The 144,179-nt window shown below is 48.7% G+C and overlaps 1 protein-coding gene across 3 annotated transcripts; it reads right to left on the bottom strand.

Moving 5' to 3' along the window:
- Positions 1–71,596: 71,596 nt before the first annotated feature.
- LOC134949226 (flavin reductase (NADPH)-like) lies at positions 71,597–141,095 on the bottom strand. Of its 3 annotated transcripts, XM_063937693.1 has the most exons (6): positions 141,011–141,095; positions 138,190–138,387; positions 113,422–113,583; positions 95,561–95,650; positions 94,269–94,400; positions 71,597–72,233 (listed from the first exon to the last, which is right to left on the bottom strand). In XM_063937693.1, exons 2-6 carry the CDS (start codon positions 138,266–138,268, stop codon positions 72,082–72,084), a joined length of 615 nt encoding a protein of 204 aa, XP_063793763.1. In that variant the 5' UTR covers positions 138,269–138,387; positions 141,011–141,095; the 3' UTR covers positions 71,597–72,081. The 3 variants fall into 3 exon arrangements, with proteins under 3 accessions (XP_063793763.1, XP_063793762.1, XP_063793764.1); XM_063937692.1 differs by lacking the exons at positions 138,190–138,387; positions 141,011–141,095 and adding an exon at positions 140,663–140,789; XM_063937694.1 differs by lacking the exons at positions 95,561–95,650; positions 138,190–138,387; positions 141,011–141,095 and adding an exon at positions 140,663–140,789.
- Between the last annotated feature and the right edge of the window lie 3,084 nt (positions 141,096–144,179).

Genomic DNA, 144,179 nt, shown 5'->3' with positions numbered 1-144,179 from the left:
TCTCTCCCCCATCATCATGCCCCTAACATACAATACACCCTCTCTTTCCCAAACTACAGTACACCCTCTCTCCCACATCATCATGCCCCTAACATACAGTACACCCTCTCTCCCCCATCATCATGCCCCTAACATACAGTACACCCTCTCTCCCCCAAACTACAGTACACCCTCTCTCACAGCCGGATTAAGGGGTGTGCCCAGGGTGTCAGTACCCCGGGCCCCCCTGCCTTAAGGGACCCCCCGGCCGAAGCTCTGCACCTCTCTGTCAAAATTCTTCATGTTGCCAGGGCAGGAGGGATCCACGCTGCCGGGAGAGGAGTGCGGCTGTGCATGCGGCTTCCTCCCCACTCCACTCGGGCAGCACGGTCGGGGACTGAGTCAAGCAATCTCCAGCCTCTGCGCCAGCAGCATCTCTCCTGGCAGCAGCGAAGGCTGGAGATTGCTTGACTCAGTCCCCGACCGTGCTGCCCGAGAGGAAGGGGGGAGGAAGCCGCATAGACAGCCGCACTCTTTCCCCGGCAGCGTAGGTCCCTCCTGCCCCAGCAGCCTGTTGTCTTCTCTCCCTGCTGCAGCGTGGCTCCCGCTGCCTGCGACCGGGGCAGGTGGCCAGCGTGTGCAGCCTGGGGGATGGGGGGGGGGGGGGGGGGGGGGTGCTAGCGGTCAGCGGGGGGGTCGGCGTTAGGCAGGGGGCCCTGTCTTGGGTGCCCTGGGCCCCCAGAGGGCTTAATCCGGCCCTGCCCTCTCTCCCATATCATCATACCCCTAACATACAGTACACCCTCTCTCCCCTAAACTATAGTACATCCTCTCTCCCATATTATCATGCTCCTAACATACAGTACACCCTCTCTCCCACATCATCATGCCCCTAACATACAGTACACCCTCTTTCCCCCAAACTACAGTACACCCTCTCTCCCACATCATCATGCCCCTAACATACAGTACACCCTCTCTCCCCCGAACTACAGTACGCTCTCTCTCTCCCACATCATCATGCCCCTAGCATACACTACACCCTCTCTCCCACATCATCATGCCCCTAGCATACAGTACACCCTCTCTCCCCCAAACTACAGTACACCCTCTCTCCCACATCATCATGCCCCTAACATACAGTACACCCTCTCTCCCCCAAACTACAGTACACCCTCTCTCCCACATCATCATGCCCCTAACATACAGCACATCCTCTCTCCCACATCATCATACCCCTAACATACAGTACACCCTCTCTCCCCCAAACTACAGTACGCTCTCTCTCCCACATTATCATGCCCCTAACATACAGTACACCCTCTCTCCCCCAAACTACAGTACGCTCTCTCTCCCACAATATCATGCCCCTAACATACAGTACACCCTCTCTCCCCCGAACTACAGTACACCCTCTCTCCCACATCATCATGCCCCTAACATACAGTACACCCTCTCTCCCCCAAACTACGGTACACCCTCTCTCGCCCACATCATCATGCCCCTAGCATACAGTACACCCATTCTCCCCCATCATCATGCCCCTAACATACAGTACACCCTCTCTCCCCCAAACTACGGTACACCCTCTCTCTGCCACATCATCATGCCCCTAGCATACAGTACACCCTCTCTCTCCCACATCCTCATGCCCCTAAGGTACAGTACACCCTCTCTCCCCCAAAGTATGGTACACCCTCTCTCCCACATTATCATGCTCCTAACATACAGTACACCCTCTCTCCCCCAAACTACAGTACACCCTCTCTCCCACATCATCATGCCCCTAACATACCGTACACCCTCTCTCCCCCGAACTACAGTACACCCTCTATCCCACATCATCATGCCCCTAACATACAGTACACCCTCTCTCCCTCTCTCCCCCAAACTATAGTACACCCTCTCTCCCCCATCATCATGCCCCTAACATACAGTACACCCTCTCTCCCCCATCATCATGCCCCTTACATACAGTACACCCTCTCTCCCCCATCATCATGCCCCTAACATACAGTACACCCTATCTCCCCCAAACTACAGTACACCCTCTCTCCCATATCATAATACCCCTAACATACAGTATACCCTCTCTCCCCCGTACTACAGTACACCCTCTCTCCCATATCATCATGCCCCTAACATACAGTACACCCTCTCTCCCCCAAACTACGGTACACCCTCTCTCGCCCACATCATCATGCCCCTAGCATACAGTACACCCTCTCTCTCCCAAACTATAGTACACCCACTCTCCCACATTATCATGCTCCTAACATACAGTACACCCTCTCTCCCACATCATCATGCCCCTAACATACAGTACACCCTCTCTCCCCCAAACTACAGTACACCCTCTCTCCCCCATCATCATACCCCTAACATACAGTACACCCTCTCTCCCCCAAACTACGGTACACCCTCTCTAGCCCACATCATCATGCCCCTAGCATACAGTACACCCTCTCTCTCCCACATCATCATGCCCCTAACATACAGTACACCCTCTCTCCCCCAAAATATGATACACCCTCTCTCCCACATTATCATGCTCCTAACATACAGTACACCCTTTCTCCCCTGAACTACAGTACACCTTTTCTCTCCCACATCATCATGCCCCAAGCATACAGTACACCCTCTCTCCCCCATCATGATGCCCCTAACATACAGTACACCCTCTCTCCCCCAAACTACGGTACACCCTCTCTCTGCCACATCATCATGCCCTTAGCATACAGTGCACCCTCTCTCTCCCACATCCTCATGCCCCTAAGATACAGTACACCCTCTCTCCCCAAACTACAGTACACCCTCTCTCCCCCATCATCATACCCCTAACATACAGTACACCCTCTCTCCCTTAAACTACGGTACACCCTCTCTCGCCCACATCATCATGCCCCTAGCATACAGTACACCCTCTCTCTCCCACATCATCATGCCCCTAACATACAGTACACCCTCTCTCCCCCAAACTACAGTACACCCTCTCTCCCACATCATCATGCCCCTAACATACAGTACACCCTCTCTCCCCCAAACTACAGTAACCCTCTCTCCCACATCATCATGCCCCTAACATACAGTACATCCTCTCTCCTCCGAACTACAGTACACCCTCTATGCCACATCATCATGCCCCTAACATACAGTACACCCTCTCTCCCTCTCTCCCCCAAACTACAGTACACCCTCTCTCCCCCATCATCATGCCCCTAACATACAGTACACCCTCTCTCCCCCATCATCATGCCCCTAACATACAGTACACCCTCTCTCCCCCATCATCATGCCCCTAACATACAGTACACCCTCTCTCCCCCATCATCATACCCCTAACATACAGTACACCCTCTCTCTCCCAAACTATAGTGCACCCTCCCACATTATCATGCTCCTATCATACAGTACACCCTCTCTCCCACATCATCATGCCCTAAACATACAGTACACCCTCTCTCCCCCAAACTACAGTACACCCTCTCTCCCCCATCATCATACCCCTAACATACAGTACACCCTCTCTCCCCCAAACTACGGTACACCCTCTCTCGCCCACATCATCATGCCCCTAGCATAAAGTACACCCTCTCTCTCCCACATCATCATGCCCCTAACATACAGTACACCCTTCTTCCCCCAAAATATGGTACACCCTCTCTCCCACATTATCATGCTCCTAACATACAGTACACCCTCTCTCCCCTGAACTACAGTACACCCTCTCTCTCCCACATCATCATGCCCCTAACATACAGTACACCCTCTCTCCCCCAAACTACAGAACACCCTCTCTCCCACATCATCATGCCCCTAACATACAGTACACCCTCTCTCCCCCAAACTACAGTAACCCTCTCTCCCACATCATCATGCCCCTAACATACAGTACATCCTCTCTCCTCCGAACTACAGTACACCCTCTATGCCACATCATCATGCCCCTAACATACAGTACACCCTCTCTCCCTCTCTCCCCCAAACTACAGTACACCCTCTCTCCCCCATCATCATGCCCCTAACATACAGTACACCCTCTCTCCCCCATCATCATGCCCCTAACATACAGTACATCCTCTCTCCCCCATCATCATGCCCCTAACATACAGTACACCCTCTCTCCCCTAAACTACAGTACACCCTCTCTCTCATATCATCATACCCCTAACATACAGTACACCCTCTCTCCCCCGAACTACAGTACACCCTCTCTCCCATATCATCATGCCCCTAACATACAGTACACCCTCTCTCCCCCATCATCATGCCCCTAACATACAGTACACCCTCTCTCCCCCATCATCATGCCCCTAACATACAGTACACCCTCTCTCCCCCATCATCATCCTCCTAACATACAGTACATCCTCTCTCCCCCATCATCATGCCCCTAACATACAGTACACCCTCTCTCCCCCAAACTACAGTACACCCTCTCTCCCATATCATCATACCCCTAACATACAGTACACCCTCTCTCCCCCGAACTACAGTACACCCTCTCTCCCATATCATCATGCCCCTAACATACAGTACACCCTCTCTCCCCCGAACTACAGTACACCCTCTCTCCCATATCATCATGCCCCTAACATACAGTACACCCTCTCTCCCACATCATCATGCTCCTAACATAAAGTACACCCTCTCTCCCCCAAACTACAGTACACCCTCTCTCCCTAATCATCATACCCCTAACATACAGTACACCCTCTCTCCCCCGAACTACAGTACACCCTCTCTCCCATATCATCATACCCCTAACATACAGTACACCCTCTCTCCCCCAAACTACAGTACACCCTCTCTCCCATATCATCATGCCCCTAACATACAGTACACCCTCTCTCCCACATTATCATGCTCCTAACATACAGTACACCCTCTCTCCCATATCATCATACCCCTAACATACAGTACACCCTCTCTCCCACAAACTATTGCACACCCTCTATCCCACATCATCATGCCCCTAACATACAGTACACCCTCTCTCCCACATCATCATGCCCCTAACATTCAGTACACCCTCTCTCCCACATCATCATGCCCCTAACATACAGTACACCCTCTCTCCCCCGAACTACAGTACACCCTCTCTCCCACATCATCATGCCCCTAACATACAGTACACCCTCTCTCCCCCAAACTATGGTACATCCTCTCTCCCACATTATCATGCTCCTAACATACAGTACACCCTCTATCCCCCAAACTACAGTACACCCTCTCTTCCACATCATCATGCCCGTAACATACAGTACACCCTCTCTCCCACATCATCATGCCCCTAGAATACAGTACACCCTCTCTCCCACATCATCATGCCCCTAGCATACAGTACACCCTCTCTCCCCCATCATCATGCCCCTAACATTCAGTACACCCTCTCCCCCCCAAACTACAGTACACCCTCTCTCCCACATCATCATGCCCCTAACATACAGTACACCCTCTCTCCCCCGAACTACAGTACACCCTCTCTCCCACATCATCATGCCCCTAACATACAGTACACCCTCTCTCCCCCGAACTACAGTATGCTCTCTCTCCCACATCATCATTCCCCTACCATACAGTACACCCTCTCTCCCCCAAACTACAGTACACCCTCTCTCCCATATCATCATGCCCCTAACATACAGTACACCCTCTCTCCCACATTATCATGCTCCTAACATACAGTACACCCTCTCTCCCACATTATCATGCTCCTAACATACAGTACACCCTCTCTCCCCTAAACTATAGTACATCCTCTCTCCCATATTATCATGCTCCTAACATACAGTACACCCTCTCTCCCACATCATCATGCCCCTAACATACAGTACATCCTCTCTCCCCCAAACTACAGTACACCCTCTCTCCCACATCATCATGCCCCTAACATACAGTACACCCTCTCTCCCCCGAACTACAGTACGCTCTCTCTCTCTCCCACATCATCATGCCCCTAGCATACACTACACCCTCTCTCCCACATCATCATGCCCCTAACATACAGTACACCCTCTCTCCCCCAAACTACAGTACACCCTCTCTCCCACATCATCATGCCCCTAACATACAGTACACCCTCTCTCCCCCAAACTACAGTACACCCTCTCTCCCACATCATCATGCCCCTAACATACAGCACATCCTCTCTCCCACATCATCATACCCCTAACATACAGTACACCCTCTCTCCCCCAAACTACAGTACGCTCTCTCTCCCACATTATCATGCCCCTAACATACAGTACACCCTCTCTCCCCCAAACTACAGTACGCTCTCTCTCCCACAATACATGCCCCTAACATACAGTACACCCTCTCTCCCCCGAACTACAGTACACCCTCTCTCCCACATCATCATGCCCCTAACATACAGTACACCCTCTCTCCCCCAAACTACGGTACACCCTCTCTCGCCCACATCATCATGCCCCTAGCATATAGTACACCCATTCTCCCCCATCATCATGCCCCTAACATACAGTACACCCTCTCTCCCCCAAACTACGGTACACCCTCTCTCTGCCACATCATCATGCCCCTAGCATACAGTACACCCTCTCTCTCCCACATCCTCATGCCCCTAAGGTACAGTACACCCTCTCTCCCCCAAAGTATGGTACATCCTCTCTCCCACATTATCATGCTCCTAACATACAGTACACCCTCTCTCCCCCAAACTACAGTACACCCTCTCTCCCACATCATCATGCCCCTAACATACAGTACACCCTCTCTCCCCCGAACTACAGTACACCCTCTATCCCACATCATCATGCCCCTAACATACAGTACACCCTCTCTCCCTCTCTCCCCCAAACTATAGTACACCCTCTCTCCCTCATCATCATGCCCCTAACATACAGTACACCCTCTCTCCCCCAAACTACAGTACACCCTCTCTCCCATATCATCATACCCCTAACATACAGTATACCCTCTCTCCCCCGAACTACAGTACACCCTCTCTCCCATATCATCATGCCCCTAACATACAGTACACCCTCTCTCCCCCAAACTACAGTACACCCTCTCTCCCCCATCATCATACCCCTAACATACAGTACACCCTCTCTCCCCCAAACTACGGTACACCCTCTCTAGCCCACATCATCATGCCCCTAGCATACAGTACACCCTCTCTCTCCCACATCATCATGCCCCTAACATACAGTACACCCTCTCTCCCCCAAAATATGATACACCCTCTCTCCCACATTATCATGCTCCTAACATACAGTACACCCTTTCTCCCCTGAACTACAGTACACCCTCTCTCTCCCACATCATCATGCCCCAAGCATGCAGTACACCCTCTCTCCCCCATCATGATGCCCCTAACATACAGTACACCCTCTCTCCCCCAAACTACGGTACACCCTCTCTCTGCCACATCATCATGCCCCTAGCATACAGTACACCCTCTCTCTCCCACATCCTCATGCCCCTAAGATACAGTACACCCTCTCTCCCTCAAACTACAGTACACCCTCTCTCCCCCATCATCATACCCCTAACATACAGTACACCCTCTCTCCCCTAAACTACGGTACACCCTCTCTCGCCCACATCATCATGCCCCTAGCATACAGTACACCCTCTCTCTCCCACATCATCATGCCCCTAACATACAGTACACCCTATCTCCCCCAAACTACAGTACACCCTCTCTCCCATATCATCATACCCCTAACATACAGTATACCCTCTCTCCCCCGTACTACAGTACACCCTCTCTCCCATATCATCATGCCCCTAACATACAGTACACCCTCTCTCCCTCAAACTACGGTACACCCTCTCTCGCCCACATCATCATGCCCCTAGCATACAGTACACCCTCTCTCTCCCAAACTATAGTACACCCACTCTCCCACATTATCATGCTCCAAACATACAGTACACCCTCTCTCCCACATCATCATGCCCCTAACATACAGTACACCCTCTCTCCCCCAAACTACAGTACACCCTCTCTCCCCCATCATCATACCCCTAACATACAGTACACCCTCTCTCCCCCAAACTACGGTACACCCTCTCTAGCCCACATCATCATGCCCCTAGCATACAGTACACCCTCTCTCTCCCACATCATCATGCCCCTAACATACAGTACACCCTCTCTCCCCCAAAATATGATACACCCTCTCTCCCACATTATCATGCTCCTAACATACAGTACACCCTTTCTCCCCTGAACTACAGTACACCCTCTCTCTCCCACATCATCATGCCCCAAGCATACAGTACACCCTCTCTCCCCCATCATGATGCCCCTAACATACAGTACACCCTCTCTCCCCCAAACTACGGTACACCCTCTCTCTGCAACATCATCATGCCCTTAGCATACAGTACACCCTCCCTCTCCCACATCCTCATGCCCCTAAGATACAGTACACCCTCTCTCCCCCAAACTACAGTACACCCTCTCTCCCCCATCATCATACCCCTAACATACAGTACACCCTCTCTCCCCTAAACTACGGTACACCCTCTCTCGCCCACATCATCATGCCCCTAGCATACAGTACACCCTCTCTCTCCCACATCATCATGCCCCTAACATACAGTACACCCTCTCTCCCCCAAACTACAGTGCACCCTCTCTCCCACATCATCATGCCCCTAACATACAGTACACCCTCTCTCCCCCAAACTACAGTAACCCTCTCTCCCACATCATCATGCCCCTAACATACAGTACATCCTCTCTCCTCCGAACTACAGTACACCCTCTATGCCACATCATCATGCCCCTAACATACAGTACACCCTCTCTCCCTCTCTCCCCCAAACTACAGTACACCCTCTCTCCCCCATCATCATGCCCCTAACATACAGTACACCCTCTCTCCCCCATCATCATGCCCCTAACATACAGTACACCCTCTCTCCCCCATCATCATGCCCCTAACATACAGTACACCCTCTCTCCCCCATCATCATACCCCTAACATACAGTACACCCTCTCTCTCCCAAACTATAGTGCACCCTCCCACATTATCATGCTCCTAACATACAGTACACCCTCTCTCCCACATCATCATGCCCTAAACATACAGTACACCCTCTCTCCCCCAAACTACAGTACACCCTCTCTCCCCCATCATCATACCCCTAACATACAGTACACCCTCTCTCCCCCAAACTACGGTACACCCTCTCTCGCCCACATCATCATGCCCCTAGCATAAAGTACACCCTCTCTCTCCCACATCATCATGCCCCTAACATACAGTACACCCTTCTTCCCCCAAAATATGGTACACCCTCTCTCCCACATTATCATGCTCCTAACATACAGTACACCCTCTCTCCCCTGAACTACAGTACACCCTCTCTCTCCCACATCATCATGCCCCTAACATACAGTACACCCTCTCTCCCCCCAAACTACAGAACACCCTCTCTCCCACATCATCATGCCCCTAACATACAGTACACCCTCTCTCCCCCAAACTACAGTAACCCTCTCTCCCACATCATCATGCCCCTAACATACAGTACATCCTCTCTCCTCCGAACTACAGTACACCCTCTATGCCACATCATCATGCCCCTAACATACAGTACACCCTCTCTCCCTCTCTCCCCCAAACTACAGTACACCCTCTCTCCCCATCATCATGCCCCTAACATACAGTACACCCTCTCTCCCCCATCATCATGCCCCTAACATACAGTACATCCTCTCTCCCCCATCATCATGCCCCTAACATACAGTACACCCTCTCTCCCCTAAACTACAGTACACCCTCTCTCTCATATCATCATACCCCTAACATACAGTACACCCTCTCTCCCCCGAACTACAGTACACCCTCTCTCCCATATCATCATGCCCCTAACATACAGTACACCCTCTCTCCCCCATCATCATGCCCCTAACATACAGTACACCCTCTCTCCCCCATCATCATGCCCCTAACATACAGTACACCCTCTCTCCCCCATCATCATCCCCCTAACATACAGTACATCCTCTCTCCCCCATCATCATGCCCCTAACATACAGTACACCCTCTCTCCCCCAAACTACAGTACACCCTCTCTCCCATATCATCATACCCCTAACATACAGTACACCCTCTCTCCCCCGAACTACAGTACACCCTCTCTCCCATATCATCATGCCCCTAACATACAGTACACCCTCTCTCCCCCGAACTACAGTACACCCTCTCTCCCATATCATCATGCCCCTAACATACAGTACACCCTCTCTCCCACATCATCATGCTCCTAACATAAAGTACACCCTCTCTCCCCCAAACTACAGTACACCCTCTCTCCCATATCATCATACCCCTAACATACAGTACACCCTCTCTCCCCCGAACTACAGTACACCCTCTCTCCCATATCATCATACCCCTAACATACAGTACACCCTCTCTCCCCCAAACTACAGTACACCCTCTCTCCCATATCATCATGCCCCTAACATACAGTACACCCTCTCTCCCACATTATCATGCTCCTAACATACAGTACACCCTCTCTCCCATATCATCATACCCCTAACATACAGTACACCCTCGCTCCCACAAACTATTGCACACCCTCTATCCCACATCATTATGCCCCTAACATACAGTACACCCTCTCTCCCACATCATCATGCCCCTAACATTCAGTACACCCTCTCTCCCACATCATCATGCCCCTAACATACAGTACACCCTCTCTCCCCCGAACTACAGTACACCCTCTCTCCCACATCATCATGCCCCTAACATACAGTACACCCTCTCTCCCCCAAACTATGGTACATCCTCTCTCCCACATTATCATGCTCCTAACATACAGTACACCCTCTCTCCCCCAAACTACAGTACACCCTCTCTCCCACATCATCATGCCCGTAACATACAGTACACCCTCTCTCCCACATCATCATGCCCCTAGAATACAGTACACCCTCTCTCCCACATCATCATGCCTCTAGCATACAGTACACCCTCTCTCCCCCATCATCATGCCCCTAACATTCAGTACACCCTCTCCCCCCCAAACTACAGTGCACCCTCTCTCCCACATCATCATGCCCCTAACATACAGTACACCCTCTCTCTCCCGAACTACAGTACACCCTCTCTCCCACATCATCATGCCCCTAACATACAGTACACCCTCTCTCCCCCGAACTACAGTATGCTCTCTCTCCCACATCATCATTCCCCTACCATACAGTACACCCTCTCTCCCCCAAACTACAGTACACCCTCTCTCCCATATCATCATGCCCCTAACATACAGTACACCCTCTCTCCCACATTATCATGCTCCTAACATACAGTACACCCTCTCTCCCACATTATCATGCTCCTAACATACAGTACACCCTCTCTCCCCTAAACTATAGTACATCCTCTCTCCCATATTATCATGCTCCTAACATACAGTACACCCTCTCTCCCACATCATCATGCCCCTAACATACAGTACATCCTCTCTCCCCCAAACTACAGTACACCCTCTCTCCCACATCATCATGCCCCTAACATACAGTACACCCTCTCTCCCCCGAACTACAGTACGCTCTCTCTCTCCCACATCATCATGCCCCTAGCATACACTACACCCTCTCTCCCACATCATCATGCCCCTAACATACAGTACACCCTCTCTCCCCCAAACTACAGTACACCCTCTCTCCCACATCATCATGCCCCTAACATACAGTACACCCTCTCTCCCCCAAACTACAGTACACCCTCTCTCCCACATCATCATGCCCCTAACATACAGCACATCCTCTCTCCCACATCATCATACCCCTAACATACAGTACACCCTCTCTCCCCCAAACTACAGTACGCTCTCTCTCCCACATTATCATGCCCCTAACATACAGTACACCCTCTCTCCCCCAAACTACAGTACGCTCTCTCTCCCACAATACATGCCCCTAACATACAGTACACCCTCTCTCCCCCGAACTACAGTACACCCTCTCTCCCACATCATCATGCCCCTAACATACAGTACACCCTCTCTCCCCCAAACTACGGTACACCCTCTCTCGCCCACATCATCATGCCCCTAGCATACAGTACACCCATTCTCCCCCATCATCATGCCCCTAACATACAGTACACCCTCTCTCCCCCAAACTACGGTACACCCTCTCTCTGCCACATCATCATGCCCCTAGCATACAGTACACCCTCTCTCTCCCACATCCTCATGCCCCTAAGGTACAGTACACCCTCTCTCCCCCAAAGTATGGTACATCCTCTCTCCCACATTATCATGCTCCTAACATACAGTACACCCTCTCTCCCCCAAACTACAGTACACCCTCTCTCCCACATCATCATGCCCCTAACATACAGTACACCCTCTCTCCCCCGAACTACAGTACACCCTCTATCCCACATCATCATGCCCCTAACATACAGTACACCCTCTCTCCCTCTCTCCCCCAAACTATAGTACACCCTCTCTCCCTCATCATCATGCCCCTAACATACAGTACACCCTCTCTCCCCCAAACTACAGTACACCCTCTCTCCCATATCATCATACCCCTAACATACAGTATACCCTCTCTCCCCCGAACTACAGTACACCCTCTCTCCCATATCATCATGCCCCAACATACAGTACACCCTCTCTCCCCCAAACTACAGTACACCCTCTCTCCCCCATCATCATACCCCTAACATACAGTACACCCTCTCTCCCCCAAACTACGGTACACCCTCTCTAGCCCACATCATCATGCCCCTAGCATACAGTACACCCTCTCTCTCCCACATCATCATGCCCCTAACATACAGTACACCCTCTCTCCCCCAAAATATGATACACCCTCTCTCCCACATTATCATGCTCCTAACATACAGTACACCCTTTCTCCCCTGAACTACAGTACACCCTCTCTCTCCCACATCATCATGCCCCAAGCATACAGTACACCCTCTCTCCCCCATCATGATGCCCCTAACATACAGTACACCCTCTCTCCCCCAAACTACGGTACACCCTCTCTCTGCCACATCATCATGCCCCTAGCATACAGTACACCCTCTCTCTCCCACATCCTCATGCCCCTAAGATACAGTACACCCTCTCTCCCCAAACTACAGTACACCCTCTCTCCCCCATCATCATACCCCTAACATACAGTACACCCTCTCTCCCCTAAACTACGGTACACCCTCTCTCGCCCACATCATCATGCCCCTAGCATACAGTACACCCTCTCTCTCCCACATCATCATGCCCCTAACATACAGTACACCCTCTCTCCCCCAAACTACAGTACACCCTCTCTCCCACATCATCATGCCCCTAACATATAGTACACCCTCTCTCCCCCAAACTACAGTAACCCTCTCTCCCACATCATCATGCCCCTAACATACAGTACATCATCTCTCCTTCGAACTACAGTACACCCTCTATGCCACATCATCATGCCCCTAACATACAGTACACCCTCTCTCCCCCAAACTACAGTACACCCTCTCTCCCCCATCATCATGCCCCTAACATACAGTACACCCTCTCTCCCCCATCATCATGCCCCTAACATACAGTACACCCTCTCTCCCCCATCATCATACCCCTAACATACAGTACACCCTCTCTCTCCCAAACTATAGTGCACCCTCCCACATTATCATGCTCCTAACATACAGTACACCCTCTCTCCCACATCATCATGCCCTAAACATACAGTACACCCTCTCTCCCCCAAACTACAGTACACCCTCTCTCCCCCATCATCATACCCCTAACATACAGTACACCCTCTCTCCCCCAAACTCCGGTACACCCTCTCTCGCCCATATCATCATGCCCCTAGCATACAGTACACCCTCTCTCTCCCACATCATCATGCCCCTAACATACAGTACACCCTCTCTCCCCCAAAATATGGTACACCCTCTCTCCCACATTATCATGCTCCTAACATACAGTACACCCTCTCTCCCCTGAACTACAGTACACCCTCTCTCTCCCACATCATCATGCCCCTAACATACAGTACACCCTATCTCCCCCAAACTACAGAACACCCTCTCTCCCACATCATCATGCCCCTAACATACAGTACACCCTCTCTCCCCCAAACTACAGTAACCCTCTCTCCCACATCATCATGCCCCTAACATACAGTACATCCTCTCTCCTCCGAACTACAGTACACCCTCTATGCCACATCATCATGCCCCTAACATACAGTACACCCTCTCTCCCTCTCTCCCCCAAACTACAGTACACCCTCTCTCCCCCATCATCATGCCCCTAACATACAGTACACCCTCTCTCCCCCATCATCATGCCCCTAACATACAGTACATCCTCTCTCCCCCATCATCATGCCCCTAACATACAGTACACCCTCTCTCCCCTAAACTACAGTACACCCTCTCTCTCATATCATCATACCCCTAACATACAGTACACCCTCTCTCCCCCGAACTACAGTACACCCTCTCTCCCATATCATCATGCCCCTAACATACAGTACACCCTCTCCCTCCCATCATCATGCCCCTAACATACAGTACACCCTCTCTCCCCCATCATCATGCCCCTAACATACAGTACACCCTCTCTCCCCCATCATCATCCCCCTAACATACAGTACATCCTCTCTCCCCCATCATCATGCCCCTAACATACAGTACACCCTCTCTCCCCCAAACTACAGTACACCCTCTCTCCCATATCATCATACCCCTAACATACAGTACACCCTCTCTCCCCCGAACTACAGTACACCCTCTCTCCCATATCATCATGCCCCTAACATACAGTACACCCTCTCTCCCCCGAACTACAGTACACCCTCTCTCCCATATCATCATGCCCCTAACATACAGTACACCCTCTCTCCCCCATCATCATGCCCCTAACATACAGTACACCCTCTCTCCCACATTATCATGCCCCTAACATTCAGTACACCCTCTCTCCCCCAAACTACAGTACACCCTCTCTCCCACATCATCATGCCCCTAGCATACAGTACACCCTCTCTCGCCCATATCATCATGCCCCTAACATACAGTACACCCTCTCTCCCCCAAACTATGGTACATCCTCTCTCCCACATTATCATGCTCCTAACATACAGTACACCCTCTCTCCCCCAAACTACAGTACACCCTCTCTCCCACATCATCATTCCCCTAGCATACAGTACACCCTCTCTCTCCCATATCCTCATGCCCCTAACATACAATACACCCTCTCTCCCCCAAACTACAGTACACCCTCTCTCCCCATCATCATTCCCCTAGCATACAGTACACCCTCTCTCTCCCATATCATCATGCCCCTAACATACAGTACACCCTCTCTCGCCCATATCATCATGCCCCTAACATACAGTACACCCTCTCTCCCCCAAACTATGGTACATCCTCTCTCCCACATTATCATGCTCCAAACATACAGTACACCCTCTCTCCCCCAAACTACAGTACACCCTCTCTCCCACATCATCATGCCCGTAACATACAGTACACCCTCTCTCCCACATCATCATGCCCCTAGCATACAGTACACCCTCTCTCCCCCATCATCATGCCCCTAACATTCAGTACACCCTCTCCCCCCCAAACTACAGTACACCCTCTCTCCCACATCATCATGCCCCTAACATACAGTACACCCTCTCTCCCCCGAACTACAGTACACCCTCTCTCCCACATCATCATTCCCCTACCATACAGTACACCCTCTCTCCCCCAAACTACAGTACACCCTCTCTCCCATATCATCATGCCCCTAACATACAGTACACCCTCTCTCCCACATTATCATGCTCCTAACATACAGTACACCCTCTCTCCCACATTATCATGCTCCTAACATACAGTACACCCTCTCTCCCCCATCATCATGCCCCTAACATACAGTACAACCTCTCTCCCCCGAACTACAGTACACCCTCTATCCCACATCATCATGCCCCTAACATACAGTACACCCTCTTTCCCATATCATCATACCCCTAACATACAGTACACCCTCTCTCCCACAAACTATAGCACACCCTCTATCCCACATCATCATGCCCCTAACATACAGTACACCCTCTCTCCCCCAAACTACAGTACACCCTTTCTCCCCATCATCATACCCCTAACATACAGTACACCCTCTCTCCCCCAAACTACAGTACACCCTCTCGCCCACATCATCATGCCCCTAACATACAGTACACCCTCTCCCCCCCAAACTACAGTACACCCTCTCTCCCCCATCATCATGCCCCTAACATACAGTACACCCTCTCTCCCCCATCATCATGCCCCTAACATACAGTACACCCTCTCTCCCACATTATCATGCCCCTAACATTCAGTACACCCTCTCTCCCCCAAACTACAGTACACCCTCTCTCCCACATCATCATGCCCCTAGCATACAGTACACCCTCTCTCGCCCATATCATCATGCCCCTAACATACAGTACACCCTCTCTCCCACATCATCATGCTCCTAACATACAGTACACCCTCTCTCCCCCAAACTACAGTACACCCTCTCTCCCACATCATCATTCCCCTAGCATACAGTACACCCTCTCTCTCCCATATCCTCATGCCCCTAACATACAATACACCCTCTCTCCCCCAAACTACAGTACACCCTCTCTCCCCCATCATCATTCCCCTAGCATACAGTACACCCTCTCTCTCCCATATCATCATGCCCCTAACATACAGTACACCCTCTCTCTCCCATATCCTCATGCCCCTAACATACAGTACACCCTCTCTCCCCCAAACTACAGTACACCCTCTCTCCCCCATCATCATTCCCCTAGCATACAGTACACCCTCTCTCCCATATCATCATGCCCCTAACATACAGTACACCCTCTCTCCCACATCATCATGCCCCTAACATACAGTACACCCTCTCTCCACCGAACTACAGTACACCCTCTCTCCCCCATCATTCCCCTAGCATACAGTACACCCTCTCTCCCATATCATCATGCCCCTAACATACAGTACACCCTCTCTCCCACTTAATTATGCCCCTAACATACAGTACACCCTCTCTCCCACATCATCATGCCCCTAACATACAGTACACCCTCTCTCCCCCAAACTATGGTACATCCTCTCTCCCACATTATCATGCTCCTAACATACAGTACACCCTCTCTCCCCCAAACTACAGTACGCTCTCTCTCCCACATCATCATTCCCCTACCATACAGTACACCCTCTCTCCTCCGAACTACAGTACACCCTCTCTCTCCCATATCCTCATGCCCCTAACATACAGTACACCCTCTCTCCCCCAAACTACAGTACACCCTCTCTCCCCCATCATCATTCCCCTAGCATACAGTACACCCTCTCTCCCATATCATCATGCCCCTAACATACAGTACACCCTCTCTCCCACATCATTATGCCCCTAACATACTGTACACCCTCTCTACACCATCATCATTCCCCTAGCATACAGTACACCCTCTCTCCCACATCATCATGCCCCTAACATACAGTACACCCTCTCTCCCACATCATTATGCCCCTAACATACAGTACACCCTCTCTACCCCATCATCATTCCCCTAGCATACAGTACACCCTCTCTCCCATATCATCGTGCCCCTAACATACAGTACACCCTCTCTCCCCCAAACTACAGTACACCCTCTCTCCCACATCATCATGCCCCTAACATACAGTACACCCTCTCTCCCACATCATTATGCCCCTAACATACAGTACACCCTCTCTCCCCCATCATCATGCCCCTAACATACAGTACACCCTCTCTCCCCCAGACCACAGCACACCCTCTCTATTCCACATCAAGCAATACTGATGGTATTACAAACACTTTATAATTTTTTATTTTTTTTAAATATGTTTATTAGGAGAAAAAAATTATAGGTGTAACACACACATTTCACATGTTACATGATAACTGTTTAACAACATCCTTATCTATGACAATATCAAAGTTAATGATACGTAGGAATGCACAACATTACATCTGTACCACAGCAATCACATATAATGATTAGGGAATAACGTGAAAAGGATATCATGGATATTACATAACATGTAGCAGGGAATTGTCGTCTCACGGTGTCTTTAACAGTATAATTAAGCTAAGCAAAGAGGGTGTTCTTAAAATAATAAAGTTAAGGTTAAGGTTAGAAGGGCGGTGATCCCCTCGTGAGAACCTCTGTATTGTACCAAGTAGTAAATTTAACTACTTTACGCATGCCATCACGAATTGATTGTGGCAGAGTTACAACATAGGGTAGCCATATTGTAAAGAATTTGGGGGAATTGGATTCCACTCTAAGAGAGCATTCTATCCAGTCCATTTGGTACAGATGTGTCAGTCTAGGAAGTAGGAGAGTTATGGGTATAGGGGTTTTGTGTATCCACTGAGACAGTATGGTCTTTTTTGAAGCTGCCGCTATCCGCGCTAGTAATAATTTATTACCTGGAGATATTGAACAGCCATCAGGGTCATATTGATTCCAGAAGGCCCAGCGCAAAGTGGGCGTGAGAGGAATATTTAAAGTAGCTGTAATGTAGTTACAGACTTCTTTCCAGAATAGTTGTATTATAGGGCATGACCAAAGGCAATGAATGATGTCTGCATCAGGTGAGGAACACTTGAAGCAATGGGAGTTATCAGAGATGCCCGTGAGGTATCTGAGACGGGGAGTATAGTATGCCCTGTGTAAAATTTTTAAATGCATTTCTGCATAGGAGGAAGACACCAAATATTTATTAAGTAATAAGTGCCATTGTATTATGGTCTGTAAAGGGGTGTCTGGGAAGGTGATCGACCATTTAGCTAGGCCTGTGGTTTGACTATCTAAATCTATCTGACGTCTGGTGTGTGCATAGATAAAGGATGTTGGAAAGGAAGAGTGAGGATTTAAGCGTAGTTGGACGTCTAGGGGAAAGGCATAGTCTGCTGGCCGTAGGCGTGTTATCAATTGTGTTGCAAAGCTGCGGATTTGAAAATATGCAAATAGTGGTATATGCAGGTTTGGAAATTTTTGTTTTAATTGAGACAGGGTGAGCATTTCGGTACAGGTGATATTCAAGAATTGATACACGAAACGTAAGCCTTGAGAATACCAGGTCTTGATTATTGCATCGGCGTTCCCTTGAAAGTCTGGGTTATGGAGAAGTGGTTGGAATAAGGAGTAGGTAGGTGTCAGTCCCATGCGTTTTCGAAGGTGTCGCCATGCTTTGTACGGAGCGAGCAGTAAGGGATTCGTACGGATGGACGTCAGTGTGGAGGGGTCTGGAAAGTGTAATATGGTAGATAAAGTACCTTGGGGTAGCATATGGTGTTCTAGAAATGTATTAGCATAGCCAGAGGAACCTCTCACCCAGTCAAGGGCATATCTATAGTTAGCGGCTAGAGAGTACTCCTCTGGGCACGGTAAATTCACGCCACCTAATGTAGTCGGTTGTTTCAATTTGAAAAGGGCTATACGTGGATGCTTATTTGTCCAGATGAAAGTGTTAAGGGCCTTGTTAATTGTTTGAACTTCTCGTTTGGTCAGAAGAAATGGGAGCATTTGGATCGGGTATAGCAAACGGGGGAAGGAAATCATTTTGTACAAGTGGCATCTACCCAAATATGAGACTGGTAAGCTCTGCCAGCGTGTAAAATCTTCCATCATTTTATTAATGGCGCGCGATAAGTTTAGCGTATATAGGCCCTCATTCCGAGTTGATCGGTCGCAAGGCGAATTTAGCAGAGTTACACACGCTAAGCCGCCGCCTACTGGGAGTGAATCTTAGCTTCTTAAAATTGCGACCGATGTATTCGCAATATTGCGATTACTAACTACTTAGCAGTTTCAGAGTAGCTCCAGACTTACTCTGCCTGTGCGATCAGTTCAGTGCTTGTCGTTCCTGGTTGACGTCACAAACACACCCAGCGTTCGCCCAGGCACTCCCACCGTTTCTCCGGCCACTCCTGCGTTTTTTCCGGAAACGGTAGCGTTTTCAGCCACACGCCCCTGAAACGCCGTGTTTCCGCCCAGTAACACCCATTTCCTGTCAATCACATTACGATCGCCGGAGCGAAGAAAAAGCCGTGAGTAAAAATACTTTCTTCATAGTAAAGTTACTTGGCGCAGTCGCAGTGCGAACTTTGCGCATGCGTACTAAGCGGATTTTCACTGCGATGCGATGAAAAAGAACGAGCGAACAACTCGGAATGAGGGCCATAGTTCAGCCAGGATAGGTGAAAAGCGCAGACCCAAGTAGGTTATAAACCCAGTCGCCCATTTAAAGGGGAACCTGGAGCCCCAATTTTGTGTGGCTTTGGGGCCAAGAGCCAAAGCTTCTGTTTTATCAAAATTGATCAAAAAGCCCGAAATTAGGTGGAAATCATGTAGCGTGGATAATAAAGAAGGGAACGCCGGTATGGGATCATTAAAATATAATAATAGGTCATCAGCAAAGGCCGAAACCTTCACTGGTTGTGGGCCAATTTTTATCCCTTCCCAGGCAACATTTTGCACACAAGTGCGTATCAGTGGGTCAAGAGCTAGGTTAAAAAGTAAGGGAGATAGGGGGCATCCCTGGCGTGTACCTCTATGCAAAGAGAAGTCTGGTGTGTTCAATCCATTAATGGTTAGGTGAGCTTGAGGATTAGAGTAAAGCATACTGAAGACTTTAGTGAACCCCTCACCGAATTGTTGAGTGTGGAAGATTCTAAGTAAGTGCGCCCATGATACCCGATCAAACGCTTTGTCGGCATCACAGCTGACCACGACTGCTTTAGATGTTGTGGAGTCTTTGACACTATGTATTGCTGCTATCAGGGTGCGCACATTGGCCCTCATTCCGAGTTGTTCGCTCGGTATTTTTCATCGCATCGCAGTGAAAATCCGCTTAGTACGCATGCGCAATGTTCGCACTGCGACTGCGCCAAGTAACTTTACTATGAAGAAAGTAATTTTACTCACGGCTTTTTCTTCGCTCCGGCGATCGTAATGTGATTGACAGGAAATGGGTGTTACTGGGCGGAAACACGGCGTTTCAGGGGCGTGTGGCTGAAAACGCTACTGTTTCCGGAAAAAACGCAGGAGTGGCCGGAGAAACGGTGGGAGTGCCTGGGCGAACGCTGGGTGTGTTTGTGACGTCAACCAGGAACGACAAGCACTGAACTGATCGCACAGGCAGAGTAAGTCTGGAGCTACTCTGAAACTGCTAAGTAGTTAGTAATCGCATTATTGCGAATACATCGGTCGCAATTTTAAGAAGCTAAGATTCACTCCCAGTAGGCGGCGGCTTAGCGTGTGTAACTCTGCTAAATTCGCCTTGCGACCGATCAACTCGGAATGAGGGCCATTATGCACTGACGTTCTAGTCTTCACAAACCCCGTCTGGGCTGGATGTAGAATGCGTATTAGTATCGGTTGGAGGCGAGTGGCCAATAATTTGGTGAATAGTTTTAGGTCTTGGTTGAGAAGGGATATGGGTCTATAGGACTGGACATAGGAAGGGTCTTTACCCGGTTTAGGGAATACTACTATTCTAGCTTCAGTGAATCTCGGGGGTGGAGGTGAGACATTCAACATTGCATTGAATAATGTCAATAAATATGGTATTATGTGGGGAGCTAGCATTTTATAGTATACTGCCCCAAACCCATCTGGGCCCGGCGATTTCCCATTATGGAGTGATTTAATCAAAAACAGTAGTTCTGTGTCTGTTACGGGGCACGTTAATGATTCCCGTTCTTCCTCTGTTAATGTGGGCAGGTCCGCTTTATCTAAAAACTTCATACCCTCTGTGGGACTATCTAAAGGTGCCACGTATAAGTTGGTATAGTATTGTAGGAAGGTGTCTGACATTGCTTGCGTATTCATAGTTGAAGTGGTTGGATCAGTGTGTAAGCTAGTTATGCGAGAAGGGACGGTAGATGATCTCACTAAGTTGGCCAGTAATTTACCCGACCTATTACCCCCTCGGAAGAATGTATTCCGGTAGACATCGTAGGAGAAGTTGGCTCGTTCAGTGCAAAGTGCATCATAAAGATGTTTCGCATCAGCGTAGTTTTGTCTATTGTCTGGGGAATCATTTAATAACATTGTATTATATGCTTCAGTTAAGGCCTTGCTTAGATCACACAACTGGGTATTCAATTGTTTGCGTTTTCTAGAAACATATTCTAGTATTTGTCCACGGACAACTGGTTTCGAGGCCAACCAAAATAAATTAATGTCATTCTCATGAATTTTATTGTCTTCAGTATAGTTAAGGAATACTCTAGTAAGGAATTTATCAAAGTCCTCAGATGTTTCTAAATATGCGGGGAAACGCCAATTATAGGACCTGGGTAAGGGGGTATCTAGAGTGATTGATATCCAAATTGGGGCATGATCTGAGAGTGAGATTGGCTCGATTTTGGTATCCACTATATGATGCAAAAGAGAATCAGCGATTAGCCAATAGTCTAATCTAGAGGAGGAATTATGTGGGTGGGAGTAGAAGGTGTATTCTCGAGCGTCTGGGTTGCGCATTCGCCACGGATCGGTTAGTCGTAGAGAAGAGGTAAGTAGTGTGAGTGAGGGTGGAGTGGTAATTGCGGATGCTCCAGACATGGATGTTTTATCTAGACCAGCAGATTGTACACAATTAAAATCCCCTCCCATGATAATTTCCCCCTCTGCCCAACCCTGCAATTCCGTGTATATATCAGAGAAGAAAGATGCATTAGGGCCGTTAGGGGCATATATATTAGCTATCGTATAGAGCGTGTGTAATATTTTTATTTTTAAGAACAGGAATCTACCCTCTTGGTCAACCAAACTATCTACGATAGTGGCAGGTAGTGATCTATTGAGAATAGTGAGGACGCCTCTGCGTTTGGATGTGTAGGAGGCTGTTCTATACTCTCCCACCCACGTATCTCGTAGTACATTGGGATCGGAGATCCGCCAATGAGTTTCCTGCAATAACACTATATCAGGTTTTAGTCGTTTCAAATAGGTAAGGACCTTTTTCCGTTTGATGGGAGTATTAAGTCCATCCACGTTCCAGGACACTAATCTAAATCGTGATTGCACTATTGTTGGAGGATCATGAGTCGACGACATCAGCCGATACCGACCCTAGGCCAACATCGGAAAACAATGTACCATAACCGTCGATCCCAGTCCGTCCCAGCGAGCGGACCGTTATGGATCGATGAAGAGAAATAACAAATGTAAAACATCAAGTACATTCCCATCACAATATGTGAACTATGTGTGTGTACAGTATCAATATTAAGAACTAAGTTACAGAACCATTTTAACATTTTGCGAACCCATATGGGCGCCCTATTAACCAATGTCAGCCTCCAAATGGAGAGCACTAAGACGTTTGCGGAGGGTGTCCTCCAACCTGGTAACCGGGGGCACCATATTCCAAAACAGTATGACAAAAGATGAGAGAGTAGGGTGAGGGGGAAGGAATATAATAAGAAAAGGAGTAATAGAGGCTGTTGTAGAGGGGGAAAGGAGCATTGGGAAATAAACAGAAGAACATAGCCGATTTGGTACTGTCGGGTCACGGCCCTTCTTGAGTTCCCGCCTCGGCAGCGATCTATCTCTACAGTGTTGAGATACATTCTAGATAACATTTCAAACAAGAGAAAATTATTTGACTTTAATATGAATGGGTCAGCCAGAGGTGGCTTTCGGCCCACTTGAGAAGGATACTTAGAGTCAATCAGCATCATCTGTACCCGATAGAAGAGCTGCATCCAAGGAGTTCACGAAATTCCTGGCCTCCTGTGCGGTTTCAAAAAAGTGGGTTTTCCCACCATAGGTGATTCTTAGCTTGGCCGGATATATCAGCGCAAATCTGTGGCCTAGCTCGTATAGACGTTTGCAAACAGGTGAGAACTCTCGTCGTCTTGTAGCAACCAGATATGAAAAGTCTTGAAACAATAGAATCCTGGAGTCCTGGTATCGAAGGTCCGTGTATTTCCTATAGGCCTCCAGCAAACGGACTTTATCAGCATAATTGAGAATTGTCATGATGACCGGTCTGGGTCTATCTCTGCCGGACTGGCGATCGGGACCAATCCGATGGACACGTTCCACTAGGATGGAGCCCGTGGCTGATACGCATCCCAGCTCTCTGGGTAGCCACTGGGAGACCAGGGCCATGAGTTCGGAGAATTTCACTGATTCTGGCAAGCCCACCAGATGCACATTATTTCTTCTATTCCGATTTTCCAAATCTTCTAATTTGTCTTGCAAAGATACCATCAGCTTGTCGTGTTCCATCTGGGTCGTTTTAGCTGTTGACAGATCATCCTCTAGATCCGAAATTCGTTGCTCTGCCTCGGAGATACGTTGATCATGGGCTGTGAGTTGTGCAAGCGCTGAATCCAGAGAGGTTTTTAAGGGTGCCAGTTTTTGATCTAGCAGAGATGAGAGTATATTTGTAATTTCAGTCGTGGTGAAGGATTTGGAAGGATCCATAATTGGCGTGGGTTGCCCCCTAGGACTAGAGCCTTGACTGTACGTCGGGGATACAGGGGTACTGCTAGTGGGATTTTCACGATTTTTGCCTTTACCCGACTGAGCACCCCGTGGGTTACGTAATGATTTAGACATGAATTTGTCCATAGCCTTAATAGTCTCAGGTATATCTAGATCGCGGCCCAGTGGGCTGTGGTGAGTAGCTCCTTAGGGAGAGTGTCCTGATCTGGACCTACCGCAATCCCCGTGCTGACTGAAAATATGGGTAGGGACGGGATCGTGAGACAATTTACTGAGGGGTATCTTCGGGGAGCTGTAAGTGTGGAAATATCTCTCGCAGGTGTAGATGGAGTAATGGCTCGTCAGATATGACCCACTCCTGAAGGTCGATAGGTTAGTCAGTGGGAGCCAGAGTCCACCAAGTATTCCTCCAGCCTTTTCTCTAATACGCACTACTAGCCTGCAGGCTATAGGGGGAGTCTGGCTTTCGCTTTCCCCGTCTGTTCCCCTGTGTCTTTTTTTTTTTTTTTTTCTGTTTTTTTTATTATTAATATATATATATAAGGGTATGAGTGTATATATAGTAGTAGTTGCCAGGGGAGGGGGGGGGGGAAGGTGGGGGGAAGGCAGAGTTGATTGCCTGTGCTCCAGTGGCTGATTATCTGTATGTGTATATCTTAGGTCCCAGGGTAAGAGGCTCCCAGGCAGGTGCACTACAGGCCCAGACCCCGGCCACCACCGTCCGGCGAACTCCTGACTTAGGGCGAGTCTTTATGGTCGTCTTCCCCCGCTGGGACCCCTCAGACCGCAGGTCTGTAAGTTGTACTCACTCTGGGGCCCAGCGGGAGAGATGCAGCAGCAGGCAGCCGTAGACGCTCTGGTGAGACGGCCGCCGGTCTTCTCGCGGTCTCGTCCGGCGTCTGAGGTGACAGTGTTCCCGGGCAGCAGAGGCAGGCAGCGTGCGGCGAGGTGAGTCTCCCAGCCGTGGCCAGCTTCAGCGAGGGTGTCCAATGTCCCGGAGGAGCCCACGGTCGTGTCTCAAGGTCCTCGAAGCCACCGTCGGTATGGGGGATAAATCGAGGCCCCGGCTTCTGTGTGTCTCTTAGGCCGCAATCCGCGGGAGCAGTTAAAACTACTCCCCGATTCCGCGGCTCAGGCAGGGGCACTGCAGTGGGAATGGTAGAGACAGTGGGGCTGCTAAGGATCTTGATTGAGCCCAGAAATGGGTTATTTATAGATGTTTAAGCCCCGTTTTTCAGGAGCTCCTGTAAAAGGTGTCTGTCTCCTTTAGCAGTCAGGCCACACCCCTCCTTTATAATTTTTTTAAGTTAATTCATACACACTGAAATGTGGAGGGGAAGAGGGCACCCCGCCCCCACCAAATATTAGAGAGGTGCCAGTCAAAATACTGGGTAGCGAGTTTCTGTCCGGGTGGATAGTTTTCTTCAATATTTTTTCATTATATTGAAAAAAAAAAATCCACCAGATTTCTAATGATTGGGTCAAAATTAGCCACCCCGCAAAAAATCTTGAAAAATGGGTAGAAAACTACCCACCTGGGCCAAAACGGGTTAATACATCCAGTGTCAGGGCAGAGATAATACCTTTTCCACTACTCCACCTCCTCCCTCCCCATAGCCCTGCTCTGCCTAACCCAAGGGTCCTAGTCCCCTCCCCGTGCTCAGCTCTACCCCCTACAGTATGTGGCTAGTTACTGTAGGCTGGACCCTCACTGGGACCATTCCTGTGCCCTTCTTACCTCCCACTTCATATGGTCCTCACCTCTTCCACCTCAGCACCAGGGTCGGCGACAGGGGGGTCAAAGGGGACACCTGTACCGGGCCCCAAGCATCAGAGGGGCCCCAAGGATACGCCACTTAGTGCCTGGCAGGGATGTGAGCCGTCTTGTCCAAATAGGGCAGCGAGATGTAGGCGGTGAGGGCGCAGCCTCAGAGTGACAGAAGCCTATCACACACAGTGACTGTGGGGAGCGAGTGGGCACCCGCTCTTCCGGGTCCAGCTCTGCTGCAGTTAGTTACAGGAAATGGCAGCAGCTCCGCTGGCCAGGATTCCCGTGCCCTGCGCCGGCCTTTTCTGATGGTGTAAGCGCTGCATGGTACCTGCTGTGCGGTGTTCGGGTCTGGATACTGGGGAGTGCAGCGCAGGGGGTCTCTCCCCGTGGTAAGAGTAGATTGGTGAGGGGATACAGCGCTTTGGGATAGGGTGAGGGAGCTGGGAATGCAGCATGGAGTCATTGGGGAGAGACAGACTGTGGGGTGTGTAGGAGGAAGGAGAGAGGGAGACACAGACTGTGGTGTGTGTGGGGGAGGAAGGAGAGATCTACATATAAATATATATATATATATATCACACCAATTTAGAGCCAGCACTCTTCCTAATAGCACAGCTTGCTCCGTTGCCCTATGCACAAAGTATCATAGAAATCCGATCACACAACACAGCGGCACTCATAGATAGCAAGTAGTGTGTATTTCACGTCAAAAAGCCAACGTTTTGGGGCTCACCTTCACAAAGGGGCCAGTGAGCCTGAAATGTCTGCTTTTTTTATGTGAAATACACACTATTTGCTATCTATGACCGTCTCCTGAGTGCCGCTGTGTTGTGCGATCGGATTTATATATATATATATATATATATATATATATTTATTAAGTTTCTTATATAGCGTACCAAATTCAGTTGCACTTTAATATATATAATCTGAGGGGGGCCCAAGATTTCTGTTGCCCTGTCCTGCTCAGCACCCCTTTGTCCTCCCACCCCCTGACCTCCCCCCATTTCCAAACTGACCTCCCCCCATTTCCAAACTGACCTCCCCCCATTTCCAACCGGGTTTAACTGAAAATGTACCCAGTAAAGTCTCATTACCTTCCATGCACTGCCTCAGCCAAGGTGTGAGCTATGAGTGGAACCTCTCTCTCCGTCTTCTACATAAAGTCACTCACATGTTACAGTTATGTCTTTGGGGCATATTTATTATACACATTTTATGGTAAATCACCTGAAAAATCAGGATACCGTTAAAAATGAAGTATCCCCTGAAAAGCATTACAGGGGTTCTGCAACAGATATCAAAGATATATGCTGCACTTTCCCTGTTTCCCATCGTAATAGCAATGGCATTAGCCGTTGTAGGAGAAGAATTGTCCAGATCCCTCCCCAGTAACAGCCGCTGGTGCATGCACTCTCTAATGACCACGCATGTGCAATATGTCCGCAGCATAAAGTAAAGTGATCCCTGATGCAATCACTTTAGTTTACACATTGCTAGTATGGGCTCCTATTGGAGCGCTTGTCCGAATAGCGCCAATAAGAAATGCTATTTATTGAGTCTTTACCTCAATAATAGATAGATATCTCTGTCAATAGGTGGTATAGCGGGTAAGTCCAGCTGCCGCTGAGGGGGCAACATTCAAAGATTTAGGGGTGCCAAAATAAAATTATATCTTGCCCCCCTACCCCAACCAAAAAGGTTGTGGCATCCCTGGTTGAATATGTGTCATTTCAGGTATTGATGGCTTCTGCAGAGCCAACACAGGGCAGGTATCCGGTCAGTGTTATTTGAGAACAGTGGGGGTAATTCCGAGTTGATCGCAGAAGGAACTTTGTTAGCAGCTGGGCAAAACCATGTGCACTGCAGGTGGGGCAGATATAACATGTGCAGAGAGAGTTAGATTTGGGTGTGGTGTGTTCAATCTGCAATATAAATTGCAGTGTAAAAATAAAGCAGCCAGTATTTACCCTGCACAGAAACAAAATAACCCACCCAAATCTAACTCTCTCTACACATGTTATATCTGCCTCCCCTGCAGTGCACATGGTTTTGCCCAACTGCTAACAAAGGGGGTAATTCCAAGTTGATCGCAGCAGGAAATTTTTTAGCAGTTGGGCAAAACCATGTGCACTGCAGGGGGACAGATATAACATTTGCAGAGAGAGTTAGATTTGGGTGGGTTATTTTATTTCTGTGCAGGGTAAATACTGGCTGCTTTATTTTTACACTGCAAATTAGATTGCAGATTGAACAAACCACACCCAAATCTAACTCTCTCTGCACATGTTATATCTGCCTCCCCTGCAGTGCACATGGTTTTGCCCAATTGCTAACAGAATTCCTGCTGCGATCAACTTGGAATTACCCCCAAAATTCCTGCTGCGATCAATTACCCCCAGTGTTGTATATGGTTTACAATATATTCCAACACAAACAAATAAAATTATTTTAAGAAGTCGCTTTAACTCGCTGTGTTGTGCTGCCTGATAGGCTGATAGGAAGTGGGTGGAGGGAATTAGCAACAGGACATCAGAGGGAACTAAAATGTAGAGAAAATAAAGTTTCAGCATTTCTAGGAAAACATTGGACATGTCGCAGCAAAGAGAATATCTAATAGAAACCTTGGGGCTAATTCAGATCAGATCGCTGGGCTGCGTTTTTTGCTATCCTGCGTTCAGATTGTCGCCGCCTACAGGGGGAGTGTATTTTCACTGTGCAAGTGTGCGATGCTATGTGTACGCCAAGCTGCTAAAATCCACTGTGTGCAGCCTCTGATGTTTCGCACCATCCCGTTGCTGACCGGCGATGCCCGCTGTTGTCGTCTGACGCGCGTGCGCATTGCGGTGCATGCGCTGTTATGACCTGATCGCCCGCTGTGCAAAAACGCACAGCAGTGATCAGATCTGAATCACCCCCTTTTTGCAGATGTTTGGAGTGGACATTTTGCTAACATATGTAAGGGAATATCCCGGAGTGCAGGGTCTGCAGTGGTGGGGTATTCACCACACTGGTATAGATGTCCCTCCTACCCTTTCCTATAGCATGTCTTTTTGGTGTGTCCCCTGACATTTTCAGAGGTTTGCCGGAATACCCATATGTATTAAAGTGGTTCGCAGTGGACAATGGCTGTGCATGCGCAATAGGACTCCTGAGTAATAAACCCGGAAGCCCTCTCTTTGCAGTGGACTGCTCTTATCGGAAGAACTGATCCTTGCGTAATTATTCATGCATGTTAATAAACGCTGGTATGTTTGCAATAATAGGCAGGATGTATAGCTTAGAATATGCAATGTATCATTTTACAAAAGTGCTGCCCTAAAAAAAGACAACTGTGGTCTGAAGGCCACTAGCTCTATCTGAGCCTTTAAGGCAGAGGTTCTCAAACTCGGTCCTCGTGGGCCCACACAGTGCATGTTTTGCAGGTAACCCAGCAGGTGCACAGGTGTATTAATTACTCACTGACACATTTTAAAAGGTCCACAGGTGAGGAGACCTGCAAAACATGCACTGTGTGGGCCCACGAGGACCAAGTTTGAGAACCTCTGCTTTAAGGCTTGCTGACTCCAGTGCTGAACCTGTTAGGAAGACGCACCATGAGGATCCATAACCAAACCATTATGAAATTTCATTGTAACTTGTTTGTTTATCAAGTAAACCTACACCTCAGTTATGAGGATTACCGTGGCACTCATTTGGAAATAACACCCCTACTCTTACCAACTGTGGATGGTCAAAGGGATATTTTATTTACTATTAACAGTTTCTTATATAGCGCAGCAAATTCTGCTGCGCTTTACAATTGAAAACAGTGATAACATAAAACAAAACAATTGCAAACAACAGTGCAAAAAGCAAGACTGGGTAATAACAGACAATCAACGAGGTAGGAAGGCCCTGCTCGCAAGCTTACAATCTATAGGGATGTAGGCACTGAGGGTTCTTGGTGGGCTGTATGATATGGTCACACAACTATGATGTCCTGGTGTCAGTAGGTTTGGAAGGACAAGAACGAGAAAATATGTGAGGACTCTACAGTGGGGACAGTGGGGGATGTAATTGGCTAGGAAAGTTTATGAAGGTTATGTGGGCAGTTCCAGAATGTGATAGGCTTTTCTGAAGAGGTGAGTTTTAAGGGAACGCTTGAAGATTTGGAGACCAGGGACGAACTGGCATCCGTGTGCATGCGTGCGCCGAAGGCGAGTAACTCCTGCATTGCATGTGTCCTGCACAAGTGACTCTTGTGACCCTAGTAGTATGGGTGGTGGGGATATTATTAGGAAAATACAGCTTTAATGTGACGTTCCCCTTTAAGCTTTTAACTCCTTGATTTCCATGATGCTCAATTCAGAAGGCAATCTGTGGAGGTTACCTATGGAAGATCATGAGATGACATGAAGTACAGACAGAGATCAGGAGAATAGTAAAGGCTCAGAGGAGCCATAATAAAGGAATCTCCATTAGATAACTGTCAGTAAAGCACATCATTTTCTGGGGAGAGTTATTAAGGGAGGGTCTGTGGCTCATAGAGGGGTGGGGGGTGGGAGATTTAATGCATTTCATCCTACAGGGAGCAGGGAGTGTAGAGCTGGGGGAGATGGCTGAGCAGAGAGGTGGGGACAGCGGGAGAGAAAGGCAGAGAGGAGGAGGGGGGAGGCAGCTGAAGCATTTCCTGTATAATGAGAGGTCACATGGGGCTATTTACTAATAATACACACAGTGTCTCTCTCTTTTACCAACCTAAGTAGCGTGGCGCTGTATAGGCAGCATAGGCCACTACTTTATCAGGTATATGACCTAACAGTGCCCAGTTCCAGTCCTGTGTGGCTGTATGCAGGTCATACAGTGAGTATAGTATATGCAGGTCATGTTTTACAGACTTCCCTCATTCGGGACATGCAGCTCAGCAGGATTGTAACTGGAGTCATCATCTTATCTTATAATCAGCTACTTGTTGTGTTCTCTTATTTCATCTTCTGATTGGATGGTACTTTATCTCTCTCCACTGTATAACTATCCAAGGCTTAATAAATCTCCCCTCATTACTTTTTAGGGCTTACTCGTGTAATGTGTGTTACAAGTGGTTCAATATTAGTGGCAACGAAAATAAATGTATATTTTGCTAGGTGCTGCGGAACCCTAGTTGTGCAATATAAATATAGGATAATAATAATAAAAATGCATGTAGCCATAGGGATCATTGTACCTTATAACCATTGCAGGGAATTAATCCCATTTGAATGTATATAGCTGTTATTATTATTTTTCGGGATCTGGTCAGGATTCCGGCGTTCGGGATCCTGCAGTTGGAATACCGATGGCGGAATACTAACGCCGGCATCACTCAAGACTGGTAAGCCTCGGGAAGGGGTGTTAGGTTTACGCTAGTGATGAGCAGGTTCGGTTCCTCGGAATCCAAACCCCCCCGAACTTCACCCATTTTACACGGTTCCGAAGCAGACTCGGATCCTCCCGCCTTGCTCGGTTAACCCGAGCGCGCACGAACGTCATCATCCCGCTGTCGGATTCTCGCGAGATTCGTATTCTATATAAGGAGCCGCGCGTCACCGCCATTTTCACTCGTGCATTGGAGATGATAGGGAGAGGACGTGCAGCGTTCTCTCAGTTTCTGTGTTCAGTGTGCTGCAAATATCTGTGCTCAGTGTGCTGCAAATATCTGTGCTCAGTGTGCTGAAAATATCTACGTTCTCTGCCTGAAAAACGCTCCATATCTGTGCTGCACTGTAGTATATAGTAGGAGGACAGTGCAGAATTTTGCTGACCAGTGACCACCAGTATTATATAGCAGTACGGTACAGTAGTCCACTGCTCTACCTACCTCTGTGTCATCAAGTATACTATCCATCCATACTTGTGGTGCATTTTAGTTGTGCGCAGTATATATAGTAGGAGGACAGTGCAGAATTTTGCTGACCACCAGTATGTAATATATAGCAGTACGGTACAGTAGGCCACTGCTCTACCTACCTCTGTGTCGTCCAGTATACTATACATCCATACCTGTGGTGCATTTTAGTTGTGCGCAGTATATATAGTAGGACAGTGCAGAATTTTGCTGACCACCAGTATATAATATATAGCAGTACGGTACAGTAGGCCACTGCTCTACCTACCTCTGTGTCGTCAAGTATACTATCCATCCATACCTGTGGTGCATTTTAGTTGTGCGCAGTATATATAGTAGGAGGACAGTGCAGAATTTTGCTGACCACCAGTATATAATATATAGCAGTACGGTACAGTAGGCCATTGCTTTTGATATATTACTGGCATATAATTCCACACATTAAAAAATGGAGAAAAAAAATGTGGAGGGTAAAATAGGGAAAGATCAAGATCCACTTCCACCTCGTGCTGAAGCTGCTGCCACTAGTCATGGCCGAGACGATGAAATGCCATCAACGTCGTCTGCCAAGGCCGATGCCCAATGTCATAGTAGAGAGCATGTAAAATCCAAAAAACAAAAGTTCAGTAAAATGACCCAAAAATCAAAATTAAAAGCGTCTGATGAGAAGCGTAAACTTGCCAATATGCCATTTACGACACGGAGTAGTCTAGTGGTTCAGCTTCACATGAGGATGGAAGCACTCATCCTCTCGCTAGAAAAATGAAAAGACTTAAGCTGGCAAAAGCACAGCAAAGAATTGTGCGTTCTTCTAAATCACAAATCCCCAAGGAGAGTCCAATTGTGTCAGTTGCGATACCTGACCTTCCCAACACTGGATGGGAAGAGGTGGCGCTTTCCACCATTTACACGCCCCCTGCAAGTGCTGGAAGGAGCACCCGCAGTCCAGTTCCTGATAGTCAAATTGAAGATGTCACTGTTGAAGTACACCAGGATGAGGATATGGGTGTTGCTAGCGCTGAGGAGGAAATTGACAAGGAGGATTCTGATGGTGAGGTGGTTTGTTTAAATCAGGCACCCGGGGAGACACCTGTTGTCCGTGGGACGAATATGGCCATTGACATGCCTGGTCAAATTACAAAAAAAATCACCTCGTCGGTGTGGAATTATTTTAACAGAAATGCGGACAACATTTGTTAAGCCGTGTGTTGCCTTTGTCAAGCTGTAATAAGTAGGGGTAAGGACTTTAACCACCTAGGAACATCCTCCCTTATACGTCACCTGGAGCGCATTCATCAGAAGTCATTGACAAGTTCAAAAACTTTGGGTGACAGCGGTAGCAGTCCACTGACAACTAAATCCCTTCCTCTTGTAACCAAGCTCCTGCAAACCGCACCACCAACTCCCTCAGTGTCAATTTCCTCCTTAGACAGGAAAGCCAATAGTCCTGCAGGCCATGTCACTGTCAAGTCTGACGAGTCCTCTCCTGCCTGGGATTCCTCCGATGCATCCTTGAGTGTAACGCCTACTGCTGCTGGCGCTGCTGTTGTTGCTGCTGGGAGTCGATCGTTATCCCAGAGGGGAAGTCGGAAGACCACTTGTACTACTTCCTGTAAGCAATTGACTGTCCAACAGTCCTTTGCGAGGAAGATGAAATATCACAGCAGTCATTCTGCTGCAAAGCGGATAACTCAGGCCTTGACAGCCTGGGTGGTGTTAAACGTGTTTCCGGTATCCACCGTTAATTCACAGGGAACTAGAGAATTGATTGAGGTACTGTGTCCCCGGTACCAAATACCATCTAGGTTCCATTTCTCTAGACAGGCGATACCAAGAATGTACACAGACGTCAGAAAAAGTCACCAGTGTCCTAAAAAATGCAGTTGTACCCAATGTCCACTTAACCACGGACATGTGGACAAGTGGAGCAGGGCAGAATCAGGACTATATGACTGTGACAGCCCACGGGTAGATGTATTGCCTCCCGCAGCAAGAACAGCAGCGGCGGCACCAGTAGCAGCATATCGCAAATGCCAACTCGTTCCTAGGCAGGCTACACTTTGTATCACCGCTTTCCATAAGAGGCACACAGCTGACAACCTCTTATGGAAACTGAGGAACATCATTGCAGAATGGCTTACCCCAATAGGACTCTCCTGGGGATTTGTGACATCGGACAACGCCACCAATATTGTGCGTGCATTACATGTGGGCAAATTCCAGCACGTCCCATGTTTTGCACATACATTGAATTTGGTGGTGCAGAATTATTTAAAAAACGACAGGGGCGTGCAAGAGATGCTGTCGGTGGCCCGAAGAATTGCGGGCCACTTTCGGCATTCAGCCACCGCGTGCCGAAGACTGGAGCACCAGCAAACACTCCTGAACCTGCCCCGCCATCATCTGAAGCAAGAGGTGGTAACGAGGTGGAATTCAACCCTCTATATGCTTCAGAGGATGGAGGAGCAGCAAAAGACCATTCAAGCCTATACAGCTACCTACGATATAGGCAAAGGAGGGGGAATGCACCTGACTCAAGCGCAGTGGAGAATGATTTCAACGTTGTGCAAGGGTCTGCAACCCTTTGAACTTGGCACACGTGAAGTCAGTTCAGACACTGCCAGCCTGAGTCAGGTCATTCCCCTCATCAGGCTTTTGCAGAAGCAGCTGGAGAGATTGAAGGAGGAGCTAAAATGGAGCGATTCCGCTAGGCATGTGGGACTTGTGGATGAAGCCCTTCATTCGCTTAACCAGGATTCACGGGTGGTCAATCTGTTGAAATCAGAGCACTGCATTTTGGCCACCGTGCTCGATCCTAGATTTAAAACCTAGGTTGTATCTCTCTTTCCGGCAGACACAAGTCTGCAGAGGTTCAAAGACCTGCTGGTGAGAAAATTGTCAAGTCAAGCGGAACATGGCCCGTCAACAGCTCCTCCTTCATATTCTCCCGCAACTAGGGCTGCGAGGAAAAGGCTAAGAATTCCGAGCCCACCCGCTGGCGGTGATGCAGGGCAGTCTGGAGCGAGTGCTGAAATCTGGTCCAGACTGAAGGACCTGCCAACGATTACTGACATGTCGTCTACTGTCACTGCATATGATTCTGTCACCATTGAAAGAATGGTGGAGGATTATATGAGTGTCCGCATCCAAGTAGGCACGTCAGACAGTCCGTACGTATACTGGCAGGAAAAAGAGGCAATTTGGAGGCCCTTGCACAAACTGGCTTTATTTTACCTAAGTTGCCCCCCCTCCAGTGTGTACTCCGAAAGAGTGTTTAGTGCAGCCACTCACCTTGTCAGCAATCGGCGTACAAGGTTACTTCCAGAAAATGTGGAGAAGATGATGTTCATCAAAATGAATTATAATCAATTCCTCCGTGGAGACATTCACCAGCAATTGCCTCCAGAAAGTACACAGGGACCTGAGATGGTGGATTCCAGTGGGGACGAATTAATAATCTGTGAGGAGGGGGATGTACACAGTGAAAGGGGTGAGAATCGGAGGATGAGGAGGAGGTGGACATCTTGCCTCTGTAGAGCCAGTTTGTGCAAGGAGAGATTGATTGCTTCTTTTTTGGTGGGGGCCCAAACCAACCAGTCATTTCAGTCACAGTGGTGTGGCAGACCCTGTCGCTGAAATGATGGGGTTGTTAAAGTGTGCATGTCCTGTTTATACAACATAAGGGTGGGTGAGAGGGCCCAAGGACAATTCCATCTTGCACCTCTTTTTTCTTTAATTTATCTTTGCATCATTTGCTGTTTAGGGACTATTTTTTGAAGTGCCATCCTGTCTGACACTGCAGTGCCACTCCTAGATGGGCCAGGTGTTTGTGTCGGCCACTTGGGTCGCTTAGCTTAGTCACACAGCTACCTCATTGCACCTCTTTTTCTCTAACATCCTAGAGGATGCTGGGGACTCCGTAAGGACCATGGGGATAGACGGGCTCCGCAGGAGATAGGGCACTTTAAGAAAGCTTTGGATTCTGGGTGTGCACTGGCTCCTCCCTCTATGTCCCTCCTCCAGACCTCAGTTTTACACTGTGCCCAGAGCGAGATGGGTGCACTGCAGGGAGCTCCCCGGAGTTCTCTGCCTAAGAAGCATTTTTGTTTGGATTTTTTCTACATTTTTACAGGGAGCACTGCTGGCAACAAGCTCCCTGCATCGAGGGACTGAGGAGAGAGGGGCAGACCTTCTTAATTGATAGGCTCTGCTTCCTCGGCTACTGGACACCATTAGCTCCAGAGGGGGTGAACGCAGGTTCTTACTGGGCATCCACCCCCAGAGCCGCGCCGCCGTTCTCCTCACAGAGCCAGAAGAAACGAAGTCAGAAGACGTCTCAGGCGGCAGAAGCTTTCAGAGCTTCACTGAGGTAACGCACAGCACTGCAGCTGTGCGTCATTGCTCCCATACACCTTACATACTCCGGTCACTGTAAGGGCAGCAATATAACACCTCTCTTATGGCAAAAGACAATATGCACGTACAGGTGGGCACTGTACATGTATATTAAAGAGCCCCCGCCATTTTTTAATAACTTTGAGCGGGACTGAAGCCCGCCGCTGAGGGGGCGGGGCTTCTCCCTCAGCACTCACCAGCGCCATTTTCTCTCCACAGCACCGCTGAGAGGAAGCTCCCCGGACTCTCCCCTGCTTACACACGGTGAAGGGGTGTTTAAAAGAGAAGGGGGGGCACATAATTGGCGGATAACATATTATACAGTGCAGCTGGGGAAAAACATTTTGTGTTGGTCTCCAGGGTTATTGCGCTGGGGTGTGTGCTGGCATACTCTCTCTTTGTCTCTCCAAAGGGCTTTAAAGGGGATACTGTCTTCAGAAAATAGTTTCCCTGTGTGTGTGTGTGAAGTGTGTCGGTACGCGTGTGTCGACATGTTTGACGAGGAAGGCTCGCTTAATGTGGAGGGGGAGTGCTTGAATGTCATATCGCTGTCGGCAGCGCCGACACAGGAATGGATGGATATGCTAAATGTCTTAAATGCAAATGTCAATCTATTGCATAAAAGGTTAGACAAGGCTGAAGCTAGAGATCAGTCAGGTAGCCAGACCATGCCTGTCCCTGTGGCGCCAGGACCTTCGGGGCCTCAGAAGCGCACCATATCCCAGATCGATGACACAGATACTGACACGGATACTGACTCTAGTGTCGACTATGAAGATGCAAAATTACAGTCGAGGGTGGCAAAAGGTATTAGGTACATGATTATTGCCATTTAAGAGGTTTTGCATATTACTGAGGAACCCCCTGTCCCTGACACGAGGGTACACATGTATAAAGGGAAAAAGCCTGAGGTCACCTATCCGTCCTCATTTGAGCTGAGCAAATTGTGTGAAAAGGCTTGGGAATCTCCAGATAGGAGGCCACAAGTTCCCAAAAGGATTCTTATGGCGTATCCTTTTCCACAAACGGATAGGATACGATGGGAATCTGCGCCTAAAGTAGACAAGGCGCTGACACGCTTATCCAAAAAGGTGGCACTGCCTTCGCAGGATACGGCTTCCCTCAAGGATCCTGCTGATCGCAGACAGGAAATTACTATGAAGCACATTTACACTCATTCCGGTACTATTGCTCGACCGGCTATGGCGTCGGCCTGGGTTTGTAGTGCTGTCGTGGTATGAGCAGATTCCTTATCTACGGAGCTTGACACCTTAGATAGGGATGCCATTTTAATGACCATAGAGCATATCAGAGATGCTGCCTTGTATATGAGAGATGTTCAAAGAGACATTTGTTTACTAAGCTCCAGAATAAACGCTATGTCTATTTCTGCTAGGCGGGTCCTGTGGACCCGACAGTGGACGGGAGACGCCGATTCAAAGCGGCATATGGAGTAGTTGCCTTACAAGGGGGAGGAGTTGTGTGGAGACAGCCTCTCGGACCTTGTCTCTACTGCTACGGCTGGTAAGTCAAATTTCTTACCTTATGTCCCCCCGCAGCATACAAAAAAGGCACCTCATTATCAAATGCAGTCCTTTCGTTCCAATAAAAGCAAGAAGGTACGGGGATCGTCCTTTGTTGCCAGAGGAAAAGGCAAGGGAAAAAGGCTGCACACAGCTAGTTCCCAGGAGCAGAAGTCCTCCCCTGCATCTGCAAAGTCCACCGCATGACGCTGAGGCTTCCCGGGGGGGGAGGCAGACCTAGTGGGGGCTCGTCTTTGGTTTTTCAGCCACGTCTGGGTTCGCTCGCAGGTGGATCCCTGGGCATTAGAGATTGTTTCTCAGGGATACAGGCTGGAGTTCGAAGACTTACCTCCTCGCCGGTTTTTCAAATCGGCTCTGCTGGCTTCCCCGTCAGAGAGGGAGCTAGTGTTGGCAGCAATCCAAAAATTGTATATTCAACAGGTGATTATCACAGTTCCTCATCTCCAGCAAGGAGAGGGATATTACTCAACCCTGTTTGTGGTCCTGAAACCAGACGGTTCGGTCAGACCCATTTTAAATCTAAAATCCCTGAACCTGTACTTGGAGAGGTTCAAGTTCAAAATGGAATCACTCAGGGCGGTCATCGCCAGCCTGGAGGGGGGGATTGGATGGTGTCCCTGGTCATAAAGGATGCTTACCTTCATGTTCCGATATTCCCCCCTCACCAGGCGTTCCTGAGATTTGCAGTGCAGGACTGTCACTACCAATTTCAGGCGTTGCCGTTTGGGCTTTCCACGGCCCCGAGAATTTTCACCAAGGTAATGGCAGAAATGATGGTGCTCCTGCGCAGGCAGGGTGTCACAATTATCCCATACTTGGACGATCTCCTCATAAAGGCGAGATCTCGGGAGAAGTTGCTGAACAGCGTGTCTCTGTCCATGAAGACGTTGCAGTTACACGGCTGGATTCTCAATATACCGAAGTCCCAGCTAGTCCCTACAACGCGTCTGACCTTTTTGGGCCTGATTCTGGACACAGACCAGAAAAAGGTTTTTCTTCCGATCGAAAAGGTTCAGGAGCTCATAGCCCTGGTCAGGAACCTATTAAAGCCAAAAAAGGTTTCAGTGCATCATTGCACACGGGTTCTGGGGAAGATGGTAGCTTCATACGAGGCCATCCCCTTCGGCAGGTTCCATGCGAGGACTTTTCAATGGGACCTCTTGGACAAGTGGTCAGGGTCCCATTTACAAATGCATCAAAGGATCACCCTGTCTCCCAGGACCAGGGTATCTCTCCTGTGGTGGCTGCACAGTGCTCACCTACTAGAGGGTCGCAGATTCGGCATTCAGGACTGGGTCCTGGTGACCACGGACGCAAGTCTCCGAGGCTGGGGAGCAGTCACACTGGGAAGAAATTTCCAAGGTCTCTGGTCAAATCTAGAGACTTGTCTCCACACCAACGTCCTGGAGTTGAGGGCCATATACAACGTCCTGCGTCAAGCGGAGGAATTTCTGCGTGAAAAAACGGTTCTGATTCAGTCAGACAATGTCACGGCAGTGGCTCATGTAAACCGCCAAGGCGGAATGCGAAGCAGAGTGGCCATGGCAGAAGCGACCAGGATTCTACGCTGGGCGGAAGGCCATGTAAGAGCACTATCAGCAGTGTTCATCCCGGGGGTGGACAACTGGGAGGCGGATTTCCTAAGCAGGCACGACCTGCATCCGGGAGAGTGGGGACTTCATCAAGAAGTCTTCGCACAGATCACGGGTCGGTGGGGGCTGCCTCAAATAGACATGATGGCGTCCCGTCTCAACAAAAAGCTAAAGCGATATTGCGCCAGGTCAGGGGACCCTCAGGCGGTAGCGGTAGACGCTCTGGTGACACCTTGGGTGTTCAGATCGGTCTATGTGTTTCCTCCTCTTCCTCTCATACCCAAGGTGTTGAGAATAATAAGAATAAGCAGGGTCAGAACAATCCTCATTGTTCCAGATTGGCCACGGAGGCCTTGGTATCCGGAGCTGCAAGAGTTGCTCACAGAAGATCCGTGGCCTCTTCCTCTAAGGCAGGACCTGCTGCAGCAGGGGCCCTGTCTGTTCCAAGACTTACCGCGGCTGCGTTTGACGGCATGGCGGTTGAACGCCGGATCCTAGCGGAAAAAGGGATTCCGGAGGAGGTCATTCCTACCCTGATAAGGTTGAAACATTATCACCGTATATGGTGAAAATATGTTTCTTGGTGTGAGGCCAGAGCTGCTCCTACGGAGGAGTTCCAGTTGGGCCGTCTGCTTCACTTCCTTCAAACGGGAGTGAATTTGGGCCTAAAATTAGGGTCCATAAAGGTTCAAATTTCGTCCTTATCCATTTTCTTTCAAAGAGAATCGGCTTCTCTTCCTGAAGTACAGACTTTTGTGAAGGGCGTGCTGCATATTCAGCCTCCCTTTGTACCTCCGGTGGCGCCTTGGGTCCTAAACGTGGTATTAAGTTTCCTCAAGTCACCTTGGTTTGAACCACTCAAAACAGTGGAGTTGAAATACCTCACTTGGAAAGTGGTCATGTTGTTGGCCTTAGCTTCTGCAAGGCGGGTTTCGGAATTGGCGGCTTTATCATATAAAAGCCCATACCTGATTTTTCACGTGGATAGGGCAGAGTTGAGGACTCGTCCTCAATTTCTGCCTAAGGTGGTCTCATCTTTTCATATGAACCAACCTATTGTCGTGCCTGTGGCTACACAGGACTTGGAGGATTCTGAGTCCCTGGATGTGGTCCGGGCTTTGAAGATTTATGTGACCAGAACAGCTAGGATCAGGAAGACCGAAGCTCTGTTTGTTCTGTATGCGGCCAACAAGGTTGACGCTCCTGCTTCAAAGCAGACTATTGCTCGCTGGATCTGTAACACGATTCAGCAGGCGCATTCTATGGCAGGATTGCCATTGCCTAAATCGGTTAAGGCCCATTCCACTAGGAAAGTGGGCTCTTCTTGGGCGGCTGCCCGGGGGGTCTCGGCACTACAACTGTGCCGAGCGGCTACTTGGTCGGGGTCAAACAACTTTGCAAAGTTCTATAAGTTTGATACCCTGGCTGAGGAGGACCTCCTGTTTGCTCAATCGGTGCTGCAGAGTCATCCGCACTCTCCCGCCCGTTTGGGAGCTTTGGTATAATCCCCATCCCCACGGAGTCCCCAGCATCCTCTAGGACGTTAGAGAAAATAAGATTTTACTTACCGGTAAATCTATTTCTCGTAGTCCGTAGAGGATGCTGGGCGCCCGTCCCAAGTGCGGACTTCTTCTGCAAGACTTGTATATAGTTATTGCTTACATAAGGGTTATGTTATAGTTGATCGGGTTTGAACCGGGGCTATGTTATTGTTCATTCTGTTAACTGGGTAGTTTATCACAAGTTATATGGTGTGATTGGTGTGGCTGGTATGAATCTTGCCCTTAGATTTACAAAAATCCTTTCCTCGTTCATCTCCTCTGGGCACAGTTTCTCTAACTGAGGTCTGGAGGAGGGACATAGAGGGAGGAGCCAGTGCACACCCAGATTCCAAAGCTTTCTTAAAGTGCCCTATCTCCTGCGGAGCCCGTCTATCCCCATGGTCCTTACGGAGTCCCCAGCATCCTCTACGGTCTACGAGAAATAGATTTACCGGTAAGTAAAATCTTATTTTTTCTTTGCATCATGTGCTGTTTGGGGACTATTTTTTAAATCTGCCATCCTGTCTGACACTGCAGTGCCACTCCTAGATGGGCCAGGTGTTTGTGTCGGCCACTTGGGTCGCTTAGCTTAGTCACACAGCTACCTCATTGCACCTCTTTTTTTCTTTGCATCATGTGCTGTTTGGGGACTATTTTTTAAATCTGCCATCCTGTCTGACACTGCAGTGCCACTCCTAGATGGGCCAGGTGTTTGTGTCGGCCACTTGGGTCGCTTAGCTTAGTCACACAGCTACCTCATTGCACCTCTTTTTTTCTTTGCATCATGTGCTGTTTGGGGACTATTTTTTAAATCTGCCATCCTGTCTGACACTGCAGTGCCACTCCTAGATGGGCCAGGTGTTTGTGTCGGCCACTTGGGTCGCTTAGCTTAGTCATCCAGCGACCTCGGTGCAAATTTTAGGACTAAAAATAATATTGTGAGGTGTTCAGAATAGACTGGAAATGAGTGGAAATTATGGTTATTGAGGTTAATAATACTATGGGATCAAAATGACCCCCAAATTCTATGATTTAAGCTGTTTTTGAGGGTTTTTTATAACAAAAACATCCAAATCCAAAACACACCCGAATCCGACAAAAAAATTTCAGGGAGGTTTTGCCAAAACGCGTCCGAATCCAAAACACGGCCGCGGAACCGAATCCAAAACCAAAACACAAAACCCGAAAAATTTCCGGTGCACATGACATCACTAGTTTACGCTATTGGGGGAGGATTAGGGTTAGACAACACCGGGGAGGGTAAGGGTTAGGAACAGGACTACCACCAGTTGAGAATAATTTCCAGCCACTTCCCCACACTTCTCTTCAGCTACATCCCGTGTGTTTCTGCATCTCCAGCCCCACAGTGTCCCTCCAGCTCTGCCTAGCCGCCTTCTGTCTCTCTGGCCAAACCAGCCAGCCCCCGTCTGTCTATCCTGCTACAGCCCCTGCTGCCCAGCACCTTCTCTTGCATGAAGTCTGCCTGCAATTTTAAACTTGCCCTTCTTTCTTCTTTGGGTCCATGCTGCCCCTCAGGCACCGTGGATCTTCTCTATTTCAATGGCACGGGGTGACATCATCACGTCACACGCACTGTACAATAAACTTTATTGTACAGCATCAGGGCCCTTTAGTATGCTGCATTGGCGGTGGGGAGGGCACCATCACCTTATTATACTGGCAGTGGCAACATGCGGCTGGCTGCATTTCCACTGCGGCAGCAAGCAGGCAGGCAGTAGGAGCAGATCGGGGCCCTCCCCTCTGTGTCTGTCTGTCTGGGCCCGGGAAAGTTGTCCCGACAGTACCCCCCTGATGGCAGTCCTGGTTAGGAAGGTTAGGGATTAGGGCTAGTATATTTACCAAGCTGGTGTCGGGATCCTAAGCATCAGGATGCTGCTGTCGGTATTCTGACTGCTGGCATCCCAAGGGTGTGGTCCCCGATACCATCCCCTTTCCCCCCTCCCCCCAAGAATATAACAGCTACATAGGTCAGGTGCAATCAGGGAGATTGCTAGACTCTTCAGGGAGTCGGGGAGATTGCTACTTTGCTGCCCCCTGCTCCGGGAGGAGGCGTTGTAGGTGCGTGGCCGGCAGCAGGATGGGCGGTCCGGGGGGGGGGGGGGGGTTGGGGGGGGGTGGCTGACAGGGAAGTGGACAGTTCGGGGGCGTGGCATCAGGGTCACGTCATTGTCGCTCCGCCCCCTGAAAAGAGGCGCTGTATAGCGGGGGGCGTTGCTACGATGCCACGATTCAGCGCGAATCGCGTCATCGGACCCCCTCGGACTGCCCACTTGTTCTCTGCTGCGGGCGGCCGAGGAGGGTCGTAGAGGGGCTGCAGGGTAAGCGGGAGGCTTGCCCACCTTTCCGGGGGGCCGGGAGGGCCACCTGATTTCTGGGAGCCTCCCGGCCATTCCAGGAGGGTAGGCAAGTATGTTGCTACTATTTCAGGGAGTCTCACTGATAATCAGGCAGAGTAGAGAAGTATGAATCTTGGAGAGAGATAAATCAGCTTTTAACTGTCATGATACAGGCTGTGTTTAATAATGGACAGAAGCTGATAGGTTGGTATTTTATCACTCTCCAAGCTTTGATAAAACTTCCCCTAGAATATAATTACCCAACTCTCTCACTTGGCCTGTGTAAACTTCTCCAAAAATGTTGCAGTTACGAGGAGATTTAGGGTCACTTGCACTGTGGGGTGCACGGTGGTATAGGTACTCAGCTGCTTTGCTCTTCATAAATGGCTTCCACTGATGTGTTTTTAAATCAGGTTTGTTTTCAGTCATGTGGGTGAAATATGAGGAGCCAGCAACAGCAGCCAATGGGACATTTCATTTCATCTCCCTTGACGGAAAAAATGTAAATTGTTGCTGTGATTTAGCGTCACTGTTGCATAGTATCTCAGTCTGTGGCCTGGTATCCCTGCTGCAGGGAATCCTGTGAATACAAATGTCGAATACAGTGATATATTTATTATGAATGATGCCTCCAGCATGACATACAGGATGTGGCATGCTAATTAGGTGTCTGTTCTGAGCCCAAGGAGGGAGGTGGTGACACTGTGACAAGCACATTCTTTTGTTAAAGTTACTATCCCAAACAGCAGGGGGTTTTCCTGTGCACGAGTAAGGGAGATGATCCCAATGGTGATCCATATGTACAGTATGTATATGGGTTCAGTTATTGGTGAGGCAGCAATTGCTAGAACCGGTCCAAAGCTAGACGCCTCCTTGTTTATTTTGTTCAGTTACACCATGAAGACTTCTGTTACAAGAGGGAGGATCTGTCGCTCCACATAGCTAGAGAAGAAATGAACACATTGTCCTACACATTTGTGTTCCTTCCAAGACTGTCCACCATGGTCACAAATCCCTTAGAAATGATCCTGTAGTTCCATGTACCTGTTTGAAAGTATGGTGAGGTGGAAACCATTTCTGGCTCTTTGGGGTAATTCAGACCTGATCATAGCAGCAAATTTGTTAGCAGTTGGGCAAAACCATTTGCACTGCAAGGGTGGGGGGCAGATATAACTTGTGCAGAGAGAGTTAGATTTGGGTGGGTTATATTGTTTCTGTGCAGGGTAAATACCAGTGACGTGCGGTGAGGGCAGTGACTGGTGAGGCACTGGCGCCTCCTCTCTCTCAACCCCCCCCCCGAAAAAAAAAAAAATCATAGTGTTCCCCTTCTTTTATAAAGACAAGCACTAGGCTGAACCAGCCAAGAGGAGTAATGCCATAGCAGGGGAGACATTCAGTGTGGGGTCCCCCTGCCATAGAATTAAACACCCCCCAAACCAGTCAGCCCAGGGTTGGAATTCCTCAGGAAGTGGGGACCCCAAAAATTTAAATGGGGTCCCTCCTCCTGAGCAACAACTAGCACTGGGCCTGGTGGCGGTGGGTGCAGGGTTCATGGCATACTAATATTGCTCTTTACAGTCGGCCTACTGGTCCCAGCAAGCCTGCCCAAGCATGCTGGCCCTTGGAGAACCACAAGTGCCAGCATGCCCAGACATTAAGGGCCCGCTGGCACCCGTAGTCCGCCTGTAAAGAAAATATTAAATAAAAACACAACACTTGATGTTTTTTTTTTTTAATATTGAATTTTTATTGGGTTATCATACAGATTACATATCCATAGATTTTTAGATTGGTAAACAAGATCTGGATGAGGGTATGGGGACAAATACTAAACAAAACAGATACATACAAGGGGGAGGGAAACACATATCAGGGATATCTTTATACAACAGTAGAATCATATCACCTTAAGGAAACAAGAGGTGAACATCATTTAGCTACTTAATTCCCGGTATGAGCCGGGGAACAGAGCACGGAGAGGTCTGGAATATCTATTAAAGCGCTTGGATTGCCTAACTGACCTAAACTCTCCCTATATCGGGACCATTTGATCCATTTCTTACATATAGAGGTGTTCTCAGGTGAGTACCTGCCCTCGGCAGTTTCAAAGATATAGTGTTGATGAACTTTGTTTTCTATCAGTGAGATACTGGGGATGAGCGCTGATTTCCATTTAGAGGCGATGGCGGCTTTAGAAGCTATAAGGGTATGGCCTAGAAGATATCTATCACCGCCCGACATCACCTTCTCATTATAGTGGAAGAGTGCCAAAAGGGGGTCGGGCAAAAGGACCTCTCCCAGTATGTGGGAAATTAGTAAAAACACTTCTTTCCAGAGCGCCTGAATCGCCGGACATAACTAGAATATATGTAGTATATCTCCCACCATCCCACAATTTCTCCAACAGCTAGCAGAAGTCTCAGGCCAGATCTTATGCAGACGGTCTGGTGTTAGATATACCCTATGAATCAATTTGTAGTACATTTCACAATGGTTTACACATTTAGAAATTCTAAAGCAGGAAGCAAAGATACCCTTCCAGACATCTTCGGTGAAGACTGCAGGGAGGTCTCTCTCCCATTTAGTCTGTGCGGGGAAGACCCCACGTTGTGACTTGGTCACAAGGTGCTGTTACCACCGGGATATGCCTCCCCTGTTGCCCCTGGGTATTAGAAGTGACATCATTATTTTGGGGAGGTCAGTATGTGGGATTTGTCTCGGTGAGCAACTTTGAAGCCAATGCCGCACTTGTAGATATTTATGAAAATCTTGTTTGGGAACCTGAAACTGATCTTGAAGTATGGAGAAGGGGGCTAGTGAGCCATCCTGGAGGATATCTTTTAGCGTGATCAGGCCTAGGAATCGCCAATGGGATAGTTGCATATCAGGGATCAATAAAGCAATAGTGAGGAGGGACAATTGGGGGGAGGGCAAAGTACCAGGAGGGAGATACCTAATTGCTTCCTTCCATGCCATCAGGGTTGCGTGTACTGCTGGGCATTCCGCAACTCTAGCTGGAACTAAATTAGTGGGTAACCATAACAAATCCGATAGTGTGAAGGGGTGCATTGCATCCGTTTCCAGGGATACCCATGGTTTCTTATTGTCCTGAGTGCACCAATCTCTTGCTTGGGTGAGTAAGCAAGCGGTATGGTATTTCTCTAAGTCTGGATATGCAACACCCCCTGCACTTTTAGGCGCACTTAATGTGGATTTCGCTATCCTCGGTTTAGAGCCCCCCCATATATAATTAGTTAATAAACGGTTGAATCTGTTACAGACATCTTTGGGGAACGCCCTTGGGATGGTACGAAAGAGATACAACAACTTTGGTAAGAGGACCATTTTCGCAGCTGCCACCCGTCCGACCCAGGAAACCTCCTGCATCATCCAGTCTTTAATTACTAATTCAAATGCACGGAATAGTGGATCGTAGTTGCATCCTATTAAGTCCCGCCCCCTGGATATATGAACACCCAGGTATTTAAGTGATCTAAGTTGCCACGCGTACTTATAGTCATTTTTTAAACGGCTAAGAGTGCTATCCGGAATATTCAAGGGGAGGGCTTCAGTCTTAGCAGCGTTCAGTTTGTAATAAGATACCGCTGTATAGGAGTCTAGAAGGGAGTGTAAATGAGGCAGGGACGTTTCAGGCTCACTGAGACACACTAAAATGTCATCCGCAAAGAGACAAATTTTATGTGGCATCCCTCCTATCTCTGGACCTACAATTGAGTCTAACTTCCTAATTCTCTCTGCCAGTGGCTCCACTGCTAGCACAAAAATAAGGGGCGATAGTGGGCATCCCTGACGGGTCCCATTAGTAATATTAAATATAGAGGAGTTACACCCATTAATAAAGACCGTAGCCGAGGGTGAGGAGTACAGAGCTAAGATGGAGTCGAGTATTCGACCTGCAAACCCGAAGTGGGCCAGGGTGGCCTTTAGGTAGTCCCAATGGAGCCTGTCGAATGTTTTTTCTGCATCCAAAGAGAGAAGTAAGAGGGGATCGCCCCGGGCTTGGCAACGGTCGATTAAGTTAATCACTCTACGTGTGTTATCGGATGCCTGCCTACCCGTAACAAAACCCACCTGATCAGGATTAATCAAACTTGGCAGTAGAGGGGATATCCTATTTGCAACCATCTTGGCGAATAGTTTAAGATCAGTGTTCAGCAATGCTATTGGGCGGTAATTCTGAACCGCTGTAGGGGATTTTCCTGGTTTGGGGATGGCAACTATTCTAGCCTCCATCATTTCCTTCGGAAAGCACTTGGAGTCCGAAGCTTCATTATAGACCGACGTTAGGAGTGGGGCAAAGGTTGATTTAAATGTTTTGTAGAAGTTGGAAGGGTAGCCATCAGGACCGGGGGCTTTATTTGCCGGGCATAGATCTATGGCTGCTTCGACTTCGTCGAGCCGCCAGGGAGCGCTCAGGAATTCACGGGTTTGGGAATCTATAGTGGGCAGCGATAGCCCGCTCAAAAAACCAGTGATATCTGTTAACGTGGGCTGAGGTGTGCCAGGGTCATCTGCGAGGTTATACAACTGCGAATAATAATCTGCGAATGCATTTGCTATCTCAATCGGGTCTGTCACTTTGACTCCTGAGGACGTATGAATAGCATGTATGCGTTCCTTGGCCCTACGTCCTCTCAATTTACGCGCTAATAGCCGTCCCGCTCTATTGCCAAGCCTATAATAATTTTGGTTTAATCGCCTCAGGTTGCGGTGGACTTCGGTTAAGGCAAAAGTGTTCACTTTATCTCGAGCGATAAGAAGTTGCTTAAAAAGAGATTTGTTATCGGGGTTGATCTTATGTGTTGCCTCTAACCTTGCAGCTTCTCTTTCAGCTGATTCATATCTTTTCCTATTTTCCCGTTTAAGTCTAGATGCAATTTGAATTGCTGAACCTCTGATCACTGCTTTCAAAGAACACCAATGGGTGAAGACAGATGTGTCCCCTGGGTGGTTAGTAGTCAAATATGAGTCCAGCGATTGCTGGATGGCCTGATATGCCTCTGGATGTGCTAGTAAATGTTGGCCCATTCTCCAGGGGCCGTGTGGGACTGCCCTCTTACTGACGTCCCAGGCAATAATAAGTGGGGAGTGGTCGGACCAAGACATAGGTAATATATCTATCTTGCTGACCGCTGCTAATGTCCATCTATCGGCTAATACTAAGTCTATTCGTGAGTATGAACTGTGTACGTGAGAATAGAAAGTGTAATCTCGTTCTGTCGGGTGTTTAGCCCTCCAGACATCGTACAGCGCATACTCAGCCAGCAATTGGCTGAATTTGCCTGAGGGATCCTGGGGCTGGCTGCTGCGAAGGGCCCGGGTCGGACGGGAGCGGTCTATTACGGGGTCCAGTACCATATTGAAGTCTCCTAGGATCAAAAGGGCTCCCTTAGTGCGTTCCTTGAGAAATCTACAGAAGGTTCTAAGAAATGGGATTTGTTTGGTGTTGGGCGCATATCAAGAGACTAAAGTGGTCTCAACATTATCCAGTTTGCCTACTAAAATTAGGTATCTCCCGTCTGGATCCTCATATTTATTAGACAGAACAAACGGGCAATTCTGTGCTATAAGAAGAGCCACGCCTGCCTTCTTAGTAGGTCCGTTTGCCATATAGCAGTGGGGGAAACGTGAGTTAGTGAAGGAGGGGGGGTTGTGGCTCTGGAAGTGAGTCTCTTGCACTGCTACTACATGAGCCTTGAGCTTATAAAAAGAGTTCAAGGCTACTCTTCGTTTTTGAGGGGAGTTCAGCCCTTTGGCATTAATAGAGACTATGTTAACCATAGTCCTTTGCAAATAGAGCTGTTAATTCTGTTGACCATTTTCCGTGCTTAAACTGACATACCTGATAGGGGAGGGGGAACATGTCCGGGGAAAGGAAGACAGACAAAAAAGAAATAATTAAAAGAACTAAACTAAATTGATCTCCCTTGAGATCATAACCAGTCGCCATAAAATGGCGGCTGTGTAGGCTAAAGGGGGGGTTAGTGGCAAAGCACCTACCCGTTGCCATACTTATTACTATAACCTATACTAAACACGTGGACATCCTGGTGATGTCAGGGCATATAAAAACACTTATATGTAAATAACCAATAAAGAGCAGATATTGCATAGCATAAACGATTCAACCTGGAAACAAAGTACAAAAACAGATTCTATACTTATAAGAAACGTTAAAGTCTCTCTTGCGACTCATCCTACTTATCAAACTCCAACATTTATAATAAAGGAGTCACCAGAGACTTCAACCTTTAGAAAGACAGCATCTGTAGAGGTTATCCGAACCTCCGCAGGCCACCTCACTTCACCGAGGACTAGTCCTGCTGAAGTCGACGGGGTGAGGAGTCTACTGCAGGATCCGCAATGTTCCAAGATTTAAGCAATTTTGCTCCTTCATCTGCGGTTGAGATAGAGACAGTGGAGCCATCCCGGTGGATTAGCAGCTTGGTGGGGAATCCCCAGCGATAAGGGATATCCGCCTTCCTAAGAGCTGTTGTAACGGGATTAAAGGAGCGCCGTTTGTAGAGAGTGGCTGCGGACAAGTCTCCAAAGAGTTGAAGACCTTGAAGGGCTGAAGATTTGTCTGACGTCGGTCTGGATGCCTTCAGTAGGGCCTCTTTAACATGAAAATAGTGCATTTTCATTAGGACGTCTCTGGGCGCATCTCCTGGGGCCGCCCTAGCTTTTGGCAATCTGTGTATTCGGTCTATAAGGAAGTCTGCCGCAGGGGATTGTGGTAATAGAGCTTTAAATAGGGCCACTGCATAGTCGTGTAAACTGCTGTGAGACACAGATTCGGGGACTCCGCGTAATTTGAGATTACTACTACGCGACCTGTCCTCCAGCTCTGTGACCTTGTCCCGTAGAAGTTTCACCTCTGCTTCCAAGGCATCATGGGAGTCCAACAAGCTGTTATGGGATCCCACGACCTCCTCCATTTTGGTTTCCAGATGGTCTGTACGTCCACCTAAGTCATCTATGGATTGCTGACACGCCGTTAATGTGGTACGGAACTCCGCTGCTACGTCCTCTTTAAAGCGTGACAGGAGTAGTTTCATAGTGCCCACGGTCAGGGCATCTCCATCTCCAATTTTGTCCAGGCTTGTAGCAGCTATGGAGGAGTGAGGAGGTACCTCCAGGGAGGGGGGGGTTTGTGGAACCTTCTCCGCTGCAGAGGACCCAGTGGTTTTAGGACCTGACATCCTCGGGGATGACTTAAAAAATGACAGCTGTTGCGCGGGCTTTGACGGCTTGCTGCGTCTGGACGGCATACTGAGGCTAGGAAAGGCTAGTGCGGCAATTCCACTCTCGTAACTTATAGAAGGATTGGAGGCTCCTCTGTCTCAAGGGTCACCAAGATGTCACGTAGATATTGGCGTGGGTAGGAGATACTGTTCGATTTACATTGGCATGAGCTGGGCTGGCAAGGCTATATGACTAGCCATCCTCCTCTATGAGCATATATAGCATTGGGGGGAACTTTTTAGTCCCGCGCCCCAAGTAGCCCGAGTCCACTCAGGTATAGGCCACAGAATATGTAGGGGCAGGATCAGGCCCAGGGATGTAGGAGGTGATTGCAATGGAGAGTGTTTAGACTGTTTAGACTGTGCCCCCTCAGTGCTGGAGTATGGGAGAGAGATGGGCTAGTGGCTGTAAATCCCCACAGGTTGGAATGTCTGGTGGGGGAAGAGGGGGAGTAGTTGTCTGCTACCCTCTCTTCGCGGGCGCCGCCGGCCGACGGGCACCCCACTCGAATGTTTCGGCTCCCGGGTCTCAGGGGGGCCACCGGGCAGACAGGTCTTAGGGTGTTCTCCCGGAAGGATTGTCCAGCAGTGCTCAGGAGAGGCGGATGGAGTCGGGGACCGGGGGCCGCGCGGCGGGCAGCCGACTGCGGCTTCGATCACCTGGTATGTGGGTCCCGGAGGCCGGGGCACCCAGACCAGGAGGGAGATGTGGAGGGAGGCAGGCGGGCAAAAAGGTGCAGCAGGACAGCGGCAGGCTTCTATCAGCGTCAGCTCTCACCTCTGATTTAAAAGATGGCCGCCGGCAGCAGGACGTGCAGGGGGATCCGCGCAGCTATCCCAGCTCCCGCGGCGAGGCAGTGAAGCAATCCCGCTGAGGTAGCGGCCGGAGGTCAGACACAGGGTGGTGCGGGCTGCGGGTAGGTCCAGGCGGAAAGGCACGGCGCTCCGAGTCCCGTTTAGGACGTGTTCCGGGTCTGGAGCTCGGAGTCGGGCAGGCCCCAAACTCAAGGCCCCGGCTTCTGATCACGGAGTAGGCCGCAGGTTGTAAAGCGGTGCAGCGGCCTCCGGGCAGGTCTCTCTCACTCAAGATACAGCCCACGGCCGTGGGATATGCAATTAGAGTAGGTCCAGGCAAAAGGCACCTCTGGAATCAGATTTTCTTTGCCCACTTTAGCAGGAGCTCTGATGCAGCACAACCTCTCTCTGCTGCGTCCAGGCCACGCCCCCAACACTTGATGTTTTAATATTTTATTGTGCAGGACCTTCACCTGTGGGAGGCGGCCTTTAAGCTCTTTTGCATGGCCTCCCCCACTCCAGGACTTCCGAAGTCTTCACCTGGGGGGCAGTGGCCTTTAAGCTCTTTTGCATGGCCACCGCCTCCCCAGGGCTTCCGGCGTCTTCGGTCTTCGGGAGCTCTTGACTGCTCCCTCCCCGTCTCCGGACTGGCCGCTGCTACCTCCCCGCTGGCTTATATAAGCCAGTTGAGGGGGCGGGGTGATGACGCAGCGAGCCGTGATTGGCTTGTGGCAGCCATCTTGAATGTCAAAAATGACGCGGAGGCGCCATTTTTAAAATTGGAAGCCGCTCTCCACTGCGGAACTCTGCAGAGTGGCTGGCAGGGGCTGGATCCTCTCGGATCCAGGTCTCCCACCAGCCACCCTTTCCCCGTCGGGTCCGCCGCCACGATGCCCGCCGTGTCGCACCGCCGATTGTGCCCGCTGGCCAGCGGATTCAGTGGATCCGCTTACCCAATCACATCTGGGGGACTGACAGGGGCGTGCATTTATGTGGGCTGAATGCACGCCCCTGTCATTGAGGCACCTGTAGTGGTGCAGCTTCCCCGTGTATTTTCAATGGGCTTTTACAGCCCATTGCTGCGCCCTGCCCCCTGCCCGCCCCCCGGACTTTAATGTTAGCAGCGGGAGGCACCTCTCCCGATGCCTCCCACCCTACGATGAAGGGATTTTCTATTTCTAGGGGGGTTTAAAATAATAAAAGAAGGTATTTATGACAGACTCTGTATTATAAGTATCTTCTTTTTATTATTTTAATCATTATGACAGGGGACGCACTGCCTCCTCTGACTGCACGTCCCTGGTAAATACTGGCTGCTTTATTTCTAAAACTGCAATTTAGATTTCAGTATGAACACACCCCACCCAAATCTAACTCTCTCTGCACATGTTGGGGTATATTCAATTGAAGTCGGATCCATTCCGACATTCATTTGTCGGAAAGGATCCATCCTGGGCTATTCAATGACATCTCAATTCGACTTGAGATGTCATAGCCCGAATCTCACCGTGTGTATGGGCCATCAGAGAGACAAATATCACTACTGCTAAGAAGCTGGTTTGTTCCTGTGACTAACAGATAGGAGCTAACACTGTAATGCGTAGGTCTTCAACCTGTGGCCCTCCAGCTGCTGTGGAACTACACATCCCAGTACGACCCGCCTCAGCCTTAATAGCAAAACTGTGGCAGGGCATGCTGGGATGTGTAGTTCCACAGCAGCTGGCGGGCGGCAGGTTGAAGACTCATGCTCTAATGCACAGGTTCTCAAACTCGGTCCTCAGGACCCCACACGGTGCATGTTTTGCAGGTCTCCTCACAGAATTGCAAGTGAAATAATTAGCTCCACCTGTGGACCTTTTAAAATGTGTCAGTGAGTAATTAATACACCTGTGCACCTGCTGGGTTACCTGCAAAATATGCACTGTGTGGGCAACTAATAAGGTTTTTATAAGTGTTTATGCAGGATGCAGTTAATTTGCCGGCTGTCGGGATCCCAGCGGTCAGGATAGCGACGGGATCCCGGCAGCCGACAATGCGGACAGCCGGATTCCCGGCAAACAGGGGCTACTCCCACTCGTGGGTGTCCACTACACCCATAGAGTGGGTGTAGAACCTGTGGCGAGTGCAGCGAGCCACAAAGCCGGCAAAGGGAGTCTTTTCGCTCACCCCCTTGCCGGTATACTGGCTGCCGGGATGCCGTTGTCTGTATACTGATGGCTGGCATCCCCAACGTCGGTAAAGCATACTGATCCCATTTATGCATCTCTGTGCTGGCCTGTTTGTGATCTCAATTGTGCGAACACAGCATTACTGTAGACCATCAGCCTATGGTCATACGCCCCTTCCCTCCCAATCTCACCTCACCAGGTGCCAACATACTGTAAGTGCCAGAATAATGCAAACCTGCATAGGCACATCTATACGTGAGGCAATGCAATTGTATGTATGTTACAGTATGCAAACAGTCCCCCTGTTTTGTCACCCTTATTTCAAAAGCTGCCCTACATCATAGAAACATAGAATTTGACAGCACATAAGCCATACCTCCCAACTGTCCCGATTTTGGCGGGACAGTCCCGTTTTTCACGGTCCCGCTGTCCCACCCGCGGGTCGCAGTGTCCCGCAGGTGGGTGGGGCAGTTGGGAGATCCCCCCTGATCAGAGCAGCGGTGAATAGATGTTGTGCGCATGCACACAGCGTCTATTCTCCCGGCAGAGAGGGGCAGGGGGCATGGCCAGCAGCTCACTGAGCGCTGTCCATGCCCCCATAATGACAAAAACGGGGGCGTGGTTTGCCGTGAGGCCACGCCCCTTACCAATAGGTCACGGCCCCTAGTCACGAGGCCACGTCCCCAAATTCTGAGGCACGCGTAGCTGTCCTGCCTTCAGTGCAGGTAAAGTTGTGAGGTATGCATTAGCTAATCTGCCCATGTACACACACACACACACACACACACACACACACACACACACACACACACACACACACACACTACAGTACTTTTTGTTGTTAGGAGCCAATTAACCTACCAGTATATGTTTGGATTGTGGGAGCACTGGGGGGATATCAAACTGCACACACTTAGGGCCGAGGTGGGAATTGAACCTATGACCTCAGTGCTGTGAGGAAGTAAAAGGGGCGAAGGTAGCCAAAGATGGCCACCGCAGTCAGATAAGGGGGAGGGGAGCAAGGCAGCTCGTGGGGGCAATGGAGGGAAACCCCCAGCCAGGGGGGATGGGGGGGAGGTGGCAGCCGGCACACCGGTCCCCCTTTTAGCACCTGTCCACGGCAGCCGACTGTGCTACTTCCCGGCTGGAAGAGGCAAGTACCACGTTGCTCTTGGGTACACCTTGGTTCGCCTCCCCCCTCCTCTGGCTTCCGTCAGAAAATCTTGCATCGCCTGTTGTCCACTGGAGGGGGTAGTGAGGTCGTGGTAACCCCTCCTGGTGGGGGAGATCAATCGGGGGGAATGGGTGAAGTACCCCTGCCTACCCTCCCGGGATCTGTTGTCCTCTGATGTTGCCCGGTGATGCTCCATATATCCCTGGCGGCTGGGGATGAATCCTGGATGCCATGCGGGGCTGTTGTATTTCTGGGTTTCCGCAAGAAAGACCCACTTTCCCCTCATCTCTGGTGACCTTGCTTGGCTCCCTCTGCTGCTTCCGCTATCTCCCCTGTGCCTCGAAACGTGGAGGCTGGCTGCCCGTGATGTAGGCGAGCGTTGCTGACGATACGATCCTGTGGGTGGCTGTTTTGCTGCCCCGCGCCTCCTCCCCTGATTCGTGCCCGTTCGACTCCGTGCCCTCTGCCAACACGTCAACCAGCATGCGCTGGCTCTCCGCGGGAATGGTGAGATAACTAATGCTTGTAATGCTTATGCTGTAAATGACATGTTAGTGCAAGGTAATAGCGCACAAAGTTTTGTAGTTTCCAATTTAGCGCAGGGCGGTTTGCATAGCATTGTGCAGAGCTCAGGGGTGTTGGGGGCTAATTTTAGCGACCAGACCGAAGGGGGGGGGGGGTGGAAGTGAGTCTGGGTCAGGGGATGATGAGAAGTGTAAAGAGCTAAAGGAGCGGCTGTGCTTGGCACGTGAGGATATTAAGAAAAAGAAGTTAACAGCCCCAGGGGCTGACGCGGTATTGAGCAGAATAGGGCAAGCTGAAGCTAAGACGGTTAAGTCGGGTTTCTTGCAGCAAGGAGGAGCGATAGACCATGAGCTAGACGCGCTAGACTCTCACCTACCCATGCGGCTCAGGAAGGAGATTGTGAAGGGAGACTTTATAGATATATGCTCCCTTACTGAGGAGGGCTGGATGGAGAAGGAAAGATGTAGCGAGAAAGGGAGTTGGCAGAAAGAATCCTATAAAACTATTGAGGACTGGGTAACTGGAATGTTGGCGTACGCAGGCTGTTATGTGGCCGCGTACCCCGACATGGCGATGAATATGTTGAAGTACATTAACCTCATCTACTCCATGTATAAGGATCAAGGGGGACAAGCTTGGCGCAAATATGACGAGGCGTTCAGGCTCAGAGCGCAGGGACAGAAGCCAATTAAGTCTGGCGCGAGAGACATTGGACTATGGTTTAAAGCGCAAGCTAGGGACGGAGCCGAGAAGGGTAGCGCGACACAAAAGCTAGCAGGGAGGCCTGGCACGGCCAAGACAAGCTTAAATGCTATGCCTTTAATGATGCGCGTTGTACCAGATCCTCCTGTAGATTTAAACACGCTTGCACCCTCTGTAACGGGAGTCACCCAGCAAAAGAGTGCTTTAAGCAGAAAGGACAGCAAGGTGAGAAGGTATCCGGAGCGACTGTCTCTGGCAAAAGCAACTAGCCCAGTGAGGCTAGGGGGAATCTGGGAGTGGCTGTACAGATAGCCCATGCAGGCAGAAGCCAAGCTACTACAGGAGGGCTTCCTGGGTTTTTTTAGGATACCCATAAGGAAGCCCGTTGCCCCAAGCACATGCACCAAGAACCTGCACTCCATCTGCGCGCCGCCAGAGGCGGCACGCGAAAAAATTGTTAAGGAATTGGCCCTAGATAGGATGGCGGGTCAGTTTAAGGCCCCACCGCTGCCAGGCTTGGTAATTTCCCCTAGTACCGAAGAAAGCAGTAGGGAAGTTCAGGCTCATTCAGCACCTATCTTTCCCGGAAGGGGAGTCAGTAAATGACGCCCTAGACGAGAAGCAATGTTCAGTGCAATACCAGTCATTTGATCAGGCGATTGCTATGGTGAAAGGGCAGGGGAAAGGTGTTGGTATAGTGCGATGGATCGATACCATAGGTGTGCAGTGGGGAGCCTTAGATAAAGTATTACCTCAGGAGTTACCTTGTATACAGACAGAACGAGACTTGAGATGTGTATCTCCTTTATATAGTACTGAAATAGCAGGATCAATACAACAGGTTTCAGTATCATCAGCTTATCTCCTTCTCCCTCAGAGACTCTTCTAGAATAACACACATGTGAGGTAAAACAAACAAGTACATAACATATGCAACAGACAAACACTACATCTCTGTAACTATACAGCGCCATCTGCTGCCCCTGTACGGTAACTACATGCATTTAAACAAAACCATAGTCTGTTGTCCATATTTCAACACCCCTTCTCAACAGACTGGGTTTCTTCAGTTAGACCCATCTTTGACGTAAGTCTCCAATGTCTCTCTCTGGTAAGAGGCTTGGTCATGATATCAGCTGTCATATCTTCTGTTGGGCAATAGTTCAACTCTATAAGACCTTGTTCCTGTAGATCCCTCAGGAAGTGATGCTTGACATCAATGTGCTTGGTTCTTGGGTTCACTCTTTCTGTTTGCGCTAATGCAATGCATCCTTGATTATCCTCATATATCTTGATAGGTTCTTCTTGAGGCATTCCTAGGTCTGATAGTAGTTGCATTAACCATACCACTTCTTGACTGGCGTGAGCTGCTGCAATATATTCAGCTTCTGTAGAAGATAGTGCTACGGTAGACTGCTTCTTGCTTGTCCAGCTGATTAATCCTTCTCCAATAGAGAATAGATATCCACTTGTGGATTTTCTGTCACTTGTGTCTCCAGCCCAATCTGCGTCAACATATCCTGTTAACTTGTGACTTGTGTTTGCTGAGAGCTTAAGCTTCTTGTTAATCGTTCCTTTTAAGTAACGAATTACTCTCTTAACTGCGTTCCAATCCATCTTTGTTGGTTTAGAGACTTTTCTGCTTAAAATCCCGACTGCTGTGGAGATATCTGGTCTGGTGACGGTTGCAATGTATAGCAATTTTCCTATGGCTTTTCTGTATAGATGGTTATCCTCTAACAGGTTGCTCTGATCATTTGGTTCCTTTTCATAGCTTGTCTCCATAGGAGTGCTTGCTGTCTTTGCATCTTGCATACCAAATTCCTCAATGGTTTCCTGAATTTTGTATTTCTGACTTAGTGTGAATGTTCCATCACTTTCTCTTGAGATTTGCATTCCCAAGTAATGCGTTATGTGGCCGAGGTCTTTTGTTTCAAACTGACGGTTTAGTTCTTGTAACAATTCAACTTCGTCCCCTTCTTGTTCGAAACAAACTAGCAAATCGTCCACGTAAATTAATACATAGAACCATCTTTCCTCTATCAACTTTGTATAGAGACATGGGTCTGCTTTGCTTCTGATGAATCCCTTTTCTGTCAGAACTCCATTTATCTTTGTATTCCATGCTCTTGCTGCTTGTTTAAGACCATATATACTCTTGTTCAGTTTACATACGTGATCTGGGTTCTGAGAATTCACGAAGCCTGGTGGTTGTTCCATGTATATATCTTCCTTTAGTTCACCATGTAGGAAAGCCGTCTTTACATCGAAATGTTTCACTTGCATACCCTTTATGGCTGCTGTTAGGAGTAAGGTTCTAATGGTAGTGTGCTTCACAACTGGAGCAAACGTTTCATCATAATCTTCTCCAAATTTCTGTGAATATCCTTTAGCAACAAGTCTTGCCTTGTATCTTTCTATTTTTCCTTCAGAATCATACTTGACCTTAAAAGTCCATTTACATCCTATGGCCTTTTTGTCTAATGGTAGTCTGGTCAATGTCCATGTCTGATTGTCTTCCATTGATTCCATTTCTTCTTTTGCGGCTCCTAGCCATTTCTGTGCTTCTCTTTCAGAAAAATTAGCAATTTCTTCCCATGTTGCAGGTTCTTGTATGTTAATGGCTTTTGCTTTGTAAGATAAACGTGTAGGTGCTTTTCCCTTGTTTTCTCTTGAAGAGCGTCTCACACCCTCGGATGCACTCTCATGAGTGTCGCTGGTATTTGTCTTGTGTTGTACTTCAACTTCTTGAGTGATCACTACATCATCTGTTTCTTTGAATTCAGTGCTTTCTTCTTCTTCAGTAGAGTCTACTGGAGTTATGACATCATCTCGTGTTTCTTCTATGAATGTCACACTGTTGCTTATAACTACTTTTCCAGTTCTTGGATTTAAGATTCTGTAGCCTTTTGAATGTTCACTATAGCCGACTAGAACTCCCTCTTCTGCTCGGTTCTGCAACTTGCTTCGTTTTTCAGCAGGAATGTAAACGAAGGCTCTGCATCCAAAAACTCTAATGTGCTTTAAGCTGGGTTTCTTACCGTGCCACAGCTCATATGGTGTCTTCCTTACTGCTTTGGAAAGTAGTCTGTTTTGAAGATAGGTGGCTGTTGCTGCTGCTTCACCCCAATATTTATCAGGTAGTCCTGAATCTGTAAGCATGCACCTTATCATTTCTGTTAGTGATCTGTTTTTCCTCTCAGATACGCCATTTTGCTCTGGTGTATATGGTACTGTCTTCTGATGCTCAATACCGAGTCCTCTTAAGTACCGTTCTATTTTCTGTCCTGTGAACTCGCCTCCATTGTCGCTGCGAAGAGTTAGCATATTCCTCTTGAACCTGTTTCTGGTCATGTTCACGTAGTCTTGCAGCTTTTCAAAGACTTCATCTTTACTTTTTATTAGATAAGTGACTGTGAACCTTGAGTAGTCGTCAATGAATGTCAGTATATACCTTTTATCTCCTACGGTTCGCGTTTTCATAGGTCCGCATACATCACTATGTACCAGGTCTAGTGGTCTGGAAGCTCTGGTTTCACTTTTCTTAGGTATTGTTGTCCTTGTCGCTTTCGCTTTTATGCAGCATTGACACTTCATCATTTCTGAACAGTCTGACACTTTGAGATCCCTGGCTAGGTCTCTCTTCTGCATTTCCTTTATGCAATCTGGGTGTCTGTGTCCTAATCTTCTATGCCACTTGTGAATACAGTCAGCGTGTTTCTGTGTACTCAGCTTTGCCTGCTGTGCTGCAATATCCAGACAGTATAAATGTTCTTTTATTCTGGCTGTAGCTAGTGTTTCTCTTCCGTTTTGGATAAAACACTTATTATTCTGAAACTTTACAGTAAGTCCTTTTTCTACTAGATTCTTTACTGATAGCAGTGCTCCCTCAAGCTTGGGAACATATAGCACATCTGTTACGGGTATTTCTGTATAGCTGCCATTACCCTTGGAACATAGGAATTTACCATTCCCTTTCCCTTCTGCAATGATATTTGTTCCATCTGCTAGGTAGATTGTTTCTTTATGGTTCAAATCAAGTTCAGTAAAGAAGTCCTTGTTATTTGTCATGTGACTAGTCGCTCCTGAGTCTACATACCACTTTTCTGATAATTGGTTTACTGTCGCTTTAAATGTTCCATTCCAATTGTGTGCTCCTGTATCTGTAAGTGTGGCTTTGGCTCTTTGTTTGTGTAATCTTTCTGGTGGTTTGTGCTGCTCTGTCTTCCATATGGTGCAATCTCTTTTCAGGTGACCCACTTTCTTGCATCTGAAACATGCTCTTGTTTCCCTGGTGTGTGGCTTAGTGTCCGCCATTTTAAGTGCTTTCTCTGTGTCACTTTCAGTATTGCACTCTGTAAGCTCCTTTCTGCGTTGATACTCCTCTATGAGCCTGTTCTTCACAAAGTCTGGTGTGATTTCTGTTTCAGGTCTCATTTCTAGTGCGTTTATTAGTGCACTGTATGTATCTGGTAAACTGCAAAGGAGGATGGCTACTATGTGGTTGCTTTTGATTTCTTCTCCCATTGACCTGAGCTGTATGGTTATCTCTAGTAGTGCACTGATGTGTTCTTGCATTGTCTTGCCTTTATTAAATCTCATTTGATATAATTTTCTTAATAGGAATAGTTTGCTGTTCAAACTTGCTCCTTCATGCACTCTCTGCAAAGCACACCACATGCCTTTAGCTGTACTCTCTTGTCTTATGTGTATAAGCTGTTCATCTTCCACTAGTAAACTTATAGTGGCTCTTGCCTGTCTGTCCTTCTTAATCCACTGCTGATCCTCTCCTTCAGGTCTGTCTGCATTTATAACATCCCATAAATCATCTCTGGTTAATAGCATTTCTACTTTAAACTTCCATGTTTGATAGTTCTCATTAGAAAGCTTGCTTGCAGCTAGTCTGAGATCTGTGTAATTTGCCATAACCCTTCCTTGTATAGATCTCTCTATTCTTCTGTGGTATTAAACTTGTTTTACTCACAGTTTTCTTTCCAAGGTTCTCCTGGGTTGTTTCTTGTGCGTTACACAGTCTGCTGTCTGCGCCTGCTGGGACTTGCAGTGCGACTCGTGATCTGGATGCTGCTTGGGATGCACTCCTGAAAACTTTATCTTGTACAGACTCCAGTCTGGGCCCATAACCTGTTGGTATAGTGCGATGGATCGATACCATAGGTGTGCAGTGGGGAGCCTTAGATAAAGTATTACCTCAGGAGTTACCTTGTATACAGACAGAACGAGACTTGAGATGTGTATCTCCTTTATATAGTACTGAAATAGCAGGATCAATACAACAGGTTTCAGTATCATCAGCTTATCTCCTTCTCCCTCAGAGACTCTTCTAGAATAACACACATGTGAGGTAAAACAAACAAGTACATAACATATGCAACAGACAAACACTACATCTCTGTAACTATACAGCGCCATCTGCTGCCCCTGTACGGTAACTACATGCATTTAAACAAAACCATAGTCTGTTGTCCATATTTCAACAAAAGGAGCATTGTTAGCAAAGCTAGACATTGAATCAGCATTTAGATTGCTCCCCCTGCACCCAGACAGTTTCCATCTCATGGGGTTTTGCTTTGATGGTTATTTTTTCATAGACACGTGCCTGCCCATGGGCTACGCCATATCCTGCGCATTGTTCAAAACATTCAGCTCATTCCTGCAATAGAGATGAGCGGGTTCGGTTTCTCTGAATCCGAACCCACCCGAACTTCATGGTTTTTTTCACGGGTCCGAGCAGACTCGGATCCTCCCGCCTTGCTCGGTTAACCCGAGCGCGCCCGAACGTCATCATGACGCTGTCGGATTCTCGCGAGACTCGGATTCTATATAAGGAGCCGCGCGTCGCCGCCATTTTCACACGTGCATTGAGATTGATAGGGAGAGGACGTGGCTGGCGTCCTCTCCATTTAGATTATAAGAGAGAGAGATTTACTGGAGCTTAGGACTAGGAGGAGTACTGTAGAAGTGTAGAGAGTGCAGAGAGTTTACTAGTGAGTGACCACCAGACAGTGCAGTTTATTTAATATATCCGTTCTCTGCCTGAAAAAAGCGATACACACAGTGACTCAGTCACATACCATATCTGTGTGCACTGCTCAGGCTCAGCCCAGTGTGCTGCATCATCTATATATATTATATATCTGTCTGACTGCTCAGCTCACACAGCTTATAATTGTGGGGGAGACTGGGGAGCACTGCAGTGCCAGTTATAGGTTATAGCAGGAGCCAGGAGTACATAATATTATATAGTGAGTGACCACCAGACAGTGCAGTTTATTTAATATATCCGTTCTCTGCCTGAAAAAAGCGATACACACAGTGACTCAGTCACATACCATATCTGTGTGCACTGCTCAGGCTCAGCCCAGTGTGCTGCATCATCTATATATATTATATATCTGTCTGACTGCTCAGCTCACACAGCTTATAATTGTGGGGGAGACTGGGGAGCACTGCAGTGCCAGTTATAGGTTATAGCAGGAGCCAGGAGTACATAATATTATATTAAAATTAAACAGTGCACACTTTTGCTGCAGGAGTGCCACTGCCAGTGTGACTGACCAGTGACCTGACCACACTGACCACCAGTATAGTTAGTAGTATACTTATATTGTGATTGCCTGAAAAAGTTAAACACTCGTCGTGTGACTTCACTTGTGTGTTGTTGTTTTTTTTATTCTATAAAAATAAAACTCATTCTGCTGACAGACAGTGTCCAGCAGGTCCGTCATTATATAATATATAATATATACCTGTCCGGCTGCAGTAGTGATATATATATATTTTTTATATCATTTATCATCCAGTCGCAGCAGACACAGTACGGTAGTTCACGGCTGTGGCTACCTCTGTGTCTGCACTCGGCAGGCAGTCCGTCCATAATTGTATACCACCTAACCGTGGTTTTTTTTTCTTCTTTATACATACATACTACTACGACATCTCTTTATCAACCAGTCTATATTAGCAGCAGACACAGTACAGTACGGTAGTTCACGGCTGTGGCTACCTCTGTGTCTGCACTCGGCAGGCAGTCCGTCCATAATTGTATACCACCTAACCGTGGTTTTTTTTTCTTTCTTCTTTATACATACATAGTTACATAGACATCTCTTTATCAACCAGTCTATATTAGCAGCAGACACAGTACAGTACGGTAGTTCACGGCTGTGGCTACCTCTGTGTCTGCACTCGGCAGGCAGTCCGTCCATAATTGTATACCACCTAACCGTGGTTTTTTTTTCTTTCTTCTTTATACATACATAGTTACATAGACATCTCTTTATCAACCAGTCTATATTAGCAGCAGACACAGTACAGTACGGTAGTTCACGGCTGTGGCTACCTCTGTGTCTGCACTCGGCAGGCAGTCCGTCCATAATTGTATACCACCTAACCGTGTTTTTTTTTTCTTTCTTCTTTATACATACATAGTTACATAGACATCTCTTTATCAACCAGTCTATATTAGCAGCAGACACAGTACAGTACGGTAGTTCACGGCTGTGGCTACCTCTGTGTCTGCACTCGGCAGGCAGTCCGTCCATAATTGTATACCACCTAACCGTGGTTTTTTTTTCTTTCTTCTTTATACATACATAGTTACATAGACATCTCTTTATCAACCAGTCTATATTAGCAGCAGACACAGTACAGTACGGTAGTTCACGGCTGTGGCTACCTCTGTGTCTGCACTCGGCAGGCAGTCCGTCCATAATTGTATACCACCTAACCGTGGTTTTTTTTTCTTTCTTCTTTATACATACATACTACTACGACATCTCTTTATCAACCAGTCTATATTATTAGCAGCAGACACAGTACAGTACGGTAGTTCACGGCTGTGGCTACCTCTGTGTCTGCACTCGGCAGGCAGTCCGTCCATAATTGTATACCACCTAACCGTGGTTTTTTTTTCTTTCTTCTTTATACATACATAGTTACATAGACATCTCTTTATCAACCAGTCTATATTAGCAGCAGACACAGTACAGTACGGTAGTTCACGGCTGTGGCTACCTCTGTGTCTGCACTCGGCAGGCAGTCCATAATTGTATACTAGTATCCATCTCCATTGTTTACCTGAGGTGCCTTTTAGTTGTGCCTATTAAAATATGGAGAACAAAAATGTTGAGGTTCCAAAATTAGGGAAAGATCAAGATCCACTTCCACCTCGTGCTGAAGCTGCTGCCACTAGTCATGGCCGAGACGATGAAATGCCAGCAACGTCGTCTGCCAAGGCCGATGCCCAATGTCATAGTACAGAGCATGTCAAATCCAAAACACCAAATATCAGTAAAAAAAGGACTCCAAAACCTAAAATAAAATTGTCGGAGGAGAAGCGTAAACTTGCCAATATGCCATTTACCACACGGAGTGGCAAGGAACGGCTGAGGCCCTGGCCTATGTTCATGGCTAGTGGTTCAGCTTCACATGAGGATGGAAGCACTCAGCCTCTCGCTAGAAAACTGAAAAGACTCAAGCTGGCAAAAGCACCGCAAAGAACTGTGCGTTCTTCGAAATCCCAAATCCACAAGGAGAGTCCAATTGTGTCGGTTGCGATGCCTGACCTTCCCAACACTGGACGTGAAGAGCATGCGCCTTCCACCATTTGCACGCCCCCTGCAAGTGCTGGAAGGAGCACCCGCAGTCCAGTTCCTGATAGTCAGATTGAAGATGAAGATGTTGAAGTACACCAGGATGAGGAGGATATGGGTGTTGCTGGCGCTGGGGAGGAAATTGACCAGGAGGATTCTGATGGTGAGGTGGTTTGTTTAAGTCAGGCACCCGGGGAGACACCTGTTGTCCGTGGGAGGAATATGGCCATTGACATGCCTGGTGAAAATACCAAAAAAATCAGCTCTTCAGTGTGGAGGTATTTCAACAGAAAAGCGGACAACAGGTGTCAAGCCGTGTGTTGCCTTTGTCAAGCTGTAATAAGTAGGGGTAAGGACGTTAACCACCTCGGAACATCCTCCCTTATACGTCACCTGCAGCGCATTCATAATAAGTCAGTGACAAGTTCAAAAACTTTGGGCGACAGCGGAAGCAGTCCACTGACCAGTAAATCCCTTCCTCTTGTAACCAAGCTCACGCAAACCACCCCACCAACTCCCTCAGTGTCAATTTCCTCCTTCCCCAGGAATGCCAATAGTCCTGCAGGCCATGTCACTGGCAATTCTGACGAGTCCTCTCCTGCCTGGGATTCCTCCGATGCATCCTTGCGTGTAACGCCTACTGCTGCTGGCGCTGCTGTTGTTGCTGCTGGGAGTCGATGGTCATCCCAGAGGGGAAGTCGTAAGCCCACTTGTACTACTTCCAGTAAGCAATTGACTGTCCAACAGTCCTTTGCGAGGAAGATGAAATATCACAGCAGTCATCCTGCTGCAAAGCGGATAACTGAGGCCTTGACAACTATGTTGGTGTTAGACGTGCGTCCGGTATCCGCCGTTAGTTCACAGGGAACTAGACAATTTATTGAGGCAGTGTGCCCCCGTTACCAAATACCATCTAGGTTCCACTTCTCTAGGCAGGCGATACCGAGAATGTACACGGACGTCAGAAAAAGACTCACCAGTGTCCTAAAAAATGCAGTTGTACCCAATGTCCACTTAACCACGGACATGAGGACAAGTGGAGCAGGGCAGGGTCAGGACTATATGACTGTGACAGCCCACTGGGTAGATGTATGGACTCCCGCCGCAAGAACAGCAGCGGCGGCACCAGTAGCAGCATCTCGCAAACGCCAACTCTTTCCTAGGCAGGCTACGCTTTGTATCACCGCTTTCCAGAATACGCACACAGCTGAAAACCTCTTACGGCAACTGAGGAAGATCATCGCGGAATGGCTTACCCCAATTGGACTCTCCTGTGGATTTGTGGCATCGGACAACACCAGCAATATTGTGTGTGCATTAAATATGGGCAAATTCCAGCACGTCCCATGTTTTGCACATACCTTGAATTTGGTGGTGCAGAATTTTTTAAAAAACGACAGGGGCGTGCAAGAGATGCTGTCGGTGGCCAGAAGAATTGCGGGACACTTTCGGCGTACAGGCACCACGTACAGAAGACTGGAGCACCACCAAAAACTACTGAACCTGCCCTGCCATCATCTGAAGCAAGAAGTGGTAACGAGGTGGAATTCAACCCTCTATATGCTTCAGAGGTTGGAGGAGCAGCAAAAGGCCATTCAAGCCTATACAATTGAGCACGATATAGTAGGTGGAATGCACCTGTCTCAAGCGCAGTGGAGAATGATTTCAACGTTGTGCAAGGTTCTGATGCCCTTTGAACTTGCCACACGTGAAGTCAGTTCAGACACTGCCAGCCTGAGTCAGGTCATTCCCCTCATCAGGCTTTTGCAGAAGAAGCTGGAGACATTGAAGGAGGAGCTAACACGGAGCGATTCCGCTAGGCATGTGGGACTTGTGGATGGAGCCCTTAATTCGCTTAACAAGGATTCACGGGTGGTCAATCTGTTGAAATCAGAGCACTACATTTTGGCCACCGTGCTCGATCCTAGATTTAAAGCCTACCTTGGATCTCTCTTTCCGGCAGACACAAGTCTGCTGGGGTTGAAAGACCTGCTGGTGACAAAATTGTCAAGTCAAGCGGAACGCGACCTGTCAACATCTCCTCCTTCACATTCTCCCGCAACTGGGGGTGCGAGGAAAAGGCTCAGAATTCCGAGCCCACCCGCTGGCGGTGATGCAGGGCAGTCTGGAGCGACTGCTGATGCTGACATCTGGTCCGGACTGAAGGACCTGACAACGATTACGGACATGTCGTCTACTGTCACTGCATATGATTCTCTCAACATTGATAGAATGGTGGAGGATTATATGAGTGACCGCATCCAAGTAGGCACGTCACACAGTCCGTACTTATACTGGCAGGAAAAAGAGGCAATTTGGAGGCCCTTGCACAAACTGGCTTTATTCTACCTAAGTTGCCCTCCCACAAGTGTGTACTCCGAAAGAGTGTTTAGTGCCGCCGCTCACCTTGTCAGCAATCGGCGTACGAGGTTACATCCAGAAAATGTGGAGAAGATGATGTTCATTAAAATGAATTATAATCAATTCCTCCGCGGAGACATTGACCAGCAGCAATTGCCTCCACAAAGTACACAGGGAGCTGAGATGGTGGATTCCAGTGGGGACGAATTGATAATCTGTGAGGAGGGGGATGTACACGGTGATATATCGGAGGGTGATGATGAGGTGGACATCTTGCCTCTGTAGAGCCAGTTTGTGCAAGGAGAGATTAATTGCTTCTTTTTTGGGGGGGGGTCCAAACCAACCCGTCATATCAGTCACAGTCGTGTGGCAGACCCTGTCACTGAAATGATGGGTTGGTTAAAGTGTGCATGTCCTGTTTTGTTTATACAACATAAGGGTGGGTGGGAGGGCCCAAGGACAATTCCATCTTGCACCTCTTTTTTCTTTTCTTTTTCTTTGCATCATGTGCTGATTGGGGAGGGTTTTTTGGAAGGGACATCCTGCGTGACACTGCAGTGCCACTCCTAAATGGGCCCGGTGTTTGTGTCGGCCACTAGGGTCGCTAATCTTACTCACACAGTCAGCTACCTCATTGCGCCTCTTTTTTTCTTTGCGTCATGTGCTGTTTGGGGAGGGTTTTTTGGAAGGGACATCCTGCGTGACACTGCAGTGCCACTCCTAGATGGGCCCGGTGTTTGTGTCGGCCACTAGGGTCGCTAATCTTACTCACACAGCTACCTCATTGCGCCTCTTTTTTTCTTTGCGTCATGTGCTGTTTGGGGAGGGTTTTTTGGAAGGGCCATCCTGCGTGACACTGCAGTGCCACTCCTAGATGGGCCCGGTGTTTGTGTCGGCCACTAGGGTCGCTTATCTTACTCACACAGCGACCTCGGTACAAATTTTAGGACTAAAAATAATATTGTGAGGTGTGAGGTATTCAGAATAGACTGAAAATGAGTGTAAATTATGGTTTTTGAGGTTAATAATACTTTGGGATCAAAATGACCCCCAAATTCTATGATTTAAGCTGTTTTTTAGTGTTTTTTGAAAAAAACACCCGAATCCAAAACACACCCGAATCCGACAAAAAAAATTCGGTGAGGTTTTGCCAAAACGCGTTCGAACCCAAAACACGGCCGCGGAACCGAACCCAAAACCAAAACACAAAACCCGAAAAATTTCAGGCGCTCATCTCTATCCTGCAATGGTGCCTGGAGGTGCGCTCAGGGCGCAAGGCAGTGGTGCATTACTTAGATGATTTTCTCCTGGCGGGTCCAGCGCAATCAGATCAATGCGGGCAGTTGCTACAAGAGCTAGAGCGTATGCTAGGCGAATTCGGGGTTCCAATTGCCACGGAAAAGACAAGGCCCAAAAACAATAATTTCTTACCTGGGCATAGAGATAGACATTTCCTTTTCCAAGTTGCACGGCAAAGGGGATGATACTAAAGTCTTTTTAGTGCGCACCGTGATGAGGGGATGGGCCAGGGCAGAGCCAAGGAGACCGGATAAGCGCCAGCCAGTAACTGAGGAAAGGCTCAACAGCATTACCCGCGTCATACCGGGTGTGTGCAGTGATAAGTACGAGGCAAAGCTGTTCAGGACAGCTTTTACTATGGCATTTGGTGGAGCGTTTAGAGTGGGGGAGTTGGTAGCGCAATCAAGCAAGGCAGCAGGAACCGGACTGCTATTCAAAACGTGGTGGTGAATGAAGACATGGTTTTGTGCAGGATCCACAGGTCAAAGACGGACCAAGGGGGAAAAGGGAGATGGATACGGCTAGGCCGGCACCGGGACTCAGCAATTTGCCCGGTTGCCCGGTTTCGGCAGCGCTAAAGTTCCGGGAGGTCAGGCCAGCGGGAGGGGAAAATTTTCTGATTCACATAGATATGGGCGGCCCTCACCAGGTACCAGTTTGCAGCAGTTTTTAAGAGATGCATGGCAGCATTGGGCTGGAACGCAAGCAAATACGGGATGCATTCCTTCAAGATTGGTGCGGCAACGTCCGCAGCCAGTCAAGGGCGCACCGCGGAGGAGATAAAGGGGCTGGGGAGGTGGAGGTCAGACAGTTATAAGACGTATGTCAGGCCAGTGGTAGTGACAACGTCGCAAGAGCTATCATTGTAACCTGCTGACACCTCCCTCTCTCCCCTTCCCCGCATGCTTCACAGGGATCGGTGCAAAAAGGAAGATTTGGATCATGGGCCATTCGTACGTGCATTGGGCAGCGCAGCGTGCTGCAGTAGGGCCATACAGGCGACAGCTGGGGCTGCAGCAGGAAACAAGGAAGGTATTTTGGTACGGCAGCAGGGGCATGGCATGGGCACAGGCCAGAGAGACACTGTGCAGCAAGGCACAGCAGTTGGCAGGGCGGCCGGATGTGATAGTGTTGCACCTTGGCGGGAATGATCTGGGCAAGGTCAAGTTGCTAGACATTATTAGGATGGCCCGGGAGGACATTGCGTGGATAAAAGGGCAGTGGAGCAATGTTCACATAGTATGGTCAAAAATCATCCCAAGGCTAGCCTGGAGAGGAGCCAGTTTATGGTCAGGAATTGATAGGGCCTGTAAGAAGGTAAATGCAGCCATCAGCAAGTTGGTCACAGCCAGTGGTGGTAGTGTCATTCAGCACAACGAGCTGGCCGGTAAATGCAAAGGTTTGTACAGGAGCGATGGGGTGCACCTGTCCGACATAGGTCTGGACATTTTCAACAATTCCTTGCAGGACGCCCTGGAGCGAGTAAGGTGGTAGTGCTGGGTGGAGCTTTGGTCCCCACCCTGCGGGGACCTCGTGTGGCGGGGAGGGAGCGGTGCACAAGGCATGAAAGTAGGGGATTTACAGAATGCCTCGCATATTCACCAATAGGTGGCCGCACGCCTGGTTCCAGCATTAATACGGCAGGGGCCATACGGGTTGCGCGCCAAGGTAGGGTGCTGTGCGGATGGTAGCTGGTCCCAAAATGGTAGGGGGCGTGGTCCCGTAACCACATGGTGGGGTCGGGCACGCCCTGGGTAGTACCAAATTGTAGGGGGCGGGGCCGCATACCCACGAAGGTGGGGCGGCCACGCCTCAGGTGGTACAACGTTGCGTGAGCATGGCGCACCGCTCCCCTTGTTTCGTGCCCTGCGGTTGTTTTGGTTGTGATTATGTATTTAATCAATAAAGCTGTGACCTTTTGATTTGCCCAAGAAACTAAGTTGTCTCAGTTATTGGTTGACCAAAGAGAGGTGCCGGCATGTCGCCCTCTCCCTTCTTATGCTAACCATTACACCATCCGTGCTGCCCACCCCTGCGTGCGTGATTACCTATAACTGCGCGCATATATGAGTTGAGCACGCCTGTTGAGATGCAACTTATTTTGGTGTGTATCTTTGAAATGTATGGGGGAGATTTATCAAAGCTTGGAGAGAGATAAAGTACCTACCAATCAGCTTCTGTTATTTTAAAGGCTGTGTTTGTAAAATAACAAGAGCTGGTTGATTGGCACTTTATCTCCAAGCTTTGATAAATCTCCCACATAAACTTTGCACCCACACAAGATGGATGCAGTTTCCCAGTTTGATGATTATCAGCACACATATTCTGGGACGCATGAATAGGTTAGGTTTACTATTGCACTAGTGTTATAATTAAGCATGATATACTGTACATATACATATTTGTACACAAGTAATTTAGCAGCTTTTAATATTAAACTCTAAATTAGCTTCTAGATTTTTACATTTAATACACCCCCCCCAAAAAAATCAATGCTGGTACCCCCCCTCCCCCCCCCAAAAAAAAGCAATACTGGTGTCTTGCACTTACTGCCTGCTCTTAAATTCTGAACCTGTGGTGAGCACAGCCACCGAGCCCGCAAGTGGCTATGTTGCGCTAGCCCCACCCAAACCCTCTCCCCAGCCGGCATTCTGTGGCCGGGACCCAGTCGACAGAATGCTGACCGCTGCGATCCCGGCCGCCGGTAACCCATACCCAACCCTGGCCAACTTGTGGCTCTCCAGCTGTTGTTAAACTACACATCCCAGCATGCCCTGCCACAGTTTTAGCATTCCCTAATAGCAAAACTATGGCAGGGCATGCTGGGATTTGTAGATTCACAACAGCTGGAGAGCCACAGGTTGGCCAGGCCTGAGTTAGAGGGATTGCAGAGGGGTAGTAGCCCTGAAAACCATTATTTACATTCCACCTTCCCCCACTCCTAGTTGCATTGTACAGAATACACACACCCAACAGTGACTGTCAAACATGTCTAAAACACCACACAACCATAAGCACCCATTGCCATTACCAATAGCTTTAGTTATGTGGCTCTACATCAGCTTGTGTTTTCTGTTACTGTGTTGTGCAATTAAACAGGATGATCTAAAACCGGTATATATACAGCAGAGAACACAATACAAACATCAGTCAAGCTGTTGGAAAATAAACCTATTTATTGTAAATTTACAAGAAAATTCACACTGGTTCTATTGATGGGTTATGTTTATGTGACCGCTGGACAGGAAACTGCCTGTCACAATTCCGACGCCGGGATCCCGGCATCTGAAAATCCGGATGGTCGGCATGCCAACCAACAGGGGCTATTCCCACTCGCTTCGTTCCGCTCGCCCCACCACCGGCCATCCGACAGCCGAGATCCCGCTGTTGGTATTGTGACCGCCAGTCACACATACCCAACGCCTATTGAACATCAAAACAGATTATAAAACAATACTTAAGGCGTTTTAGTGCTTAAGATCTGAAAGTCTCACTTCACAGATGTATGAAATTGGGATTTTGTGGGTTGTATTCATTTACTACAATAGTTTGGATAGCTAAGCTTTTGATTTATTTCTGTGACAACTGCAGCACGACTGGGAATATTGTTGCATGACCACCAGAGGGAGCTGTTACAAAGTTCAGTAGTCCCGGGACAAGGTGACGCTCTTTCCATCGTATTCCGTGCTGGTCAGACAGCGAAGGAAAAAGTGGCTGAGGTCTTGAACTGAGATCACATCACCACCGCATTGATCCACTTTGACAGTGTAATCTTTAGTCAGAGGTTTATCATCTGCCCAGAAGGAAATAAAATAAAAAAGTGACTTGTAAACAAGAATGGTTAAGATTTCCCCACTTTATTAGCTACTACCACTCTGTTCACCTGGCCAGGATCGTTGAGATGTCAAAGGTCCCGGCCACCAAACAATGGACTTTCATAGTGGGTAAACCGCAAAAATCCCTTCTCGTGTCCTACCTTAAATCCAACAGATCCTTCACCTCCGCCATCCAACATGAAACCCTACCATTTTGTTTTGGAATAAATGTAGACACGTTATATCATTTACACCAGGTTCCTCCCTGCCCTTACCTTTGCTGCATAACCCTGACTTTGCCCCAGACCTTAACTTCGACCTCCAAGTCCACTTTTTGGCGGGTATCTCACTTTTACCTCATTTAATTGATTCAGGTATTCGTCGATCATTCCGAGACCTTCAACAGACTTTTTGTCTTCTATCCCACTGATTCTGAGTCTACCTTCAGCTCAGACATTATATCACCTCTATACCTTCTTGCATCGTTGGGTGGGCCCTAATCTCATTTGAATCCCTTTGTCTGTCGGAAACTTTGCCCAGACACTTGGTTTCTCAACTATATCAACTCTACCTAGCTAACCTAGCCCCGGCTCTGCCTTCCTACATCTCAGCGTGGCATAGGTAGTTGGCTGAAGAGCTGACGGAAGACCAGTGGTCATGAATATTTTGTAACATCTTTGCTCCTTCCTCGTTCCATGCCGTGGAAATGCAGTACAAAATTCTATGTAGGTGAATTCCAAGTACTGCAGCCTCTGCTGGCGGTGTGGCCAAGTGCCAGGTACCCCTTTCCATATTTGGTGGCAGTGTCCGGTTCTGGTGACTTTTGGAAGATGGTTCGGAAACTATCCAAATTGATTACATGGCTTCCGCTCCCGGATACCCATGAGTTCTGGCTCCTTAGCCTCATGCACATGCTGCTCTCCAAATTTAAAAATAACTACTTTGGCATCTCTTGAATGCAGGGAAGGTGACTTTCCCATGTTTCTGGGGATCCCCTGTTATGTTCCTATCTCTCAGTGGTTCCAGAGGGTGGAGCAATACATGGCTATGGAGGACCTCACATCCTCTACCAAAACGGTCTTCCAAGGATTTCACTGCAACCTGGTATGACTGGCTGAGATTAAAGAGGCTCCTGAATATACTACTCATATTGCAACCTCTCCTACTCTAGCACCTTAATGGACGCAGTCGACACCTCACCCCTCCTCTTTCCCCCCTTTTGCTCTTTCCTACTGTTCTGCTTAATTCCTTACTTGTTAGTTTTCTTTTTATTATACAATTTTCTTTTTTCTTTTTTATGTTTTCTTAACCAAATAATTGGAATTCTCACAAAATTGTTTGTTGTCCCAATATATACAGTACAGCTTTGGACAGTGTACCCATGCCATTGTTTGGGAGGCAATTGTACATTATGTTTATATTTGATTCATGTATCTGTCTATTCCATTGTACACCCCCTTCCTTTTATTCTCAATAAAAAACAGATTGCACACACACAAAAAAAGGGAATGGTTCAGACTGGATATAAATATATCACTTTGCACGACAGACCTTAGAGGCAGTCAATATCCAAACAGTTACCTCCTATCAATGACATAAATATTGTCTACTGTCCTGTGTCTCCTATTGGTTGTTCTATGAGCAGCTTCTACATAAAGTTAGCAGTCACTGGGGAACATGTATCAAACCTTGGAGAGAGAAAGTATTAACCAATCTCTGACTGTTATTTTTTCAAACAAATCCTGTAAAATGCAAGTTACAAGCTGACTGGTTGGTACTTTATCTCACTCCAAGGCTTGATAAATCTCCCCCTCTAATGCCAACTGTTCTAACCCCTTCCTGCCCTGCACGCACTGGTCCAGCCTGCGCATTCTCATACACCAGGACAAATGTCATCATTGGCCATTTGTGAGCGGCGTACAATGCTTTTAGAAGAAAGATATTGGAGGCATCACAGTACGCAACCAATACCCAGCATATAATTACCATAAAATATTATACATCTGCAAAGTTACATAATATACCAGCGTGCGCCAGACCTGGATCTGGCATGTACAGCACAACGGTATGACATGCTGAGCTGTTATTGCCGCCTGAATAGCGCAAACTCAGCAGTCTGAAACCCAGTGGCGGGATTTTCCTATAGCATGGCTCTGGCTAAAGTAACTGTGCATCATATCATAATGCTGTAGATTGGTCACAGTAATGATGGGCTCTATCTTTAGAAGGGCAGGAAGACGCACAATACACCTGATCCGGTTACCAGGGATTTGACCAAAACCCATTGTACTCTGTATTAACATTTTTTGTTAAAGTTGCATCAATGCTTGGAAGCTACAAAGGGGGGACATATATCAAGTCTTGGAGAGAGAATTAACTTGGAGAAGTTGCCCATAGCAACTTATAAGCGTCTAACTCATTTTATAGACCGTGATAAAGTATAGCTAGAAACTGGTTGCTAAAGACTACTTCTACGCTTTATCACGATGTTACGATACATCTCACGTTATGCTTTTTAAAACTAAAGGTGGGTACACACTAGTAGATATATCTGCAGATCAATTGATCTGCAGATATATCTATGGACGGATCGGGCAGTGTGTTGAGCATACACACTGCCCGATCCGTCGGGGACTGACGTCATGAACTGGGCGGGCGTGTACACACGCCCGCCCAGTTCAGCTGTCAATCACAGCCGCCCGCCGCAGCATGTGTAAGGGCGGTCGGCCGACCGCCGTACACACACAGCGACGTGCCAATATATCGGTAGATATATTGGCCGTCGGCTGTGCTGCGGGGCCGACGCGATACGTCTGTGAACGACGGAGTTCACAGACGTATCGGCCGTACACACTAGCCGACGCACCCGCGATATATCGGCCGTTCAAGAGGACAGCCGATATATCGGCCAGTATGTGGCCTTAAGGGTGGGATGTACTGCACATTTCGATACATCCCACCACCTACTGGGTACATACTGGCGTTTATAATTATGTACCTAGACAATGGCAACAGGACTCCCGGTAAGAGATTTATTTATTATTTATTTATTTATTTATTTATTAACAGTTTCTTATATAGCGCGGCATATTCCGTTGCGCTTTACAATTAGAACAACAGTAATAGAACAAAACTGGGTAAAAACAGACAGACACAGAGGTAGGAAGGCCCTGCTCGCAAGCTTACAATCTATAGGGAAATAGACATTGATACACAAGAATAGATGCTACCTATTGCATAATGGGGGTCATTCCGAGTTGATCGTAGTTGTACTAAATTTCGTAGCTGTGCTAAATTTAGCACAGCTACGATCATTCACACTGACATGCGGGGGCACGCCCAGCACAGGGCTAGTCTGCCCCGCATGTCAGTGTCGCTCCCCCCCGCAGAAGTGCAAAGGCATCGCACAGCGGCGATGCCTTTGCACTTCAAGAGTAGCTCCCGGCCAGCGCAGCTTTAGCGTGCTGGCCGGGAGCTACTCGTCGCTCTCGGTCCCGCAACGGCTGCGTGTGACGTCATGCATTTTACGTAAGAAAGTATTTTATATTTAATACGGTAGAATACCGGTAACCAATGGAGGGATTGACAGATCGGATCTGCATTCAAAATGGATTGTAGTGGTGAGAGCCTATGTTTGGGAAGACCAGTCAGGAGGCTATTACAATAACCAATGCGGGAGATAATGAGAGCATGGATTACAGTTTTTGCTGTGTCTTCTTGTGTAACATATGGTCATATTTTGGATGTGTTTCTTAGATGTATGTAACATGATATTGAGACAGATTGAATGTGAGGAACAAAGGACAGTTCAGAGTCAAGAATGACACCTAGGCAGCGCACTTGTGGGGTAGGGATGATTGCTGAGTTATCAACAGTGATAGAAATATCAGGTTGGTAACTACTATTGGCCGGTGGAAATATAATTTATTCTGTTTTGGAAATATTAAATTTGAGGTGGCGAGATGTCATCCAAGATGAAATGGCAGAAAGGCATTCAGTGACACGACCCAATACAGATGGTGACAAATCAGGGGAGGATAGGTAGATTTGAGTATCATCTGCATACAGATGATGCTGAAATCCGAAAGAGTTGATTAGTTTGCCAAGAGATGTGGTATAGAGAAAAGCAGAGGACCTAATACTGAACGTAAGATGTCCTTTGCGATACAAGGATTTCCTGGTTTATGACCTGGGAGTTTTTCTGCTCATGCGCCTGATCAGAAGCGTCACTAGGGTTGGTGTCACTCGGTTTGGTAACGCATGGTGTCACCCCTCATGGACCTCCTCCCATATCACACCACACGGAATCCTGGCGGGTGTGGTGACGGGGCGTCGATGCACCATTTGAGCGGCATGGTCTGGATAACGCAGACCTTTCCGGACCATTTGTGGGGCGGGCCGCATGACAGCACACGCAGCTGCTGCGACCCAAAAGATGGCGGCTGCGAAGGCAGAGGGCTACCCTTAAAATGCGAGAGCATCTCTGTAAAGCAATGCGCTCGCATATCAGTGGAGGGGGGACCCGGCATGCGGGGCGGCCTTGCCCTGTATTGGGCGCCCCCCGCATGCTAGAGAAAGCAGTTGTAGTTTTGCTACTTTCAGCAAAACTACTACTGATGCTGAATTAGGCGCAAAATCCATTGATATGCCAACAGTCATGGATGCGTGCGAACACACACACCCGCTAGCAGCCCAAACATTGTTGCAAAAAACAGGATTTTGGTATTTACCGGTACATCCTTTTCTCATAGTCCGTAGAGGATGCTGGGGGTCCACATTAGTACCATGGGGTATAGACGGGTCCACCAGGAGCCATTGGCACTTTAAGAGTTTAAGAGTGTGGGCTGGCTCCTCCCTCTTTGCCCCTCCTACCAGACTCAGTCTAGAAACTGTGCCCGAGGAGACAACATACTTCGAGAGAAGGACTTAACACAGATAGTGGTGAGATTCATACCAGCTCACACATACAAGGCACGTCAAGACAACTAGCTTGAACAAGTCAGCAAACGGCTGAAACATTACTTACCCAGTAACTATGCAGTACGCAACTAAACGAAGTGGTACTGAACAAATAACATATGCAGGAAACAAAGCGCTGGGCGGGCGCCCAGCATCCTCTACGGACTACGAGAAAAGGATTTACCGGTAGATACCAAAATCCTATTTTCTCTAACGTCCTAGAGGATGCTGGGGTCCACATTAGTACCATGGGGATGTACCTAAGCTCCCAGAACGGGAGGGAGAGCGCGGAGGCTCCTGCAGAACTGATTGACCGAACTTCAGATCATCAGAGGCCCAAGTATCGAACTTGTAAAACTTTGCAAACGTATTCGACCCCGACCAAGTTGCCGCTCGGCAAAGCTGCATTCCCGATACACCCCGGGCAGCCACCCAGGAAGAACCCACCATACGAGTAGAGTGGGCCTTAACAGATTTTGGACACAGCAGTCCTGCCGTAGAATAGGCATGCTGGATAGTGAACCTAATCCAGCGAGAAATAGACTGCTTAGAAACAGGACACCAAATTTTTTTTGGGATCGTACAGGACAAACAAAGAGTCCGATTTCCTGTGATGAGAAGTTCTCTTCATATAAACCTTCAGAGCCCTCACAACATCCAAGTACTTTGAAGTAATCGAGGGGTCAGTAGCCACTGGCACCACAATAGGTTGGTTGATATGAAATGCTGACACAACCTTCGGAAGGAACTGCTGACGAGTCCGGAGCTCAGCTCTATCCTCATGGAAGATCAAGTAAGGGCTTTTGCATGACAAAGCCCCCAGCTCAGAGACACGCCTAGCAGAAGCTAAGGCCAACAAAGTGACCACCTTCCATGTAAGAAATTTGAGCTCCACCTCCTGTAGAGTCTCAAACCAATCCGACTGGAGAAACTGCAACACCACGTTAAGGTCCCAAGGCGCCGTAGGCGGTACGAAGGGAGGTTGGATATGCAGAACTCCCTTCAAAAAGGACTGAACCTCCGGGAGGGCAGCCAAATGTTTCTGAAAGAAAATGGACAGGGCTGAAAGCTGGACCTTCACAGATCCCAATCTCAGCCCCATATCCACTCCTGCCTGCAGGAAGAGGATGAAACGTCCCAGTTGAAATTCCACTGCAGGAAACTTCTTGGACTCACACCAAGAGACATATTTCTTCCAAATACGATGGTAATGCTACCCCTTTCCTAGCCTGTATGAGGGTAGGAATCACTTCTTTCGGTATACCCTTCCGAGCAAGAATCAGGCGCTCAACTTCCATGCCGTCAAATGCAGCCGCAGTAAGTCTTGATAGGCGAATGGACCCTGTTGCAGCAGGTCCTCCCGCAGAGGTAGAGGCCTCGGCTCTTCTTACAGTAGATCTAGAAGGTCCGCGTACCAAGCCCGCCTTGGCCAGTCTAGGGCAATGGGGATCGCTTGAACCCTTGTTCTCTTTATGAGCTTTAAGATTCTTGGGATGAGTGGGAGTGGTGGAAACACGTACACTGACTGGAACACCCACGGAGATACCAGGGCGTCCATCGCCACTGCCTGACGGTCCCTCGACCTGGAACAATAACGCCGAAGCTTCTTGTTGAGACGAGAGGCCATCATGTCTATTTGGGGTAGACCCCAAAGATCTGTTACCTCCTTGAACACCTCCGGATGGAGGCCCCACTCTCCCGGATGGAGATCGTGTCTGCTGAGGAAGTCTGCTTCCCAGTTGTCTACTCCCGGAATGAAGATGGCTGACAGCGCCAACGCGTGCTTTTCCGTCCGGAGGAGTATTCTTCTGACCTCTGACATCGCCGCCCTGCTCTTCGTTCCGCCCTGTCGGTTTATGTAAGTCACTGTTGTTACGTTGTGCGACTGTACTTGAATGGCCCTGTTTCTCAGAAGAGGGGCCGCCTGAAGAAGACCGTTGTAGACGGCTCTTAGTTCCAGAATGTTGATGGGCAGGCCGGCTTCTAGGCTTGACCACCTTCTCTGGAAGGTCACCCCTTGAGTGACTGCTGCCCAGCCCCGGAGGCTCGCATCTGTCATTAGCAGGACCCAGTCCTGAATCCCGAACCTACGGCCCTCCAGCAGGTGAGGCAATTAGAGCCACCATAGGAGTGAAATCCTTGCTCTTGGCGACAGACGAATTCTCTGATGCTTGTGGAGGTGAGATCCCGACCCCTTGTCCAGTAGATCCAGTTGGAAGGTCCGAGTATGGAACCTCCCGTACTGGAGAGCCTCGTAAGAGGCCACCATCTTTCCCAATAGGCGAATGCATTGATGGACCGACACCCGGGGTGGCTTCAAGACATCCCGGACCATAGATTGGATCACCAACGCCTTGTCCCTCGGAAGGAAGACCCGCAGTACTTCCGTATCCAGGATCATTCCCAGAAAAGACAATCTCCGGGTTGGTTCCAAGTGTGACTTTGGAAAGTTCAGAATCCACCCGTGACTCTGAAGCAGCCGTGTTGTGAGAGCAATGGACTGCAGTAGCCGTTCCCTGGATGACGCCTTTATCAGGAGATCGTCCAGATAAGGAATGATGTTCACCCCCAGCCTGCGGAGCAGCACCATCATTTCCGCCATTACCTTGGTAAACACCCTCGGCGCTGTCGAGAGGCCGAACGGCAGGGCCTGGAACAGAAAATGACAGTCCTGCAATGCAAAGAGGAGATAAGCCTGATGCGGCAACCAGATCGGAACGTGAAGGTACGCATCCTTGATATCCAAGGATACCAGGAATTCCCCCTCTTCCAGACCTGATATTACCGCCCTGAGAGACTTCATCTTGAACTTGAATTCCTTTACAAAGGAGTTCAATGATTTCAGGTTCAGGATGGGCCTGACCGAACCATCCGGTTTTGGTACCACGAAAAGGTTCGAATAGTAACCTTTCGCCTGCATGTGCGGTGGTACCGGCACAATGACTTGTGCCTCTACCAGCCGTTGAACAGCCTCCAGTAGCACTGTGCTGTCCTCCAACAGAGTTGGCAAGCCCGATTTGAAAAAACGATGAGGAGGGAGACTTTGAAATTCCAGCCTGTATCCCTGAGAGATAATATCCAACACCCAGGGATCCAGGCCGGAGGAGACCCAGACATGACTGAACTGTCTGAGCATCGCCCCCACAGGCCCCACCTCCGGGCCGTCCCATCCACCGTCATGCAGAGGACTTAGGGGTACCCGAAGCAGGCTTTTGTTCCTGGGAACCTGCAGCGGCAGGCTTCTTAGACTTAACCTTACCTCTCCTGAAGAAGGAACCGGAAGACTTGGCATTTCTGGTCTTGTTGGGCCGAAAGGACTGCTGCGAAGCTGAGGAGAAGGACCTCTTCGGAGCAGGAGCTGCTGAGGGAAGATACGGAGACTTACCCGCAGTAGCGGTAGATATCCACGCGTCTAGGGCTTCCCCAAAGGGAGCTTGACCTGTATAGGGCAGCGACTCCACACTTTTTCTGGATTCCGCGTCGGCCGACCACTGGCGGAGCCACAGTCCCCGACGAGCTGAGACAGACATGGAAGAAATTCCCGCAGCCATGGAACCCAGGTCCTTCATGGATTCCACCATGAAACCTGCAGAATCATGAATGTTACGTAAATATAATGCAACATCATCCCTATCCATCGTATCCAAATTCTCCATCAAGGCAGCCGACCATTTCACTATAGCCTTAGCAATCCACGCACTGGCAATAGTGGGACGTAATATGGCCCCTGAAGCAGTGTACACTGATTTCAGAGTATTATCAATTTTCCTATCTGCCGGCTCCTTTAAGGCCGTAGATCCCGGTACCGGCAAAACCACCTTCTTTGAGAGTCTAGATACAGAAGCGTCAACGATTGGCGGTTTTTCCCATTTTTTCCTGTCCTCCTCAGGGAAAGGAAAAGCTACCAGAACCCTTTTAGGGATCTGAAACTTCTTCACCCAGGCCTTCTCAAATATAGCATTCAGCTCTTTTGACGCAGGGAAGGTGAGCAAAGCATTCTTGTTTTCAGTGAAGAAAGCCTCCTCAACCTGCTCAGGTGTGGTATCATTAACATTTAACACATCCCTGTTCGCCTCTATTAACAGCTGCACCCCCCTTGCAAGAGATGCGGACCCCCGCAACACATCCCCGTCACCATCTGTAGTGTCAGAATCGGTATCCGTGTCGTCTTGTGTTACCTGCACAAGCGCACGTTTGTGAGGATATGTAGCGGGGAGACCAGAGGTACCCAACAAGGGCCACACAGCCAGAGAGGACTGTAATACCTGGGTTGCCGACTCATTACTGGTAACCCTGTCAGCAATCTGGGACATCCAAGTCCTGATAGAGGAAAACCACTCTGGTTCCCTTGCTGGAACCTGTGCTAAACCAGTGCTAACTTGATTGCATGGAATGGGATCATCCTGGGAGGATAAATCCTCAGCAGCATAAGACACAGTATCCCTAGACATTGCTGCTAGTGACCACCAACACACACACACACACACACACACACACACACACACACACACACACACACACACACACAGGAGCAGGGCCGGTGCAAGGTTTCTGGGCACCCTAGGCAAAATGTATCCTATCACCCCATCCCGTCACCTGTGCCCCGGTTTCTCTGTGCTGTTCTCCCCCCACCCCATCAGCTGTATCCTAGCTCCTCTGTACCACTTCCCCATTCCCGTCACCTGTGTCCCGGATCCCCTGTCCCGCTTGTCCCAATCCCATCACCTGTATGCCAGCTCTCTGTACCACCTCCCCCCATCCTGTCACCTGTGTCGAGGCTACTGTGCCGCTTTCTCCCATTCTGTCATCTGTATCCCGACTCCTCTGTGCCACTTCTCCCCATCCCATCATCCATTTCCAAGCTCTTTTGTATCGCTTTCTCACATTCCGCCACCTGTGTACTGGCTCATCTGTGCTGCTTTCCCTATACCATCACCCGTTTCCTGTCTTCTTTGTGCCGTTTTCTCCCATCCTGTCACTTGTGTTCCGGCTCCTCTGTGCGCTTCCCCCCAACCTGTCACCTGCAACTCTGCTCCTCTGTGCCACTCCCCTCCACCCTATCACCCGTATTCAGGCTTCTCTGTGCCACCTCCTTCTATTATGTCACTGTGTCCCGAATCCTATTTGCAGCTTCTCCCATTCCGTCATCTGTATCCTGGCTCCTCTGTGTCACTTCCCCCCATCCCATCACCCGTTTCCCAGCTGTTCTGTATTGCTTTCTCGCTTTCTTCCATTCCGTCATCTGTATCCCGGCTCCTCTGTGCTGCTTCCCCTATCCCATCACCTGTTTCTGTCTTCTTTGTGCCATTTTCTCCCATCCTATCACCTGTGTTCCGGCTCCTCTGTGACGCTTCCCCACAACCCTATCACCCGTATCCCAGCTTCTCTGTGCCACCTCCTCCAATTTTGTCACCTGTGTCCCGGGTCCTATTTGCAGCTTCCCCCCATTCCGTCATCTGTATCCTGGCTCCTCTGTGCCACTTCCCACCATCCCGTCACCTATATCCCGGCTCTTCTGTGCCGCTTACCACCCATCCCATCACCTATATCCTGCCTCCTCTGTGCTGCTCCTGGGCCTTGTTACTGAGGGGTCTATTCATTAAGAAAATTAAAACTGAATTGTTACTTATCACTATACATCGCATCGCTGCGATGTATAGCTATAATAAGTGGCAATTTATATACACTCACCCTTCGATGAAGCCCTGCGGAATCCAGGGGTCCAGCGGTGACGTCTTCTCTAGGCAGTTCCCTCTCCGATGTGCGGAGTCAGCCAGCGGGTCCCTCTGCGCATGCGCCGCCTGTTGACCTCCTGGCAGGCCGAGGTGGCTGCTGGGAGGTCGGGGGCGGAGCCAGCGCCGGGTGTGGACAGAGAGCATGAAAGCATTGAGCTTCCCTGCTGTCTCGGCACTGCAGTTCAGGTTACGCCATCCTGAGATGGAGAACCTGAACCCCATGGAGAAGCGGAAAGCAGAGCTTTCAGCTCCTTCATGAATCGCACTCACCATACAAAACTATGGTGAGGCGATTCAGTCACAGAGCGGGGGTGTCGCTGGAGAAGTCAGGGACTTCTCCACAGTAACCCGCTCTGTGAATTACACTAGACAGAGAAAAGCAGGGCTTTTCTCTGCTACATGAATAGACCCTTTACAGCACTATCTACATGTTAAACATCAATACATCCCCTTAAAGAATTCCCACAAAACATTAGCACAGCCTCCCCCCCCACACACACACATAACTTTAAGTCACCCACAAATAACTACAATATACCAAAATAAAACATGAATTCACGACTCCATAACAGTACTACACCCCACCCCACATAATATTACTGCAGTACCCACCTCCCCAGATTATATTAATAAACTCCAGATAACAGTAAAAATCACCATAAGATACTTACTGTACCTCTGCTTGAAGGAGGTCCTGTAGTCCCCTGTCAGTCATCATGGTCCCCCCATAGAACTGCAGGGCAAGCTTAGCTCAAGAAAGTCAGGACCGAAGGAGCAAAAAGGGGCGGAGCCCCAGATGAGGAGGCGGAGCCTTGGGACGGGAAGGAGAACGTTGGTGGCTTGTCCCGGGGGAGGGAGCAGCCACTCACTGTTCAGAGAAGGAAAGGGGGGCGGACGCAGGACACTGCTGCTGCTGTTTGCGCTGCACCAGACTATGACATGTCTGCAGACTCAGCCAGACAGCACCTGTGAGGTGCGGGAGTGGCGGCCGCTGGTTATGCAAACCACTGCCGCCACCAGCGATAAGTAAAATAAGGATGTCTCTTTGAGAGACACCCTTATGATGCCATCAGCCTCACAGCCGCCCCCTCAGGTGCCGGCGCCCTTAGGCAGCTGCCTAATGGTAGCGCCGGCTCTGCACAGGAGGGGGTAGGACAGAGTTTTCCCCCCCCAAGAATGGCAAGAGTAAAACAGAGATTGGAGCCAACCCACACCTGCGCTTTCTATACTAAGAGACACCTCTTACCAGCGCTGACTTGTGCTCCTTAATAGGACACACAGACAAGTATTCAGCCTCCCCTCCCTTCTACAACCCCCTGGTACCGTACAGTAACTGGAGCTGCTGTGGAGTGGATGAAGATCTTCCTTCAGCATGCAGCATGGAGGAAAATGGTGCTGGAACGCTGCAGGTTCGCTCTGAGGAGAAGCTCTGCCCCCTTCCCGGCGCTGTCTTCCCGCTCAGCAGTTTTCAAATCTTGGTCTGAGGAGTTATGCTGGCTGGATCCCAGGGGCCCGACAGGCTTGCTGACCAAGTGTGAGGGGTAAGCGCTGGCCCAGGGCGCCCCTCACAGCGCCGCACAGTGTGCCTCTGGTAACCACCCGGGAGCGCGGTAATACCACGCTCCCTCCCATGTTGCCGCCATCTTCACACCGGCCCCCGCTTGCTAGGGGGGTTGGTGACTAACTCACCACTTTCTTCAGCTTTGTAAGGGGTCGGTGGCATGCTGCTGGGGTGAGCGGTGCCCCTGCGGCAGGGACCGATCATCCCCTCTGAAGCTCAGTGTCCAGTCAGCGGTGTCAGTGGCTCAGGCCCCGCAGGGCGGACACTGCTCCCCCCTTAGTCCCACGCTGCAGGGAGACTGTTGCCAGCAGTCTCCCTGTAAAATAAAAACCTCTAAAATAAACTTTACCCAGGAAAGCTCTGGAGAGCTCCCCTAGCTGTGACCGGCTCCTCCGGGCACAATTTCTAAACTGAGTCTGGTAGGAGGTGCATAGAGGGAGGAGCTAGCCCACACTCTTAAACTCTTAAAGTGCCAATTGCTTCTGGTGGACCCGTCTATACCCCATGGTACTAATGTGGACCCCAGCCTCCTCTAGGACGTTAGAGAAACTACGGGTAGTGGGAGCACTGCTTCCCACTACCCCTAATTATTCACCAACGCCGGCTCCCCCTTACTGCTCTGGGCAGTGGAAGCATCGCTCTCCCGCTGCCTGCGTCCGCATTTAAGTCGTTCTGTTTCTGTCTGTGTAGTGGGAACGTTCTAGGACACAGCTGTATTTGTATTCCCCTTATTGAGGTAAAAAAACTAACTAAAATATTTTTTTTTCTGAAATAGTACTGGATTATATTGAAATGAACAATTTGATTGGTAATAATAATACTGGGCTAGATGCATCATAGCTTGGAAAGTGACAAAATGGAGAGTGAAAAAGTGCCAGCCAATCAGCTCCTAATTGCCATGTCACAGGCTGTGTTTGAAAAATGGCAGTTAGGAGCTGATTGGCTGGCACTTTTTCACTCTCCATTTTATCACTTTCCAAGCGATGATGCATCTAGCCCACTAACTTTTCATCCAGCTTTCCAAACTGGCAGTTGAAACGACTGACTGTCAGCCAGGGAGTAACAGCAGGAGGCTTCAAGTTCAATAAACTTCGCACTGCATTACAGGTCCTCCCTATTGTAACGCAGCGGCAGCACTACAGAATGCAGTCTCCTCCCACTTCTCCCTCCCAGCATTGCTTGCTGGTCTGCATCATGGGTTGTACCAAGAGCCTTCCTTTAATTGCCCTGCCCCCTACACACTTCCATCCTGCAGCTTGGCATATTTGCGTCAACCAAGTATGCTCACGACTAGGGTGCACGTGTGCGTCTAAGTACAAGCACCCATAGGAGTACATGAGCAGCGTTCTAAACCACCGCTTAGCTGGTGAAATATGGTGTCTTGGTGGTGACATGTGGGGATATGGGGTATCGTGGTGAAATGTGGTGTTATGTGGTGAAATGTGGTGTCTTGGTGGTGACATGGGGTATCATGTGGTGTATTAGAAGTGCCATGGGGTATCATGCGGTGTCTTAGAGGTGGCATGGTATTTACTAGGTGGTGGCACCGATTAACCAATTTCCTCTGCACAGCAACCGCAAACATATCCCTGTCCAAGAACCCATTACTGTAGCTCCCCATCCCCGTACATCCATTACCCCCTCTCTCCCCAATTCATTATCAATCCCTCCTCCCAACACCCATTAGCACATTCATCCACCCACACTATCAGCTCCCATAAAGCTCCCCTCACACAGCACCACCCATACTACACTCAAACAGCACCCATACTACACTCACTCAGCAGCACCCATACTACACTCACACTGCAGCACCCATACTACATCATACAGCACCCATACTACACTCACACTGCAGCACCTATACTACGCTCACAAAGCAGCACCTATACTACGCTCACACACGGCACCCATACTACGCTCACACAGCAGCACCCATACTACGCTCACACAGCACCCACACTACTATCACACACCAGCACCCATACTACTCTCACACAGCAGCACCCATACTACACTAACACAGCAGCACCCATACTACGCTCACACAGCAGCACCCATACTACGCTCACACAGCACCCACACTACTATCATACAGCAGCACCCATACTACGCTCACACAGCAGCACCGATACTACGCTCACACAGCACCCACACTACTATCACACACCAGCACCCATACTACTCTCACACAGCAGCACCCATACTACACTAACACAGCAGCACCCATACTACGCTCACACAGCAGCACCCATACTACGCTCACACAGCACCCACACTACTATCATACAGCAGCACCCATACTACGCTCACACAGCAGCACCGATACTACGCTCACACAGCAGCACCCATACTACTCTTACACAGTAGCACCCATACCACGCTCACACAGCACCCATACTACTCTCACACAGCAGCACCCATACTATGCTCACACAGCAGCACCCATACTACTCTCACATAGCAGCAACCATACTACACAGCACCCATACTACTCTCACACAGCAGCACCCATACGACACAGTACCCATACTACACTCACACAGCGGCACCCATACTACACAGCACCCATACTACACGCACACAGCAGCACCCATACTACGCTCACACAGCAGCACCCATACTACGCTCACACAGCAGCACCCATACTACGCTCACACAGCAGCACCCATACTACGCTCACACAGCACCCATACTACACTCACACAGCAGCACCCATACTACTATCGCACAGCAGCATCCATACTACGCTCACACAGCACCCATACTACGCTCACACAGCACCCATACTATTCTCACACAGCAGCAACCATACTACACAGCACTCATACTACTCTCACACAGCAGCAACCATACTGCTTTCAAACAGCAGCACCCACAGTACACAGCACCCATACTACACTCACACAGCGGCACCCATACTACACTCACACAGCTCCCATACTATGATCACACAGCAGCACCCATACTACGCTCACACACAGCACCCATACTACGCTCACACAGCACCCATACTACACTCACACTGCAGCACCCATACTACGCACGCACAGCAACACCCATACTACGCTCACACAGCACCCATACTACGCTCACACAGCACCCATACTATTCTCAGACAGCAGCACCCATACTATGCTCACACCGCAGCACTTATACTACACTCACACAGCACCCATACTACACTCACACAGCAGCACCCATACTACGCACGCACAGCAACACCCATACTACGCTCAAACAACACCCATACTACACTCACACAGCACCCATACTACGCTCACACAGCAGCACCCATACCACGCTCACACAGCAGCACCCATACCACGCTCACACAGCAGCACCCATACCACGCTCACACAGCAGCACTCATACTACTCTCACATAGCAGCACCAATACTACTCTCACACAGCAGCAACCATACTACACAGCACCCATACTACTCTCACACAGCAGCACCCATACTACACTAACACAGCAGCACCCATACTACGCTCACACAGCAGCACCCATACTACGCTCACACAGCAGCACCCATACTACGCTCACACAGCGCCACCCATACTACTCTTACACAGTAGCACCCATACCACGCTCACACAGCACCCATACTACTCTCACACAGCAGCACCCATACTACGCTCACACAGCAGCACCCATACTACTCTCACATAGCAGCAACCATACTACACAGCACCCATACCACTCTCACACAGCCGCACCCATACGACACAGTACCCATACTACACTCACACAGCGGCACCCATACTACACAGCACCCATACTACACTCACACAGCAGCACCCATACTACGCTCACACAGCAGCACCCATACTACGCTCACACAGCACCCATACTATTCTCACACAGCAGCACCCATACTACACTCACACAGCACCCATACTACACTCACACAGCAGCACCCATACTACGCACGCACAGCAACACCCATACTACGCTCAAACAACACCCATACTACACTCACACAGCACCCTTACTACACTAACACAGCAGCACCCATACTACACTCACACAGCAGCACCCATACCACGCTCACACAGCAGCACCCATACCATGCTCACACAGCAGCACCCATACTACACTCACACAGCAGCACCCACACTACTCTCACACAGCAGCACCCATACTACTCTCACACAGCAGCACCCATACTACACTCACACAGCAGCACCCACACTACGCTCACACAGCAGCACCCACACTACTCTCACACAGCAGCACTCATACTACTCTCACATAGCAGCACCAATACTACTCTCACACAGCAGCAACCATACTACACAGCACCCATACTACTCTCACACAGCAGCACCCATACTACACTAACACAGCAGCACCCATACTACGCTCACACAGCAGCACCCATACTACGCTCACACAGCACCCACACTACTATCACACACCTGCACCCATACTACGCTCACACAGCAGCACCCATACTACGCTCACACAGCAGCACCCATACTCTTACACAGTAGCACCCATACCACGCTCACACAGCACCCATACTACTCTCACATAGCAGCAACCATACTACACAGCACCCATACTACTCTCACACAGCAGCACCCATACGACACAGTACCCATAATACACTCACACAGCGGCACCCATACTACACAGCACCCATACTACACGCACACAGCAGCACCCATACTACGCTCACACAGCAGCACCCATACTACGCTCACACAGCAGCACCCATACTACGCTCACACAGCAGCACCCATACTACGCTCACACAGCACCCATACTACACTCACACAGCAGCACCCATACTACTATCGCACAGCAGCATCCATACTACGCTCACACAGCACCCATACTACGCTCACACAGCACCCATACTATTCTCACACAGCAGCAACCATACTACACAGCACTCATACTACTCTCACACAGCAGCAACCATACTGCTTTCAAACAGCAGCACCCACAGTACACAGCACCCATACTACACTCACACAGCGGCACCCATACTACACTCACACAGCTCCCATACTATGATCACACAGCAGCACCCATACTACGCTCACACACAGCACCCATACTACGCTCACACAGCACCCATACTACACTCACACTGCAGCACCCATACTACGCACGCACAGCAACACCCATACTACGCTCACACAGCACCCATACTACGCTCACACAGCACCCATACTATTCTCAGACAGCAGCACCCATACTATGCTCACACCGCAGCACCCATACTACACTCACACAGCACCCATACTACACTCACACAGCAGCACCCATACTACGCACGCACAGCAACACCCATACTACGCTCAAACAACACCCATACTACACTCACACAGCACCCATACTACGCTCACACAGCAGCACCCATACCACGCTCACACAGCAGCACCCATACCACGCTCACACAGCAGCACCCATACCACGCTCACACAGCAGCACTCATACTACTCTCACATAGCAGCACCAATACTACTCTCACACAGCAGCAACCATACTACACAGCACCCATACTACTCTCACACAGCAGCACCTATACTACACTAACACAGCAGCACCCATACTACGCTCACACAGCAGCACCCATACTACGCTCACACAGCAGCACCCATACTACGCTCACACAGCGCCACCCATACTACTCTTACACAGTAGCACCCATACCACGCTCACACAGCACCCATACTACTCTCACACAGCAGCACCCATACTACGCTCACACAGCAGCACCCATACTACTCTCACATAGCAGCAACCATACTACACAGCACCCATACTACTCTCACATAGCAGCAACCATACTACACAGCACCCATACTACTCTCACACAGCCGCACCCATACGACACAGTACCCATACTACACTCACACAGCGGCACCCATACTACACAGCACCCATACTACACTCACACAGCAGCACCCATACTACGCTCACACAGCAGCACCCATACTACGCTCACACAGCAGCACCCATAATACTCTCACACAGCACCCATACTACACTCACACAGCAGCACCCATACTACTCTCGCACAGCAGCATCCATACTACGCTCACACAGCACCCATACTACACTAATACAGCAGCACCCATACTACTCTCACACAGCAGCAACCATACTAAACAGCACTCATACTACTCTCACACAGCAGCAACCATACTACTTTCAAACAGCAGCACCCACAGTACACAGCACCCATACTACACTCACACAGCGGCACCCATACTACACTCACACAGCACCCATACTATGATCACACAGCAGCACCCATACTACGCTCACACACAGCACCCATACTACGCTCACACAGCACCCATACTACACTCACACTGCAGCACCCATATTACGCACGCACAGCAACACCCATACTACGCTCACACAGCACCCATACTATTCTCACACAGCAGCACCCATACTACACTCACACAGCACCCATACTACACTCACACAGCAGCACCCATACTACGCACGCACAGCAACACCCATACTACGCTCAAACAACACCCATACTACACTAACACAGCAGCACCCATACTACACTCACACAGCAGCACCCATACCACGCTCACACAGCAGCACCCATACCACGCTCACACAGCAGCACCCATACTACACTCACACAGCAGCACCCACACTACTCTCACACAGCAGCACCCATACTACACTCACACAGCAGCACCCACACTACTCACACAGCAGCACCCACACTACTCTCACACAGCAGCACTCATACTACTCTCACATAGCAGCACCAATACTACTCTCACACAGCAGCAACCATACTACACAGCACCCATACTACTCTCACACAGCAGCACCCATACTACACTAACACAGCAGCACCCATACTACGCTCACACAGCACCCACACTACTATCACACACCAGCACCCATACTACGCTCACACAGCAGCACCCATACTACGCTCACACAGCAGCACCCATACTCTTACACAGTAGCACCCATACCACGCTCACACAGCACCCATACTACTCTCACACAGCAGCACCCATACTACGCTCACACAGCAGCACCCATACTACTCTCACATAGCAGCAACCATACTACACAGAACCCATACTACTCTCACACAGCAGCACCCATACTACACAGTACCCATACTACACTCACACAGCAGCACCCATATTACACAGCACCCATACTACACTCACACAGCACCCATACTACACTCACACAGCAGCACCCATACTACACTCACACAACAGCACCCATACTACACTAACACAGCAGCACCTATATTACGCTCATGCAGCAGCACCCATACTACACAGCACCCATACTACACTCACACAGTGGCACCCATACTATGCTCACACAGCACCCATGCTACACAGCACCCATACTAATCTCCCACAGTGGCACCCATACTAGGCTCACACAGCCCCAATTAGCTTTCCTCCCTACCTAACAGACAGTAACCCAACAATTTCTACATCCCAATGCCCATTAACACACACACACACACACACACACACACACACACACACACACACACACACACACACACACCTCATAAATCGATTCTGCTCATCGTGGAGCATTTATAGAAGTTACCTGGCATCATGCAGCAACATCAGCAGCAGCTCCTTCCTCGGTTAGTTCTAAATCCAAGTTGGGTAAGGGACCACTGATGTCACTAGGGGAGGAGCCACAACACCAGGGGTGGGGCCATGCCCAAACAGGGTACCCGGAATGTACCCTCGCGGGTTCGCTTCGCTCGCCACGCTTCGGGCTCGGTGGCTTGCTCTGCTTCGCTCGCCACCGGGTTACTAAAGGGGGTGGTCTTCAGTATGCCGGCGGTCGGGCTCCCGGCGACCAGCATACCGGCGCCGGGAGCCTGACAGCCGGCATACCGACACTTATTCTCCCTCGTGGGGGTCCACGACCCCCCTGGAGGGAGAATAAAATAGTGTGGCGCGCGTAGCGCGACACCGTGCCCGTAGCGTGGCGAGCGCAGCGAGCCCGCAAGGGACTCATTTGCGCTCGCCGCACTGTCTGTAAGCCGGCGGCCGGCCTCCCGGCGCCGGTATGCTGGTCGCCGGGAGGCCGGCCGCCGGCAGATCGTAGTGAACCCACTAAAGGTAGTAGAGAATTATCCCGCTGGCCTAGCTCCTCCCCCTGGTGACTTGGCTCCTCCCACTGACATCATAGGTCCTTTAGGACACTTGATTCTAGTATCTACCCTTCTTCCTCCTGTAGTATAGTGTGGGAGGCGGAGCTTGTGTGAGTCAAGCTCAGTCAGGACCCGAGTGAGGGGAGAGTGGACACTGGAGGAGAGGGGAGGGGCGGCCACAGCACTGCCTGCACCGCTCTGTACTGTACTGCCTGCTGATCTCACTGACAGGTGAGAGTGTCGGGCTTTAGGAGGCGGGGTCGGTAAGGAGGGGATATGGTCGCAGCCGTGGACCAGTCTTTGTCATGTCAGGGGATGGGGGTGTGTGTGAGTATGCGACTCGTTTTCGGTGTCACCCACTTCATGACATCACTGCGCCTGATGACCTGCGCCGCGGGGGACACTTGGATCTGATTGGATCTCTCTCAGTTAGGAATATGAAAAGCCCATAGGCTTCTTATTGGGCAATGGCATCCACCGTGTGCAAGCTATCGCATTCCGGAGCTTGGTACATATTGTAAATGCTACCAAAAATTTTTGCCCGCATTTTCCTTTCGTACATCCCACCCATAGAGAGCAAAACACCAATACAGGCTTAATCACTGCTGCGGTCATGCACTTAAATGAAGGATTACTATATCTCACCTGCCTGAGGCGAGTAACGGGGCCAAACTAAATATGTGCAGTATTGAAGTGTTTATCTCGTACTGATCCCACCCTAAAAATACACTTACCTGCCCTGTGCATAAGCTCTTCCTACACTGCACAGACACCACGCTCGCCCCTGAACCCGGGTGTAGTATGTTATGCCGGCGGTCGGGCTCCCGGCGGTCAGCATACCGGCGCCGGAATCCCGACCGCCGGCACACCGACCGCTGGCATACCGACAGCAGGGCGAGCGCAAATGAGCCCCTTGCAGGCTCGCTGCGCTCGCCACGCTGCGGGCACGGTGGCGCGCTATCTTTTCTCCCTCCAGAGGGCTCGTGGACCCCCAAGAGGGAGAAAAGCTGTCGGTATGCCGTCGGTCGGGATTCTGGCGCCAGTATGCTGGTCATCGGGGGCCCGGCCGCCGGCAACTGAAGACCACCCCTAAACCCAGACCCAGCAACCTTCTTCTTCCCTGCACTAACTTCCTCTTCCACACTTACCTGACCTTCCAATCACACTTTGCTTATAGTGCATAGATCACAGGACCTCCCCTGGACCATACCCACAGTTAGCCTTCTTATATGATGTACTAACCCCTTTTCATGTCCTGCATGCAGTGTAGTAAGTGGCTGGCTTTGTGGGTCTAACCACTTACTAGTGGTAGTGGTCCAATCAGGATGCATCTAGCATCCTGGCGGTCAGAATGGCAGAAGTCATGTGACCGACATCGGAATCCCGACACCACTCGGGAGACCGGCGCCGCAACACCAACAGCCGACAATGATGACAATGATGGAGAAGCATATTGCACTCTGTCTCCAGAATGAATAACTAATAGCTCTAAAGCCACGTGTCTGTTGTTGGCTTCATTAGCTCACGTGGCACAGAATTAGCCCAGACACAAGTCCTGCAGAGCGCTCGGGCGCATCACATGATGGTACAGATATAGTTATACTGGCCACTAGTTACCTGTAATGTATGGAGGCAGCACAGCCACGTAATCCAGGCCGGAGTCCTTCAGGACCTGGTACATTCGGACGTGGTCCTCAGTCACTGGCAGGAAGTAAGAAGGGACTTTGGCGATGTCCCAAAGCAGGTAGTCTTGAACAGGAAGACAGAAAAGAGGCATTACACATGTAGAAGAGACGTCTATGACTGTCATAGAATGATGTAACCTATACCAATGCTAGCAGCCAGGGTTACACAATATCCAGGTCTAGTGTCCCAGGGAATTGTTTTTCCCTAATGCAGAACCCATTGCAAATCATTACACATTGGGGACCTATGTGAAATTGTACACATGTACCAGTGTATAAAAGTTACCAGATGTTTGCTTTTATTGTCTAACCGGTAAATCCTGTCCTGGAGAAGCAGACCGAAACAGGGACACCCGGACAGGAATACAAGTATAATATCAGCCCTGGCACCCTGTGTCCCCCTGTATCAGCCCATCCGCACAATGTGTCACAGCGTCTACGGGGGAAGGTGACCATGGCTGTGGGATTACAGCCTGACACTGAATCACTGTTGCAGTACTGCTATGCTCAGTCATACGAATGGGTCATGATCAAAGTGTCATCTTTTCCTGCTACATATCACTACTGCTGCCTGGGAGCCACTTAGTCCTCCCCAGGGGACAGGTAAGTCGGCTGATGGTAACACTGCACATAGGGGAGAGGACTGACAGCAGATACACGCTACAGGTATGGGGAGGAGATGTGTCAGAGGTCAGGGCAGACAGATGTGTAACGGGAGGGGTGCGGGTTAGAAACATGCAACAGATGTAAGGGGGACAAGTGTGATACAGGGGAGATGCATGACCCCCAATGTGGTGTAACTGCACTCTCTACATGTTATAACTCTGCCTTGTAGCAGATGTTCCCAAACACTGCCCTCAAGGCACCCCTACAGTCCATATGTTAAGGCTATCCATGCTTAGGATAATCAAACTGTAAGTTACATATGCCTATCTGTGCACAAGCAGAGATATCCCTAAAACCTGGACTGTTGTGGTGCCTTGGGGACTGCATTTGGGAGCCACTGCCTGATAGTATCTGATGTATCCACAGACTCTGGGCCTCATTCAGAGATGGACAACAATGCAATGCTGCTTGCAAGGGGGCATGCAGGAGGTGAGACGTCTCCGGTATGTGGCTGCAATCCCAGCACTGCGACCGACATCGCAAGCTGGGATCCAACATCGCAATTTGCAACCATTCATGCAGATGGCCAGCTAAGTAAGTAAGAAGTGTCGCACTCACAAGACATGCAGCCCACCACCTTGCGGATCCCGTGCTCCTTCATCGCCTCCACAATATTCTGAGTCCCCTTCGACATCATTGTGGTTGGCCCTTTCATGAACAGGACAATAGTTATGAGATGAATTAGGGGTTAAACTTATATAAATATATCTTAAATCAGGCATGTACAAACTGGGGGGGTCATTCCGAGTTGATCGCTCGCTGCCGAATTTCGCAGCGCAGCGATCAGGTAAAAAAACGTCAAAACTGCGCATGCTTACGGGCCGCAGTGCGCACGCGCGACGTACTTTCACACAAAACTGCAGTTTTACACAAGGTCTAGTGACTCTTTTCCGTCGCTCTGTTGATCGGTGAGTGATTGACAGGAAGTGGGTGTTTCTGGGTGGTAACTGACCGTTTTCAGGGAGTGTGCTAAAAAACACAGGCGTGTCAGGTGAAAACGCAGGCGTGCCTGGGGAAACAGGGGAGTGGCTGGCCGAACGCAGGGCGTGTTTGTGACGTCAAAGCAGGAACTAAACAGACTGAAGTGATCGCAATCTAGGAGTAGGTCTGGAGCTACTCTGAAACTGCATGAAAAAAATTCAGCACTATTCTGCTAACCTTTCGGTCGCACTTCTGCTAAACTTATATACACTCCCAGAGGGCGGCGGCTTAGCGTTTGCACTGCTGCTAAAAGCAGCTAGCGAGCGATCAACTCGGAATGAGGGCCCGTATCTCTAGCTGCTGTGTAACTACAAGTCTCAGTATGGCCTGCCAGACAGATGCTGGTCTTCATTGCTTGGATTACCAATTCTACACATGCTGGAAAACAGCAAACATTGTAATACATCTTAACTACAGACAGTGGGCCTAATTCAGTAAGGATTGTAAATTCTGCTAATTAGCAGAATTTGCAATCCTTCTGTTCGCATGCTGACCGCAGCCACCTCCCCCCTTCATCAAGCAGAAATTAAGGATTCCTCCTGCCGACGCAGCTTAGCTACACCCCGCAGGAGGCCCACCGCCATGTTTCCGATCGCAGCGGCTATGTGACGTCACACGCAGCCGCCGCGATCGGAAACATGTCGGCAGGCCTCCTGCCGGCGTAGCTAAGCTGCGCCAGCAGGAGGCATCCTTCATTTCTGCTAACAACCAGAAATTGCGATGTGATCACGCCCCACCACGCCCCTGTTCATGACGCACGGCACCCTGTTTGCCAGCCTCCGCCCCGGCAACGCTCTATCTAGGAAAAGGAGCGTTGCCGCCGCCCCACGACCGCCCCTGCCTGATTGACAGGCGAGGCTATTGCATTTTCTGCAGCCCACCCCCCCACAGAAAATGCGGGTGCATGCGCAAGACGGGTGCTGCGCATGTGTCCCCGCAATCCAACCTGAATTAGCCCCAGTAACAGAAGCTGAACATAATGAACATAAATTCATTGATAATGAAGTGTATGATTTTAACACGCAAAATACACAGTGACTGAGGTTTCATGACATCATCTTGCAGAAGGAGGAGGATTAACTATAATGAAATACACCACAGTAAACTTCTAGAATTATAGCCCACGCACTGCCTGTATATAGAGCTCAACACTGCAAAACAGTAGTCACTGGCTCCCCCTAGTGGATCTACATTGTATAAACATTTTAAAGGACAACTGACCCCAATCACAGCGCACACTGCTAAAAAAAACACATGCAAAATAAGTTAGTTGCTTTTCTCAAGTTCAGAAAAAACTAATATATTTCAGTAAATTGCTGATAAGCAGAGACACAGTTCATTCATATCACTGTACAATGATAAAATTCTAAGTCCCAGGACTGGAGTAAAATCCTTCGCTTGCTTCTCATACTGTGCCAGTAGTTGGCAGGCAGGTTCCACACAACCTTGAATACAGGACGAGCCACCGTGACCTTTGCACACTTCTGTTCTTCAATGTCACAAGATCCACACTCACTTAGTGCCAGTATAATTTTATTAGCAGCTTTCTGCTGAGAGATTACTGTAACGTGGACTTTTAGGAGATCGTTTATAAATAATAAAAAAAAAAATGGGATCACATTAACAATAAAAGGGGTCTGTATATAATAAACAAAAAATAGTCCCCCAAAAATAAATCCTAAGAGGAAGGAATGCCTCGAAATGACAACAATGTTACCACAATCACTATACAATTCTGCAGATACCAAAGCAAAGATGTATATAATTTCCGCACTGTTCAATTGCCAGTTCCGGCTCAGAAGAGATTACAATGCATATTTTGTATAACAAGGCTTCTAGTAAATACAAAGGTGGTGGTGTTTGCGTATATGTGAATGATAATTGGTGTTCCGACGCACTTCTCAATGAAACCTTTTGTTTAGCAAATGTAGAGTATGCTATTGTTAAATGCCGTCCTTTTTACCTGCCAAGAGAATTCTCAGTGGTGGCTGTGGTCGTTGTTTATATTTCTCCAGATGCTCATGTGGTATATGCTCTGGGGTGTTTGTATACTGCCATAACTAAATTAGAATCTAAATACGTGGATGGTGTATTTTTAGTGGCGGGTGACTTTAACCAGGCCAGATTGAAGGCCGTCTTTCCTAAATATTATCAGTATGTTAACACTCCCACTAGAGGGAAAAAATTATTAGACCATGTATATTGCAAGGTCAAGGAGGCCTATTTACCTTTCAGGCATGCCAACATTGGTAACTCGGATCATATCTCTCTGTTTCTGGTGCCTACATACAAACCCCTGGTTCACCGTTTTAAACCTGAAAGTAAATTTGTTACGATATGGCCAAAGGAGGATATGGTTAAACTCTAAGACCCCTTGAAGTTCACCGACTGGGGTTTGTTTGTTGTAGAATCTCAGGAGGAGGAGAATGACAATTTGGTAAATGTGGATTATCTTACTTCTGTGGTATTAGGCTATATTAATGGTTGTATTGAGAGTGTTACTGTCAAGAGACGTGTGAAACTCTTCACTAATAACAAGCCTTGAGTTAATGGCACGGTGAGATCGTTATTAGTAGCGAGGAATAGGGCATTCAAATATAACGATCGGTTGCTTTTGGGGTTGCTAGATCTAATTTGAAAAGGAGAATTCGTTGATGCAAAAAGAGCATTTTTTGCTAAACTTGAAACTAAATTTAAAAATGATAGAGATGTAAGAAGCATGTGGAAGGGAATCCAGGATATTACTGACCATAAGGCTAACAGGGGTAATTTGAAACAACCCATGGTTCCCACGTTTGGCGAAACGTTGAATATATTTTATTCACGTTTGGTAAGGTGGTTGATTTTCCTCTTGTGTGGGGAGCAAATGAGGGTGACGGTGAGCCCTTGGTGTTGGACTTGGTGTTCTTCAGGAAGTGCTTTGCTACCACCAAATCTAGTAAAGCCCCCGGTCCAGACGGAATTCCAGGGAGTGTTATTAAGGACTGCTCTGAACAGCTAGCTGGAATTCTTACTATAATTTGTAAACTTTTCTTAGAGCAATGCATTGCCCCCAAGCGTTTTAAAATAGGATTTTAATTACCTACTGGTAAATCCTTTTCTTGTAGTCCGTAGAGGATACTGGGGTCAATTTAGTACCATGGTGTATAGACGGGTCCACTAGGAGCCATGGGCACTTTAAGAATTCGATAGTGTGGGCTGGCTCCTCCCTCTATGCCACTCCTACCAAACTCAGTCTAGGAAACTGTGCCCGAGGAGACGGACATACTTTGAGAGAAGGATAAATAAGGATAGTGGTGAGATTCCGAACCAGCACACACAAACAAGAGGAAAGCCATGCTAACCAAACTTAAAACAAGGACAGCAACAGCTGAACCAACATTACCTAACCAAGTAACAGTGCAGGAAGAACGAAGCACCGGGCGGTCGCCCAGTATCCTCTACGGACTACGAGAAAAGGATTTACCGGTAGGTAATTAAAATCCTATTTTCTCTTACATCCTAGAGGATACTGGGGTCCATTTAGTACCATGGGGATGTACCAAAGCTCCCAAACCGGGTGGGAGAGTGCTGAGGTTCCTGCAGAACTGATTGACCAAACTGAATGTCCTCAGAGGCCAAAGTATCGAACTTAGCAAATGTGTTCGAGCCTGACCAAGTAGCTGCTTGGTAGAGCTGCAAAGCCGAGACACCCCGGGCAGCCACCCAGGAAGAAACCACCGACCAAGTAGAGTGGGCCTGTACAGATTTTGGAACTGGCAAATGTGCCATGGAATAAGCATGCTGGATAGTGAGCCTGATCCAGCATGTAATGGACTGCTTTGAAGCAGGACACCAAATTTTATTGGGATCATAAAGAACAAACAGCGAGTTCGATTTTCTGTGACAAGCGGTTCGCTTTACATACACCTTCAAAGCCGTCACAACATCCAAAGACTTTGAAGTAGCAGAGGTGTCGGTAACAACCGGAACCACAATAGGTTGGTTGATGTGAAACGCAGACACCACTGTAGGAAGAAATTGCTAACGAGTTATGAGTTCAGCTCTGTCCTCATGTAAAATTAAGTAGGGGCTTTTGTGAGACAAAGCCCCCAGCTCCGACACACATCTTGCTGAAGCCAAGGCCAACAGTGTGACTGTCTTCCACGTAAGAAATTTTACATTGTCAAAGTCGAAAAATATTGCAGTACACACATCAAGTACAAACTACACACAGATGGCCTCCGTGCGCGTACTTATTCTGCCGTGCGTGCACATATTCGCAATTTGCGTATGGTCGCTCCCGCGGTCCTGCGTATTAGAGCGTGGTATGAGTATTTACGGTAGTGTTTGTAGTCGCATGGAAAAGCCATAAAAACACATTACATATTTAATCCAAATAGTGCACAATGTACACAGTCTCCCTGCCTCACACCAGCAAGTTACAACAGTTTAAATGGTATCAGAACAAAGGGATTAACCTTTACAGGATAGGAGGGGACAGAACAAGGTTATAGGGTGGTGTTTGGTATCCAGCTGTAGGGTATTTTAAGGGCAATATTCCGGTGTTGGTTTGCAGAAGATCGCACGCTCCTGCGAATAGTTATGCGCAGGAGCAGAATATAAATATTAACTGTGTTTACTGTACATTTGGTATGCGGCGGGAACCCAGAGGAGACCACCTGCAAGGGCACCTGGAACAGACATCGCCCACCTATTCAAACCAACCTATGACCTCTCCTGTACTGTAAATGACCATCCCTGTGTCCAGTGGACAAAGAGATTACAGTATCCATTGTGTTAGGTTTTGGAATATTATATAAAAGAGCCAGCTGTATGCCCGGCCAGTACACAGACTCTGAAGGTCATCTACCTTGATGACTGAGGACCAGACTGGGAAGCGCAGGCTAAACCAAACACGTATGTACCATTGATTGTAGCCATTCTTCTATTGTATTGTATTGTTTATATTGTAACCCCCTGCAAGTAAAGAACCGTTGGTGGGTTAGACCCCAACCTGGTTTTGAATTACAAATGGTTTCGTGTCCCTTTTCCTTGCTAAGGTTTAAAGTGTATTTACAGCCACTCTGGCTGCTGCATTGTGCTAACAGCGTGTAGGCTTGTGTACGCAAACTGTGTAGTCACTACGCCCTTTCAGCGTACGTACGCAGATTGCGGACACTGTACGATCTTGTGTACGTAAGGTTTGTGAACAATATAAGGGTGAAAGGTTAATTTCAGCGGCCGCAGCAGCTCAATATTAAAGTGTATCAAGTGTGTTTAAAGTATAAGCTTTTTAGTCCTTTAAGTAAACCGACGTTTACAACAGCCACCTCCTGTAATGGTTCAAACCAGTCCGATTGGAGGAACTGCAGCACCAGAGACACAAACGGAGGTTGGATGTGAAGCAAACCTTTCAAGAACGTCTGGACGTCAGGGAGAGAAGCCAATTGTTTTTGAAAGAAAATGGATAAGGCCGAAATCTGGACTTTTATGGAGCCCAGACGTAAGCCCACGTCGAAACTTGCCTGCAGAAAAAGTAGGAAACGTCCCAGATGAAATTCTACTGCATAATAATTTCTGCTCTCACACCAAGAGACGTATTTCTTCCAAACATAATGGTAATGTTTAGACGTTACCCCCTTCCTGGCTTGGATCATAGTTGGGATAACCTGGTTAGGGATCTTTCTTCTGGCTAGAATCAGTCGTTCAACTTCCATGCTGTCAAACGTAGCCGCGGTAAGTCCTGATAGATGAACGGGCCCTGTTGCAGAAGATCCTTGCGAAGAGGTAGAGGCCACGGATCTTCAAGGAGCATCTCCAGAAGGTCCGCGTACCAGGTCCTTCTTGGCCAGTCTGGAGCAATAAGTATTGCTTGAACCTTTTCCCTTTTTATTCCTTTTAGAATCCTTGGGATCAGAGGAAGTGGAGGAAATACGTACACCGTCTGATAGACCCATGGAGTCGTCAGGGCATCCACCGCCACTGCCTGTGGGTCTCTCGACCTGGAACAATACCGCTTGAGCTTCTTGTTGAGATGAGAGGCCATCATGTCGATCTGTGGATATCCCCATCGACATGTCAAGCACCTGAACACTTCCGGGTGAAGGCACCACTCCCCCGGGTGCAGGTCGTGTCTGCTGAGGAAGTCTGCTTCCCAGTTGTCTACTCCCGGAATGAAGACCGCTGACAATGCCACAGCAGTTTTTTTCTGCCCAGAGGAGAGTTTATGTACGTCACTGCCGTCACACTGTCCGACTGGACCTGAATGGCCCGATCTTGAAGAAGATATGAGGCCTGCAGAAGGGCATTTTATATGGCCCTGAGTTCCAGAATGTTGATTGGAAGGATGACTTCCTAACTTGACCATTTTTCTTGAAACTGCACCCCTGGGTGACTGCTCCCCAACCTCTGAGGCTTGCGTCTGTGGTTAACAGAATCCAGTTCTGAATTCCGAACCTACGACCCTCGACGAGGTGAGAAGTCTGTAGCCACCACAGAAGGGAGATCCTGGCTTTTGGCGACAGACGGATCCTCTGGTGTATGTGAAGATGTGATCCGGACCATTTGCCCAACAGATCGAGCTGGAAGGGTCTTGCTTGAAACCTTCTGTATTGAAGCGCCTCGTAAGAGGCCACCATTTTCCCCAGAAGGCGAATGCAAAGATGCACCAATACCCGGGTTGGCTTCAGGACATCCTGAACCATTGACTGGATTATCAATGCCTTTTCTAACGGAAGGAACACTTTCTGCGACTCCGTGTCCAGTATCAGTCCCCGGAATGGGAGCCTCCGTGTTGGCTCCAGGTGAGATTTCGGAAGGTTCAGAATCCACCCGTGATCCTGGAGAAGTTTGGTTGAGAGACCAATGCTGTCCAGCAACCTTTCCCGGTGCTTTTATCAGGAGATCGTCCAGGTACGGAATTATGTGCACTCCCTGTTTGTGGAGTAGAAACATCATCTCTGCCATCACTTTGGTGAACACCCATGGTGCCGTGGAGAGACCAAATGGCAGGGTCTGGAACTGGTAGTGACAGTCCTGCAATGCAAACCGTAGATAAGCCTGATGAGGAGGCCAGATTGGAATGTGAATGAACGCATCCTTGATATCCAGAGACACAAGGAATTCCCCCTCCTCCAGACCTGAAATTACCGCTCTCAGAGACTCCATCTTGAATTTGAACACTCGTAAGTACGGGTTTAACGACTTGAGGTTCAGAATCGGTCTTACCGAACTGTTCGGCTTCAGTACTACAAACAAGTTGGAATAGTACCCCTTGATTTGCAGATGAGGTGGAACTGGAACAATGACTTGAGCCTGTACCAGTTTTTGGATGGCATGCTGTAAAGTTATACTTGCCTCTTGTGAAACTGGTAAGCCCGATTTGAAGAATCTGTGAGATGGGAGCTCTTGGAACTCCAGTCTGTAGCCCTGGGAAATAAGATCTATGACCCAGGGATCCTGGCACGAACTTGACCAGATCTGACTGAAGAATTGTAGTCGGGCTCCCACCTGACAGCCTTCCAGGCATCGCGGTCCACCGTCATGCTGAAGGCTTTGAGGAAGCAGAGCCTGAGCTCTGTTCCTGAGCACCTGCAGTTGCTGGTATGCGTGGTTTACCTCTTGCGCCGCTGGAGGACGCAGAAGCACCTCTAGATTTACCTTTAAACTTGGCCGTCCGAAAGGACTGTAACTTAGAAGCTGAATAAGCCTTCTTGGCTGGGGGAGCTGTGGAAGGAAGTTACGTAGACTTACCCGCAGTAGCTGTGGAGATCCATTTGTCTAGTTCATCTCCAAACAAGGCCTCTCCTGTGAATGGTAGGCCTTCCACGCCTTTCCTGGAGTCCGCGTCAGCAGTCCACTGGCGTAACCACAAGCCCCTGCGTGCGGATACTGCCATAGCGGTGGTGCGTGCATTAAGCAAGCCTATCTCTTTTATGGCTGCCACCATAAAGTTTGCAGAGTCCTGTATATGCTGCAGGAGTAAAACAACATCCCCCCTCTGGCTTATGCTGGTGTTTTGGGGTGCCACACCCTGCACCTAGATATAGCGCTAGGGACCCCAAATATACAGAGACGCCTTGATGCGGCTTTGGGGCTTATTCATTCATTTGCGCATATATATGTAACCGAGATCTCTGAATTCTAATATTGTGTGGGATTTACATCTGGTTACTGATATCATTCAGGGTGCTGGGGGAAACAAAATTCCTTTTTTTTTTCTTGCTTAGAAATACCCTTCCCTTTCAAGCACCTGAATGATATCACTAAGCTAATTGAGCATCTGCCACACTATATATGTCTGTTGTGAGAGGCAGAGAGGTTCCTGCATTAGGAGGAGGTGCAGGCCCTGACATGCCATATGGAGCATTATGGGGTTGCTCTAAGGTAGGTAGCTCTTAGCTTAGATATATTTAAGTAAGGAGCCATTATTATGTGGCTCCTTGCTGGTTAATCATAGACCCAGATTGGGGTAATGGAGATGTGAGGTGTGGTGCCTCTGGACTGGCTGAGCTGGATGGCTTAAGTGTGGCATACCTTTACATTCTATTAACACTTTTCACACACTAATTTCTTTAACACTATTTCTCCATTTTAATTACATCTCATTTTTGTATCACCTTCTTAATAGCTTCGGCTTCCTAACACTAGTTTATTAACACTATAGTTTTTTCATTGGTATGCTGCCCTGGGCATTCCGGCTTATGCTGGTGTTTTGGGGTGCCACACCCTGCACCTAGATATAGCGCTAGGGACCCCAAATATACAGAGACGCCTTGATGCGGCTTTGGGGCATATTCATACATTTGCGCAAATATATGTAACCGAGATCTCTGAATTCTAATATTGTGTGGGATTTACATCTGGTTACTGTTATCATTCAGGGTTCTGGGGGAAGCAAAATGCCTTTTTTTTCTTGCATTATCATGATGGTGTAAGAGCTAAGGCGTCCCCGGTCACTGTGTATGGTTTGGGGACTGGACAGGAGCAGGATGTACCTTGTTCTCAGGATGCCAGCTGATCAGGCAGCACTCACAGCCAGCCCTGGGACAATCTCTAATGCAATGTCCTTCAGCCCTGTAGCTGCCCAATGTCTGTCCATGATGATGGGCCTATTTATGTAATGTGGTGGCTACATATGAAATGCTACGTATGTAATGCGGTGCTATATGTGTAGTGCGGTGCTATATGTGTAGTGTGGTGCTATACGTGTAATGTGGTGCTATATGTGTAATGTGGTGCTATTCATGTTATGTGGTGCTATTTGTGTAATGCGTTGCTATACGTGTAGTGCAGCGCTATACATGTAATGCGGTGCTATACATGTAATGTGGTGCTATTCGTGTAATGTGGTGTTATTAATGTAATAATGTGGTGGCTATGTATATAATCAGGGGCGGATTTGCCACTGGGACAGATTCCGGATCTCTGAGGAGTGACCAAGCCCTCCCCCTCAACAGACTCCGCCCCGTTAGGGCTGCTTCCATCAATTTCCCTGGCTGGTGTTCAGTCCCAATCCGCCCCTGGACGCTGGTTTGGGGGCTGAGTCTCTGTTCATAAACTCATCCACAGTCTGTCTTAAATATTGTGTCTCTTTCTCATTGCGGGACAATTTCATAGAAATATTGGAGATCATTCCTTTAAGGGAATTAACCCACTCCGGTTCAGTCCCGCTATTCTGGGAAGGTGCACTGCCCTGAGTACCCAGTAGTGAGCCCCCTGGTAAAGAGGAATACTCTGCTGTACAAGAAACACACTCTTTGCCTGACATAGTGTAAATGTGACATCACACACACAGGAAAAGGTTAAGCACAATTAACCCACAAAGAGCCCTTCAGGGAGACACAGTTGTTGGAGCCAGCACCCACCGCGCCCTTATCGCTAATGCCAAGCTTAGCCGGGTCGCAGACTAAGTACCCTGATAGGGGACTTAGTACACTAATAATCGCTCCCCCCTTGCTATGACCCTCTGGTACCACTGGGGTAATCTGGAGTCACTCCAGATAAGCTGCGCGTCCCTGTCAGTCAGCGTCTGTGTCCACTGCAGAGGGAAAATGGCGCTGGTGAGCTGCTGGATCCGCTCATAGTGAAGGCCCCGCACCTTCAATGGCGCGCGGCCTTCCCGCTTTTTTATACTGGCTAAGGTAATCTGGTGCTTAAAATGGAGAGAAAACCGTTTTAAGGCTGTTTTTGCCAGTATGGGTATTGTGAACAGTGTACTGAGACGCAGCTGTGTACTGTGTCTGGAGACGCATTCCGCCCCGGTTAGAAGCCGTGCGTCTCCGTACCCACGTGCCGTTATAATGGCCGGCGCCCACTAACCGGGACGCCGGCTTAGTACTCCCCACTCTTCATTCTTCTGGCTCTGTTAGGGGTGGCGGCGTGCTGCGGGAATTTAAGTTCGCCGTGGTGGGGCTTGTGAATAGTTCCCTTAGGAGCTCAGTGTCCTGTTAGCGGGAAACGGGACCATTGACCCTTCAAGAGATTGGGCCATTTCCCCCCCAAGTCTCATGAAGCAGGCAGGCTGGTGCCAACCAGCCCTACCTGAAAATAGCAAACATATAAAATAAATGCAGAAAACTCTTCAGGAGCTTCCTTCAGCGTGACCGGCTCCTCCGGGCACATTTTCTAAACTGAGACTGGTAGGAGGGGCATAGAGGGAGGAACCAGCCCACACTACCAAATTCTTAAAGTGCCCATGGCTCCTAGTGGACCCGTCTATACCCCATAGTACTAAAAGGACCCCAGTATCCTCTAGGACATAAGAGAAATCAGCAGTAACTATTCCCATTCCAAAAAATTGTAAAATTAATGCTAGTGAGCCAAATAACTTTAGGCCAATTGCTCTTACCTCACTTATTATGAAGTCATTTCATATCGGCCACTTTTGACCCTTTTCAATTTGCATACAGGGCAAATAGATCAACTGACGATGCTTCCCTTACTTTATTCCATCATGTGCGCACTCATTTGGAAAATAGGAATTCCTCTGTAAGAATGTTATTCGTAGATTACAGTTCGACTTTTAATACTGTTATTCCCACTTCCCTAGTTAGTTAATTAATTGATTCAGTTAGGTTTGGACAGCTTCGTCTGCAGATGGATTTTTTTATCTTTGAACCAATAGGCCTCAGGCAGTTAGGAAGAATAACAACATTACAAATTAAGTAATGGTTAGCACAGGTGTTCCACAGGGTTGTGTGCTGAGTCCTTTACTCTATTCCCTGTTTACTTACGACTGTTTCAAAATCAGATTCAGTGCATATATTCAAATTTGCTGATGATATTGCAATCGTAGGTCTTATTAGCGGTAATGACGACTCACAATTTATATCTGAAGTGCGTAGGTTAGAGGAGTGGAGTCAAGAAAATCACCTGATTCTTAATGTTAAAAAGACTAAGGAGATCATTATGGATTTTAGGACAACAAATAGGTATATTTATAGTCCCCTAGTCTTGGATAAGCAAGAAGTGGAGATAATAACATCTTTTAGGTTATGACTATATCCAAGGACTTGTCATGGAATTCTCACACTGACTTTGTCAGAAAGAAAGCCCAACAGCGTTTATATTTTCTTAGGAAAATGCGATCAGCAGGAATAAATGAGGCAATTTTAGTTAACTTCTACTCATGCATCATTGAGAGTGTTCTTACCTATGGTATCTTAATTTAGTTTGGAAATTGTAATATAGCAGAACGTAAGTCGCTTGAAAGAATTGTAAAAACTGCTGGTAGGATAATTGGTTTGCAACTGCCCAGCATCCAGTATATTTATGAAAAGAGACTCCTTACGAAGGCTAGGAGTATACTGGGTGATGTGACCCATCCTAATTATGGGGTGTTTATTTTGCTTCCTTCAAACTCACGTTATAGATCATTACTGTGTAAGACCAGCCGGCTGAAAGATAGCTTTTTCCCTAAGGCTATTACTATGCTTAATGGTTTTAAATGTAGATAGGACTGTTGCACCTGTCCGTGTGTTTACTTGTATTCTTATGGCTCTTTTAAAATATTTTATGGTATTGTTCTTTTGTGGTACAGGTTGAGTATCCCTTATCCAAAATGCTTGGGACCAGAAGAATTTTGGATATCGGATTTTTCCGTATTTTGGAATAATTGAATACCATAATGAGATATCATGGTGATGGGACCTAAGTCTAAGCACAGACTGCATTTGTGTTCAATATACACCTTATACACACAGCCTGAAGGTCATTTTAATCAATATTTTTAATAATTTTGTGCATTGAACAAAGTGTGTGTACATTCACACAATTCATTTATGTTTCATATACACCTTATACACACAGCCTGAAGGTCATTTAATACAATATTTTGAATAACTTTGTGTATTAAACAAAGTTTGTGTACATTGAGCCATCAGAAAACAAAAGTTGCATTATCTCACTCTCACTCAAAAAATTCCGTATTTCGGAATATTCCGTATTTCGGAATATTTGGATATGGGATACTCAACCTGTATTTATATTTTTGTGGTATTTGTCTGTTTACATCGAAATTTCATTGATTGTTCATATGTTGAATATTTAATGATAATAAACTCAACTCAACTCAATTTACCATACTGTCAGTGTGGTAACTAGAAATATTTCTCCCCTAAGCCGAAAAATGTCCTGTGCCACCCCCTCCCCCATTGCCATCAGAAAAGTAAAGAAAAAAAGGGTGTGGCCCGCTAACAGGGGTATGGCTTCACCACAAGGGGTGCGGCATTGTAGGAAAACTACCTTATACCATTGCAACCTGCATACCCAGACATTGGCCACCACAAGAAAAAATGATCCTAAATTCATACTTTTATATTATTTTTCAACCTTTCCTCCTTATAGTAATGCCCCTTACATATTATGCCACATGCCGTAATGCCCATTACATAATATACCACACACCACAAAGCCCCTGACACATTAGGCCACACACCGTAATGCCCCTGACACATTATGCCACACACCGTAATGCCCCTGACACATTATGCCACACACCGTAATGCCCCTGACACATTATGCCACACACCATAATGCCCCGACACATAATGCCACACGCCGTAATGCCACTGAGACATTATGCCACACGCAGTAATGCCCCTGACACATTATGCCACACACCGTAATGCCACTGCACATTATGCTACACACTGTAATACCCATGACACATTATGCCACACGCCGTAATGCCTATGACACATTATGCCACACACTGTAATACCCCTGACACATTATGCCACACGCAGTAATGCCCGACACATTATGCCACACGCCGTAATGCCACTGACACATTATGCCACACGCAGTAATGCCCCTGACACATTATGCCACACGCCGTAATGCCTATGACACATTATGCCACACACCACATGATGTAGCCTTGTACATGATTGCCCCTTTAAACAAAGTCCGAGTTCGGACAGGATCCCGCACGACCGCCGAACTGGGACTTCATTACATCCCGACCATGGAATAAAAACCAGACCTATTTAACTCCTTTGTATAATAGCATCCATATCAAGGATCCAGTGATTGCCTCCTCCAAAAATGATTCAGGTGTTTCACATCTCACAGCCTATATACTGGATATGTATATGGACACTATTACATAAGTCGGGTAATGACATGTATGACGCAATGCCTTCTTAACAAATCCATGTATTTATGAGCTTTGAAAAAGTCAGTGGGTGTAATCCCACAGACAGAAGGTGGGCGCTGATTACTAGAACTGATTGATTATATGAAATACAATTTAATTAATTGGATAGGTGTAATACCTATAATGTAGGAAACACCCTATTAGCTGCCCACAATGATGGACCTGGATATCCACCTGACTAAGCAAAAAGAGGAATAATAATATTGTGGGCGCTCAGGGGAATTAGAATACAACGGCTGCTGGTTTTGTAAAAAATCAATAACATTTATTGGTAAAGATATATATTATCTAAAAAGAGCAAATCAACATAAATTATTTGGTTGCCATAACCGGCAACTAATGACAAATTAATAAAACAAGTTGCAACAATACCATAATAGTTTAAAAAGTTAATAGTAATCACTGTGTCCTGGGTCCCGGGACTTTAAAGGATGTTATAGCACTATCCCAGATTAATATTGTTAGTTCTCTTGCATGCATGCATGTGGCTGTTTAATGATTAATGGGAGTTAAGTGCTGTTACTGGCTCAAATGCACTTTGCGGGATAAAAGAAGAAGAAGAAGGCTGAGAATGTTTAACGCCTGTTTATACTTCACCAATTGATGTAGCTGAATTGGTGGTATGCCAGTCCCGCAGCTGTCTCCCTCCGTATAGCTGGCCGCACTGAGGCGGTTTCTCTTGGGGCCGTGCCTGGTGTGTATGGCACAGTGTCCTACAGGCTTATGCTCGGCTTCGTCAGGAGCGGAGACAGAGAGCCAAGTGTGGAGATCCTGGGTAGCAGGGGACGCTGCGTTGCCGCGGTTCGCGACTTCCGGTTACGGTGCTTCCGGCTTCCGGCTTGCGGTCCACCTGCGTTCCACAGTTGTGCAAGTCGCAAGAGAAACCGCCTCAGTGCGGCCAGCTATACGGAGGGAGACAGCTGCGGGACTGGCATACCACCAATTCAGCTACATCAATTGGTGAAGTATAAACAGGCGTTAAACATTCTCAGCCTTCTTCTTCTTTTATTCCGCAAAGTGCATTTGAGCCAGTAACAGCACTTAACTCCCATTAATCATTAAACAGCCACATGCATGCATGCAAGAGAACTAACAATATTAATCTGGGATAGTGCTATAACATCCTTTAAAGTCCCGGGACCCAGGACACAGTGATTACTATTAACTTTTTAAACTATTATGGTATTGTTGCAACTTGTTTTATTAATTTGTCATTAGTTGCCGGTTATGGCAACCAAATAATTTATGTTGATTTGCTCTTTTTAGATAATATATATCTTTACCAATAAATGTTATTGATTTTTTACAAAACCAGCAGCCGTTGTATTCTAATTCCCCTGAGCGCCCACAATATTATTATTCCTATTTATGAGCTTTGTAATTTTAGGAGTGGGATTTATTATTATACATTATGGGCCTGCTATAATAATACCGCTTTTACACTAAATACAGCAGGTCGCAGCCGGGAGCCTGACGTGGGTGCTACCCGGCTGCGACTCGCTTCTGCCCCTTTAGCCGCAGCAGTTACCAACCCGGCATAGTGCCGGGTTGGGGATGTTGCCGGTGACGTGGCGGGGGCGGTGCTTGGAGATCACATGATTCATTCACTGTGAACGGGAAGCTGGGTCAATGCGACCTGGCTCCTGTCTACACAGCACAGTTTATCGGGTTGAACCCGTGTTCAACCCTGCAAACTACCCGAGTTGGAATACCGGGTCACGTGACCCAGATTATTCCAACTCGACCCTTTTACATCAACCAGCAACACGGGTTATGCACGTTCATGTGCAATAACACGTTACTAGCTGGCGGTGTATAAGGGGTATAAGTCAGTTTTTCCAATGGATATTGTTCTTTTTTACATACGTACGCTTCCAAGCCGATCATACACAACTATGGGAGACTCAGAGCCACATCTCCGCTTGGGTGTAACTGGGTGGCAAATAGGTGAAGGCACAGAGGATAAGTGTTCTCAGGGCATGTACACAGAAATCTGTATAAGCCGCAAATCCATCAGATCTCTTGCACTTCATACAGAGATGGTGCAAATAAGTAGGGGGAGATTTATCAAAGCTTGGAGAGTGATAAAGTGGAGAGTAATAACGTACTAAGCAATCAGCTTCTTACTGTCATGTTACAGGCTTTGTTTAAAAAAATGACAGTTAGGAGCTGATTTGTTGGTACTTTATCTCGTCTCTTTATCACTTTCCAAGTTTTTATAACTCTCCCCCAGCGTGATGAGCACTAACTTGACAAGCGGATTTATTGGGGAGGTGCGGCAGCATCAATACATACTCTTATTACAGGCAAAGATCCTTAAAGCACGCTTGTATTTTTCTAAATAATTTTTGGAGAAGTTTTTACATTCTTAAATGTGAGAGGGAACTGCATAGTAACATACGAGTTTTAACTATGGGCCTGATTCAGATGTGGTTAGAGGTGCGCCCATCGTCACAAAAGTACCGATTTTCAGTACTTTGCCCATGTGCAGGACACATTTTGTGCGTGCTCGGACGGGACCAGCGACATAAGACGCATAGCGGCAGCAGACTGTCCGTAATTGACAGTCTGCTGCCGTCTGGGGGGCGGGGCGGGATGGCCTTTGTTTGTGAAAACTGAGGCATGTCGCCGCTGTTTAGAGGGAAGGAAGAGGCCAGGGATCTCTGTCATAGGACAGAGATTTCCTGATCTCTGCGACCGGCAGCTTGCATGGCACCATGGGTGTCGTAAGCCACCCAATGGTGACTGAGTGATCCGATGCTGCATCCAAGGATACGGGTCGGATCACTACTGCAGCAGGAGGCGTCTGCTTGTAACAGATACCTCCTACTGCCAGGGCCTGCCTATAGGGAGATAGAGGGTGACTGGGGAGGCAAGGGTGACATGGAGATAGTGGGTGACTGGGGAGGCAGGGATGACAGGGTGATAGTGGGTGACTGGTGAGGCAAGGGTGACATGGAGATAGAGGGTGACTGGTGAGGCAGGGGTGACATGTAGATAGTGGGTGACGTGGGAGGCAAGGGTGACAGGGAGATAGTGTCAGGGAGCACTGACCCAGTGCGTCTAGATAAATGAAGCCTGGCAGCAGAGTGGTTACTGTGTGTGTGGCTCCTGGGTGCAGTGCAGGCAGCATGTGTGGGTGAAGAAGCCACGGGTTCCAGCAGCAGTAGCCCAGCAGCTCTCACTCAGGGGAGGGGGAGACGGCGGTGTGTACATGGGAAGATGCCAGGGAGAGACTTGCTGCATCTGCATAGCAACATTCAAGCACATACAGCTAACAAAGCGTTGCTTCCCCATCACCCCAGAGACGGCTGAGACACCAGCCAGCACAGCAAACCCCCACCACCACCACCACCACCATGGATAGTGCCCTGGTGTGGCACCTTGGTCAGTGGGGCCCAGGAGCCTGGAGGTTGCAGCGTATGATCCGGCCGGTGGTGGGAGATGGCCCATTTACAGGCCTGGCCAAATATGTGCATGCATACTTTGCCTAGTGGGTCGACCGGCCCTTCCATCACCATAGAGCACAATCACTGCTGCTTTCAAGGAAGTGATAGTAACTCCAACCCTATCTGAATCAGGCCCTATGAGCTAATTAACTTGGACAATTTAGTTTAGTAGTAATGTCCTTATTGCCTGATGAAGAAAGTTACACTGGCGAAATGCGTCGCTACACACTCTAGACTGTGTTATCCTGTTGTACTTTGTTGTGGAACAGCTAAAAGTGTCCCAGTGTGTTCACAATCAAGATATGTATGCGCAATTCTTTTTCTCAATAGCACCAGATACCCCTTACCTAGGTCAGCCCCTGTTCCCAGTACAATTATGACAGCATCCTGTCCCTCCACAGCCTTGGAGACATCACTCTTATTCAGCACATCCCCCACAACGATCCGCGTCGGTTTCTTATTCGCAGGGAGGCGAGCGGGATCCCTCACCAGGACAGTCACATTGTAACCTGTAAACGAGGCATAGTATATATTTATCTACTAATTAAGGTTCACAAGATAGTCTTAGAAATTGAGTTTTATAAAAGTTTTTCATAAAATGAAAAAAAAGTCTACACTTTTTTAAACAAATCCAATCACATGGCATACAAATCTATACATAATAACATTAGGTCACGGGGCCTTATTCAGACATGGACGCAGACGCATCCATAGGGTCTGCACACACGCAGCGGCCATAGTGTGCATGTGTGACCCTTTACCATATGGTCGCATCCCAGAAGTATGCGACCGCATAGTGATTGACAGGCGAGGGGCGTCCGGGGATGGCGACACGACATTTGGGAGGGGACTGGAAATGCAGGCATGTCATGGCTGTTTTTGGGGCCGGACTATGATGTCGCCTGAATTTCCTGTTTTTTTCCCCTGAGTTTTTGGAAATATGCCAGCGATGCCCCTGCCTACGCAGCCAGGCATCAACCTCTACCCGATGCGTTCGCAATTAAATTGCAAACGCATCGCGGGGCGGTGCCACACATGCTAGGCGGCCTTGCCCTGTGCTGGGCGGCCCCCAGCATGTGAGTATATGGACACAGATTTTGCTGTGAGAGCAAAATCTGCGTTCATCTCTGAATAGCCCCCATAGTGCATTAACCCGTTTATGAGTGGTAGACCTAGTCACTCAGGTGTCTGACAACTTATTAATGTTCAAAGTAGAGAAGGGGAGGTTAGGGTAATTCACTAGGGGGGTGGATAGACATAGCCGCCACCCCCCAAGGGTTAGCCGCAGCGGCGCAAGTTCGTCCCAGTTGCCCAAAGACAAGATAAATATCAGTGCCCCCCCCTATATAGAGGTAACACATTATATATATATATATATATACACACACATACACACACACACACACACACACACACACACACACACACACACAATCACTTGCTTGTGTGAATGGCATCTCACCAGTCAGCGCAGAACAAATGCAGGCTGCGCTCCACGGACTTAGTTAGAAAAGCAGTGTATTAATCATGGGAAAACAGCATTCTAGATCCAACGTTTCAACGCCGCATAGGGCGTTTTTGTCAAGGACAAATGGTGGGGAAGCAAACAGTGCTTTACCAACGCTTACCTAAAATACCTTACACATGTACCGAGTGTACCAAGCAGACGCGGCGGGTGGGGAGTCTCCGGCAGCTCATGACATGTTGTTTTTTTATAGATGCAGCAATTTTAATATATGTAGTTTTCACTTTGTCACATTCACTATTTTGGAAACTAAATATTTTTGTTTCCTTATAATGTTCACTGTAACACTGTATCAATTGATTTATACTTTGTAATATTTCTCATGTGTAAGGTATTTAAGGTAAGCGTTGTTAATGCACTGTTTGCTTCCCCACCATTTGTCCTTGACAAAAACGCCCTACGCAGCGCTGAAACGGGATGCGGTCAAGATCCCGCCGGACGGAATCCCGGAGGTTGAAATACCGACACCAGGATCCCGACCGGCACAATCCCGACATATTCTCCCTCTGTGGGTGTCCACAACACCCATAGAGGGAGAATAAATTAGTGTGCCGAGCGTAGCGAGGCACCGTGCCCGCAGCGTGGCGAGCGCAGCGAGTCCGCAAGGGGCTGCATTGTGCTCGCCCCCTGTCGGGATTGTGCCGGATGGGATTCCAGTGTCGGTATTCCGACCGCCGGGATCCCGTCCGGCGGGATTTCGTACTGATCCCGTTGAAACGTTGCTTTTCTAACGAAGTCCGTGGAGTGCCGCCTGCATTTGTTCGGCGCTGACTGGTGAGATGCCATTCACACAAACAAGTCATAGTGATTGTATATCCATTGAAGGAGGGCACCCCGGCAATACCTTGTTTGATTGAGTGCCACCTATACCAGAGATAGATAGATAGATAGATAGATAGATAGATAGATAGATAGATAGATAGATAGATAGATAGATAGGAGAGAGAGTGTCCTGAATTTTTGTTTATATATATATATATATATATATATATATAAATTTCACTGTCATTTATTTTAAACCACATATTTCTTAGCATTCATACACAGGATTGGAACCCATGACCTGTTGCACAGAATGCAGACACCTTACTGATTAATACAAGAAAAGTTCAGGTTGCCTGCGCTGAATATAACCGAGATAGTAATCTGTGATGTTGTAATATTTTTAACTCAGGGAGGGAAAAGCCACATCGAACATCCGATTCCCCTGGCACCAATCGTGAGCTGCAGCACGAACGGAGACCGGGAGATACGTGCCTGACTGACCACCTTGACAGTGACTCTCATAGCGTACCTGTGTTTTTACCCTTCTGGTTAAATAAAACCTTACTTTTGGATCTATGCTGTGTCTACATGCTTGGCAGAAGTGGGGGACAAAAATAAGATTTTAAACCTACCGGTAAATCTTTTTCTCCTAGTCCGTAGAGGATGCTGGGGACTCCGTAAGGACCATGGGGTATAGACGGGCTCCGCAGGAGACATGGGCACTCTAAGACTTTAGATGGGTGTGAACTGGCTCCTCCCTCTATGCCCCTCCTCCAGACCTCAGTTAAAGAACTGTGCCCAGCACCGAATGAGCAAACATGAGGTCCTCATCAGCCAGGGTATCAAACTTGTAGAATTTTTCAAAAGTGTTTGAACCCGACCAAGTGGCTGCTTGGCAAAGCTGTAATGCCGAGACGCCTCGGGCAGCCGCCCAAGAAGAGCCCACCTTCCTAGTGGAATGGGCCTTTACTGAATTTGGTAACGGCAATCCAGCCGTAGAATGAGCCTGCTGAATCGTGTTACAGATCCAGCGAGCAACAGTCTGCTTAGAAGCAGGAGCGCCAACCTTGTTGGCCGCATACAGGACAAACAGTGCCTCTGTTTTCCTAAGTCGAGCCATCCTGGCTACATAAATTTTTAAGGCCCTGACTACATCAAGGGACTTGGAATCCTCCAAGTCACCCATAGCCACAGGCACCACAATAGGTTGGTTCATATGGAACGACGAAACCACTTTAGGTAGAAATTATGGACGAGTCCTCAACACTGCTCGATCCACATGGAAAATCAGATAGGGGCTCTTGTGAGACAAAGCCGCCAATTCGGACACCCGCCTCGCGGATGCCAAGGCCAACAACATGACCACTTTCCAAGTGAGAAATTTGAATTCAACTGTGTGAAGAGGTTCAAACCAGTGTGATTTAAGGAACTGTAACCCACGTTAAGGTCCCACGGTGCCACTGGGGGCACAAAAGGAGGCTGGATGTGCAGCACTCCCTTTACAAAAGTCTGGACTTCTGGGAGAGAAGCCAACTCCTTCTGAAAGAATATAGATAAGGCCGAAATCTGCACCTTAATGGAGCCTAACTTTAGGCCCATATCCACTCCTGTCTGTAGAAAGTGGAGAAAACGACCCAGCTGAAAATCTCCCATAGGAGCATTCTTGGCTTCACACCAAGACACATATTTTCTCCAGATACAGCCGTTACTACCTTCCTAGCTTTGATCAGAGTAGGGATGACTTCCCTCGGAATACCTTTTCTAGCTAGGATTTGGTGTTCAACCGCCATGCGGTCAAACACAACCGCGGTAAGTCTCGGAACACACAGGGCCCCTGTTCCTCCCTGGAAGGAAGAGGCCACGGATCTTCTATTAGCATTTCCTGAAGATCTGAATACCAGTCCCTTCGAGGCCAATCTGGGACAATGAGTATTGTCTGCACTCTTGTTCGTCTTATGATTCTCAATATTTTTGAGATGAGTGGAAGTTGAGGGAACACATAGACCGACTGAAACACCCACGGTGTCACTAGGGCGTCCACCGCCACTGTCTGAGGGTCCCTCGACCTGGAACAATACGTCCGAAGCTTTTTGTTGAGGCGTGACGCCATCATGTCTATTTGAGGAAGTCCCCAACGACTTGTTACCTCTGCAAAGACCTCTTGATGAAGACCCCACTCTCCTGGTTGGAGATCGTGTCTGCTGAGGAAGTCTGCTTCCCAGTTGTCCACTCTCGGAATGAAGACTGCTGAGAGAGCGCTTACATGATTTTCCGCCCAGCGAAGAATCCTGGTGGCTTCTGCCATTGCTGCTCTGCTCCTGTTCCCGTCCTGGCGGTTTACATGCACCACGGCTGTGACGTTGTCTGACTGAATCAGAATGGGTAGGTTGCGAAGAAGATTCTCCGCTTGTTGTAGGCCGTTCTATATGGCCCTTAATTCCAGCACATTGATGTGTAGACAAGCCTCCTGGCTTGACCATATTCCCTGAAAAGGTCTACCTTGTGTGACAGCTCCCCATCCTCGGAGGCTCGCGTCCGTGGTCACCAGAACCCAGTCTTGAATGCCGAACCTGCGACCCTCTAGAAGGTGAGCACTCTGGAGCCACCACAGGAGAGAGACCCTGGCCCTGGGGGACAGGCTTATTCTCTGATGTATTTGTAGATGGGACCCTGACCACTTGTCCAGAAGGTACCACTGAAAAGTTCTCGCATGGAACCTGCCGAACGGAATAGCCTCGTAGGCCGGCACCATCTTTCCCAATACTCGAGTGCATTGATGAACTGACACTCTTTTTGGTTTTAGCAGGTCCCTGACCATGTTCTGGAGTTCCTGGGCCTTTTCCGTAGGTAGAAAAACCCTCTTTTTTTCCGTGTCCAGAACCATGCCCAAAAATAACAGCCGAGTTGTCGGAACCAACTGCGACTTTGGTAGATTTAGAATCCAGCCGTGTTGTTGTAGTACTCTCAGGGAGAGAGAGACACGCTTTTCAGTAACTGATCACTCGATCTTGCCTTTATCAGGAGATCGTCCAAGTATGGGATAATTGTGACTCCTTGCTTGCGCAGGAGCACCATCATTTCCGCCATTACCTTGGTGAAAATTCTCGGGGCCGTGGAAAGCCCAAACGGCAACGTCTGAAACTGGTATAACAATCCTGTACAGCGAATCTCAGGTACGCCTGATAAGGCGGATATATGGGGACATGAAGGTATGCATCCTTTATGTCTAGTGACACCATAAAATCCCCCCCTTCCAGGCTGGAGATCACTGCCCGGAGAGATTCCATCTTGAATTTGAACCTTTTCAAATATAGGTTCAGGGATTTTAGATTCAGAATCGGTCTGACCGAGCCATCCGGCTTCGGGACCACAAATAGGGTTGAATAAAACCCCTTCCCCTGTAGCATTAGGGGAACCTTGATAATCACTTGCTGTTGGCACAGCTTTTGTATGGCAGCTGAAACTATTTCCCTCTCTGGGGGAGAAGCTGGCAAAGCCGATTTGAAAAATTGGTGAGGAGGCACCTCTTCGAACTCCAGTTTGTAGCCTTGGGATACAATTTCGACCGCCCAAGGATCCAAATCCGACTGAACCCAGACCTGGCTGAAGAGTCGAAGACGTGCCCCCACCGGTGCGGACTCCCTCAGCGGAGCCCCAGCGTCATGCGGTGGATTTTGTAGAGGTCGGGGAGGACTTTTGTTCCTGGGAACTAGCCGTAGCTGGCGTTCTTTTCCCTCTACCTCTACCTCTGGCGAGGAAGGAAGAGCCCCGACCCTTTCTGAACTTATGCGACCGAAAGGACTGCATCTGGTATTGAGGTGTTTTCTTTTGCTGCGGGGGAACTAGGGAGGCCAATCCCGGGATCGGGATCGGCGGGATCCCGGGATTTAGGCCCAAAAATGCCGGGATTTGAATCCCGGGATTGGAGCCTCCAATCCCGGGATTCACGGGATTGCATTGCGCATGTGCAACGCAGCAGCGAGGGAGGGTTGGTGTAACTAACACTTACTATTAGGCGGGCGGCAGCCATGTACACAAACCGCGGCGGCATTTCAAATGTAGCGCCAGCCGCCAGCCAATCACAGCTGGTGGACCGGCGGCCAATCAGGGAAGCGGCCGCAGCGGCTCCTGATTGGCTGCCGGACTGCCCATTCTGACTGGCTGACGGCTAGCACTACAATTTGAAAGTCCTCCGGCGCGCTCAGCGCGTCTTGTCCATGGCTGCCGCCTGCCACCCGCCGCCCGTCTAATAGTAAGTGTGGTTTTTCTGACACCAACCCTCCCTCACTGTGGTGCTCGCTTCAGCCTCCCTCCCGCTCTGCTTCCTACACCCTCCAGCGCTGCTCCCTAGTCCCTACACTACACCCACCCCCCAGCGCTGCTCCCTACTAGTCCCTACACTACACCCACCCTCCAGCGCTGCTCCCTAGTCCCTACACTACACCCACCAGCGCTGATCCCTAGTCCCTACACTACACCCACCAGCGCTGCTCCCTAGTCCCTACACTACACCCACCAGCGCTGCTCCCTAGTCCCTACACTACACCCACCAGCGCTGCTCCCTAGTCCCTACACTACACCCACTAGCCCTGCTCCCTAGTCCCTTACACTACACCCACCAGCCCTGCTCCCTACACTACACCCACCCTCCAGCGCTGCTCCCTATAGCCTCCGTGCTCCCTACACTCTTTTCCACTGCCCTCCACTCCCACTCTCCCTGCTCCCTACTGCAATCCCGGGATCCCGGGAATCCCGGGATTGAGCGTTTTTCAATCCCGAATCCCGGGATTGAAAAAACGGCCCGGGATTGGCCTCCCTAGGGGGAACGTAAGGCAAAAAAGAAGACTTACCCGCTATAGCTGTGGAAACCAGGTCCGCGAGGCCCTCCCCAAATAAAACTTCACCTTTGTAAGGTAAAGCCTCCATACGTCTCTTTGAATCAGCATCCCCTGTCCATTGATGGGTCCACAGGGACCTTCTAGCAGAAATTGCCATGGCATTGGCTCTTGAACCCAACAGCCCAATATCTCTCGCCGCCTCTCTCATATATAATGCTGCGTCCTTAATGTGACCCAAGGTCAACAAAATACTATCTTTATCTAGGGTGTCAATGTCAGATGACAAGTTATCTGCCCACACTGCAATCGCGCTACCCACCCATGCCGACGCTACTGCCGGTCTGAGCAGGGCACCCGTATGCGTATAGATTGATTTTAAGGTAGTTTCATGTCTGCGATCAGCATGATCCTTGAGGGCTGCCGTGTCCGGGGACGGTAGTCCAACCTTTTTGGACAAGCGCGTCAAAGCCTTGTCCACCGTGGGCGAGGATTCCCACCGTAACCTGTCCTGTGAGGGGAAAGGATACGTCATAATAATTTTTTGGGGAACCTGCAGTCTCGTGTCTGGAGTTTCCCAAGCTTTTTCAAATAAAGCGTTCAGCTCATGAGATGGGGGAAACGTTACCTCAGGTTTCTTTTCCTTAAACCTGCAGACCCTCGCGTCAGGGACAGAGGGTTCCTCTGTGATATGTAAAACATCTTTTATTGCAATACTCATATAATGAATACTCTTGGCCACCCTTGGGTGCAACCTTGCAACATCATAGTCGACACTGGAGTCGGAATCCGTGTCGGTATCAGTGTCTGCTATCTGGGAAAGGGGACGTTTATGAGACCCCGAAGGGCCTTGTGACACAGTCAAAGCCATTGCTTGACTCCCTGCTTTTTTTATGTAATAAGGTCACATTTGCATTTAAAACATTCCACATATCCAACCCATCTGGTGTCGGCTGTGCCGACGGAGACACCACCACCATCTGCTCTGCATCCTCCCTAGACGAGCCTTCCGCTTTAGACATGCCGACACACACGTACTGACACCCCCACACACACTGGGATATATGAATATGGGGACAGCCCCCCAATAAGGCCCTTTGGAGAGACAGAGAGAGAGTATGCCAGCACACACCCAGCGCCACTGGACACTGGAAACAAAATCCCAGCCTGTACAGCGCTCTTTTTATATATATATATATATATATACATACACACACACACACACACACACACACTTTGCGCCAAATAAATGTGCACCCCCTCGTTTTTGCCCTCTGTTACTTGTACAGGAGGGGAGAGTCCGGGAGCAGCTTCTCTGCAGCTTGCCTGTGGAGAAAATGGCACTGGTTAGTGCTGGAGGATCAAGCCCCGCCCCCTCGACGGCGGGCTTCGGTCCCGCTCATTTTTTTTATACTGGCGGGGGTTTTATAATATACTGCCTCCGCAGTATCTGATACTGGTGCCAGTCTTATTTGAGGTCATTATTGCTGCCCAGGGCACCCCCCCCTGCGCCCTGCACCCTTGCTGTGCCTTGTGTGTGTGTGTGGGAGCAATGGCGCGCAGCGTGACCGCTGCGCGGTACCTCTCTGAAGATCTGAAGTCTTCAGCCGCCTTTGAAGTTTTCTTTCTTCATATACTCACCCGGCTTCTATCTTCCGGCTCTGTGAGGAGGACGGCGGCGCGGCTCCGGGACGAATAGCGAGGATGACACCTGTGTTCCGACCCTCTGGAGCTAATGGTGTCCAGTAGCCTAAGAAGCAGAGCCCATCAGTCCAGGAAAGTGGGTCTGCTTCTCTCCCCTCAGTCCCACGAAGCAGGGAGCCTGTTGCCAGCAGTGCTCCCTGAAAATAAAAAACCTAACAAAAGTCTTTTCAGAGAAACTCAGTAGAGCTCCCCTGCAGTGGATCCAGTCTCCTCTGGGCACAGGATCTAACTGAGGTCTGGAGGAGGGGCATAGAGGGAGGAGCCAGTTCACACCCATCTAAAGTCTTAGAGTGCCCATGTCTCCTGCGGAGCCCGTCTGTACCCCCATGGTCCTTACGGAGTCCCCAGCATCCTCTAGGACGTAAGAGAAAGAAACCTTTTTAAGCATGCGGGACTGAATCCAAATGTAAGTCTTGCTTTCTGTTTTAAGGATACACCATAGGGACGAGTTTGGCTCAGCGAAAAGATACCTTTCTGTGACTGCGGGTGAGAACACTGAAGTACAGTAAGTGTCTGCCCACAGGTTAAGCCACAGAGGGGAATCTGGCTGAAGCGTCAGCAACGTCTGTAATAAATAGGAAATCTCATAACATCATTATAGTTGCAGAGTGTATCTCTGTATCACCATAAAACGATACATCATTATAATGCAGAGTGTATCACTATAAACAATACATGTTATATCTTTGTGTAGATATTGGTTGGAATGTCTGTGAATATATTATGAATTATTCAGTACAAACTATTTGGATTTTATAGCACCCAGTGTATAATACAAGTAACGGTCAATTGACTAGGCCGTCGGGTGTAATTACAAGATACTCCATAATAGTGTTACAGCTGGATATAAAAACATTACAACATCACAGATTACTATCTCGTTATATTCAGCGCAGGCAACCTGAACTTTTGTTGTATCAATTGTGTAACCCGATCAGGCTGCCAGCTGCATTCATTAATGCTGCATTCACACCGCAAAGGCCGGGTCCTACCCGGTAAGACAAACGTGTACTTCCCGGGTGGGATCCGGCATTTGCGCTCCGTTGCAGGCTTCCCGACCCGGCAATATACCGGGTCGGTTGCCATGACAACGGAGGCCGCAGCAGCAGCAGGGGCGGGGGTGGAGGCGGCGTCGGGAGATGAGCTCATCTCCAGCGCCGCCTCTCCCTATCTTGTGAATGGGAACCGTGTCGCATCGACACGGCTCCCATTCACACCGCACCTGACCCGGTAATCAACCCGGGTAAAACCCTTCTTTTTTACCGGGTTGATTTACCGGGTCAGGCGACCCGCTAAATCGCCCAGTGTGCTTTCACATCGCACACTGACCCGGTTCGACACGGCAATATGCCGTGTCGGTACCGGGTTATTTGTGCGATGTGAAAGGGGTCTAAGAGCGCAGACCAGAACCATTTTCCATATAACCTTACTGATTAAGCTATTTGTAACAAGGCCGCAGATTCTAATTATATGAAGCTACTGTACTTAGAATTTTCAATTGAAAAAACCATTGCAGCTAGGCAGATCTACTGTATATAGTATGCAGCCACACACTACATAGATCTGCTCAGTCACTCACAATACTGATTATTTCTTATTTTACAAGTGTCACACCCAGGATTAGAACCCACAACCTATTACACTAGAAGCAAGCACCTTAATGATGTACTGTAGCTATTTGCTCCTATATAGAAAGCATGAGAATTCTAACTATATGAAGTTACTTGTAACTGTCAGAGAAGTAACTTCATATTGGCCCTCATTCCGAGTTGTTCCCTCGCTAGCTGCATTGCAAACGCTAGGCCGCCGCCCTCTGGGAGTGTATCTTATAGGCCCTACACACTGGCCGATTTTTTGAAAGATATGAACGATCTCGTTCATAAATGAACGAGAACTCGTTCATATCTTTCAGTGTGGAGACTTAAGCGATGAACAATGCGCGTCCCCGCGCTCGTTCATCGCTGGTCTCCCGTCGGCTGTGCATGCAGGCCAATATGGACGATCTCGTCCATATTTGCCTGCACTTCAATGCAGCCGCGTGACGAAGGGAGTGAAGAAACTTCACTCACCCCGTCACTGCCCCCCCGCCGCCGGGTCGCTCGTCGGCCGTATCCGCCGTCGGGCAGCTCGGTGGCGGATCGGCTAGTGTATAGGGCCCCTTAGCTTAGTGGAATAGCGAACGAAAGATTAGCAGAACTGCTACTAAATAATTTGCTGCAGTTTCTGAGTAGCTCCAGACCTACTACTAGACTGCGATCATCTCAGTCCGTTTAGTTCCTGGTTTGACGTCACAAACACGCCCTGCGTTCGGCCAGCCACTCCCCCGTTTCTCCAGCCACTCCTGCGTTTTTACCTGTCACGCCTGCGTTTTTTAGCACACTCCCTGAAAACGGGCAGTTTCCGCCCAGAAACACCCACTTCCTGTCAATCACACTACGATCACTTGAGCGATGAAAAAACGTCGCTCGAGCTTGTGTAAATCTACAAAGTTTTGTGTGAAAGTACTTAGCGCATGCGCACTGCGTACCATGCGCATGCGCATTTTTGCCGTTTTTTACTTAATCGCTGCACTGCGAAAATCGGCAGCGAGCGAACTCAGAATGACCACCATAGTTAGAATTCTCATGCTTCCTATACAGGGGGCAAATAGTTCCATCAGTAAGGTGCCTGCTTTCAGTGTAATATGTCAATTGATTGAATGGTGTCGCTGAACATGGAATGGGAGGAGAAGTGCCCCCCTACAGAGCAGGAGCCCGGCGGCAGCCGACTCCATTGCCTCCCACACTTACGCCTCTGGTTAGCTGTAGCAGCCACCCCCTGAAGGGATAACCATACCCACCACCCCAGGAGAGTTAGGGAAGGGGGGAGGGGTAGAATACTTACCCCGTCCAGTGTCTGGATTGTCAGTGTCGGGATGCCGCTGTTGGTCATGTGACTACTGGCATCCCGACCAGCGGGATAACATACCGAACCCCTTATCCCTGTGTATACTCATTAATAATAATTTTAAAAAAAATCTCAGCTTTTTCTGTATGTGGCGAAATGTGTACGTTTTTTCTTAGTGAGCTCCCATGTCCATGGACCAACGTTGGTTATTTTCTTGTGAAATACTGGTCCTCGCTTTACACAGAGCACAGGTGTAACTGCTAGATAATAGTATATGGCCAATGAAGCAAGAGGACTTGTGTTTCCGCACAGATTCCCATGGTGGGAGCCATCACATATTACTACCGCACCTCTTCTAGGCATTGAGCAGGCCCTGCTGTTTTCCCTGGAGCATGAACTGTGAGCCCAGGAACAGAATATGGGGGAAATGTATCAATCCTTGGAGAGAGATGAAGTACCAGCCAATCAGCTTCTAAATCATACTTGCCTACTCTCCCGGAATGGCCAGGAGACTCCCGAAAATTGGGCGACGCTCCCGCACGCCCGGAAGAGTGGGTAAGTCTTCCAGCCAGCCACTACGTGCCTGCACCCCACCGCAGCTGCACACACCCCTCCCGCAGCCAGTGGGGCCACACCACGCTTGCAGATGGCACAAAATGCAGCTGCAAGACTATTAACCAACCAGCCCCGTTCTAGCCACATAACACCCATTCCTTAGTCCCTTCACTGGCCACCTGTAAGATGGTGAATCGTTTCCAAGATTGGTTTACTCACGTTCAAAGCACTACATGACCAGTGACCAAGGTGCTTGAAGCAGCTTCTGATTCCTTACTGTCCCACTCGATAACTGCGATTGTAGATGAAGGACTAGTGACAGTACCCAGAATCTCCCTGAATTCATCTGGGGGTCGAGCATTCAGCTTTGTAGCTCAGACTCTACGTAACTCTCCTCCCCGCATAGTTCAAGAAGCCCCCACTCTAGAATTCTTTGAAAACAGACACAAAACTTACCTGTTCACCCAAGCATTTCACTAATACCTACTGGTAAGCAGGAGGTGGTTTATAGATAGTTACAAGATCGATAGTCAATAGGTCGACAGCCAAAAAGTCCACAAGGTCAAAAGGTCAACACACTGCTATGGAACTCTAGCGCTATTTGTATGAAGCCCCTAGAGCTGATGAGAGGGTCTTCTGCCAATAACAGCCCCCCATTTTCCCTTAGTATATGACATGTACGCCGGTACTTAGGTTGCAGCCTGGACTTCAACCTCTAGCAGTTGGGGCTGACACAACAGGCTAGAGACCACAGAACACGAAATGAGGTTTCACACACAGGAGCACAGAGGGTAAAGTCAGGTCTGGGTCAGGGACTCAGCCAAGGCAGATGAGGCACAGTAAAATGGATTACAGGCACTGTGCAGGTGGTATGAAAACACAGTGCAGTTGGTATATCTTGCAGGCTGAGTACAGGAACACTGGGATGGCAGACAAAGGGTAAATACACACTGGGACAGAACACAGCTACAAGCAGGGTAAGGACTGGGTCTTAAACAGGAGAATAATCAGGCAGAGTATCTACGGACAGCAGAGTCTCCACAGGACAAGAGAACCAGGACCAGCAGCTTACACAGACAAGGCAAAAGTTACATGCATTAGGTTGACAGGGTCAAAAAATCGACAGGGTCAAAATGTTGACATGACAATAGTCGACACAAGTTGTTTTTTTCCCAACTTTTTCATACTTCCATCCACATGGACTACAAATGGGAATAGTAACCTGTGCCGGGTGCAGCGGTAGCTGAGCGAGGTACACTAATGGGGTTTGTTTGTTTTAAATGTGACAAAACACCCAAAAAAAACAAAGAAAAATTATGTCTCCCTTTATTGTGTTGACCATTCCCATGTCGACATTTTGACCCTGTCGACCTAATGCATGTCGACCATTAGTGGTCGACCTATTGACTGTAGACCTTTTTGTGTAGAGCTAATAATCTACACCCAACCGGCACAGAGAGCTAGGTTGATTGACCAATGAAGGTAACACTGACCAATGGGGAATGCCAGCCTGGAAGTGTTTAATTACCCACTAACTCTGTGCAGCTGCAGTGCTGCAAGCACACAAGCTCCACTGACAGGGTGCTTCTGCTGCTTTGCTAGTCAACCAGTGACACAGTAGCAGAGTGGCGCCCCGGTTGCGTAGTGGCAGGCGGGGACCAACTGCACTTGCGGCCAGAAGACGCGACATTCTGGTTGCAAGGCAACAACCGGGACTTGGGTCGGGAGCAAGCTGCTCGGCGGCTTGTAACACACGCATATGGTCGACACTTTTTATTAGGGTTTTTTCTATGTTTTTATAACTTTTACAACATTTACTATTCATGTCACAAACGATTACCTTTAGTAACTTTGTGTGGAGTGGAGCAAGCCACCAAGCCCACAAGGGGATGTATTTCACAAATTTGAGTGAAATATGATCAAAAACACAAAATAACATAAAAAAAAAAAATCTACTTTTTTGTGTCAACCTTTTTCATGTTGACCTTTTGGCCCAGTCAGCCCTTTGACTGCCCCACAAACGGTCCAGACACACCTATGTAGTCTGGACCGCGCCTCCACCCCCCCCCCCCCCCCCCACACACACACACACACACACACACACACACCGATGCAATGTCGCCCCAATAATGTTGCATCAAATTAAATTAGGCCCTATATGCGTCAAGGTTGACACCAATTAGGTAGATACCACTTTGGTTGACACCAATTGGTCGACACACATTAGGTCGACACCAGAAATAGGTCAACAGGACAAAAGGTCGACATGGAAAAAGGGCGACATAAGTTTTTTTACTGTTTTGGTGTCGTTTTCTTCGTAAAGTGACAGGGAACCCCAATTAGTGCACCGTGTCTTCTCACATGGCTCGCTTCGCTCGCCTTGCTTCGGGCAAGTTTACCGTTCCCAATTGTAGTCCACGTGGATCGGAAAGTATGAAAAAGTTAAAAAAAAATTTGTATAAAAAGACAAAAAAACTCATGTCGACCTTTTTCCATGTTGACCTTCTTCACGTCGACCTATTTCTGGTGTCGACCTAAGGTGTGTCGACAAATTGGTGTCGACCTGGAGTCCGGATACCATGCGTCCCACTAGCAGATGATAATTGATTTAGGCAATGATTTAGGCAAAACTGAGCAGCACACGGGAAAACAACGGAATCCTTTCACCCGATAGAAGATGTCTGTACAATCGTTGGAGGATGTGATGCTCACACAGATGTTTCCGTCCCCCTGCACACGTACACACTCAGCAGGAGCATCTCCCGAGAGCAGGGAGCAACTTGATCATCCAACGTAACACCTTCACAACTGAAAAGCGTCAAACGTGGATGTTTTTGTTAACTTCAGAATTACAGTTTTCCAAATGAAAAAGAACAGTAATTACACATGTAAGACACTCAGCCTCTGCCTACACGCAGCTCTGCGCTGTGGATGGTAATGGGTTACTGGCTGACGTGAATGGTGGGCGGGCGGGACACATGTGTGTGGTTGGATCTAATCATTATCAAAAAAAGCCAGAGAACCGTGATTCAGCACGCCAGTGTGTACACAAGTAACGTACCTGCTCATATACAGTCTATTCATGCACAATACAAGGTGTGGCTATTAAACAAGACAGTACTTATAAAAAAGAAACCATGGCCCTCATTCCGAGTTGATCGGTCGGTATTTTTCATCGCATCGCAATGAAAATCCGCTTAGTACGCATGCGCAATATTCGCACTGCGACTGCGCCAAGTAATTTAACAATGAAGATAGTATTTTTACTCACGGCTTTTTCATCGCTCCGGCGATCGTAATGTGATTGACAGGAAATGGGTGTTACTGGGCGGAAACACGGCGTTTTATGGGCGTGTGGATGAAAACGCTACCGTTTCCGGAAAAAACGCAGGAGTGGCTGGAGAAACGGAGGAGTGGCTGGGCGAACGCTGGGTGTGTTTGTGACGTCAAACCAGGAACGACAAGCACTGAACTGATCGCACAGGCAGAGTAAGGTTGAAGTTACTCAGAAACTGCAAAGTAGTTTGTAATCGCAATATTGCGAATACATCGGTCGCAATTTTAAGAAGCTAAGATACACTCCCAGTAGGCGTAGGCTTAGCGTGTGTAACTCTGCTAAATTCGCCTTGCGACCGATCAACTCGGAATGAGGGCCCATATTGTGTGAGTTATAGGGGATTTGGGCAATACTGACCTGGGACTATACCAAAACGGTTTTGTAAGCTTCGCCCCTCTCACACAGATAGTCTGCTGTCACACAGATAGAAGTTATGTTTTTCGCATGCGTTGTAAAAATGCATAGTTCAAAAGTAGAGCAACGGGTTAACTTAAAAATGTTTGTATGTCACATCTATGTGTGCTTAAGTAGCACAAAGGACTAAGGGGCAGATGTACTAAGCAGTGATAAAAGTGGAGAAGTGGGACAGTGGAGAACTTGCCCATCTCAGTATTGAAGTAACATTTATAATTTGCAAACTGTAAAATTATACAGAGCAGCTGATTGGTTGGTGAACATCCCGGAAGGCCTTCCACATCAAAAACAAAATTGTGGAATTGGCTCAACATCCGAATAATGGCATGAAGGGCAAACATCTTAACATGACAAAAGTTTCTGCTAAGATGGTTCCAAGGCTTCACTGCCGAGCAGAAAGAAAATCAAAAGCAAATTTATACAGACACCTTGGCCCTGGAGTCGGGAGGAGAATGGCTGTGGGGAGGGAGAAGGTAGAGCAGCCAAAAAGTGGATTATCTTCATCTAGACACTGCCTGTAATAGCCCTAGACGGTGGACACACTGGTGTCTCTCAAATGTTTGGGGGAGGGAGGAAGGAGGGGGGGGGAGCTGTCCCTTTGCCACACCCATTCTGCCACCTTCATCACCAAGAATGAATAGAGCACATCAAAGCAAATCCAAATTTAGGGCCTCATTAAGCAAACCTTAGAGAGTGATAAATAGCACTGTGATAAAGTACCAACCAATCACCTCCTAACCTCCATGTTACAGGCGGTGTTCGACAAATGAAAGGAGCTGATTGGTTGGTACTTTATCACTCTCCGTGGCTTGATAAATCTGGGCCTTAATGCCATGTTAATTGTTTTCTTTGATATTAAGGGTATTCTTTTGGAAGACTGGGTAAAAGAAGGCAACAGCAAATCATCATTACTACAAAAATGTTCTAGAAACTTTGTGGGAAAGAATAAGGAAAAAAAGAGGCCAGGGTTGGGGAAAAATGGTTCCATCCTCCATCAGGACAGAGCACCCACCCACACCGCTCTCTCTGTGAAGCAGATTTTGGTTGAGAAACAGATTGCAGGACTGGAACACCTTCCATAGGGCGGTATCCTATTAACTCTGATGCAGTGTTGGCCAAACAAAATGGACAGATATCGAGATTGGTGATCGATAGTCATCATCGCGTTATCCAATTAGAGGCTGTTTTGATCGGCTGAAATTGGACCAGCGATTGCACGAAAACACATGGGATCTGGGATATGTTCCTGATCCCATGTGTTATCACAGCTCTGGTGGCTCTTTATTGGGGATTATGCTTCGGCACCTGAAGCATAATCTCAGATAAGTGCCGGCATAGGGGGAAAAGGTTGTTGGCATCGGGGTAATAGGATCTCCCCCGGCGATCCTATTAGCAGTGGTAAAGTACCGCTGCTAATAGGATACCGCACATAGAGAACTATTCTGACCTGGTTCGCATGCAGCGGCCGCATCCAGAAGGGTCTGCGCACACGAATAGTCTATAGTGCACGTGCGAGACCTTTCACCATGCAGCCGCATCCCGAAGGATGAGGCCGCAAGGTGATTGACAGCAGCGACCGCTGGGGGTAGGCGTCGGCGTTGGTGTGCATGGTCCAGACAACGCAGACGTGTCCACACCATTTTTTCGGGACGGTGTGCAATGTCCAAGAAAAAAATGGCTCTGGACCGCCTTCCCCATGGTAGACAGTGGTATTTAGAGTGGGGAGAGAGAGCAGTGACTGCAGCTGCAGCAGCATCCTCTCTCTCCAGCCCAGCACACACGCTGCTGTGTATAGCGCTGAGGAGATAGGCAGCTGCAGAAGCAGTCACTCCTTTCTCTCAGTCGGCTGTGTGATGTGCAGGGGAGGGAAGGGTAATCGATCGCACCCGTCTGCTGCCTGCTGCACATCAACCCCCATGCTGGTGCCCCCCTGTGCTGCCGGCATGATACACAATAACTAATTTAAAACTATTAATAACTAAGTAAAAATAACTAATATTATTAATATGTTCTATGGAGGGGGGCTGTCCATACTTCCCTTCCTGACACACAGCACAGTATATACAGGTTGAGTATCCCATATCCAAATATTCAGAAATACGGAATATTCCGAAATACGGACTTTTTTGAGTGAGAGTGAGATAGTGAAACCTTTGTTTTTTGATGGCTCAATGTACACAAACTTTGTTTAATACACAAAGTTATTAATAATATTGTATTAAATGACCTTCAGGCTGTGTATATAAGGTGTATATGAAACATAAATGAATTGTGTGAATGTAGACACACTTTGTTTAATGTACAAAGTTATAAAAAAATAAGAATTTACTTACCGATAATTCTATTTCTCGTAGTCCGTAGTGGATGCTGGGGACTCCGTCAGGACCATGGGGAATAGCGGGCTCCGCAGGAGACAGGGCACATCTAAAAAGCTTTTTAGGTCACATGGTGTGCACTGGCTCCTCCCCCCATGACCCTCCTCCAAGCCTCAGTTAGGTACTGTGCCCGGACGAGCGTACACAATAAGGAAGGATCTTGAATCCCGGGTAAGACTCATACCAGCCACACCAATCACACCGTACAACTTGTGATCTGAACCCAGTTAACAGTATGATAACAAAACGAAGTAGCCTCCGAAAAGATGGCTCACAACAATAGTAATAACCCGATTTTTGTAACAATAACTATGTACAAGCATTGCAGACAATCCGCACTTGGGATGGGCGCCCAGCATCCACTACGGACTACGAGAAATAGAATTATCGGTAAGTAAATTCTTATTTTCTCTAACGTCCTAGTGGATGCTGGGGACTCCGTCAGGACCATGGGGATTATACCAAAGCTCCCAAACGGGCGGGAGAGTGCGGATGACTCTGCAGCACCGAATGAGAGAACTCCAGGTCCTCCTTAGCCAGAGTATCAAAATTTGTAAAATTTTACAAACGTGTTTTCCCCTGACCACGTAGCTGCTCGGCAAAGTTGTAATGCCGAGACTCCTCGGGCAGCCGCCCAGGATGAGCCCACCTTCCTTGTGGAATGGGCATCTACATATTTCGTCTGTGGCAGGCCTGCCACAGAATGTGCAAGCTGAATTGTACTACAAATCCAGCGTGCAATAGACTGCTTAGAAGCATGAGCACCCAGCTTGTTGGGTGTATACAGTATAAACAGCAAGTCAGACTTTCTGACTCCAGCCGTCCTAACTATATATATATATATATATATTTTTAGGGCCCTGCCCACGTCTAGTAACTTGGAGTCCTCCAAGTCCCTAGTAGCCGCAGGCACCACAAGAGGTTGTTTCAGGTGAAAACGCTGACACCCCTTTATGAAGAAACTGGAGACGAGTCCCAGTTCTGTCCTGTTCAAATGGAAAATTTTAATATGGGCTTTTGTAAGACAAAGCCGCCCATTCTGACAATCGCCTGGCCGAGGCCAGGGCTAACAACATGGTCACTTCCCATGTGAGATATTTGTCAACAGCATGGTCACTTTCCATGTGAGATATTTCAAATCCACAGATTTGAGCGGTTCAAACCAATATGATTTTAAGAAATCCCAACACTATGTTGAGATCTCACGGTGCCCCTAGGGGCACAAAAAAGCTGTATATGCAATACATCCTTTACAATCTGGACTTCAGGAACTGAAGTCAATTCTTTCTGGAAGAAAATCTACAGGGCCGAAATTTAAATGTTAATGAACCCCAATTTGAGGTCCAAAACACTCCTGTTTTCAGGAAGTGTAGAAATCGACCTAGTTGAATTTCCGTCGTGGAGCCTTCCTGGCCTCACCCACGCAACATATTTTCACCACATGTGGTGATGACGTTGTGCGGTCACCTCCTTCCTGGCTTTGACCAAGGTAGGTATGACCTCTTATGGAATGCCTTTTCCCCTCAGGATCCGGCATTCAACCGCCATGCCGTCAAACGCAGCCGCGGTAAGTCTTGGAATAGACATGGTACTTGCTGAATCAAGTCCCTTCTTAGCTCCCCAGGCCCTTAGTCCTCTGTGAGCATTTCTTGAAGTTCCGGGTACCAAGTCCCTCTTGGCCAATCCGGAGCCACTAGTATAGTTCATACTCCTCTATGTCTTATAATTCTCAATACCCTGGTTATGAGAAACAGAGGAGGGAACACATACACAGACTGGTACACCCACGGTGTTACCAGAACATCCACAGCTATCGCCTGAAGGTCTCATGACCTGGCGGAATACCTGTCCCGTTTTTTGTTCGGGCGGGACGCCATCATGTCCACCTTTGGTCTTTGCCAACGGTCCACAATCATGTTGAAAAACTTCCCTATGAAGTTTCCACTCTCCCGGGTGGAGGTCATGCCTGCTGAGGAAGTCTGCTTCCCAGTCGTCCACTCCCGGAAAGAACACTGCTGACAGTGCTATCACATGATTTTCCACCTAGCGAAAAATCCTTGCAGTTTTCACTGCCCTCCTGCTTCTTGTGCCGCCCTTCTGTTTACGTGGGCGACTGCCGTGATGTTATCCCACTGGATCAATACCGGCTGACCTCGAAGCAGAGGTCTAGCTAAGTTTAGAGCATTATAAATTTGCTCTAAGCTTATTTATGCGGAGAGAATTCTCCAGACTTAATCACACTTCCCTGGAAATTTTTTCCCTGTGTGACTGTTCCCCAGCCTCTCAGGCTGGCCTCCGTGGTCACCGGCATCCAATCCTGAATGCCGAATCTGCGGCCCTCTAGAAGATGAGCACTCTGTAATCACCACAGGAGAGACACCCTTTTCCTTGGATATAGGGTTATCCGCTGATGCATCTGACGATGCGATCCGGACCATTTGTCCAGCAGATCCCACTGAAGAGTTCTTGCGGGAAATCTGCCGAATGGAATTGCTTCGTAATAAGCCACCATTTTTACCAGGACTCTTGTGCAATGATGCACTGACACTTTTCCTGGTTTTAGGAGGATCCCGATTAGCTCGGATAACTCCCTGGTTTTCTCCACTGGGAGAAACACGTTTTTCTGGACTGTGTCCAGAATCTTCCCTAGGAACAGTAGACGTGTCGTCGGAAAAAGCTGCGATTTTGGAATATTTAGAATCCACTCGTGCTGTCGTAGAACTACTTAAGATAGTGCTACTCCGACCTCCAACTGTTCTCTGGACCTTGCCCTTATCAGGAAAGCGTCCATGTTTCTTTTAAGAAAAATCCTCATTCCGGCCATTACCTTGGTAAAGACCCGGGGCGCCGTGGACAATCCAAACGGCAGCGTCTGAACTGATAGTGACAGTTCTGTACCAGGAACCTGAAGTACCCTTGGTGAGAAGGGCAAATTTGGACCTGTAGGTAAACGTCCCTGATATCCAGTGACATCATATCGTCCCCTTCTTCCTGGTTCGCTATCACTGCTCCGAGTGACTCCATCTTGATTTGAACGCTTGTATGTAAGTGTTCAAATATTTCAGATCTCACCGAGCCGGTTGGCTTCAGTACCACAATATAGTGTGGAATACTACCCCCTTCCTTGTTGTAAGAAGGGTACTTTGATTATCACCTGCTGGGAATACAGCCTGTGAATTGTGTGAGGGGGAGACGTCTCGAATTTCCAATGTACACCTGGGATATTACATGTAGGATCCCGGAGTTCCCTTGCGAGTGTTGCTGAAACTCTTGAGATGACCCCCTACCGCACCTGAGTCCGCTTGTACGGCCCCAGCGTTATGCTGCGGACTTGGCAGAAGCCGTGAGGAGCTTCTGTTCCTGGGAATGAGCTGCTTGCTGCAGTCTTCTTCCCTTTCCTCTCCCCCTGGGCAGATATGACTGGCCTTCGCCCGCCTGCCCGTATGGGGACGAAAGGACTGAGACTGAAAAGACTGTGTCCTTTTCTGCCAATATGTGACTCGGGGTAACAAAAGGTGGATTTTTCAGCTGTTGCCATGGCCACCAGGTCCAATGGACCGCCCCTTTATACGGCAATACTTCCATATGCCGTCTGGAATCTGCCTCACCTGACCACTGTCGTGTCTTCGTCTGGTAGATATGTACATCACATTTACTCTTGATGCCAGAATGCAAATATGCCTCTGCGCATCACACATATATAGAAATGCATCCTTAAAATGCTCTATAGACAATAAAATCCTGTCCCTGTCAAGGGTATCAAAATTTTCAGTCAGGAAATCCGACCAAGCCCCCTCAGCGCTGCACATCCAGGCTGAGGCGATTGCTGGTCGTAGTATAACACCAGTATGTGTGTATATACTGTTATGATATTTTCCAGCTTCCTATCAGCTGGCTCCTTGAGGGCGGCCGTATCTGGAAACGGTAACGCCATGTTTTTTATAAGCGTGTGAGCGCCTTGTCCACCCTAAGGTGTGTTTTCCAACTCGCCCTTACTACTGGCGGGAAAAAGGGTATACCGCCCATAACTTTCTGTCGGAGGAATCCCACGTATCATCACACACTTCATTTAATTTATCTGATTCAGGCAAAACTACAAGTAGTTTATTCCCACCCTACAAAATACCCTTATTTGTGGTACTTGTGGTATCAGAAATACGTAACACCTCCTTCATTGCCCTTAACATGTAACTTGTGGCCCTAAAGGAAAAATACGTTTGTTTCTTCACCGTCGACACTGGGGTCAGTGTCCGTGTCAGTGTCTGTCGACCGACTGAGGTAAATGGGCGTTTTTACAAGCCCCTGACGGTGTCTGAGACGCCTGGACCGATACTAATTTGTCCGCCGGCTGTCTCATGTCGTCAACCGGCTTGCAGCGTGTTGACATTATCATGTAATTCCATAAGTAAGCCATCCATTCTGGTGTCGACTCCCTAGAGAGTGACATCACCATTACAGGCAATTTTCTCCGTCTCCTCACCAACATTTTCCTCATACATGTCGACACACACGTACCGACCTACAGCACACACATACAGGGAATGCTCTGATAGAGGACAGGACCCACTAGCCCTTTGGGGAGACAGAGGGAGAGTTTGCCAGCACACACCAAAAGCGCCATAATGTATATAACAACCCTAGAAGGTGTTGTTTCTATATATGGGCTCTTAATATATAATTATATCGCCAATTTATGCCCCCCTTCTCTTTAACCCTGTTTCTGTAGTGCAGGGGAAAGTGGGAGCCTTCCTCACCAGCGGAGCTGGTCAGGAAAATGGCGCTGAGTGCTGAGGAGAATAAGCTCCGCCCCTTTCACGGCGGGCTTTTCTCCCGGTTATTAGGAAAACTGGCCTGGGTTAAATACATACATATAGCCTTAATGGCTATATGTGATGTATTTATTTGCCAAATAGGTATTTATATTGCTGCCCAGGGCGCCCCCAGCAGCGCCCTGCACCCTCCGTGACCGTGTCAGTGAGCCGTGTAGCAACAATGGCGCACAGCTGCAGTGCTGTGCGCTACCTCTCTGAAGACTGTGAAGTCTTCTGCCGCCTGTTTCCGGACCTCCGTTCCGCCGTCTTTCTTCAGCGTCTGTAAGGGGGATCGGCGGCGCGGCTCCGGGACGAACCCCAGGCTGACCTGTGTTCCGACTCCCTCTGGAGCTCAGTGTCCAGTAGCCTAAAACTTCAATCCTCCTGCACGCAGGTGAGTTGCAAGTCTCTCCCCTAAGTCCCTCGTTGCAGTGATCCTGTCGCCAGCAGGAATCACTGATTAGAAACCTAAAAAAAAACTTTACTAAACAGCTCCTTAAGAGAGCCATCCAGTTTGCACCCTTCTCGGACGGGCACAAAAACCTAACTGAGGCTTGGAGGAGGGTCATGGGGGGAGGAGCCAGTGCACACCATGTGACCTAAAAAGCTTTTTAGATGTGCCCTGTCTCCTGCGGAGCCCGCTATTCCCCATGGTCCTGACGGAGTCCCCAGCATCCACTAGGACGTTAGAGAAATATTGGCTAAAATTACCTTCAGGCTGTGTGTATAAGGTGTATATGTAACATAAATGCATTCTGTGCTTAGACTTGGGTCCCATCACCATGATATCTCATTATGGTATCTCATTATTCCAAAATACGGAAAAATCCGATATCCAAAATACCTCTGGTCCCAAGCATTTTGGATAAGGGATACTCAACCTGTACCAATGTCACGCTGTCAGACACACGGCACAGTATACATCTGTGTCACCCTGCCCAATACTCAGCACAGTATATGACCGGTGTCACCCTGCCTGATATACACCACAGTATACACCAGTGTCACCCTGCCTGACACGCAGCACAGCATACACCAATGTCACCCTGCCTGACACGCAACACAGTATACACTGATGTCACCCTGCCTGACACGCAGCACAGTATACACCGGTGTTACCCTGTCAGACACGCAGCACAGTATACACCGGTGTCACCCTGCCTGACACGCAGCACAGTATACACCAGTGTCACCCTGCCTGATACGAAGCACAGTATACACCGGTGTCACCCTGCCTGACACGCAGCACTGTATACACTGGTGTCATCCTGCCTGACACGAAGCACAGTATACACCAGTGTTACCCTGTCAGACACGCAGCACAGTATACACCAGTGTCGCCCTGCCTGATACGCAGCACAGTATACACCGGTGATACCCTGTCAGACACGCAGCACAGTATACACTGATGTCACCCTGCCTGACACGCAGCACAGTATACACCGGTGTTACCCTGTCAGACACGCAGCACAGTATACACCAGTGTCGCCCTGCCTTACACGCAGCACAGTATACACCGGTGTCCCCCTGCCTGACACGCAGCACAGTATACACCAGTGTCGCCCTGCATGACACGCAGCACAGTATACACCGGTGTCACCCTGCATGACACACAGCACAGTATACACCGGTGTCGCCTTGCCTGACACGCAGCACAGTATACACCGGTGTCGCCCTGCCTGATACGCAGCACAGTATACACCGGTGTCACCCTGCATGACACGCAGCACAGTATACACCGGTGTCACCCTGCATGACACGCAGCACAGTATACACCGGTGTCGCCCTGCCTGACAAGCAGCACAGTATACACCAGTGTTACCCTGACTGACATGCAGGACGGTATACATATTATTATTACATAGGAAATGTATAGTATACTGTCATCATGCTAAAGGATTATAGTACCTGCATCAAGAGCTTGTGCCAGGATCACCTTCCCAGTCATCCCAGTGGCCCCGAAGAGGGCAATGTTTTTGGGTGCCATTGTCACTCACTACACAGAACTTGCAGCCTCTTACGGCATGTTATACAGCAGCACAAGCCTCACCGGACTCCACCCCTAATGGGAGGGGCCTCACACAGCTTAACTCCCAGAGTGCTGACCTGCAAACACAGCAAGACATAGATACTAATTACAACCATGTCTCCCCAAGGTAGGTGCGGCTTACTATACTATCCCTTTAAAGCGGGACACTCATGAATTACACAGGTTCTGTGGCTGGCTGACTCATGAGTGTTCTGGTTTAACCTTCTGTGATCTAGGTGGGGTATGAGATACCCCTTCCTTTCCCCATCAAGATTTACAAACTCCTATAACTTTAAAAACAAAATGCTACTTGCAAGTTGCCGTTTCATGTAGCTGGAATTGCGACGCTGCCAGCTTGCGTAGTGATACTGGTATAGTGTAGCTAGCGTAGCGAGTACACATGCGTAAACTGTGTGGGCATTTTTCTACCTGGTTCACGGAAGGCTAAAGGGATAGGGCGGGATGCAGTAAAAGAAAAATGTGATAAAAATCCAATTTACGGGGTTTTACAGCATTTCCATATGCACTAAGGGGTTATTCAGATCTGATCATAGATGAGCTAAATTTAGCACATCTACGATCAGTTTCTCAGACATACGGGCGGACGCCTAGCACAGGGCTAGTCCGCCCCGCATGTCTGTCCCTACCCAGTGGCGCACCCAGGGGGGGTTTTCCGAGCACCCAGAAACCCCCCTCCACTTAAATTGCATGAGTATTATTAATGGTTGTCTAGCGTCCTCTGCAGCCTGCTGTCTTCCTGGTGGCACTTGTAAGTGCAATAAAAGTTTACTTTATTTTAATTATAGTACATATATATCCATGTGCATACATATATACACATGTATATATATACATACATACATATAAACACACACATGATATATATATATATATATATACATGTGTATATATATGTGTACTGTATGTGTGTGTACATATATATATATATATGTATGCATGTTTAATATGCTATGTATGTGTGTGTGTGTGTGTATGTATGTATGTATGTATATATATATATATATATATATATATATATACACACACACACAGACACACTAGTTTTACGGACCCAACATATACTGGGTCACCTCAGTCCCCACCCCCGTGATTGGCTCCGCCCAGTTCTGGAAACCCCCCTATGCAAATCCTGCGTTTGCCATTGCTACCCCCCTACCTCCCCGCAAGGGTGCAAAAGCATCGCACAGCGGCTTTTGCACCCGCTGAGAATCTGCATGCCAGCGCATCTCCAGCCAGCGTCGCTACTCGCCGCGTTCTGAGTTGCAGTGGTCCGGACTTGTCAATCAGGCAGAGGCTATCGCAGCCCAGAGATGCTGTCAGCATCTCACTGGGCTCCCGGGATGCACACGCGCAGTGCTCACATAGGAATTCAGACTGCGATTTCTGCCACTGCAGCGATCCAGTCTGAATGAGGCCCTAAGTCCTACAACCCGGGACTTCAGTATGGAGAATAATGCCAGCTTTTGCTGGTGTTACCCTATAGAAGCCTATGGACTTCTTTCCCCGACACGCTGTGGAAGGATCCAATCGTATCCTTCCCAGCACGCTCCGCGGCTGCCACGTCACACTGTGCATGCGCAGATGGGCTCCTGGGGCCGAAACCTGGAAGTCCAGTGATGGGAGGACAACACAAAGGACAGCTCTTATCGGAAGAGATGTCCTTTGCAGTACTAATCGCATGGTAGTGCATATGCTAATAGTATCTATGCGATGACAACGCAACGTTTGGCGGAAGGAGTTCCGCATTCTACGTGCATCTTCCCCATAGTATAGTAAACCTCCCCTAGGGAATCACGGTGCCCTAGAGTATCAAGTCGTTTCACTGCACAAATAGGCTGAAAGTTTCTTATTGAAAAATGTCGAAATAAATATTAAATGTAGTAAATTGTGCTTATACAGTATGTCATCCTTAGGTTCTATTGTGTGGTGAGGGACAAGATTTGCTTCTGTTTGTCCACATATTTTATGATTGGCAGCCACCAGCACTAGTTTCGCCTATTACATTTAGTGGCGCAGAGAGGGGGAAAGCGGGTACTCTTTAGCCAGGCCTGAGCATGTTGGAGGGTCCCGCTGCCCGCCCTTTTCCCCATTGTAGACAGTGGCCCTTGAAGCGGGGAGAGAGAGCAGCGACTGCAGCAGCCTCTCTCCCCAGTCCAGCACAAACGCTGCTGTGTGCTGCTCGGGAGAGAGCCAGAAGCAGTCACTCCTCTCTCTCCCTGCGTGCTATGCAGGGGGTGCAGTGGCGGAACTTTCAGAGTCAATGGAGTCGGCTGACACCGGGCGCTAGCCCTTAAGGGGCACCTCCTCCATTTCTCCGATGTCAGGGATTACCTGCAGCATGAGGAATGCAGCATGAGCCCCGCAGTACCTGTACTGTACTGCTGTGCTGTCCGTACAGGAGGAGTAAGCGGGGGGCGGGTCCCTTGTGGAGCCTGAAGCTCATTGAGGTCGGTGTTTCCAAACAGGGACCATGGTGTAGGCGGAGCGGCCCACTTTCTGCTGTATGCTACAGACTTATCATCTGATTTTCCCCTTTGCGGCAGAAGTAACATCACCGGCACAGTAAGGACTCCGATGGAATACCAGTGCTTAGGGGGGAGCAGATCTGTGTGTTTGAGGGGAGGAGAGGAGGGAGTTTGGCTAGAGTTGTGTCTGGGGATCTGTGTGAGGCATACTTACCTACATTTTATTTCTCCTCTCCGGGAGAAGCCCGGAGAGGAGACGCTGCAGTGTCTTCGGGGGCGGCGGACTGTGACATCACTAAGCCCCGCCCCCGCATCGGGAAATGCAGCTATTCGCGGGTCCGCGGGAAGGGGGCGGGGCTAAAATGACGCGATTTGCATCATTTTAACCCCTTCTCCACCCGACGGACCCGCGAATGCGGGAGGTTATCTCTCCATCCTGCTCGCATCACTAGGGTGCGAGCAGGATGCGGGAGACCTGCCCACTCCTCCGGGGGTGCGGGGGGCTACCCCAAAAAACGGGAGCCTCCCGCAGCTTCCGGGAGAGTAGGTCATACTTTCCTACCCTCCCGCATCCTGCGGGAGACTCCCGGATCACAGTGGAGTCTCACGCTGCCCCGACACACCACGCAAATCCCCCGGATTATTAACTGCAGCGCCCGGACTGTAATGCATGCACAGGTCACCATTTTCCTGGAGACCAGTACATAGCATTTAGCAACAGGAAATAGCAGCCTATCTGAAGACACAGCAGCTGATTACATGCTGCCTCTAGTGATGACATTTCTGGGCAGTGATTGGGCAGTGTAGTACCACATGTCCCGCACAGAGGGAGCAAAATGCTGGCCGCGGTACTGTTCTGAAGTAATCATAGCGATGTGACAGCAACGGCCCGCTGGGGACTGGGAGCCAGAAGGACAGCTGAGAGCAGCAGTAACACCCCCTACCACATAGTGAGTGAATACCTCCTCCCCCACCACTTGGTAATCTCCAGCTCCTCTCTCCCTCCCATTACACTGGGTGCTCACCTTCCCTGCTACTGCATACTCCCCTGCCCCCACCCACTACTTACATCTGGTCATTTACAATGCTCATCCTACTTCTATCCACAGCCATACCCCCACACACAGGGCTACAGAGTTCTGCCCACCCATTGCCCCCTGTGTGTGTAGGATGGCACTGCTCCCAGTGTGTGTGTGTTCAGGATGGCACTACTCCCAGTGTGTGTGTCTGGATGGCACTACCCCCAGTGTGTGTGTGTTTGTGTGTAGGATGGTGCTGCTCCCATTGTGTGTGTGTGTGTGTGTGTGTGTGTGTGTGTGTGTGTGTAATATGGCAATGCCCCCAGTGTGTGTGTGTTCAGGATGGCACTACTCCCAGTGTGTGTAATATGGCAATGCCCCGTGTGTGTGTGTGTGTGTGTGTGTTCAGGATGGCACTACTCCCAGTGTGTGTGTTCTGGATGGCACTACCCCCAGTGTGTGTGTGTGTGTGTAGGATGGTGCTGCTCCCACTGCGTGTGTGTGTGTGTGTGTGTGTAATATGGCAATGCCCCCAGTGTGTGTGTGTGTTCAGGATGGCACTACTCCCAGTGTGTGTAATATGGCAATGCCCCCAGTGTGTGTGTGTGTTCAGGATGGCACTACTCCCAGTGTGTGTGTTGTGGATGGCACTACCCCCAGTGTGTGTGTGTGTGTGTGTGTGTGTAGGATGGTGCTGCTCCCATTGCGTGTATGTGTGTGTGTGTAATATGGCACTGCCCCCAGTGAGTGTGTGTTTAGGATGGCACTGCCCCCAGTGTGTGTGTGTGTGTGTGTGTGTAATATGGCACTGCCCCCAGTGTGCATGTGTGTAAAATGGTACGGTCCCAGGTGTGTGCGTAATATGGCACTGCCCCCAGTGTGTGTGTGTGTGTGTGTGTGTGTGTGTAATATGGCACTTCCCCCAGTGTGCATGTGTGTAAAACGGCACTGTCCCCAGTGTGTGTGTGTGTGTGTGTGTGTGTGTGTGTAATATGGCACTGCCCCCAGTGTGCGTGTGTGTAATATGACACTGCCCCCAGTGTGTGTGTGTGTGTAATATGGCACTGCCTCCAGCGTGTGTGTATGTAATATGACACTGCCCCTGTGTGTAGGATGGCACTGCCCGTGTGTGTGTATAGGATAGCACTGCCCGTGTGTGTAGGTTGGCACTGCCTGTGTGTGTGTAGGATGGCACTGCCCGTGTGTGTATGTGTGTGTGTGTGTGTGTGTAGGATGGCACTGCCCACTGGGGTGCCCAAACAGTGGAGGTTTTAAAAATACTCATTACTCAGGACTAATTTTTGTTGAGTCAACCAATGTCACATACTGGGGATCATTCTGACTTGGGTGCAATGTAAATTAGCAATTTTTACAACTGCACATGCCACCCATACAAAATCCCTCTCTGGTAGCACGCTGCACTTAAATTACCACCTGCCACTGCAGAACACACCTTTGGGTGGAGAATGACACGCCCCCTAAACAGAGGTCCGTACTGTGCACGGCGCGTTCTGATGCCGACTAAAATCTCCCTGAAACTAGTTTTCAAAAGTAGGCAAGTATGGAGTAGGTAAGTATGTGAGGGGGATCTGAGGGAGGGTGGTACACTGAATATGTTTGAGGGGAGGGGAACTGAGGGAGTGAGAGGAGGTGTGTGTGTGTGTGTGTGTGTGTGTGTGTGTGTGTGTGTGTGTGTGATGGGAGGCAGTGGCGTAAGTTCACCCTGATCGCCCGGAGGCAAGATAGTGTTTAGAGCCCCCTCCACCGAGTAGTCAGGTGCCATATGATGGGAGATACTAGCGGTGTCCTCTGGGGCCGTTGTTATAGCCCTAATTTTGTAGAGACTGTATAGAGCCGGGTAAAGATCACCACAAGACTCTAGAACATATATTGCCCAGTTAAAATTTATGGGATGGCCATGTACCTGCTTATGGACTACATCCACTGAATCTGGATGAGCATAAAGTTTTTTGCTCTGAAGGCCTAAAAATGCTACTTTTGTATTAAAATAATTTCTCTGACGTCCTAAGTGGATGCTGGGGACTCCGTCAGGACCATGGGGATTAGCGGCTCCGCAGGAGACAGGGCACAAAACTAAAGCTTTAGGATCAGGTGGTGTGTACTGGCTCCTCCCCCTATGACCCTCCTCCAAGCCTCAGTTAGGTTTTTGTGCCCGTCCGAGCAGGGTGCAATCTAGGTGGCTCTCTTAAGGAGCTGCTTAGAAAAAGTTTTTAGGTTTCTTATTTTCAGTGAGTCCTGCTGGCAACAGGCTCACTGCATCGAGGGACTTAGGGGAGAGAAGTTCAACTCACCTGCGTGCAGGATGGATTGGCTTCTTAGGCTACTGGACACCATTAGCTCCAG

Source organism: Pseudophryne corroboree, chromosome 8, assembly GCF_028390025.1.
Source record: "Pseudophryne corroboree isolate aPseCor3 chromosome 8, aPseCor3.hap2, whole genome shotgun sequence".
Lineage (NCBI taxonomy): Eukaryota > Metazoa > Chordata > Amphibia > Anura > Myobatrachidae > Pseudophryne > Pseudophryne corroboree.
The sequence above is the reverse complement of the archived record's forward strand: the minus strand, read 5'-3'. Positions and strand labels throughout refer to the sequence as shown.

Excerpts from the sequence above, each read along its gene's own strand:
- LOC134949226 (XM_063937692.1), bottom strand. The coding sequence starts at position 140,774 with ATGAGCTTCAGGCTCCACAAGGGACCCGCCCCCCGCTTACTCCTCCTG. Across the intron at positions 113,584-140,662 it reads CTGCATTCCTCATGCTGCAG|GTTACAATGTGACTGTCCTG; the intron begins GTAATCCCTGAC and ends CCTCGTTTACAG. Across the intron at positions 95,651-113,421 it reads GGGAACAGGGGCTGACCTAG|GGCCAACCACAATGATGTCG; the intron begins GTAAGGGGTATC and ends TGTTCATGAAAG.